This window comes from Chelon labrosus, assembly GCF_963514085.1.
Source record: "Chelon labrosus genome assembly, chromosome: 14".
Taxonomy (NCBI): domain Eukaryota; kingdom Metazoa; phylum Chordata; class Actinopteri; order Mugiliformes; family Mugilidae; genus Chelon; species Chelon labrosus.
This window is the reverse complement of record NC_140347.1, coordinates 28,413,659-28,554,503: the sequence shown is the minus strand read 5'-3', so window position 1 is coordinate 28,554,503 and position 140,845 is coordinate 28,413,659. Positions and strand designations below refer to the sequence as shown.

Genomic DNA, 140,845 nt, shown 5'->3' with positions numbered 1-140,845 from the left:
TGGTAACTGGGAATTTTTGGTGAGGTTCAATTCTACGACTTGTGATGTATTTGCTGACATTTTCAGAGATCATATTGTAATATGTAAATGCAGATAATGTTGAAATTCCCAACGGCCTCTTCCTTTTACTTTGCGTCTTTTCCCACATTAAGCTAGTGGTCATTAGCTTGCAAGGTTCAAGGTTACCATTTAAAAACCAAGCATTTTGTGTACACAACTTCCCTTGTCATAACCACAAGCCCACAAGTTCCATTTGAAGGCTGCAAAAGTTCTATTAACTCGTGATCAACAATGATGAGACATGCATCATTAGGCTATACAGTATACATTCATTCAGTCATTCATTCATCTGTGAACGGGTGGGGGGAATGGGGGGGGGGTCATATACAGTATATACGGCAGGAAGATATATTACAGTCAATGTCGGCTCCCTCACTTGCGTGACAGAACTTGAGATGTGACAAACCAAGTAATGGGTCATCACTTCTATGCAAAATTGCCATATTAAAATAGGCTACTTTGCCTGGCTATAACAAAGTCTTTAAAGGGGCATGCACTGGCCTGGTCCCATTCTTTTCTCTCCCTTGAAACACTGGTCATGGCTCGGTCTCAGTTAAAAGGGTCTTGACAACCTAACTGTGATGACTCTTCTAATTTGTATTTGTATGTTTACCAAGCAAGTGGCTGGGATATTTTGCACACATACTGTACTGGAACCTAATGGACACTTAGACTATTTGTCATGCACACCATGTCCTTTATGAAAGTTTCCATTCATCTTCAAAGGTAAGAAAGGGAGAGGTTGTGAAGAGGCCAGATCTGTTTTCCAGGAGAATGAAACAGAACCTCAAATGACCCCAGCAGAAACCTTAGAGCATGGCTAAAACTAACTCCATTCTTTGCAGAAAAGTGCTCCATCTCATTGTTGTTCATTTCACTGTTGCTTAATTGGATCAAGGGAGAGGCAAAACCTTTTCAGTGATCCCTGTAACAATACTGTTGCAACAACATCCATCAGCAGGGTGAGAGCACTTCTTGTTCTGAAACCATCACACACGCAACTATGTTGATGTATTGGTCCTTGAAAGTTTTATGCCGAGGCCTCATCTTTTTAAATGCAGCAAACACCTTTCAAAAGTTATGTGCCACTTGGGAACCTGTGCTCCTGTACTGAGGACTGTAAAGATGTGTATAGAGATGGACGTAGTCACGTATTTGTGCCTCCACTTTGTACATTGTATATGTGGTTACTCACTTCTTCTTTTGTGGACTATAATTCCAGTTCCTACAACTGCTAGGTGCCATTTATTGGGCCAGTTGTGCAGCATGCACCAAGTTACGAACATTTGATGCCACTTTGGATGCACAATGATGAGAATTACTTCAAGCTATAATGTGATTATTCCTGTATGTATCTGTGCTTTTTTATTTGACGTTAATTTACTGTATAGAATGTTTACTGCTGTGTGTCCCTCCCCTTTTTCCTTGCCACGTCGCCTTCAGGCTTGCTCTGGGGGTTTCAGGCCGGGTTTTTGTAAAGCGTCTTGAGACGATTTGTATTGTTATTGACGCTATATAAATAAAATTGAATTTAATTGAATTGAATTTGGTAATAACCCTGAATTACTATGTTTTGACGCAATAACAACTAGTGGATCTCTCTTACGTATAGCAACGAAGGTTAGACTGCATGATGGCGAGATGCAACAAATTGCTGTAAATTCAGTGAATCTGGATAACCCTATATTGTATGTGAGCTCTTCTAAGCCCATCTTGTTTACTCCATCACTCTGTACAGAATGTGTGACTTCTCTTTGTACTTTTGCATACAAAAAAAAAACATTTTTGATGTTGTAACGTTTGAAATGTCAAAGGTAACAGACTATATTTGCATGAAATCTTTGCTTAACCAACCAGTAGTACATCAAAAGATAAGAGGGCAGTGTAATGAAAAACATTTCTGAGAAATTTTCTGTGAATTCCAGCTGCAAATGCATTGAGTCACAGTCGTCACTGTATGCATGTAACCACAAACCTGCTATTCTGTGGCTGGGAGAGGTCGCCCCTCACAACTACACAGAGGATTGTGGTAATGGTGCTTCCCTTTTCTTTGAAATGTTGTCATAAACGAAGAGACTTCAGTTGTGAATCGCCTGATAAACTTCCGCAAATTCGTAAACCACATGTGCTGTGATGACGATAGTTCTACCACCAAGGCCTCTTGCCTCTTCCTGAGTCAGAGACACAGTGAAGCGTTGCAGTAATCTTCTTCTGAAACGCGAGGAAAGTAATACTCTTTAGAGTCACATTACAGTTAAGATAGGTCAGGATCTTGCCTTGAGGCTGGAAAGGGGTAAAAAGAAAAAAAAAAGCAGACAAAGGTAGGAGGTTACATAGGGAAGCTTTTACACACAGGAAAATAATTCATTGCACCTGCTCCAACAATGTCCAGAAACCTTAGACAGGCTTTCCTTAGCAAGATGACACATGTATGAATGAGGCTGCTGCAGCTGGGTGTCAGCACACAATGGCATCTTCTGCAAATCCATACGAATAAAGGGAGATTTGCTTGTATACACAGTCACACAGTGGAACAGTCACTTAGCTTTTGTGTACAAATGTCAAAAAAGCACTGGTGGAATTATCAGTTTGCAAAGAAAATAAAAACACCATGCGGTCACTTAAAAGTGAAGATTAACTATGAAGCCTTGAACTGTTTGGGTGTCAATAAATCCAGAGGAGGCTTTTAAGCATTAATCCACTTTTATTCATAAAAGTTGAGTAAGCTCATTACTCATTAGTCTGGTGAGGAAGTGAAGGCACAGCTGGTCCAATCACTCTTACCAAACCTGCTTTAGGTTCAGTTTTGGGACTTGGTGGGTCACTACATGCTCTTCAACATCATGTCTGGATGAGTCAGTGTTACACAGCTGGGAACATTTGAAAATGTCCCTCACTGTGTGCAGGTCAAGGCTTGACTTTGAATTTAATTACATATAAGGAAACTAATGTGATCTGGAACTTGGTCTATATATTAAACTCCAATATAAGGAACTTTGTTAACTCAGTACTGAACAGATTATTATCTGGCCTTTAGGAGACCAGCATCATTTGTAAGGACTGAATGTTTTCTTTCTGTCAATATGCAACTCCTTTCTGTTTTTTACGTGCCACCCACACTGAGTGACTATGTTTGGGTAGGTTCTTCAGGAGATACGAGCTGGTTGCATAAAACAAATGCACAGTCCTTCTATTGTGTCCGCACTAACAGAGAAGATGTGAATTTTCTGGATCATGTGAGGGCAGTCAAATGAAGTAATATTGGGTCATGTGACCAATTGAGGTTTCACCTATTTAAAAACAATCAAGATTTGGAGAAGTACATGTATGCGCTCTCTTGAAGATTGAACTATTTTCGTGCCTGTATGCAAAACATTAGCCAGGTTAGCTTAGCTTAGTATAAAGGCGGGAAACAGCTAGCCTAATCATGTCCAAAGGTAACAACATCCAGATGCAAACACCTATAAAGTTACCTTACAAGGCAGCAATATTTGTGAGATCACACAACAATCCAGCCTAGCCTTCAAGCTAATGCGGTTGTTGCAGATCAGTAAGCAACCAGGAAATCCTACTAGCTACAGTTGTGTTTTAGGCGTGATGACAGCCAATGGCGACGACAAGAAACGACGTTGAAAATAACAACGATGTGCGAATTCATGCGCAAATTTTGCTTTCAAGGATGGCAAAAATTGTTCACAACTACATAGCTACAGACAATAAACGCTTGCTAGCTTTCAAAGCTCCTCAGATGGTTTGTTGTATTTCCTGTTCATTATTATTTTTTTGTACTGTATTGATCCCACATGGGAAAATTATTTTTCTGCAGTTTGCTGCCACCTGTGCAGCACCAGGGGAGCAGTTTGAGGGTCAGGTGGTGGCTCAGAGCACCTGAGCTATGGATGTGGTGGGAAGCAAACATGTGATACTTCAGTCCCAAAGCTGCTTGTCTAATCACCATTCTGTGCTCTCCTACTATATGTTTCGGTGATGTAATTGGTCGAAGTTAACTCATGACAGATGCTTCTTCCACCTGCAAAGGGTTCTTTTTGAAAGTCCATTCAGTGTTGACAGTTCAGACAATTGTTCTGCTTTCTAAACAGGGGAGAACTGCTCCACTGGCCTCATCGGTGAACTACGAGATGTCATTAAATGTCTTTGTACAGTCTAGATGGGAGTAGTTGTGGTGGTTGGCTGCTGAAGTCGCACTGAGTGTCTTCCCTCTCCAGAACGCATCAGGTCATCTCTAAATTGCTGATATTAATTCTGTTCAATTAATCCTTGTTAAATCAGTATGTAAAACTGACATGTTATGGTTTTCCAAGGGGTTGTGTAGAGTTTGAGGTAGCTGCCAGCTCAATCTTGACAAGGAAAATAACTGGTTCTCCTATAACTATTTATTTGTCATTTACATTAAATGGTGGCTTTCAGGATACATTTGAAGTATTAAATCAGATAAATCAGACTCTTTAAAGAACATCCAGTGCGACGTCAGCACACAATTAAAAACACATAGATCAAAATAAAACATTTCTAAGCACAGCACTGAAGAATACTAATTTAGTGGTTGCAGGTAAAAACACTTCAAAGTCCCATAAAAAGAAAACATCAGGTGCATCTGGTGTGTTTACGTGGAAAAACACGATGCCACAATTCTGGTAATTTCAAGTACACATGTTAATGAGACCTGACAGGAAACTAGACACGGGCAAAACCACATTTTTTACATATCATCCAAATCTTCTACCCTGCCAGTTTGTTTTTCTTCTTTAGGCTGCTCCTGTTACTGAAGATGTTACAATGAGGCCATTACTCACCATAACTATGTGCATCATCTTGGTTCCAATAGCAGTGCACTCAGTTTAAAATGATCAAACAAGAGTCTGTCCCAGATGTGTGGAAGGGGTTAAAGTTGACCATGTGGTTTTCTCGCTTTTTATTACTTTTCTAAAAATAGTTTAACACTTTAGGCATGTGGATTTCTGTGCGTCCTTCTCTCCGATGATGCTTATATGTGAATATTTTAAGAGTTTTTTGTGCATTGCATGTCCGAGATCAGCTACATACTATTTAATGCAAAATGATTCAGATGATCCTTTGTGTTACAGCATTCAAAGTTCATAAACTTTCCAACTGTTCTTCTCTCTGGGACACGCTTTGATACTTTGAGACCACAAGCACGACTCGTGCGCAATTACATTGGTGATGGTAAGACTGTGTTGAATCAGTCGAATCAGTTTGCAGCTTCTCAGAACACTTACAGCTGAAGCCTGTTGTTAAAAACCTTTGCAGTTTGACACCGAGCCATGGAACAACTTCAGCTGATTGCATTTGCAGCTGGTTGGCTTCAACAAGTGTGTTTTCCCATTTGAACAGACAGCATATGTGGAGTGTCTTTGTTTGCGAAGAGGTTAAACCCCTGGCTTTTCCTCTCAGGGACTGGCTTCAGCTCCTGAGGTTCCGAATATTTTGTAGAATTACTCAAAATATGAGTCTGAAATAACACTCGAGGAAAATATATTCCAATAACATCATCAACTAGTGCAGCTATTAAGATTGCGTTTTCTTTGGCCTACTTGAACAAGGCTCTCCTCACCTCTCTTATATTATCAAGCATATTGGGCTCCAGCTATTTTAGCTAATAATCCTCCTGTAAAGAGAGAGTAATGGAGATACTACTTCATTTTGTGGGAATAATTCTTGGTGAAGGGGGTGACTGATTATGTGGTGCAGCAAGCTGTGCGCCTGTTTGGCTTTAATTAGAGTACTAGCAGGAAGCCGAGCTGTGCTTTTCATCAGTGGACCAAGGGAGAGAGAAGATTCACAATGAGACACCATGCTGAGCTATCTCTGATGTTGATAAGACTAATTCCATGAGTGCCCAGATACGAAAATGCTATAATAATTAACACTATACTTTTGATTATATTCAGAGATGTTATTAAGCTGCTGATAATTATTTTGCAGTTCATGGTGAGGGGTATGTGGTCTGCTCATTCTTACCTATCAATTTACTGGCTGTTATCAAAGTTCAGTTAGACCCTTGTGTCTGGTTTCAGATATATGATTATTTGATTAGCTGCATTCAGAAACTTATGAGAAGGTCATTATTTTCAGTACTTTTTCTATAAATTAGTGATTACTTGGGGAAGCACATACACCCACTCGGAGGACTTTCCTCCAACAGGATATATCCATTTAGACAAGCTGTGGGTGTGAAGTTTCTCACTATGACTGACTCACTGCGAAAACATTAAGACATTTTCTCAAAGTTCCCAAAACGGACACTACTCACGCTGTTACAATAAAAGCAGCTCATACTTGTTCTGTATGAAAACCAGTTAAAGCGCAATGCATGCTAAGAACTCCCTCTGTGTTTTATATCTCTGTGTTAATATTACTGCGTAATGTTTTGGCTACTGTATATTTTAACCACAGGTGATGCAGGTGATGCAGGTGATGCAGTAGCATGTTTCCACTTTAGTATTTCCAGCTGCTTCTCCATCTCCGCAATTTTGGAATTGATTGTTTTGAATCCACAACACATTGAGGAAAGGTTAACTGAGGAGGTTCAGCGATACAAACATTTGTATGACTCGTCTTTGGCAAAATTTCAGTTTCAATTGCAAGGTATCAGTCGCCATTGTTGAACATGAAGCAGGAAGTAGAAACAAAAATAAACTTCATTGGCAAAAAATATTCCAAGAAATTATTATTTTTAGTTAATAACTAGTTATTTATATATATTTATGAATTTAAGACAATACTGAACAATAAGAAACTGCTTACTGTGTACAAAGACGGATGGACCCTATGAAACCTACAGTATGTTTTCTGAAGAGCAGTTTTGAAGCTCAACGTTGGTGGCACTAAGTGTCGCCATCTTGGAATTCCCCTCACTCTCTGTAACTCCTTTCTAAATTAAAAACAGGCAGAGGTGGAGCGTTTATGGTGCTGAGGAACACAGCAAGCGACCTGTGAGGACACACACCTGTAGAATCCACCACCCATACAGATAACATGAGTAGAGAAATTAATCGAGAAAGATTTAAAAAATGCTTTTTGTACCGGTCTACAAACATGTTTATTTCTGCTGCAAAGTTGGACATTTTAACATGAAGGTCTGTTGGGATTTAAGGCTTTAAGGATTTAAGGTACTGCGGGACATAGACACCGTAACCTACACACGTAGCCTATGCTGCATATAATTGTGTGCTTGTCAGTATGGCTCGTTCTGTAAAATCGTCACCCAAACACTAGTCACCGCTGTTTCTTTTTTCCCAATGAAGTTTATTTTTGTTTCTACTTCCTGCTTCATGTTCAACAATGGCCAAAGACGAGTCATACAAATGTTTGTATCTCTGAACCTCCTCAGTTAACCTTTCCTCAATGTGTTGTGGATTCAAAACAATCAATTCCAAAATTGCGGAGATGGAGAAGCAGCCGGAAATACTAAAGTGGAAACATGCTACTACCAAGTGGAACAATCACAGCTCTTGCGGTCTGCTATGCTGTGATGCATTGCTACATTTCTGGGGAGGTACACGTCAACTATGGCGTTAGAATCTGTGTAGGGTTTGCGTATGGTCTGCGCTGCCGCTGTAGCTACGGTGCCTAAACCTCCTAATACTCGTTGTTGGAGCCAGTGGCCATTTGAGGAATTCTTCAGTTCTTGTAACTTCACCTATGGCATCGATTTTCAGCCAAGGAGAGAACTATATGCATTTAACATTTATAACTAATAGAGCCTTGCAGTAGTGGTTAAATAGCAACCCTCCAACTATTCAGTACAGATGGAAAGATGCTGTATAATTAGATGGTAGCTGATTATACAACGCTGGTTGTATATTCCTTTTGGAGAAGCCGTTGTGATTAAAACATTTCAGCAATTACCATTATACAAACAGCAATTAGAAGAGATTTTTTTAACTTCTGAATGCCTACCAGATGGATTTAATCTGGAATCCCACAGATGTCGAGGACTGTCCAAACAACAAATATGTCAAAATGGTCATTTTGTGGTCGCGGCCTCCAGGTTTGAACTCTGACCCTTTGCTCTCAATTCATCTATCAGCACCCTCATTAACACTGCTCCACACCTGCACCACCCCAGACCTCTGGCCCCGACCTTCTATGAGTAAAAGTGGGGGCAGGAATTGTTAAAATGTTCTTTTTTTATTTCAAATTTAAGATTTAAAAATTTTTTGTTACATACTATTCTAACTACAGAATAATTCCAACAAGGGCAGCTGCTGAAGGAGAAAACAAAACTCTGGAGGGTAAAGAATTTTTTCCCCCCAACTTTTCAGTCTCTCATTTAAGTCCATCTTTCAGCACTTTCATTGCCCTTGTCCCCACAAAAGCCTGTAGCTATAATTATCTATGTAGTCTGCTGTGAATGGGGAGCAGCCTTAGGTTTCCAGATTAATTACCTTTGTGTGAATTTCACTGCTGGTGTTACTGCATGAATGAAGCTGTCAGACGGCACCTGATGGAGGGGAGAGCACTGAGTAGCTGGACTTATCTCAGAGGGTTAGACAAGTCATGTGAGATTACGGGTGCTAAATAAACCACATGTCTGATGGCACAGACATTTTTCTGTTTCCACATCGCTATACAGAAGAAACAGGAGTAACTGATTTAATAACTTGGAGTTTAGTTGAATTTCTAATTACATTTGAAAATTTAATTTTCTCTATGCTTTAACATGGATTTAATAATAAATGAGTATTTTAATTGATTATTATGAACATTCAAGATGACAGTTTCACAAATGAAGAGACACTAATCACACAGTAACAGCTCTTTGCTCTGGATCCCTTCTTATTCCATATTTTAAAAAAGGGTTAACCAGCAAGGCAGCACGTCATTTTAAAGCTGATGTTATACAACCCTGTGTGCAAATGAAATTTCTGAGCTTTTGCTGACCTATTTTTGATTACGTCTGACATTTCTTCTCCTGATGTTACAAAGAGTTTCTTCGAAACTTACAGCATGACGTTGTCCTTAATCCTTTATCCTGGTCTCACCTTCTGAAAGAAAAGCCTGCAGGGACGGTCTCACCAAAGACTTTAACTTATTCAATTTTAAAGGACTTGAAAGTGAAATTCCTTCATTATCTAGTTTCGTAAGTCATCCAGACATAAATTACAGCTGAATGCCTGCTGCGACTGAAGCTGATAAAAAGGCAATTTAAAGGACATTATTATGTGAAAGTGATAGTTTGAAATTGACGACCTTTATAAATTATGGTGAAAATGAACTTACAGAAAAACAAAAAATGGTGAATACAGAAACTCTTTTCAAGTCGTACCTAAGTGTGAAAAAAGATGTCATTATGCATTTATGAGGCCTGAGTTTCAGAAAATCTGATGCAGACGCTGTAATTTTGTCCACCAAAGAAAGACTGATTTCCCTTGTTAATTTCTCCCTTAGAGGACTCACAATTGTCTCCCACTTTAAAATAGCAGCTTGCAAAGTGCCTGATTCTTCAATGAGAAGTCATTTCTTTAATTAAAAATGTATGATTTTCTATCATTAGAAGAGTCTTTGAAGACACTGGAAGTCCTTTCAAAAGAGCAGCAAAGGTTTTTTAAATGGCCCCTTGTCAGACATTGCTTATTAATTATCTTATATAAGCCAATGGTGAACTGTGTGCCTATTTATGAAACTTGGGCTAAAGTCAGATACATGGGCTACTTTTTGAATATTTCAGACAAATTAAGTATTTGGTTTCATTTAAACTTGATTTTTTGTTGTTGCTGTTTTCGTTTTTTTTTTTTTTTATCGAATGAGCACTGACCTGGCAGATAAAAACAGTAGCACCCTAATGTTTAAATTAGGGTTTTTAGACTATAAAAATAGCTTTCAGAAATTAAATAATTCAGTTTATGTTAGATCTGGGCTCTTCAGTATCTACTGACAAACAAGCATCAATGTTTGTGGCTGTAACATGAGGCCAAAGCTTAGTGCCAAAAGCTGCAGTTCCTCTATTGGCCCCTTGAGGCTGGCTCCAGAAGCAAGTAATTCCTTCATTTGTTCATTAATTTTCTGTAACTGGAGCCTATCTCTGCTGTCATTTATAGCGGGGCTAACACAAAGAGACAGACAACCACTCACACCTACGGCCAATTTAGCATCACCAATTAACCTAACAGGCATGTCTGTGGGTGACTGCCAGGATGGCGACGATTTGAAGGTTCATTCCCTTTTGTAATCCATGACGGAGAGCTGCTGGTTGATTTCATGAACAAGGATCTAGGATTATGGATGGATAGTACAGACAGAAAAATATATGGCTACCATTTTGTTAACCAACAAGTCATAATTCAAGCAAAAGCATTTCATCTGCTTTTATCCATTGTGCTAATCTGCTTTTGTTTTTTGTCTGCATGCGCTTGTGAGTATGTGCAAATGAGCCTATACATATGAAGGGTATGAATATGAAGCTTGTGCATTTGTGCATTGTGCTCCGTGTCACTGATGCGAGTTGAAAGTTCAGCGTAAATGCCGTGTGAGAACACCTCGGGCTGTCCTCTGGGGAATCTAACAACCATCAGGGGTCACTGCTTTGTCTGACTGTGATGAAGGTCCTTTTCATCACTTGGACTGATTATCAAAACATCACATGGACAATGGGTTTTAGCAATTCAACTATATAAGATGAAATAAATAACTCACAGATGCATAAAGATTAAATGTATTTTATTTGGGGTTTTGGAAGTGCTTCACTTGGTAGGGCCTCTCAGCTTATTTATACTGGTGAAATAAACACTTGGCTGGTCTGCACTTCATCTGAGCCTCAAGCTTCCTGTTTTAATCCAGCCGCTATCAGGTCATTCTAACACTGACGCTGTGACACATTAGCAGGTAATTATAGAGCACATACTCTGCAGCTGTATGGAGCATGTCCGTGCGTGCAGACACAAACATACAATTACAAGTGCATTCATCACTCTGGCCACAAACGGTGTTGCTGGATAACTGTAATAGCATTTAATTAGCCCTGCCTTTTCCAATGTGAAACCCACCACAAATGCGTTGTAGACAACGAGTGGACAAACAGTATCTGGAGACACTTCTTTGTTGCAATGAGATGAATTCATCTTTGTGTTATTGCGGTCTTGGATATGATAGGTTAGAGGGGAGGTGTTGGTGTTGCCTTCAAGTTGCACACTGAGTTCTTATTATGTTTGGCTTCATGTGCCAACACAGTGCGGCATTGCTCACTATGCCATATGACCATATTTTGTGTGTCATGTTGGTATTCTTTGTTTATGTCTTCAACTTAAAAAAGGAAAAAGCATTGTAGGAAGTATTAATAATGCAATGAGCATTTGCAGTTGAAGGAACAGTCGTACTCTCTGTCGTTCTCACACCTGCAAAGCTTGAACAAAACAAAATGTGCACAGGGTGCCTCAGGACTTTTCATCTCTTCATTCACCACAGACACACGGGGTCTGGATCAGCATACTGTGGATCTATGATGCAGACCAAAGTGAGTCATAGGAGTCATAGGAAGTCATCACCCCAATCTGGACCCTGTCTGGGAACAACAGAATCAGAGAAGCCATTGTATATCTCCTTCCTACAGAGGAAACAACTGTCAGTAGTTATTCACTGTATTTTAACCTCATCTTTCAACACTGTGTCCCAGGGCAATAACAAATGAGAGTAGGATGACTAACAATGGGACCAGCAGCATATTCACATCTGCACCATTTCCTACCTGAACTTTAGAATGAAGGTAAGACTGTGATGAGCTAATGACTCGACGGATCGCTATCAACACCTCCTCTGTGACCCTAAGCAAGAAAGGGGGATGGATGGGAACAGGAAGAACAAAAATTGCACTGGTTTTCACTGGAACTAATGACACCGCAAAAACAGACACATTGCCCGGTATTTTACACCGTCATCCACTATTAACTGAAAACTGTCAGAAGACTGGGAGAAGGCTAATGACCTTCCCTCAAGGTATTTTGTGGGGTGCTGTGGAAACATGGGTGTCAGACCTATTGCTACATGCCAGCCTTTCTCTGTATAACCAAAGCAAGAGCCGTGTCCTTGTACTGGGCAGTAAGTCAAGCATGCTTCCTGTAAATGCTGAAGTCCTCCAGGACTGTGCCTTTTCCCTGATTCTGTTCCTTGGAGACGATTTAAAGGCAGAACGAAAACATGCAGTCTATCCAGTTTTGTGACCTCACAATTGACTCCTTGCTTTTTGCAGATGATATTTTCCTATTGGCTTCATCATGAATTAACCTCCAAATCTGAGGTTGTAGTGACCTACTAGAAAATGGTACACTACTCCCTATAGGTACAGAGAAGGTTGATGCAAGCGAAGTTCAATCTCAGGGACTTGTTCAAGAGTGAAGGTAAACAGGAGCTGAAGATCGACAGGTGGACTGGTGGTCCACTGATCTGGATGCTGTAACCTTCTGTTCACGTTCTTAATCTCTATGAACATAAGAATGAGATTGCAGATCTGGGCACCTCCCTAGGGAGGTATTCTGGACACATTAAATGCAGACTAAATTACAAGGCAGAGCCAGAATATGCTAAAGGGATTATATACACCTTCTGGCCTGGGAATGCCTGGAATCCCCCAGAAATAGATGAAGCTAGGGATCAGGACACCTGGGATACACTGGTTATAGTCCTCTCCCTGTAACCCAGTTCCAGCTAATGACATGACTGGAAGATTCAGGAGCAGCTGTTAACTGCAGTTATAGCTGCACTCATCCAGATTTTAATATTAACAAAAATTTAAATAGCAACTTTTTAGCATTATTGTTTTGGTTTTATGGTTTTCTACTGTCATCAGCCCCACTTTCAGATGTAGCAACCAGTCCTTTGTTTTCATGACAAATCTACTCTACGCCATCTACACCAGTACCAACAAATAGACAGAAATGATAATGACAGGCCAGTGTTGGAAGATTTACCACATATCTTGCTAGATATTTCCTTCAGGGGTCAGTTAAAGGAATAGTGAATATGGGACTTGTTGCATGGCAGTGATACATAACAATAAACACATGGGAGTTTCTCTGGCTCTCTTGGTTATACCATGACCTAGATGACTGAGAACCTTCATAGACATGAGGTACAGACAAACATCTGATTAGATTAGTTGTTTTTGAACTTTCAGAATACTAGACTTCTATGAAATCGCTGAAAAAAAAGAATTAGGCCATTTCCTGAAATGAACTCCCACTTGTTGTTTGATATAATTATTTCTTGGAGGGACTTTGTATGATTTCTGTACAGTACAGTATAAATGTTTATATGTGTGTTTGTCATCGCTTTGTATGATTGGCTTGTTGATGTGTACATATGTCACAAATTCCCAGCACATGTAAATGTTGTTTTGTTTTTTTCTTTTTACTTGTGTGACATTGGTTATGACATTCTCTGTAGGGAACAAAACAAAGTGTGCATGATTTACCGTAATTCAGAAAAACAGTATCTTCAGTCAATAAACAATAAGGCAGCACACCTTTGTCCAGACTGTAACACAGAGGCTTCCTTTTATCCTGACACAAAATGTGTCGCAGGAGTGGAACTATCAGCCTTGAGCCTGCGGTGTAAATCCACCCTGACAGGACTGCTGAGATAGCTCTGCGTCCACAGCAACGCTCTGAGAACTGTCTGCCTCGCCGTCCACACGGCAACAAAGCTCACACTGAGGGCTCAGCCAATCAGGATGCTCTGAAGGTGACAGGCCCGGGCCAGGTCTTCCTTTGCTCTCTGTCGCTATGGCTGCTGTGTTTTTTTGTTTTCCTGAGAGAAAAACCTGGAGACAGGGGGAGAGAGATAGAGATAGAGAGACAGAGTGTCCAGTAAAGCTTGCATATGTTCTCTAGAAAACCCTTGATGCGTTCAGTGTACATGTGTGCAGTTAGCTTTGAACTGTAGTAGGTCCTGTGTCGGCTTGTGTGAATGTGAAAGTTACATTTGAGTATGACGTGTGGATTAATGTGTGATATTCTGTGGGTGGCATGATTCTTTTGAGTTTGCACCTTTCTCATTATGCGGTTTGCACAAACATGCAAGGTTTATATTTATATCTGTGTCTGTCTGCTTTTCTACGTTCGTCTAGACATTATTACCGCAGCTAGGTGATGTGGATGCGATCCTTCTGCTGAGTAATCTTTACAGCGTTCGTCTGCTAATGAGCAGACATCTGAATAGAACAACCTGCTCATGTTTGCACACTGTGCTTCTAGCATATGCATACACACATTAGGGGTGACAAACTCTCTACCCATCTTGATCTCCAATGCCTCAAGCAGTCAGCTAATACTACATACAGTTTGCCGTGTGAACGTTCAGATCAGCATGTTGGACAGGCTCATATTATCTAATGCTCTACAGAGAGTGAACTCAAATTCAGATCAATCAATCATGAGCTTCCGCATATTCATGTTCGGTTCACTCATTTCTAAAACCTTTAATAGTTCATATTGTGAGATCTGTTTAGTCAAAGCAAGAGGTGCTGACAGGGGCTGAATCTCAGTTTTGCTCATCAAAGTTTTCAGCTCACTGTGCACTTCACTCCACTTGGCTGTTCTGAAGGACCTCGTCTCTGTTTTTATGTATTCGAGACTAATTGTTCACCAAGTCGTTCTCCTCAGTGTGCTGAGGTAGATAAGGTCTGCGAGCAGTGAAATATCTTTGAAAAGAGACAGCCAGTCACAATGGATTTATTGTGCACGTATCCTGAGGTGACCTCTATTCTCCCTCGGTGTGTGTATTATTGCTGAAGCCTGTTGGAGTCCATCTGGGTGTTTGGATTTAGTCGCTTCTGTCCATGCCAAGAACAATACTCCTTCCTCTTGTGGCCTGGCTATTCTGCTGGCACCGCTTCACTACTTCACTCTCACATAGAGTCTTGGCACCGCAACCCCGACCAATTAAAAGATACTGTCAGAAAATCTACAGCCACTTCAGAGTGATAACCTTTGGTTTTTAGGATTCTACTTTTTTTCTTTGGTTGTTTGGTGCAGCCAGAACCTCGTAGGAACTGGTGTGAATGAAGCCAGTTAGACTGTTAGTTGTAAAACTTGCAAAATTTACTCTCACCCCTTTGCTGCCAAAGTCGACTCCTTGACTCATCGTGATTTGCAAAATAGAGAGAACTATTTTTTCCTGCCACAGAGGGATTATAAAAGGTGTTGGGATTGAGACACGGACCAGGTGGTGGATAAACACATACCTCATCTGCCTTAAAGCTCAGCAGAACAAAGACGGTGGAGTTAAACTTCCCTAATGTTTTGGTTGTATAAGTTAGTTGTTAGCTCATCCTTAAGTTTGATAAATGCACAGTGTGAGGTCCAATAAATTAATAGGTATGAGCTGTTTTATCATAAGCTGCAGATGTTGTCGAGCTTGTTTAACTAGCTGTAATAAAACCCTCTGTGTAGTTATTCTTCACTGTGTGGAAGCCGGTCAACTTTTTGTTAGAACCGACTGTTTGGATTAGAGTAACCCAGCTATGTTTACCAAGAGTTGACCAAGTTTTGTTCATCACCTGCATTTTTCAATGACAAAGCCGACCACTATTTCTCACAATCTGACACTTTGAGATAGTGATGAGATGTCATGCACTATTATCGTGCATCAAGCACTGCTTAACTCAGAAGTCTCTTAACATTTCTCCGGAGTTCCTCAAATTATTGTGAACACTTAACTTGAAGAGTACTGAATATCACGTGCAAACTCAGCTTGGAGATAGAAATCTCTCCTCCACCGTCCAAGTTCAGACAGTGTGGGTGACGTGTGAGACGTGGTATGCCAAACCACTTCAGCCGTCCTCTTGTCAACCACAGCAATAACAATACAAACCATCAAATACGAGCTGAACAACTGGCACCTCATTGAAAACCCACTACAGTTCTTTCTGCTGCACCAACTGCATCAATGCAAATTAATGCAATTCATTTTCCTATCTGGCCTATCTTAGCATTTGGTATTTTCTTCTTAAAGGATATAATAGGTCAATCTGAACTGATGTCTTTCTATGACTAAATGAGTTCTCCTTAAAATACTCTCATTCTTTAAGATTAATGACTCCAAGTTATGGCACATTTGGCTTGTCAAACGAGCTGGGCTGTAAATTTAGCTCGTATCCCTCATATCCCTCAGCTGGCAAGCCCTCTCTTCACTCAGCTGAGACAGCTAACAAAACATCACAGCACCGCGCGCCTCTGAGTTTTCCCACGACCGTCTGTCCTCGACAGTTGGTCCTGACAGTTAGCGAGACAGGTGCTTGTCCCTCGCTATATGGCGCATTGTGGGTCAGCGCCGCTCCACCATAATGACCTTGAGTCATTAAGTGAGCAGGGAGGACCTGCTGTGTGTCACATTAACATGAGCAAACATTAAACTCACTCATGTTTACACTGTTTAACTACAGAAGATCTTTCAATGTCAGTGTGTGTTTGTCTAGATCTTTAGCTCTGATCAAACAGATTAATGTAATGAACATTATTAAGTCCGTTAATTCACAACACCAGAGATGAAGGAGGTTATCTGTGAATTTCTGTGCCAGCGTGGTCTCATGGGAGAGAATGAAATCATTTTTGGTGACACAGAACCTGACCTTGAATGTAATGTATTTCAGCTAGGACGATTGAGCAATGCCCCACTAAAGTGAGAAAGAAAGGATTTTTTTCTACGAAATTCAGCCACAGTTTGGCTATAGCGTGCAAATATAGAGTGCAAATTGCAGAAAGCATTCTCGTAAACTCTCAGATTTAAAGACACTGCAATGCAGCCTGAAGGACTTCTGGGAGGGCTTGCCCTAATATGCTTTTATCTTATGTAACCTTTTAATTTGAGCACTGTGGCATCCAATTAGCTTGAAACCAAGACATTCCTGTCAAACGCAAAGGGTCAGGAACATTTGAATGCACTGGCCACGCTTTCCGTGAAGAGGGAACTAGTTAGGATCATGGCTGATTTCAGTGAGAGGGTGACTGATCATTGTGCTGCCTTGAAAGAGAGACGAACAGTTTCAATATAAGTGAGTACTGTTTTTTAAGTGGTTGTTGTGTCAAAATGTAAATGTTTTAATTCATAGCCTCCAATTCCACTTCTTTTTATTATGTACTTTTTGCACCTGAAATGATATGATGATTGCGAGGAGTCAATTTGTTTTTCGTTAATAATAACGTAGATGTGCTGAACTGATAAATGGAAGTCATCTAGTGGTTACTGGTGGTGTTGCTACAGCAAAAGCCAATTGTCCAGTGTCTGGTTAGCCTCGCTGTTAATTAACTCATTGATTGGGTCACCTTATCCATCATTGTAACAGCCGCCCTCCCTGACAGATGTGGCAGGAACCGCTACTGGCAGTAACTTTCACGTCTGCGCCACATTTTTCAAAAAGGCTGTATTTTAATCCGAGCAATGTTGTCCGTAACCTAACTGACTGTTTTTGGTGTCCAAACCGAACCAGGTGTTTCTGTTCCTTGAACCTAGCATAAGTGAGAGAGGGGAAAAAGGCCTCAAGTGAAAACAAGAATTAAGTTTAAAAATGAAACCAAAAAAAAGCAATGACCCCCTATGACCTTTGTGAAAGTTCTCTGGTGTGTGACAAGTGAGCGTACATGGACATGAATCAGTCAATTTACTGTCTGAACTGTTTGACAAACTGCTGTGAGTCTTTGGTGCACATGTTAAGAGACTCTCCTGCTTTAACTTGTTTCTCGTAGCTTATTTTTCTGCTCCGTGGTGCTGCAACAGAGCAACTAGCCCACCACAGCCCAAAATTCAAGTGACAGTTGGACTTTGAGTCATAGTTTCACCCACAAACATCTGCACATAACGTTAAAGGGCATTAGTGCAGCACTCACAGTCCTATTTAGCATCAGCTGGTTTAATAGACTGGAGGATAAACAAGGCAGCAACATACATGACAAATGCATCATGGGATATATGAGCCTCCAATCCCGCAACGCAGGAAAGTGAAGCTCCTCTGTGAGAAGAAATGAAGCTGCAGCACCATCCCACCCCAAACCCTCAGCCCAGCCTGCCCTCCAACTGAAAGTTTTGCCCTTGCTGTTCAAATTGCTGACTTTTTGACCTCTGCTGAAGCTTGCCTTGACTCCTGCACAAGTGCACAATGGCCCTGGCTTGGGCCTGGTAGTATGCCACAAATGCCTGGAGCGTGGGTTTACTTATGGAGCATGGCATGCCAGCGACACGTACATAAACAGAGCTGCAGCTGCCGTGTAAAGCTCCCCGTTATGAGCGTGTGATACTTTTACATTCCAAACTAACAGTGAGCGTGGGTATGAGAAGTGGCACGCTCAGGGGAGTGACACAGATATGGGTGTAGCTGATGTGTGAACGTGTCTCGTGTGTGCGCATAATTGTGCGTTCAGCAATGGGCAGTGTATATAAATGCATGGAATTGTTTTAAGCTATGAAATGCATGCGCACAAAGGGCATGTTTGATTATGTATTTTTATGCTATTAATAGCTTCTGAAACATTGCTGACACAAGTCAAATACTGAGTTTAGAGGTTGTGTAATTTCAGCAAATACTGCTGTGCGCATGCCACTGCACCAGTAAAGCATTGGGGAGATGATGAGATTGTGTTAAAGTGTGTGTCTGTACATGTTTGTACAATACACCCTCCTCCACATGCTCTGAAGATAAGGTTGCAGGGTGTAACGTGAGCTGAAAATGCTGATGGAGATACAGTGCCTTAATGAGGTGGGCTGTGCAGGAGGAGAACAACAGTGATAGCAGTAGTACAGCAGTACAGGGCCCTTAGTGTTCAACCCTCAGCCTGAAAAGAAGCCTGTGAGAAAACAATGCGCGATGTTTCCTCGCCACACAGACCGTTACAACACAGCCTGTGATACAAGCGATAACAACCTCTCTGCCATGCTGAGCTATTCTTGGAGGAGTGGGCTCTGGGAAAAACAGGATATCCCCCTTTGTTTTGGTTGGTGTTGGTGTTGTTTGGCGTGCGTGTGCGTATGCAGAACAAATTTTTAATCTTTTTCATCTGTCTCTTCTTATTGTATTGGTTTTCCAGTAATAGTGATGTCGTAAAGTCACAGCACATTTTTCACTCTGCCCTGTCTGCAGGTTGTGATGTGGGTCAGAGGGTTACGGAGGTCAAGCATGGGGTTACAGCTGGCGCTCTCAATGTCTTCAGAGACCATCTTCTCCTAGCAGTCTCATACATGTTATGAAACCACATTATGCACAAAACCACAATTTCAAGAGTTTGCCTTATCTAATTTATATGACTTTCAGGGTCATCAGATAGCTAAACTGATCATATTACACAAGTCTGCCTCATAACAGGGTTTACTGATGTTGTTGTGGTTTTCAAGTTTCATGAGTGACCTGATACAATGGGTCAGACATCACAAGACAACTTAATGGGAGAAATCTCTGAACTCTCTACCTGGTTTCCAAAGCACATTTAATAAGAAAACAAACAAGAAAAGCAATAGGGAAATGATTCAAGACCATGCGTGAGACGGGATTCAGGAGCTGGATATCTGCAAGTAGGAGGCAGACACTCTCTCTATTTTTAAGGTCAGACTTAAGGCTTTCCTTTTTGATCAAGCTTATAGTTAGGACTGGACTAAACCATCCCTTAGTTATGCTGTTACAGGCCTAGGCTGCTGGGGGACTATGCACCAAACACATGTCCTCCTTCTTTCTTCTCTCTCCTCTCTCACATCCTCCACTTTCTTTTCTCTGGCACAGAGCTCTTGCCCTCTAATTTCCAATCTACTACTAGTCATACAATTCTGTGCTATTACTATGTAGAATGTTTACTGCTGTGTGTCCCTCCGTCGCCTTCAGGCTTGCTCTGGGGGTTTCAGGCCGGGTTTTTGTAAACCGTCTTGAGACGATTTGTATTGTTATTGACGCTATATAAATAAAATTGAATTGAATTGAATTGAAGTAGCTAGCAGCCAGCAGCAAGGAAGAAACAGAAAAGAATGTGGCGAAGAGATGGGCAGCAAGGACAATCTATTCTCCAGTGAGATGCTGAGGCAACAAAAATTATTTTGGCAATGAATTCTATTCTGTCTTCTTGTGTCGTGGCTCAACCATGCACTGTGTATAAAGCTGCACAAAAAAGAGGTATCGAAGCGCATCGCGGTGGCTCTGGTCACTCCTGACTCCTGGCTAATATTAATAAAGGTCAAAAAGGTGGACGGCAACAACCTGTTACTAAAAGAGGCCACAATTACGCATATGTATTGCCAGCCTCAAGTGGCCAGTTGAGGAACTGCAGTTTTTGGCGCATTGTGTCGGATTCATTTTTACAGGTCCAGCGTTTGCCCCTTAAATCTCCTCCATTGCTTAAATCTCCTCCATTATATTTCCTTCACCCTGTTTCTTGTTCACGTGTTGCTTTTAGTTCGTCGCTGCAGGTTGGAACACCTTTTAAAATGCAGGATTCAAACTACCAGTCAGGTCTCTCAGGCATCTATCAGATTGTGTCTTTGAAGATTAGACAATAGTGAGTGTCAGTTTAACTCTGATCTTGGGTTTTTGTTCTCCAAATACTAAGTAAGTGGAAAATAGTATTTAAAGCTGTGTAGTTTAGACTTGGGATTCATTAGTAGTTACTTGCTGATGTTGCTTGTGTGTCTCTGTGAAGGGTAAAACAATAAAAAGGACTTTAGCTGAAGTGTTTCGAGTTCCAAACACCTTTTATATAATGTGGACAAACCAGAGTAGTTTTCCTGATTTACTTTGAAATCACACCAGGTATTTTTATTGCAGCCCTTTTTGAGGTTCTTGTCTCTGTAATGGTGTGATTACGTGTTTTAACTTCACGGCACATTTCTTCTTTTATTTATGTTCGTCTTTCTCCGTAACTCACCTCCTCCCTTCCAGTTCTCCATATGAATGTGGATTCAGGGAAGGGGGAGGGATGCTCGACCAGCCCTCCCTGCACTAATCCATCCCACTCTCTTTAATACACGCTGACAGCATTGAAAGGATTTGTTTTTCTGCATTCCCCCCATCCCTCTCCCCCTCCGCCTCTGATCTCGGGTTACAGTGACTGTTTTACTGCGAGCTTTGTACATAAAATAAAAAAATTCCCAGCTGAGACTTTGGCTTGGATGGGGGAGACACAGCTGGTGCCCCCCAAACCCAAAACAGTTCTCCTTTCCCTTTCCTCTCAGCTGACACTGAAATTATAACCTGCCACAGTCCCTTCATTTGCAAGCTCTTAAAATGAAAGTGGATCACAAACACAGTTGGATGACAGACTCATACGTAGGCTGTTTATACTTGTACAACTCTAACTTTTCAGAGCATCACAGATGCCCCCATCTAATTCCCATATTTCTTCACAGCATAGATAGAGGTAATCATGTAGTCTGAACAAAACTTTGACATGTACATGCTGCACTGTAAATACTTAAAGAAAGCAGACCCCAAGGACAGTCAAATAATGATTAATGATGGCTTCAGTTCGGTTGCTGGCGGTGAGAGCTGACATACACCCAAGAAGTCAATGTGCCCTGTGATGAACCGCCGGCCTCTCAAAGGGCTTTTCTTATCTCTTAACACTATAATCTGTCAGACAGTCCAGTCTGTCTGCAACAATTAAAGGCCATTCATTTAAATTCAGTTGTTATTCTCACAGTTTTGTAATTTCATGTACTGCCTTTGTGGTAAAGATTCAAGAAACATAGATGAGAGATTCTGATCCAGGAAAAGAGACAACGTTATGCTCCTTACGGTTCAAGACACATCTTGAGCATAACATTTGGATAGAAGTATATTTTAAAAAAGAAATGAAGAGGATATATTTTGGAGTTATTCTAATGTTTACTGGACCAAATTGATTTTTGGTTAGGATTCATAAACAAAGACTTTTGGAAACTTGACTGAACCTGTTTTAGTCTGAAAACTCTACATTGTGTTTTTATCTGGAAGGGCAGAAATGGAGAGTACGAGTCGAGTACTCGGTACGAGTCTTTCCCTCGTATTACGTGATGTGAGGGAGAAAACAAAGACATCAGTCTCGACTATCAGGAGTTAATTCAATATAAAACAAATTGCATAAGTTTCTGACCATGGTGGCTTTTTATTTTTGTGTGCAAGTGTTACGTCCCTCTGCACCTCCACTGGCTGTGCAAGTGTCTTTGACTTGTGGTTAATCACCTTAACCAGCCACACCTGAGTAGACTGAATAAAGGGCCCTGTTGAAGAGGCCTAGGAGGATCAGTTTTCAGCTGCAGAAGCTCGCCGTGTCTGACCTGTTGCCCTTTTGTTTTCTTTTGAATTAAATAAACCCTTATATTTGTAACTCCGTCATGTGTCTCCACTTTATTGTGAAAAAAACTACCCTGGTCGACCTCTGCAGGTTATGTAATACACATTTTCCAGAGTGTAGTATGGGCTGTAATATTAACATTTTCATTTTAAAAATGAACACATTAGTCTGGAGTTGTAGCTGTGGGCTTGGCTTGTTACTACTGCTAGCAAGGAGAGAAGCTAAATCAGCACCACACGAACACAAATAAAGCAGCGTGCATCAACACAGCAAGGAGGTCAGCTGGTTGAACAGAAAAGTGGATCCAGCAGGGATTCCCACTGGACTTCTCTCCCTCATTCAAAGACAGGTGTCAAGTTATTTTTGTTCATTAGCTTTATAACTGCAGGAGCATGAACCGTTTAACTGCTCTTGTCTCTACTATTTATGTCTCTAAAATGAAGGTAAAATGTTATCATGATCACCATGGCAAGTTCTTGACAAGGACTGTAACTCGTAACATGCCATGCCAACTTGTTTAATGTTGGATAAGAGCCACCTAGAAAGTCCCCTGCTTTAGACTGTCCAAACTCATTTATGGAACTGCTTAACTGAGGTACAAACTCATGTGTGGTCATCGTTTTAGAAGAAATTAACACACACTCACCCTGCTGCTTCCTTGCACGTTGCAAGTACAAAAATCTAATTGTACATTGATCAGTCATAACATTAAAACCACTGACAGGAGAAGTAAATAACACTGACCATCTTGTGACAATACAATGTTCTGCTGGGAAACTTTTGGACCTGGCATTCATGTGGATGTTACTTAGACATGTAGCACCCACCTAGACCAGACCAGGCACCCCCACCCCATAGCAATGACACTCCTTGATGATCCTGAACTGATCAAGTATCTGTGGGATGATCAACTGAGACCCCTCCCCTCAACCCATAGGACCTGAAAGCCCCCACTAACAACATTCTGTTGCCAGACACCATACAGGACACCCTCAGAAGGCCCATGTCCATTTTCTAATGAACTGTTTTGGAGGCACAAGACCTACACAATATTGGGACATAATGTCATAATGTTGTGGCTGATTGTGTATTTAACTTTAATGTGCTACTTTTTTGGCTTCTGTGGGTAAACAGAAAACTGAAGAGAAGAGTGTGATTGTTTGCAACCGCAGCACTGACCAAACGCAACATTTTACATAAAACCTCAGGTGGTTGCATTTGCAGATAATCTTTGCTGCACAAAGTTTCTGTGTGAGTATGGAAATAATGCGTATAAAAAGGTGTGTGACCGTTTCTTGTCACATTAACTCTAAAAGCTCAAACAACCTTTTGTTTGAGTTTTTAGAGTACTGTGCTGTGACAATGAAGGAACTGTCTGGTTTAAATCTCTAAAGCTCTAATAATATTGCTTGCTAAACCTAGAGGCTACTGAATTGTGTTGTTTCACAAACAGTCTGTGTGTGAGTGTGCGTCTGCAGCTGGATGTCATTACTCATGTTTGCGTGTGCTCTGCTCAGCTCCCCTTTTGGCCTTTTGTAAGTGTCTGTGGTGCCAAAGGCTGATTCCCTGTGCACTGCTGAGCAACCAGAATTTGAATGTTCTCCACACGAAATTAATCTTGTGCCAAAATGGACAAGCTCCCCATCAGTCAACGCTGTGACAGTCAGTGCAGGTTTTCTAATAAGGCCTACTCGCTCTGGGAACAGTTAGCTTTGGTGTAATTTAGAGTTGAAATGAGATCCTTTCAAATCAGTAGGTCATTGTTGGTTCGCTGTCAGAAGGGAATTATAAAACTGTACTTTATGAGGACGACGCTAACTTAAAAAGCCAGGAAACTCTCGATAACAGTCGAAACAGACGATAATTGGTGGTGTGGACATGCAGAGAAAAGGCAGGATAGAAGACTGACAGTGCAAATCAATTGTGGTTTCAATATATAAAAAATGAGAAATACATTTAATATAACATCCATTTGTCCATTTTCATCCACTTACCCCAAGTCAGGTAGAGGTGGCTAAGCATGGTACTCAGATGTCATTATTCTAGGCCAGACCACATAAATAATTACTCCAGTAAAGCCTAGGTCTAACCTATGGTCTCCTCCCAACCCTCCAAGGGGATGTGACCAGGAAGCATCCAAACCAGATGCCCAACCCACATCAACTGCCCCCTTTTAATACGAAGGAGCGGGGGCTCTATTCCAAGTTCCTGGTGCCCAAGCTCCTCACCTTATCTCTACGGTTAAACCCAACTACCCTACGGTGGAACCTCAGTTCAGCTTCATGATGCAATATTTTTTATTTCAAATGAGCTACCTGAAGGCAAGACCGTTTACAATAATTGGCTTGAGGGCCACAATATAAAGTGGAGACACATAACAGAGTTGCAAAAATAAGGGTTATTTAATTAAAAAGAAAACAAAACGGCAACAGGTGAGACATGGTGAGCTTCTGCACCTGAAAAGTGGTCATCTTAAGGCTCATTTAAAGTACTGCGGGACATAGATGCCGTAACCTATGCACGTAGCCAACGCCAGTGCAAGACATTTATACTTGTGCGCTCAACAGTCTGGCTCGCTCTGTAAAAACACCACTGAAACACGAGTCGGCACTGTGTCTTTTTTTGCCAGTCAGGTTCATTTTTGTTTTCCACTTCCTGCTTCACTTTTAACAATGGGGACTGAAACCTTCGCCGAAATTTCACCAAAGACGAGTCATACAAATGTTTGTATCTCTGAACCTCCTCAGTTAACCTATCGTTATTGATCCAAAAACAATCAATTGGAAAACTGCGGGGATGTAGACGCAGCCGGAAATACTAAACCCGAAACCCGCTACTACCAAGCGGACCAATCACAGCTCTTGCGGTCTGCTACCTCCGGTCTGCTCACCCAAAATATCCTCATTTCAACAAAGAACACTAAATATAAAGGCCAGCAAATGCCATCACATGCAATCACAAACTTAGATGTTCTTGTTCCCAGTTAAACTGTTCCAGAACTCCAGAACTTGCCTTGTTTCCTATCTGCCTAAGAGACTGAAATTCTAAATAACTAGACCTCAACTAGTCTTCATTGGCTTTCCTGGGCACGTCAGGGCCCACCCCAGGGTTACCGCACAAATAAATAAAGTGGTGATGGTCACACCAACACCCAGAGGCTTTCTACACCAGACAAGTTCTAAAACATGCAAATTTACCTCATATGGCAACATTAGCTTGAACTTTGAGTCTACTACACGCTAAGCTTTGGATAACCCCTGTTCCTTAAAAAAAGAAATCCGGCATTCAGTCTCCACAAAAAAACTCCAGGGGATATCGGACGAGCCCCCATTATGTTGCGATCTGGCTCATGGGCCGCTACAAAGTGGAAACACATGACAGCGTTAAAAAAATAAGGGTTTATTTAATTAAAAAGGAAACAAACAGGCAACAGGTGAGACATGGTGAGTTTCTGCAGCTGAAAAGTGGTTGTCCTAAGCCTCCTCAACAACCCCATTTATTCACATCTTCTCAGTTGTGGCTGGTTAAGATAATTAAGCACAAGCACTGCCACTGCAAGGCCCGTGGAAGTGCATATACAGTTAATTTAACAATCAAACCTAGGGACACAAGAGCAAAAGCAGATCTTCTAAGTACTATACGGCCTTCAGGAACCCGCAGTTAAAGCCAGTCATTAGACCGAGTTTGATATGACCCAGAGCAGTCTAGCGTAGAAGAGATTCAGGATGGCAGCTTCCCAAGAAGCGCCTTATGTATAAGCCTATATGGATGATATGTCAAACAAAGTGTTAAAAAGCTATTCCACTTTGTACTTTCAAGGAAACTCACTCATTAGTGGTTTTAGAAAGCAAAAAGAAGTTTTGATCAGTCAGTGCTTTGTCAGAAATTGAGGAACAGGAGTCAGCCTAGCATTTTTGTGAGGTTTTGGTGCTCATGAAAAAAATAAATAAATAAATAATCTATTGGGAATTTATTGTTCGACAAACTGATTGCACTACATGAAAAGGCAGATGACTGCCAAAGAGGATAATTGTCTGCACCAAATTGCATGGTAACCAAAGAGAAAGTCAATTTCATATTTCACTATGAATCATAAATATTGACCTGCGGGTGGTGCTCAAATAATAGTTGGTGGAAGACCAAAGTCCTCAGGATTTATTTACTCCCTGTGGATCATGAATGTCTGACTCAAATTAAAATGGCAATAGATGTTGAGCTATTTCAGTCAGGACCAAAGTGGAAACCAACAGAGACATGGAGACTGTGCCACCCTAACAGCCAATATGAGTTTGCATGTGTTAGCACAAATAACACATGCTCTGTTAGGACATTTAAACAACATACTCAATCAAATGAGTTATGCCAGTGGCAGTTACACTCTGGTGTTGTTTATTCATATTGACTGAGCTCTATTGCACACACACTGTTTAACATAATTTGCTTTGTAAGCAGTAGATGTGCTCATGCACTGGTGCAAAAGTGTGGGAACAGATGATATTCACTGACCTCATAGAAGAGAAAAGGTCTAGACGGGAAGGGAAATTAGCTTCTGCACAAGTAGGTTTGTTACCATTTGGTGTGTGAGAAAGATTACATCAACTTGTGCAGAGACATGTGCATTGCATGTGGTTTTATGTTACTCGTATTTATGCACATCCCTTTAAATGCTATGGTCTAAAACCACAACACTATCAACAGCAGTCAGTGTCTGACACGAGGTTTCCATGTCTATCAGGCTGTGGGAAAGTGTGTGATAGGGACAGCACTTTAAACTCTAATTATAACACATGTCAACACGTTTTCTGTGTGAAGATATATTTGGTTTCTCACAGAAAGCACTGAGAAGAACACATCTTGAGAACAAAACATCTGTTGAGGCTAATAAATATTTAATGTGAGCAAGCTCATCTGTATTTTACGGTTGTCTTCCACAACAACTGCATCATTTAATCCTTTCGGAGTGGTTGTGCAGCTATGTTAAAGTTTGTATAGTTTATAGCTTATATGATTTACAAAATAGGCACACATGTTTCAGAAGTATAACCTGTGGATCACCATCCCTATCACCATAATAATTTAACTTTGTTGATTTGTTAGATTCTAAAAGATTTATACTTTTCAACAAATTATAGCGGTGCTTAAAAGGAATGGTTTGACAGATTTAATGGCGTCTAGCAGTGAGGTTGCAGATTGCAGACTGAATAGCGCTACCTACTTATCCAAAGTTGCAGAAAAAGAGGTTCAGCTCTCTATTAAAGGGGAATTACCATTTTTTTACAACCTGGACCTTATTTCTGGCATAAAATGCAATCGTTTACTCACCCATATAACTTTAGTGTCGATATTTAGATCTGCGTACATCCATATAGTGGGAGTAAATAACACATTATCTGAAGCGAAACTCATTCATTTCACCAATATTTTGCTATTCCCGTTGAGTCTGGGGAATAGCAACCGGTTATCTATTCGTGGACGTGCAGCGGTTTGTTGTTCTTTGGCCAGCTGTTCCTCTCTCTGCCTCTGCATCCTCCTTTCAATGAGCTCCCCATCCATATACTCTGGCTCAAAACGGTAAACACGTCCATCATAAACAGTTGGAAAAATATTCAGCCATGTTGCAAAAAACTAGCAGTAGCAAATTACAGGTAAACAAGCCACGCGGGGTGCGCACGACACTCAGAGATGACATCATCCAGGTCAAAGGTTAGTACGTCAATCTACAGACCCCGGATGATGATAACATCATGCCCCAGTCACTCCCACTATATGGATGGCGCAATGCTCCCCATCTCTGACCATATGTTCATATCATTCAATCTGAATTTGTCCATTTCCAAAACTAAACCATCACATATAATCTCTTTTCCCTCTCCGTTTTCCCTGGCATTGTTTCAAGAATATCCGCGTCGACACGGATCCGTTTCAGCACGACTAAAAACGCTACTTCATATTCCAGGCCTATAGGTGGCGCTGTTTCAGTTTCAGAAATTCACCAAAAACGGAGAGGAAGAGGTGGAGCATGCGCATAAAGCTTGAGCGCTGTTTACAAATCGGCTTTAGAAGAACCCAAACTCAAGGAGAAGTTATATTTTGCCCTGGTAACCCTAATAGGCTCAATATCTTCTCCAGCAGGAACACGAGCATGTAGTCCGCCATTGTTGTTGATGTTGTTATGAGACGTCTCGCGGGATATAAGAGGTGGAAGGCTGCTCGAGGGGTGTGGCGATGACATCATAGTTTTCTCCATTTTCGCCGTCCACACTAAAACGCAAGAGGTGTGTTTGCGAATTTTTCCACCCTGGGACCCGGTTTAAGAAAAGTGCGTTTTAGGGCTATGCGTTTACAGGATTCGTGTGGACGATCGGCCAAAACGATGCACAACATCTGCGTTTAGACCAAAACGCGTTTCCGTGTGGACAGCCCCTTAGATCATCATCATCCATCAGCCTCACCATCCCTCCTGCCCACATGACCACCATGGGGTCCAGAGCCTTCAGCCGTTCCACCCCCCGCCTCTGGAATTCCCTTGCACCCAACATCCGCAACATTGACACATAGGCTATTTTCAAATCCCATCTCAAAACCCACCTTTTTCTGCAAGCATACCCTCCCTGACTGTCACTCTCTCCAGATTTTTTATTTTTTAAACCAAATCTTTTATCTTTTTATTGTATCTCTTAGTGTCTTATACTTGTAGTTTGTTAATTGCTTTTGATGTCTGTTATGTATTTAAAACCCTGTTTTACTTGTACTGTGACCTTGGGTGTTTTGAAAGGCGCCTATAAATAAAATGTATTATTATTATTATTATTATGGATATACGCGGATCTAAATATCGTCCGAACGACTCCAAATATCACCAAAGTTATACGGTTGAGTAAACGATCATATTTTATGCCAGAAAATAAGGTCCAGGCTGTAAAAAAATGGTAATTCCCCTTTAATATATGAAGTATTAAATATCCATTCCACCAAGAAAGAAATAAAAGACTGAGGCATTTTCATGGATACTAGGCCTCATATCTCTCTCACTGCACAGAGTTTGTTCATTTTAAACACTTCAGATCTCACTCTTCACCCATTACCAGAGGAGTCCCCCAGGATTTTGTCCTGGGTCCACTACTACTTATTGTTTATCTTCCCTGTCTTAGCACTATTTTCCATAAATACAAGGTACTCCTATGTGGATGACACCCAGCTCTACTTGTGTACAAAGTTGACCTCCACTATTCCACCCACTGCCCCTTCCTCCTGTCTAACCGAAATGAAATTCTGTTTCTCCTGCAACTTCTTAAAAATTAACAACAATAAAACAAGATCCTCCTTGTCAGCTCCAAGTCTACTCTAGCCAAAGTTGACAGTTTCTCATAAAGCATCAAGAGCGCTGTTGTATGTCCCTCCTCTAAGGTTGAGAGTCTGGGTGTCATCTTTGACAGCACTTTGCCCACATAGAAGCCCACATCAACATGTCACTTGGTCCACTTACTTCCACCTCTGCAACATCAAACAACTTCACCCATCCCCAGCACTAGTACACCACCGCCATTCTTGTCTACGCCCTTGTCACATCTAGCATCGACTACTGCAGCTCTGTTCTTTTTAGTCTAACCTCCAAATGTTCATAAACTTCAACTGGTCCAAAATGCTAATGCTCGTATCAATGCCCAAATTCTCTCCTTAGACCCTAGTCCTTCAACAGCTCTACTGGCTTCCAATAAAATCCCATATGATCCTGCTACTTACCTGCAAGGCCCTTGACAACAAAGCTCCATCATATCTGTCTGAACTTCTCAATTATACATACTCTCCTGTACTCTCAGATCATCCTCATCCACCCAACTTATTACACCACCTGGCCGAGTGTCCACCATGGGTTTCAGAGCATTCAGTTGCTCAGTTACCCGCCTTTGGAACACTCTCCCACCTGACATCCCAAACATAGACTCTCTGACATACTTCAAAACCAGACTTAAAACTAATTCTTTAAAATAATTTACTCCATTTAACATGTTTTCCCTTTTATTGTATTATTTTGTTCTTATGTTTTATGCGCTGCTGTTTTTTGTAAGTTGACCTTGAGCGCTGTGAAAGGCACCCACAAATAATATGTATTATTATTATTCTTATTATCATTATTATTAATAGGCAAATGTTTTTTGTGTGTTCTACACTTTTCACTTTTCATCAAGGTTGCTTTATAATTCCAGACTACAACAACAGCAGTGGTCTTACAATACTCTCAGATACACACTATGCGCTTTGAGAATTCATATGGTTCATTCATTCATTCATTCATTCATTCATTCATTTACTGTAACCACTTGTCCTCTGGAGGGCTGTGGGGGACTGGAACCTATCGCAGCTGTCATTGGGCAAGAGGCGGGGTACACCCTGGACAGGTCTCCAGTCTATCACAGGGCTAACACAGAGAGACAGACAACTTTTGTCCTTTTGTCTTTTCGCCCATTGATCAAACTTCCATCTTGTGAATATAACATGTTTCCGTGGTGTTAGCCAGTCAGTGTTTTCTTTGTTAGTTTGGAAAGTCTTTTTGTTTCTTTTTTTTTTTTTTTTGTATTTAGGGTTAGTTAGTGATTTTGATGATAAAATAGCTGGGTTTTTGTTTGTTATTTTGGCCGGAGTTCACCCTGAACCAGAGCTTCACCTTGTATATAGTCTTGTGAATACTTCACTTCTTCACTAGTTGTGTGTTTTTTTTGCATATCACATTCCGCGTCCTTCGTTTATGTTGCTTCCTCAAACCCCTAGACCGGCGTAACACTAATGATTACTGCCGTATACTGCTATCGCAGAATACCTCACAACAATATTTCTTCACAGCTGATGTCCACTTGACTGAGAGTTAGTTTTTCAGTGAGATACACTCCATCACAGTCAGTGCTTTTACCATTAAGTAAAACCCATTAAGAGCAAAAATCCAGATGTTGTTTCCTCTGGAGGCAGACCAAACTACTTTGTCTCCTCTGATACAAACCAGAGCCTGCCGTGTGCTGTGGGACTGTCAACATCAGGGCCAGTGGTTGGACCATTTTGAATTTGTCTGGTAGCTTACAGTAAATGGCTCTGTCATGTGGAGATCATAACGAGGCTATTTTCTCCTCAACCTTTTAGAGACAAGTTGTTCATGGAGCAATTTCTGATTTGCCAATTCTAAAGAGAACAAAGCTAATGGTAGTCATGTTTAAGCCATCAGCTTGACTATTTAAACAAATAGTCTTTGCTTTTACTTTATTAATGTAAACTTATTTGCAGTGCACAGTATTAATAAGCTTAGCTGACACTGTTGCTGTGAGCGTTTTGTTTTTTGTTTGTTTTTGCCGAGCGAGACCCGCTTATTAGAAGTATCAGACTGACGGTGTTTATGGTGTTGACATGGGCTACACCTGACAGTAGCCCGTGTTCAAGCTTCAATTACCTTGAAAAGTCAAAATCTTCATAGTTTCTTTTTACAATATGTATCCCCATCAAGAATATATATTTAATTGTTGCAAAGCATTACTTTCTACTGTGTTTTTATGTGTGATGTCATTGACTAGTCGACGCTGACTCGATTTTCACCACATATTAGTCAACTTTAAAAACTACGAAGTTGTTCTACCCCTGGATCAAACAGCAGAGTGGACACTGTTACTATATGCACTAATAAACCTTTAGATTTAAAGCAACACTAGTAGTGGCAACAGTGGCCACAGGTGGTAATTACAGGATTCTGGTGAATTAAATTCTGGCTGATTTTAATGCTGCGTCCACACTACGAGCGACAAAAGTTGCAAAACCCCCAAGTGTGACCAGCTACACTGTCTTTGAGTTAAAAGACTTGCTCAAGCGCATTTTGACGTTGTTACGCCGTCTTCCATTTCAAAGTTACCTGGTGAGACAACACATATAATTTGTTTAAGGCAGCAGCTTAAGTTTGGGCAGTAAAGGGTACTGGAACACAGCCTTCAAATGCTTCTGCATTAAACACAAAATCATCATCTCAAAACAAACCAGCCAGGCCTTTGAGCAGAATAAAATTTATCTTGTACTATTCACCCTCCAGCCACAAACAAGAATAAAATGGAAGTTAAGGAGGAACCTGTTACAAGTCAATTTACAATTGAATTCATGTTCAAGCTGTTTACTTAAATAGTTTCACAGCGATACTTAAAGAGTAAAAAATAAATAAATACTGCACATACATACAATGGTGATCAAGTTTGTGACAGTGGTTCCCAGCCTGGGAGTCAGTAACCTTATGAGGGCCACAAAAACATCTGAGCAAATATAATATTTAAGCTACAAAGAAGAACAAATACATTTTACTACTATATGACATTATTTTTTATCTTTAGGACAGTTATTGTTTACCTTATGATGCATCTGGAGTTTGCAAAAATTGTAATGATGTTGTGGATCCATGGCATTAGTACAGGATATCACAGTACTGAATAATTTTCTTCATTTTGCAGTTTCCACAGTTTAAACAACAGCTCACGTCCTTCATCTCTGTTTAAAGGTGATTTCATGTGAGGAAGTCCAACACATGACTATTCTGCCACCGCTTCCTTCCTCACCTTTACTCTCAGTCACGTGGCAGTTTCCTCATCAATAGTGCATTTCACACCAAACATAGTTCACCGGAAGGTAGAGTTAGAAGCTACATTATATTACTTTATCCTTCCATCAAGATGTCGCTCTAGCAGCTAAACCTCTGTTGTAGTGTGCCGACTTGGTTTATGATCAGAAACTACTGTAGTGAGTCAACAACTTTTGCAAAACAACCAAACATCAAGCAAGTGCAACGACACTAAAGACAGCTTTGCACCTTTCTTAATTTTGTAAATCTCTTACCATAGCTTGAAAGACAGTCTAATAGGCAGTTTTGTCAAGAAGGTTTGCGGGATAAAGGGGTAGGACCCAAATGCAGGACAGAGCGGCTGAGGCAGGAGTTGGCAAAAAGGTACAGTATTTAATTAACAAAATCAAGACTAAACAAAAAACACTGCAGAGACGGCAGGTAATCTAAACCTAATGAGACAAAACTACCACAAGACATGAACAAGGCAAGATGACATGAAAACGGACGAGAAATCAGACAAGTGACAAGTATACGGACAAGTAACAAGTATCCAGGCTGGTGACAAGTAACCAGACAAGTATACGGACAAGCACAACATGACAGAGAACAAAGGGGAAGGCAGGGCTATATACACACACGGGGGAACAGAGGGGTGACGAGACACAGTTGAAACAAATCAAGGATCAGCACACAAGGAGAAACCAATGAACTAATCAAATGGGAAAACACAGGGAGTAACACAAAATAGGAAACCAAGACCTGAGAATATTTCTTTTCACATACATAACTGAATGTGTGACTTAGTGGAGTAAAGCAGTGCACATTTTTTACAAGAGATCGTACCTGTTTAAGTTACAGAGCTAGAACAGGCTTTCGGGGCAAGGAGTGGGAATGAAAGAGGAGCAACTATTGTAGCATCAAAATTATTTTGAGGATGTTTTAAGGTAAAAATAGTCCAAAATCTTCCTTTAAAGATAAGAAATGAACACTGATGAGTGAGTACAGACCAAACACAAGTCTATGACAATGCCCAGGGGTCACTAACCCCATGCGGGTCAGTTATGGAGAAGAGTGAACACATTTTACTGCTCCATAAAAGTCTGTTTATTTTTTTGGTTTCAGTTTAACAGGCCTTGGTGATTACTCAGATTAAACAAAGTGAAAAGGCAATGATCAGTCTTGATGTGAAGTGCTCCAAACAAACACACTAATAAACAGTTGTAGGTTGACTTTGTTTTTGGTCAACAAAAGCGCGGTGATCTATGATATATATCTTAAATCTGATTACAGCAACTTAACATGGCCTTTTGGTAAATTTAAATGATATGGCGGACAGAGGGATGAGAACATATCTTAAGAAATGGATTACAAAATAAGTCTATTGTGGTATTAACACAAGATATAACAGTATTTTAAAATATTATCTTCCTCATTTTGCAATTTGAACAGTTTAAACAGCGACTTATAACCTCCATCTACATTGAATTGTCATTTCATCTGAGGAAGTCCAATACATGACTATCCTGCCACCGTTTCCTTCCTCACCTTCACTCTCAGCCACGTGGCTATTTCCTCAGATAGAGAAAGGCCCTCTCAGCTGTGTGTCACGCGCCACAACATGATAAAAAGCCCCAGGCGGGCAGAGTGTCACATGTGAAGAAGTGTTGAACAATAACCCAGCACGGCAACAATGAGAGCTCCTCCGTCTCCTCTTTTCCTTCCCTTCATTCTCTCATTTTCTCCTGATGGCCTCAGGACGCAGCACATTGTGTGTTATGGTGTATAATTAAACGTCGCTACTCTGACACAAACCCACATAGGCTGGTCCTGTGTCGCTGCATGTCTCACAGTCTTGCACGGCAAGATCACCGCACGCTGCTGTAAAATATTCGCAGAAATTTCAAACTTCAAATATAACCAGATGCATTTCAGGTTCAACTGGTTTGATCTGTGGACGACTGAAAAACAACTCCATTATCTTTGTTGATGTCGTGAAAACTTACTGTAGGACCTGAATGTTCACACTCAGGTGTTTTTATTGCACCTGTTGTATAATCAGACTTTATGACGACTCAGACTGCACCTGGAAAAGTCATGTGTTAGATGACAGACTGACCAAATAGTTTATTATTAACCTGCTCTAGAAGTATCCTGATGAAAGAAACCAGCACTGTTAATGTGTTTATCTTTGAATGCGCTGAACGCTCTTTATGGAAAAACATGACATTAGATACTGAGTGTCTTTAATGGCTCCAACAAAAGAAACCTGCCGTCTCTGCATTTTGGCAGTGGCGCAGAGGCATTGTGAGCTCACCAGGATAATGTTGCGCTCGTGTCTCTTCGCTTGTCGATTTGAATCGCTGCCATGTCAGAGTGCCAGGTCCAGGTCACAGTCGGTTAGCCTGGTTTTGGGGGGGGGGGGGGGGTTAAAAACTGATGTGAGGGCCATTGTCTGACGGCCTCTGGAGGTGGTGTAGGTTTCTCTCTCGCTGATACTGCTGAGATGGAAAATCAGCATTGCAGCTCTTAGGTGTTGAGGTGTCTCCTGAACTTGTGAAAAAAAAAAAAAGGATTTGACAAATGGTGGATACATTTAACGAGGCTCATGGATAGCACTTTCTCTGAATATAGAAACAAAAAAAATGTTTATATACTGGCTTTAAATAATAAATTACATGTGCACAGTTCATTGGCTTTGTGTGTTTCGTGAACGCTAGATGATGAGATAAAATACATTTGTTATGGAACTCATGTGATCATTTTCCATTTTAATGAATTCATCTCATATATAAAAGAAACAAAGAATTGGAAACAGCTCTTCCTGGATAAATGTGTCACTATCTGATCAGATATGATTGTCTTTCTGACCACACTGTAAACGCTCCAAGGTCTGCCCCCCACCCCCCAGTAGAAACGGAAAAAAAATAATCCTGTCAAGAGAAGCCAGCACAATATAATAGAAACTGCATTTACGCATTTTTAGACAAACACACTGCAACATTATGAGGACACATCTGACAGCTTTCTGTGTAAAACCATGTTTACTTGCAGCAACTGAAGCATTACTTAAATGTGTCTATGGTTATGGTTAGGCGCTCAGAGCACCTCTGTTAAGGTTATAAGGTTGCGGTCTTGGTCAGTTGCTGAAACAAAAAAACAAAAAGTCAAAGGAGAAATGCATGAGACAACATGTTTAGTTGATTAACATTTAACTGAAACCACGGCCTTTCACGACCAAACTGCTTTTGTTGCCTCAACTTAACCGCAAGAGAGACTCACTTTGCAAACCCCAGCCCAAGTCCTGCTATGACTTGTGCGCAGTGCAAAAATGTAGCGCTTCCTTCACGCAGTAAACCGTTACCACTGAACATGCTCCAAGTGGCGTTTCTATCATAATACATAAATATATCCCTACTCCTTACAAAAAATAAATCTGCATAAGAAAGTATATGAGCATAAGAAGAAAGAAGTTTTTCTGTACTACTTTCTGCCTTAAAAAGATAAATGGTTGCCTACTGAACAATCTACTAAACCCTCGCACTGCATCAGTGACTCTGATATTTGTAAGATGTAGAGTGTGTTTCTTACTCAGCATTAGCGCTGTGCACTTTCAGACTTGTGTCTCTTGGGAATTCAAGAGCTGCAACAGACCGGCAGTGACTGCATGAATTAACTGCAACAGGAAAGTCACAGAGACAGCTCACTGTTGCCTCTCAGACTGTGAAGGTGCAATTACGAAGACGTTCTTCAGTGTTTTCAGGAACAAGGATTCTCTTCTGTAATAGTGGTCATTATATGTGTGTAATTTGTGATTCTTTCCAGATGTACAAAAGTGGTTTACTTCAAGGTTGACAAAACTATCTTGGCTTTTCACCACGAAATCTGTGGAGAATATTATTTTGCATTTCAGGCTGCACCATTTGGTGATCTTCTGAGAATCATGACCGTGTATATGACAGATAAATGAGCAGCAAAGGAGGCAGAGCAGGACTCCACCGCCTGGGAAATCTGACAGTGATCAGCCTATCTGTGTCTGAGAGGCAAGCATTAGTGCTCATTTCCTGTAATTTGCTGTTTCAGTGTGCAGATATCACACCATATAAAACCAAAAGAAATTGCAAATGGAAAAGAAAGAGAGTGGCCTTATTCTTGGCTCCTGAATAATACAAAAAAAAAAGCTCCCTGACTGAGTGCAGATGCATACAGCCAGAAATTAGTTGGCGAACCCGATGAACTATCCCCCACTTCATTTATAGAGGCAGGTTCTTCATCATCTATAAATCTGAGCCTCCCGTCGAGTGTCTCTGGTTGAGATACAAGCAGGCACTTATGCTCTCCCTCAAGTGTCCTCATAAACCACATTGTTTCCAGATCATTCCCCCCATCTCTCCCCCACCTCCAAAGCCAGGCAATGTCAAAAGTTCCCCTCACAGGCCTGCTCTACTGGGCTTGTTTGGGGACATCTGCTGCCATGTCCAAATATTGTTTTTGGCTGAGCCATCGCTGGCTCTGCTGTGAAAGAATAGAGCTGGGAACTATTTTTACCTCAGCGGGATAGACTGTGTTAACATACAAAACAATGCCTCTCTCCCTTGGTCTTCCAGCTGCAGAGCAGGGCAGCAACTGCTGGGGAGTGTGAGCACACAAAACATCAGAGTATAACTGCCCTGCATTCAGGATCGGAGCTCGTGGTAGGAACAGTACGTGTGACCTCGTAACCTCTGGTTCTGACTTGCGGTTGGAAAGTCTCTGGCACTTTCTTTTCAGAAGAAAGCAAGACCGACATTTGAGTTTCAGAATACATGTCACGGTGCAGTTGAACAGCATGAAGCAGCTTACCAGATTGTGACTAATATGTGTCAACAGAGTAGTTTCAAGAACTACTTGAACAACAAGTATTAAATGTGCATAAGGTGAAAAAACAACAACATTCACACCACAATCTAACATTCTCTGGTGAAGCTCATGTTCATTGCATTATAATGCATTTTAGTATTTTCATATTTATCATAAGGTATTTATATTTCTCCCCCTAAAGAAAACCACCTAGAACATACTTAAAACATACTGCATGTAATAGAAGGAAATATTGCACTCATTCAGTCTCCCTGCTTTCAGAGCTCATGGAGAGTTCCCCTGTTACTCCTCTCAGACGCTTTGGCTCTCTTTTCTCCACCTTCCCTGGAGGCCTTGAGTCATATTTGATATCCATTACCAATTCAGCTTCTTTTACAATGGACTTCTTAAGGCCATAGTTAATGCAGGGACCTTAGATATTTCAGGGCACTCGGAGGAAATTATACTTGGGCTAAGTAATTGAAACGAAAACACTGGAAAGGAAAGGATCTGGATGTTTTGAGGGAAGACATAATGACAACTCAAGTTGTTTGCCCTTCACATCACATTACAGTATTAATAGGCCTCTTCAGTTCCAGATGGCAACGAAGGAAAGCTATAGAGAATAAAATAACACTCGTGTCATGAGTCAATCTAAAAAACAAAACAACCACTACGGCATTTGAGATGGACCTGGCAAGAAGATCAAAATGAATCTGAAAAGGCTCCTCGTATCTGTTTCTGAGGCTTACAGATATTAATTTCCAACTTTAATATCTTCCGTGTCTCCCTGCACTTTTTCCTGCACCCTGAGTACACCTTGTATTCCCAAGAAGTTTTAATATCTCCCTTATTCGTTAGTCTGATCAGATTTGAGCATGAGCTGTCCAAAGTTTGTTTGGATTTAATCATACCACAGGTTAAAGGTGATATATTACCTTGTTGGACATATTATAGCATATGATGAGATTTGTTAATGCCAATAAAATTGCCCGAACCGTAACCAGATTGCTGAATATCTACAGAGCACCATAAACATCTGTCACAATCAATCAATGAATTAATAAATTACAACTGGTTCAAATATGTTTTTTGCCTATGTAATGGAAGGCATAATCTCTCCATTTCATCTTTATCAATATACACAGATCAGGCATAGTATTATGTCCACCTTCCTAATATTGTGTAGGTCTCCCTCGTGCCTCCAAAACAGTTGTGACTCATCAGAGAATGGACATCTTACATGGGCCTTCTGGTGTCTGGCAACAGAATGTGGGGTCCTTTGGGTCCTATGGGTTGAGGGGAGGGGCCTCTGTGGATCATCCCACAGATACTTGATCAGTTTGGGATCTAGTGAATTTGGAGGCCAGGTCAACACCTTGTGCTGTTCTTCATGTTTTTTTTAGTTGTTCCTAAAGCATTATTGTGTGTGTGTTTGTGTCAGGCTGCATCCTGCTGGGGATGGCTGCTGCCATCAAGGAATGTCATTGCTGTGGGGTGGGGGTGCCTGGTCTGGTCTAGGTGGGTGCTACATGTCTAAGTAACATCCACTTTGAGCAGAAGCGTCTCTCCACGTTGTGCCGCTTTGCTGTTGCCACAGTAGCCCCATAAATGAGACATGCACAAGTTTCTTTTACTGTGGTAAAAAAAGAACGCTTCTTCTCACTCACTGTGAAAATAGTACATTTTCTTTCGTTTTTCTTCCATGTTTTTCTGTTGTTATTACCCACATCTGACTTCTCAATATTGAACTTTGACACCAGACAAGGCCAGAGTTCATATATACATAAAACATCTTTTCTGTATTGTAGCAATGGCTTATGCCTATATGTAGGCTACAATATGGTCTATGCAGATTCTGTGTCCTGGTTATAGTCTGCATAGATTCGCCTTCCAACTGGGTTACCTGCAGGACCAGGATGGGTCACAGAAGTTTCACCCACTTCTATCTACAGTCAATGAGCTCTTAGTAGATATAACGTCTTCTCTCTGTTCCGTATTGCAGTAGTTTCTGTGAAAGAAGCTGTAGTTCCATTATTTATTAGGTCCAACATAATTTACCCACTTGGAAGTTCACAAAGAAACAGTCTGTGCAGTATCACAGAAATCACACAACCAACTAACATAGCAATGGCTTAGCTACAACATGGTTTGTATAAACCAAGCATTAACCCTTTCAACAAGGACACCTGCAGGACCAAGAGCTGTCCTTTTTTTTTATCATATCCCACAAGTGCTATTCTATCATTCCTCAGACTTTGTCAGTAGTTGTTCTATTGAAGTCCTGGAAGACCCAGTCTATTTACTAGGTGCATGTATACCATGGGTCCGCATCTGAAGTATCACACGCTGCATCTGTGTTTGTGGAAGACAAACACAGATGCAGCGTGTGAAGCGTTGTTTTTACATAGTGCATATGGATGCAGCAAGCACATCCATATGCACTATGTACAAACAGAAAGTACCATATGTTTTTAATACACAAATTCTTCTTGTCTAAGAGTGGAACACGACAGAACACTCTCATGCATAGCACAGAGAAGATAATCAGTGGCTTTTCTTTACTCTGCCATAAGTCAGCTAGTCAGTACTCGGCCTCATTTCCACAAGGCTTTTCTTTCTATAAATATCTTGTCTGTCTGACATGCGCTGCTTGAACGCGCTGCAAAATGTACGCTGTGTTTTCGCTACCTGCTTATAATCCACACACAGTTTTTTTTCTCTTGTACAAATCCATTTCATCACACCCATGATTTAAAGGCTTACTGATTGCTGGGTATTGTTACTATTGTTATTAAACTGTTCTGACACTATAACTTACCCATCATGAAGGGTGTCGTGTTACCAAGTCATTATGTCACAGTAGTGTAAACTGATACTGCCTTTCTGGAAGTATTCATGGTTGTTTGCAGAGTCAATAAACATAATCATCAGAGTTTGACCCTTATCCAACAGCCAGACTGTCAACAAAACTTTCCGGGAACTGACAAGCCAGAGATTTGCTATAAACACGCGAAAATATGAGGCTCTTTCTGATACCATCAGAGAGTAATTCAACAACAGACACAACAAGAGACCTGTGTTTGGACAATGGAAAAAGCGCCATAGAAATGCAATGATCATAGGAAGCGAATAAGATTTAAATAAATGGGGGGAAAAAGCGTGATCCCAAATATTCAAAACTTAGAACACTCCTCATTTGTTCTTTCTTTCCACTAAAGGTTGTGTAAATGTCACAGCAAAGGGACAGTCTGCTGAAATTTAAATCATTTTTTGTATTTATGCTAGTGGTGTAACTGTAGTGCTCTTTAGAATAGACTGACAGATCTCAAAAAAACAGACTGTCCTGAGCACAGAATGACTTAACTTTGCTGTTTAATGCTAATAAGCAAGTAAGTTAGCATGCTAATGTTAGCGCAAAGTTGATCGTAACAGCCTCACAGAGCTGCTAGCATGACAGAAGTTGTTTGTTTTTAAATTACTACAGTATTTGAATATATTTGGCTATACGGTTGTAATATCAGATCAAAAATATGTTATTCAGAGCAGGTTCTCATCAACGCATCCCTGAAAGAGGGTCGCTGTGTTTTTTTAAATGGGCTGTCACCAGCCAATTAATTTGCTGAGCTCTTCCCTGACTCTGAACGTATTCACCTGTTATTCTGGGTCACCTGACCTCCTTTGCAGATTTTCCATGTGGGTCCAGTCCTCTGGAAATTCGTTGTTTATAGACTGCTATGACTGCCTGGAGTGTACTACGCCCTACAGACTTCCCCTCTCCTGAGTCCAGATACTGCCTATCTGAGTTGTTGGGGCCTATTATCCATGTTGGGAGCTACACTGTGTTGCTGTTGATATGCATCCACATGCTGCTCCTTGGGTCATAGTCCCAGGGTGACGTCGGATTGTTTTATTTCGACTGGCACAAAAACCCTAGCGCCATCGTCACGCCACAATAGCTAGCCCCTGAAATTGTTGGCTTGTTGAAGTTAACTGATGAATGAAATGCGTATGACTGGTTGGCACTTTGCTCATTGGAGCTTTAAAAAGAATAGTGTCAGGCGTCACTTTACCCTTCACATTGCTGGCTTCCATAAAAAAAAAAGTTGTATCCAGTTGCTCTTTGGCTGCTAGCACGAGCACGGCATTGCAATTATGTGTGAAGCTGATTATTTCAACAATAAAGCCAAAAAGATCACTGACAAGAAGGCAGAGACCAGCATGCTGACAGGCTCTCTCGCCACTACGGTGTGTTGGGAGTTTGTGTTACCTCATCACTTAAGCTTAACTTGCTTATTATATAAGTGCAAAGAGTGGTATGCTTACAGAATCAAGGTAGCTCATAGTTGCACAAAGATTCATAACTTCCTGCAACTTCTGTTATATAAAAAATAGCTGGTAGATGGGCATGGGTCCTTTGGGTCCTGTAGGTAACAGTTACTTATGTGTAAGATAAAACATTGTAAGGTTAGTTGTTAGATCACATTGCTATTGCATTCAAGTTGCAGAACAGGACTAAAAAGAAAAACCGTGTCATGGTAATTTGTGTATCTGGAGCTTCAGTAAGGTAAAGGTAGATGTGGAAACTGAAAGTAACACACTATGCATTGTAGATTCAATCGTGCATTCATTTTCTGGAAGCCAGTGATGTGAAGGGTAAAGTGACCGCTTGTCCTATCCCAGCTGTTATTGGACGAGAGGCAGGGTACACCCTGGACGGGTCGCCAGCAGGCTAACACGGACAACAACAGAGAGACAGACAACCATTCACACCCAGACCTACAGCCAATTTAGAATCACCAATAACCTAATCCTAATCTGATGGATTCAGACCCAGAACCTCACCACCACACCACTGTGCCATGTTAAACCTCATATTTTGATGTTGCTCAGTAGCAAGCATGTAAAATATATATATCATTTCATTACACATCACCAGATCATCCCTTTGTCCCCACAGAGAGAAAACGAGAGAAAGAGATTATTCTTTAGACTGTTTGGCTATGTGCTGAAGCCCTTTACCACTCATCTGTCTTGAATTAGACAGCAGTCACCACCATATAAATACCCAGTTATCATCTAAGTAGTTTATCCTCCCCCGATACAAGCCTGCAAGCCTGAGATGACAGAGACAATAGTGGACGCCCATTTCACCAAGTCCCCCTGGAGGCATGTCTCCACTCAGGGCCTGCATTTAACTTTTATTACCCAACGAGATGGATTGGTGGGTCCCCACCCTTATTTGGTTGTGCGGTGTGTATATGTGTGTGCGTGTGTGTGTGTGTTTACTGCGTGTGTGTGGGTTGTAAAGTGAAGGCAGCGTGGCTCAGTCAGAGCGGAGCCAGGTAACTGAAGGACTCACAGTTAATATTTGTCTTTTCTGGCGGGGTAATTGTTTAGTTTTGTCATAGTGGAGTAACTTGCGAGGCTGCAGGCTGCTGGTTTTCGGTTTGGACAAAGGCGCTGGGTGGTTGAGAGGAAAACCCAGTTTTGGGAAGCATCTGTGAAGTTTAGAAAATCATTACCAAAGAATCTTTAAAGAACCTGAAAAAACAAAACAAAAAAAAACAACACCCAGACTTTGGATGTCTTCAGAGTGAAAATACAATTCTTACAAAAACACCTCTTAACTTCAGTTGTTTGTCTTCCAGTTAGTTAATTAAACTTCATATGTGAAAAACTGATCAGCAACATTTAATCCACTTAAAATTATGTTGCAAATGCAACTTTAACACATCTCATTGGATGAATTGAACAAGCATAAAGATAGATATTAGCTAACTCCATTTAGAAACTGCCTCATTGCTTATTGTATACCAAAATAAAAGGTAGTGATGATTGATTGCTTTCAAATTGAGTTTAACATGTTCACAAGAAAAGTCCTTAAGAGCAGCCTCCTTTTTATATTAGTTTTATATTAGTTTCTGTGTGAGGGGAGGAGTACGTGAAATCGATTATCAAGCCAGATAACAGATTCTGCTCAATATGGACCAAATGTGCAGTCACCGCATTTTTTTGCGACGTGTTCACAACACACAATCTGTGATCGGCCGATATCTGTCATCTTTTCTGACTATGCTGGTCTTTAAATGTCTCTGTTTGATACCACTTTTCTTGCACCAACTTCACCGTCTCCTCCAGGGGTGTTCGGACACAAGTCAGTTTTCATAGCATGATCCACCGAGCGGAGACTCATCTCTGAAATAAGTCATGCTATTTCCCAAGACATGCTGCTCAAGCATTTTTTACACCAGCATGGAATGGTTCCACATACTTTTGCATATGCTGGAGTCATAAGTTATGTATCTTGAGACATGCTCTGATAAAATACTGTTTTTTGGTGGTGACAAACACTGATTTGTTGCCGTAAAAATGGATATTGCTGACACTCAGCGTGCAGATTCTCCACTGACCCATTTCCCTGACAAGCCACTGTAAGACACAGGATGTGTTCAGGAGGTGATAATTGAAATGTCATCACTCTGTGACACCTCTCATGAGATTGTTCTGTGGGTTCATGAAACAGACAGATATTGTGAGTGTAGTTTTGTCCTCACTTAAATCACAGCAGCAGCACAGAATACATCAAAACATTATACAAAACTGGTGAAAATGTGAAAATGACACCAGTGGACATCACACATGGGGCGGCTGTGGCTCAGTAGGTAGAGCGGGTTGTCCATGAACCAGAGGATTAGCAGTTTGATCCATGGAATGTGCCACATGCATCCTTGAGCAAGACACTGAACCCCCAGTTGCTCCCAGTGTGTGGCACTGGTGCGTGAATGTGTGTGTGCTATATAAAAGCAATTTTATATTTACCATTATCTATTAGATAGATAGATAGATCGATAGACAGATTGCAGAGATAAATCTCTGAGAAAACCAAATGATCAGTCTTTCTCTTCAGTCAGACACCAAAGGGTTAATTTCTCCCAGACAGAAAGGCAGAAGTAAACAAAAAGAGCCCGGCAATGGAGCTTCTCTTGCTGCTGAAGTTGAGGCGTGACCCTTGAGATAGGCACCGAGCTATCATGAGGGCGTCTCCCTGAGTGAGTGGCCAGAACAGAGAGGTCTTTGTCGGGCCTGTGTGCAGAAAAACTGCTGAGCCAAGCAGACCCCCTCCCTCTCCATCCTCCACACACATCCACCCCTCCCCCGATCTCTTTTTTTTTCTCTCTCTCTTTCTCCCAGAAGACACGCATATACACACTCGTCTGTATTTACCAGCGCTCCCAGGGGACGAGGCTCTCTCTCCAGCTGGTGAGAGGTTAAGGAGGGGAATAGAGGGCCTGCATTGCGGTTTCAGAACTTAAAGCAGAAGCAGAAGTGCATTCTGGGATGTATTTGTTAAGCTTGAACATAACCTGCTGCAGAGAGTTTCAAGCAGTCTGCACTTAAATCAACTTTGAAAGACTTGTCTTTTTCTTGGGGTAAAAAGAAGAAGCCTGCTCTTCATCTCTACATGAGGATTAAAATAACTCCTGTGTGGTGCACAACAAACTCTCTGTGTTTACTGGCCTGCTTGCAATTTTCACAGAGAAATACTGCCAACAGCACACAGAAAAGAAAAAAAAAAGGATTTTTTTGATTGAGGCTCGGTTTATTTACTGCTAAGGCAAATGAAAATGCTTCACATTAATCCTCATACCAGATTTGGAAATCAGAAAAAAGAATTAAAACACGTCCATATGCAGTGTGGTGTACACTGAACACTATTCTTTGTGCAACTTGACAAATGAAATGTTGTCGTTGGTCTTGTAATGTTCTCAGATGTCCTTAAAATAAAGGTCAAGCAGCCTGCCTGCAAGTGATTTGTGTTTAAACACACTCTCTTATTTAACACGCTGTTTGCAGAGGCATAAGAAAACATGTACGGAACAGAAAAATGCCCCAGAGCTGACAGCTGTAACTGTAACATTATAATATCATTCTCGTATCACCTTGCCTCACCCCACAGGGCAGCGCTGCACTGTTATCGCCTCTCCAAGGTCCGGTCCTTTCCTGAAAACTATCAGTTTTCCTGAGGGCATATGTTTCTGCTCCACTCAACCCCTCACACATACATGTTCCCGCCTTTAACCCTTTTTAGCTGCGTGTGTCTACACAAAGCTGCTGCCTGGGGGAGCTCGCTTTAGAAAACTCAGTGACAGAAACGTGAATCACAGTTTATGTTAGACTGCACCTTTTCTCCCCAGAGGCAAGAACACAGTGCTGCCTCTAAAAAACAGCACTGAGCTCCGTCACTGCCTCCAGGTCTTATGAAAAGCTTCTATTTTTCATGCTAAATTAATATTTTAGGCACTTTCACTGGGGATAAACAACTGTAGTGACAGAGGAGGTTTTTATTAATGATCTTTTGGGATTGTGGCTAATTGCGGCCGTGGAGCCTTGTGAAGTTATTCACACATGACCGATTACATAAAGAAAAATGTGTTATTGAATAGATGCTATCAGTGTAGATCCGGGGATGCCAGGGTAGGTCTGTTGGTCGAGTTATCTGAAGAACTACTGGACAGAAACCCTTGGTTCATAGTCCCCAGAAGAACACTGATAACTTTGGTGACCCCCTGACCGTTGACAATGCTGCTTGAAAGGATTTGCAGCAACCATTTTTTTAAGTCCTGCTTCATACTCTACCATGTGTTGTTAAGATCAGACTGTGATAACAAAAAAAAAAAAAAAAAAACAGGGCGCTGAACAACACCTTAGTCTCATCACGTTGGTTGGAAACACTTCTGGACAGGCGGACTATTATTTGGCCTTCAAATGAAATTGTAATCCTAGAGGTGCACTTACATTTTCACCTTAGATATGTACAACTGATCCATTTTCTTGGATAAACAAAATGAAAAGCATAATAAGAAGTTTAATTAGTTTGATTAGGTTCTCTTGGTCTACTGTCAGGAGTTGTGTGAACAACATGCAGTGAAGATCTGTGTAATGTTTATGCAAAATCGTCGGAAATTCTGAGGTTTACATATACATTTAAGCAGCACTACATATATGTATATGAAGTTATAATCTCTTTTTACGATCATCAAAAGATGTAAGTAAAGAGAAACATCTCTCGAAGCGTGGGAAAGTGAAAGTGGCGAGGAGGAACGGAGCAGACCTTCTTTGGTTTATGGCCAAATAGTAATGTTGTTTGTTTTTCTTAGCACGGCAGCACGCTACGCTAAGATGTTCTCGATCCTGTTTTTTGATAACATATTGGATTTGACATTTACTGCTCAACCATCTGTATACATGATCACCACAGTGAACCAATCTGTTTACTATAACACCAACATGTGTAAATCATTTCGTTTCCCGGCTGCGTGGACTGGATCTACAACATTTCTGGATTGTTTTTGGATTGTTCTGACGCCGTATTGTGACATTTACCTTGTCTCACCACATTCAGTATGCAAATGCAAGGTTTCACATAGCCGCCCACATCATTACCGCACGTTCAGGTACTTTCATCCGCAGACACTGAAGTTACATAAAAGGCAATCTCAAGTGGTTTGGTTTTTGAATTCACACTCCTCAAAGCAAAGTGCAAACATTAAATTTACGTTGATTCGACATAATGCCAGTTTGTGTGATTTGATAGGTTGTATTAATTCAACTCCCTTTGTCTTTGTTTCCTTTTGTGTCATCCTTCCTGGTCTTGATTTTGAGTATTTCATTATTTGTTGACTTCTCTCAAGGGCTGTAGTAATTTCAGTTGTTTGCATTTCAACTTTTGGTGAAAATAAAAAGTGTGTTCTCTGGTTCCTTGACTGGTTGGTCCCTAACATCTGGTTTCTATTGGCGGACCTCACAATTTCCTGAAGCTAGGGCAGACTGTTTACATCATCAAATACAAAAGCAGATCACTTTCTGAGACACATGTGTGTTTAAATCTAATTTGGAGCTAGTTAAAGACCAGTCCACACTGCTTCTATGAACTACTATGAAAAAAGGCTGTCACTTGTCTGCAAATAATGACCAGTCTGATAAAAATAATAATATATCACAGTTAACTGTCAGTGTAGTTGACAGTAAATCTGTGATTTGAGTATGACCATGTTGTTTAGTAAAAGAAATGAAGCACAAGCCATGTCAAATGTCCATAAAGATTTAATGAAAAAAACAGCAAGTACCCATTTAACAACAAAAGAAATTAAGAGAAGTTGTAAAATTTTGTGAGCCAAGCTCGTATGTACAGCATATTGCACTAGAAAAAGAACAAACATCCCCCCCGTCCTCCTCCGATCCCAACATCGCTCCAGTGTCCTGCAGAGCAGTCCCAAAGATAGCACAGCCAATGCTTTATCAAAAAAACTGCTACATCTGGACTGGGTCTCACTTCATTGGACACATGAATGTGAAATCCTTGAGACCACTCTGAAACCAAAGAAAGCAATGTGAAGACAATGTAAACTCTTGTGTGAAGCACAGGAGTCTGAAATAAGTTCTACTGTTCCTTTCACGTCTTAAAAGAGATAATGTGGTTTTTCACTCCATTAAATTACATTCAAACCCTTAGGTTACAGAATTTTTTTTTTTTTTTTAGGAATGTTGGACATGCATTTTTACTCCATTTACATTTATCGAAAAAAGCCCTTGAACTGAGAGTGACAAAGCAGACTTGGCAATATCCAAATTTAAAAATGCCACAACATTGAAAAAAAAAAGCGATCATAGAAAAGTAAAAGTCATGTTGTTGTAGTTCGTTCTTTGCCAAAATCTTCTTCTTTTTATAAAGATAGCAACAATAGCTGTGTCAAATTCATGTCTAATGTATAAAAAACACCAAATCACAGCACTTGACAGCAAAGATGAACTCTTTCTTGGATATTCAAAAACCGATTGAAAAAATTGGATATTAAAGACACTGAAGGTTGAACGTATAAGAAGAGTTTCACTTGAGTCAATGGTTGGTAACGTCAGGCTCAGATCAACCCCACGCACTGAGTGGCTGCTCAACCCATCTCATGTACAGCTAATACTGGGCACCATGGTGACTCATTCTTCCTTCAAATGTAAACCCACAGCCCTGCTAGATTGTAGAAAATAAAGCACAAAGAACCCAGACGAGCTAGGCAGATCCAGCATATTACAGATCTTAAAAAGTTTCAAGAATCTAGAGGGGAAGTTCAGCACAGGAATAGAAAAAGAGAGGCGCAAAAAACTGTATACAGATTAAAAAAACGGGGTTTTTTTTTTTTTTTACAGTGCACATTGATTGCAAACAGTCGTTTCTGATATTGAGAAGGTTTTGCATGGTGAAACTCGCCGTTCGTGCTGAGAGATGTCAAAGGTTGAGCCTGTGCCTCGTGAGCTGATCTGAGAAATCAAACTCCTTTTTTTTTTCTCCAATTACTCATATGTTGATCTCACAGAGCCCAAGTGAAACAAGAGCTGTGACCAGTGACTTTGGGTGATTATGCCAAGTGTTGGACGATGATGATGTGGCAGGTCGGTTACTCACTCACAAGGCACGTTTTGTACATATTTGATTGTCTGTTCTTCGTGTGATTTGTAAAAAGATTCACACCATTCGTGTGAGAATGCACGAGGCACATGGCTTTAGTCCAACCTCCCCACACGCAGGCTTTCAAACACACAACTGAGTGCACCTCAACAATGAGAAGAAAAGGACTGTACACACTGAGATAGCATCTATACAGTAGCACTGACCAGATATACATAAAATAAATTAGAATAAATTATCTCAAAGAAACCAAACAAAATGAAACTTGTTCTCGTAAAGCACAGGGAGTAGTTAAACATGAGAGTGTGAGGCTTTGGACAGAGGATGAGAGAATGTGTCACGACTATCTGAATTGGCTCAGCGTTCAGTGTTTGCAGGAAACAAACATTTGGTTTGGCTACTCCTGTAGTAAAAGAAGAAAGAAAACCTGACAATCTGTAACACACTTCCATGCTGACGTTGAGTGAAAATGCTTTAAAAAGCCTAATGAGACATCTTTGCTTGTCCAGCGGCGTCTACTGCATCAATGAAAGGGTAACAGTTCTGTTTGGTGTCCTCACTCAGAGGCTGATCTTAAGCGAATACAGCTCGTCTGATAGTTAACATGGTTATTAACTACTCCCTGAAGAAAACATAAAGGAGAAAAAAAACCATCAGTGTCTTCAAAAGCTCATATCATGAATCTACAACAGACTGAAATAATACATCGAATGAAGAATTTTTAACATCATATTTAAAGTCCTTGGAGACTTAACATTGAGGAACAGTGGCTGTGTTGTTTCAAAATGTTGCGCTAATGTAGCAGTCGTCACTTAAGGATGTAAAAATGTTCTCCCATACCCAGACGTGTCTGTGTGTTCATGAAAAGTTTCTGAAACTGTACACAATTTAAATGTACCACCGGCAGCTTGACTTATCTCATACGTGTATAAGCACGTCAGGTTTGAATCAGTGCTTGAGGCATTTGCACCTGGAGTAAGATAAAAATGCATATCTATAACGTAACCCCAAATATTTCTGTAACAAAGAATTTTGTGAAAAGAGGTGTGTTTCATTGCAGATACAGGCATATTATGAGAAACGTCCTTCTGTCAGTTTGATTGCAAATACAGCTGATCGTTTGTTACTGCTTCCACTGGCTTGAATATTGCTCACCCCTTCGAAATGCTGATAAATGTCGTCTCTTTCACAGACGACCCACAATGCAGCGAGGGGCAAAATAACGATTGTCAATCCAGCTAGCAAAATAAACCCTGGAAACCTCTGGAAAATGGTGATGTTTATCTAAAGGTTTTCAGCTGTCTGATTGTTCCCAGTTCCCTGATCACAACCTCACAAGTGAGATTTGTTAGACTTTGTGCTTATTTGGTTTTAAAAATGATTGCAGATTTTGCAAACAGTAAGCACACACACCAACAAACACATGATCGCAAATCATAATCAGGATTACGATGTAGGAGCTTGGAATTACTCGACTAAAATAACTTCGGTACACCTAAGTTCAAGTATACATGCTTTAAATCGACAGTGTCCGAATCTACACAGTGGGTCGTTAGGTCACCTCTAACAACACGAGTGGTACTGCAAATGGAGATGCTGATGAATGACACCGGTAAAAGACATGAGTTGATACAACGTCCATATGTCTACAGTGGAAGCTGGTAAAACAGGCATCTAAACTGACCAACAGCGCAACACCAGTGTGTTACACCACCACAATGCCACAACAACCATTTTCAAATTAGCCAGTGTGGAACAGTAAGTACAGGGCTTATTGTTTTTCAGAGAATAAATTAGAAAGGTGCCTTGAGTCCTCAAGGTTTTGAATCAGTAACTTCAGCACAGAAATGTATAAGTCCACAGTCTATCACCAAGAAAAGTGGCCTAATCTCAAAATTCATCTCAGTTTGTACTGTGGCAGGAGAGAATAAGGCATTCCCTGGACTGATGGAGGTCCTTCAAGACTTGAAATACCAAATAAAAAGAGTAGTTTACTGTACAAAATAGGTAATCTGATCAATATTTCGAAAATATCTCTTCAAACACAATGGCTTCTTCTTGGAGATGCGAAAAAAACAAAAACAAAAAAATCTCAACAAAAGAAAATTGCAATCAGTCTCCGTCCAGCGGTGACCAGTGTCTTCTTCATCTCATCTTCATACTCAGTTAGAAAGCAAAATCCAAACCCGTGTTCCATCTTACAGTGCCATCTCTTAAAAGTCCAATCCCTTGTTTCTGTTTAGAAAACAAGGGCCAGCAGGAAGTCCCTTCATCTCTGCTCTCCTCTCAGGCGGGGGACGAGAGCCTCTCTTGGAAACAGGAAGCCGAACAGGGCCATCGTTAGGCGCATCCAGACGGGCAGGTTTTGTCTCTGATGCCTCATATACTGCAAGGGGAATAAAAGAGAAGACAGATCAGTGAGAGCTGGCTGTTTAAAAGCTGAAGTCATAAACACTATGTTCATCAGTTATGAAAGTTTCTACACATGTTCTGATTTCGTCATAACAGGTTTCTGAGGGGAAGCGTTGTGAACTGTGGTAAACCCTGCGAGCTGAAACCATACGACCGAGTAGACTGGTTGTTTCCACAACATTAGTTTGTGTCTAGAAAACATGTCTGTGACACGCACACCTAAACTGCAGTGGCACTCTTTTTTCGTAAGGGGCTCTCATTGCCCAACACGAGCTGATTATAACAGCTGCTTTATTGGGCGAACATGTTGATTAAACGTCTTTCAAGAACGCATTTTAATCCCAGGATCTGACACTCTCTGTTGACTTCTGCAAACTGCATTCAAAGAATGTGCTGAACAAAAGCAGCACATGCGCATGTAAAAGTATAGTCAGCCAAATAATTATCAAAATAAAGCAAAGCAAAACTTAAGCTGCTCTGTCACTTCTATCAGGGTTGCTGACAGATGAAGGGGTTCGTGCCGCCTCCTGAAATCTCCCGTCTCCGCCGCCTCATCTCTGAACCTGCACAGCTCCCACTGGCTTTCTGAACAGCCGTACTCAGATATTGCAGCCTGTTGCATAAGCATTCCTCTTAACAATCTTTTCCTCTGCTCTCTTTATCAAGGTCTCTACCAGCCTAGCTATCAGAGTCCGCCACAGGCTATTTGATGCAGAACAAGCAGACTGAACTGAACTGAACCAGCACCACTAAATGTAACCCTAATTGTCCTTAATTGCCTTAATTCTACACTGCTGAGCATAGTTAAACAGTACCCTGGTGTTCCACATGAAGACTGTCTTTCTCAACTGTGTGTAGCGGAGAATAGTGTGCGTTTTGTTTGCCCTTTTTGGATTATTATTTCATTTATTGCACACTAAATGATAAAGAAAGTTCCCTCTGTGTCCTCTTTTGTCCCAGAAATAATGTATTAACATATTATAAGCCACAGAAACAGCCAAAAGTGATGGACAAGTCTCAAACCCCAAATTCAGTTTTCCTCATATAAACAAAAACCCACACATTAGCCGACATTGGCAACTTCTGCTTGGAGAAATAGTCTAACAATAGCAGCAGAGACAACACAGAGAAGTGATTGGATATCATAAAGGATCACTTGAGACATTATTCCTAAAACAGCAGTATCAGATCCTGCAGGATGAAACCAACCAGAGCGCAGACAGCAGACAAAAAAAAGTCTCTTATCTCTCTGTTGCAGAGTTACACACACAAACCAAAACACACACAAAGACACACACGCTGAGGCAGGCAGCGGGACAACTGAGGTATTGTGGGTAGCCGTCATGTTACTGGCTGTGTCTATAAGTGTGTGAGTCAGACTCTATTTTTAGCCGAGCATATAAACAGCCGGCCAAGTCTACCCAGACACAGACATGCTGTTCACTCCTGTTTGTGATAATTAACATCGATCTCACCTGCTCTTCCTCTTTTTTTATTTCATCGGTATAACTCTAACTTTGTTTTCATTTTTTCTTTCACTCTCTCTTCTTCTTTAACTCTCCTTCTCTATTAATCAAGAGCTTTTCAAAACATACCAACACAGATCCCCATGGCAAAACAGCCGCAGCAGCAGATAAGAAACTTTCCTGTCCCGGTATATTTGTACTTATTAACTAACTTCATGTGACTAATGAAAACACTGAGTCAGAACAGTGACTGCTTTACAAACATTGATGCACAATTAAGTGCTTATCATGAGCTACACACGCCATGTGTGCTTAGCTTTTTCGCTGAGGAGCTCTGCAAACAGTAGGCCTCTACCTTAAGTACCCTTTATTGTTAAAACCTTCACAACTCCCAAACTGCTCAAGCTTCACAAGATGTATTCAATAAAAATAATTCATTTCATTTAGAGGAAAAAAGTGCCCTTTCAAAAGACAAAGTTGAGATGTGGCTGTGTGGAAACTAAGAATTAACTGAGAACAGAGACTTAAGTTGTATACATATTGTGTTTGTTAGCGTTCTTTGATGAGGACACAGACTCCCGACTTATTAATGATTTACAGTTTTTTTGTTCTGCCTTCGATGTAGCCAAGAAAGTAGTTAAATCAAAGTACAGGCTATTTTTAGCCCACATGGGTTGCAGTTTTTTCACTTGCCAAACGGATCAGTCCCTTTCTTCCCAAGGGTGAGCCACAAATTGGCACAAGGAATTTATGATTTTTGTATCTAATGGAGAGGTGACATGTACTTAAAACTCACAAACTCAAGTACACAAAGTTCTAGCAGCTCCTTAAACTCAGTGCCCCTTGCTGCTGACATGTCCCAGTGACAGCAGCCAAATAGAGCATTTAGGCATTATCCACTTCTTCACTTTGACACTTGAAAGCGTGTATAAACTCTAGAGCTAGGCTAGGTGTTTGAAGTGGGAGGTTATCACGGATTTGCTTCACTGGCTGGGAGCGAAGCTTACCAGTTCAACGTGATCCTGGTGGAACTTGTCTCCAATCTCCCGGAGTTTGCGCCCGATTTGCACCTCAACGCTCTCACCAGCCTGCTCCCCGGGCCTCTCTGCCATCCTGTCATTTCCTTCTCCTCTGCCCTCTTCCTCTTCCTCTTCACTTTGCCTTTCTCCCCGGTCCTCCATGGGCTCAAACTGAGCGGGAAAATGCGAGCGCAATCCAGCGTTGCCTAAAAGGAAAACATCAAGCCTCTTAAAACTTGAGCCGTTGTTGTTGCTGTGTTTCTAAAATGCTAAGACGTTACTGTCAGTGCAAGTGCCAATGTGAATACACGGCTAAAAGATATCAGTAATATCAGCAGTGTTTTTCAGTAGTTTGCAGTTTCAGTTCAGTAAAGCCGCTAATGTTTTGCTTTTTGAAGTTAGACTAGACAGTGAAAACCCTCAGGAAGTGCAGACAGCCTTATGATAAGCTCACATATCTTGTTTACTATTAAGGACCTCGAGCACAACTGTGTCTGACTAGCGTAATCAAATATACAGTATAAATATGCTGTCATAATGGTCTGAAACCAAACAGGTTTTATCAGATCTCCGCGTGAATGGACAAATTACAAGGTAAGCATTACAACTGAAGAATCAGCAAACAAAAAGGAGGGAGAGTGTCGATGAGTGGAAAACTCAAACAACTTATTAGGTTAACAAGATCCTCAGTGAACTGCCGCTCTTTAGTAGTCCGTGTCACTGAGTTTACTCACTGCCTCTAGCATGCGCTTCTGCAGTCATGCCACTTGGAGGAAAACAATTATTTTTATGTTATCATGTGTGCAGAATGCCCTAGTATTGTGCCTCACAGAGGACCATAATATCTCTAAGAAACTCAGTGCCCTGGACTGTGCTCGGTGAGGGCAGATGGCACCAAGCCAACAGCATGACATCCATTACTGGTTAGATTACAATGAGTGACAAGGTAATAACAGTCAGCGGTGTTTATGTATTGATGGCTTTAAACCAAGAACAATAGGTGGCTCTCACACACTGATACTGAGTCAACAAACAACATTCTACTTCAACAGCCGTTCAATTCAATTAGCGTGATGTCACACTGATTTGATTAGACATGGGAAAAGACTATTGGATTAAAAGTGATGGACATATTAGTGTTGGTATGCACCTTTATGCGTGTATGAAATTATTGTTGTCCGTTTTAATTTTTTTTAAAAGTTCCCATGTAAAATTCCCAAAAATCTAGATGGAATGCGTTTAAGATTAATCAGATTTAGGTTAATAACATATTCATAGAGTGTTATGTAGAAAAGATAATTGTAATACTACTTGGAAAACTGACAGATTCATAGAATTGCATGTTTGTTTTGTTCTTAGCATGCGTATTTTACTACGTAGTGATCTCACGGCTATGTCATTTAAAACAGAATTCAATTTGTCTAATAGTTAACAAAAAAAGAAACATTAGCCTCTTGCTCTAAATAGTTTTAATCTTTTGGATCTCTACTAGATGAAGGCAATGACTAACAGTGATAATTTGCAGTGCATATACATCATTCAATGCTGTCCACTCAGTTTCGAAAAGCTTAAGCCCACATGACCTCAGCTGGCTCATCCCTCCTTACCGTGAAAAGGTATGCGAGGTTGCCGGTGTAAGCTGCAGGGCAGCGTGTTGACGCTGTTGTTGTTGTGCCTCTGCGACGTGGACACGGCAGCAGTGACGGCAGCAAGGGCCTGTCCGGCTGCAATCTGTGTGGCTCGCTCTTCGTATTTGACGTCCCTAAAGGGCGTTCCCCAGGGCTGCGAGATGGGCCGTGACATGTCCTCCTCCTCATCATCCATCCGACGCCTCAGCGGTAAACTCCCTGGAGAAGTGAAGAGGACACGAGATGGAAACTTTAGAATGACATGACAAGTATTTCAAGCTTTTTGTTAGTGTGATTATAAAATATATTTGTGGGCCTGTGCTAACTGATTGCCATGATTTTATGAGCCCTAACTTGCAGGTAATTTGGGTGTGATTGGCCTTAAAACAAAAAACAAAGTGCGAAATATCATCCCGTTATCAGTGGAAACTTTGCCCAGTGGCATATGAAAAATTACCTCACCCTACCTGCAATAAATCATTAGTCATTATAATGCTCAGTAAGAGGCTTATGTTCCATGCCGTTATACTGAAATAAAACAAGGAGGGGTGGATTGTCTCGCAGATGATGGATAAGAGGGATTGTTATATTTAAATGTGAAGAAAGAGATCAGATGTAACTAAAGAATAATGTCAATTTTTTTCTATATAGTGGTGAGCAGCGACAGGAGTCAAATGTGTGTAAACACTCTGTGTATTGGGCCCAGTCGGCATCTAAAAATGCCATGCCAGATCTGCTACCTCCCCACAGCAGATTTGGCCAGGCCTTTCTGATAATGTGCCAAACTGTAATGGAGTGCCAAGAGATCCACCAGATTAGTCCTTTTCCCTCAGAATTACCTTAATCTGACACACAGAGCACAGTCAGGAGATTAGGTTCTGCTGCTAAACTCTAAGACCTACGCTCGTAGTTCCCTCTCTCTCAACCACACAATGATTGGACAGCTGTCGGTCAAGGCTATAAACCTGCAAACACACAACAGTGTGTATGAGTGAAACCTCAGTGAAACCAAAGTTGTGGCGAGACTGTCATGCGGCACCCGTTTCATGAGGGAGATAACGAGTTTCACTCCATCCTCAACTGAGCCTCCTGAGAGCAAACACTCACTCTCTCTTCCTTGTTGGCTACGTGCCTGTCTGAACTACTGTTACATCATTTTGACGAAGGTGCCTGTCTATTCCCTTTGTTGTGTAATTGGAGACAAACTGGCTGGGTTGTCAAATGTAAAAGTTGAAACTGGACACACTGGTATTGTGTTTACTGAGTGAGGCAGCCCAAGTCATGTATCTGTTTGTGAAAGTGCATGATGTCATGTCATACGAAATCAAACGAGGAAGGTAGCTCGTGAGCAGCTGTGGAAAAACACTGCAACTACCACGTTAGCTTAGCATGGCTCACTTTATTACTGTAAAATATATATCTACGTATCAGATTTATTTGCAAAAAATATATAATTAATGATCTACACATCTTTTATTCTCCATTCTTCCCAGGGCGTCTAAGAGATAAATTAGTCAACTGAATGCTAATTAATGGCGCATTACTGAAATCCCAAACACATGTGTATCAGCCTCTCCAGTTAATGTTATACAAGCAGTAAGGGCATCTCTGCAACTATGCAGCAAGTTTCAGTGATATCAGATGTGCGCCAATGGCATTGCAAGCCTTGTCTTGAATTTCTACTGGCAGTCCACAGAGGACTGGCAACATTACCATAGTGTCAGACACATAAAAAACAAACATAGACAGGGACATACACACACACACACACACACACACACACACACACACACACACACACTGCCTGGGGCTGCAGGGAGGCCTGGCAGCCACCACAATGTTGGTCAGAGGCTCAAAGCTCCAACAGAAAGTGGCTCCCTCTGCTGTACCATCTGTGCATGGGCTCTCCTCCATGCAAAGCTTGGGTAGGCAGGAGTAGGCTGGGGCAGCACACAAACTCACACACATACATACATACATACATACACGGTGACCTCAGCTGCTTTTTCACCTACTGCTTTCATGTAAATAGGAACACATATCCTACGGACATCAGTGAAAAAGAGACATGCTCCAAAAAAAAAAAAAAAAAACACAAAAAAACACAAAAAAAAACACAAAACAAAACATGAACGCTGCTTTCATGAGCTATTATCGCAAAATGTTTTCCATTTAAATACTGAGTTGTGTTATTACTGTTTTTGTGCCCAAACAATATAAACCTGTACAACTATGAATCATAAAACATACAAAAATGAATAACAGACATCCAGATGAAGAGCATCAGATGGTTCATATGGGGTCTCCGGAGCGCCACCACACCACCGACGGGCTGCGCTTTTATCCGCACCAGGAGCACAACATCCCGGGCGTAAACACGCCGAGCAGCCCGCCCGGTCATCACAGTCGACACAATATCGCTGAACACAGCAAACCCTGCAGGACACACATCTTCCAATAAAGAAACAGGATGCTGACACATGGCGCTAAACCATAATAATAACCACCAGAGCTAAAGTTACGAGTTTAAACTATATCAAAATTCTCCCTGACTAATGTTTGTTTGATATATAAAATACCAAGCAAGGCTATTTTTTAACCGACGAAAAACTATTAGCATTAGTAGCATAGTGTTTAGTTATCGCTTGGTTCCCATTATTTTACACTTTCTCCTCACTTAGCCCGACAACAACTCCTTCCTCACAACAAACATACGAGCATATGCCCTGTCCATTCAACGTTGATATCGGTTAATATGGAAAATTTACATAGACATACATATATATTTTAGTTTTTGTCGTAGTTCTTCCGTTTTGAACTAATTTACATGTGAATTCATTGCAATGAAAAATAGCTGCACACCAATGGTCGTGTGTCAAACACCGGGCAACAACATCAGCCGGGAAACGAGAGAGGAGATGAATCTCACCAGTCAGTGTCCACCTCGTCCATCGAAACAAGAGAAGGAAGTCGAGCCAATACGTAAAAACCAAAAAACCAAAAAACACAACAGGACAGCGACACATCTACAAATGCTCTCCGCCATATGCCAGTCTCCTGGTAAGTCCGCTCACCCCCCGTCTGTGCCCGGGCATGCCCGAGCTTCCTGCACCATTTGTTGATAAACTTCCCACAAACCGAAAAGGCACGCGACGTCGTACCGCGAGCCCTTTAAATGTGAATGGCCGACTGTTGGTACACTCACCGCCAGCGAACGCGTTTTCCGTTGTGATCGGTGGTATCTTGACAACTTGCTGTTACCTTGTTTCCAGCGGATCGTGGCGACGAGACTCGTATCCCTCTTTGCATTACAACTACTCATGGATGTTTGCTGAGTAGAGCAGGGTTTATTTTTTTTTTTCCCTCTGTGTCAAAATGGTCCGCCCTTACGGTTCGGACCGCCCCTTCCTGATACTGTGAAAGTAACAGAGTCAGCCTCTCAGTTGTTATGAAGCCTAAATACAACACATTAAAGGGATATCAAATTATTGCTATGGAAGTCGCTTTATGTGTGTATTTTGGCAAGTCAAGACAGCACACTATAAAAAAATACAATTCATGCGTTGAAAATGTTAATGTCTTTAAAAGAACATAATAAGACAAACGCACTAGAAGTACCAGAAATAAAAACATTTAATGCAAAATGACGCCACATGTGAGTCACATTATACTATAATTGTCTTTTTTTATACAGATAATCAATATAAATGTTTATTTATCTGATTGGTGGTTGAATTTATAACATAAGCTCATTTTATGTTTTGCATAATGCAAAATCTTAGCAGCCTAACTGTCAGCTGGTAGAGTAAGGGAAAAGGCAAAATCTTCTCTCATTTTCCTTTTGGTTGCCTGTGCCTAGATTTTTTAGCATTTAAAGTAATCATTTTAACAGCGATTATTGATTTGATTCGTCTGTGCATAGCATGTCGAGCTCATGCTGTATTGTTGTTAAGGAAGGAGAAAAAAAAAATAAGGCGTGTGGCCCTTTAAGGGAACAGTCCTCCTCACCAACCATAAGCTGGTGATGTGCGTCGGACCAATCCGATGGTTTGTTTTGGTCCCGCCTTCTGTTTCGTGTATCTTGACACGTGGAGGGGGAAAAACACAAACCCAGATAAGTCATGACTGCTTTCAGCACGCAGCTCAGCTGATTGGGAGCTGCCGCTAGATAGAGTGGATGCACCCACCCAATTGCTGGGGTCGATATGATGATGGGTTGTGTACTGCCAAGGCAACAAATAGATTGACAAATGTTCTTGTCACACATAGCTGACAATGAAATAGATTATCAAAGGTAAATGTTAATTGTATATTATTGTTATTTTCCCATTATCTATTATGTTTATTTTAGTGCATGGATGATGTCCAACATGTGTCATGCATAAAGAAGTATTTTAAAGAAGCATAACCATTTTAAAATAATCTACAACTTTATACATATTATATGTATCATCTCTGCACTGCAGTTAAAATGGACTTCAGTTTTACAAAACAAACATATCATAACATGAGTTAACATAAGCTACCAAAACATTACATATCATGCCATAACATATCTTAATATAAGTAAACATAAGTTAACATAGGCTGCCATAGCATAAAGCGACATAAGCAAGCATAGGCTAACGTAACATAAGCTAATATAGGGCAATAAGATAAAGATGAGATAAAATTAGATAAGATAAGATACTTTTGACTGACATAGGGATACCATAACTTTATAACATTACAAAAATAATATAAAATGACTTATAATAAGCTAACTTAGTATAAGCTATCACAGGCTGCCATAACACAACACAACAGCATTCAAATGTCCTTGTTGACTTGACAACAATGTATCAATATAAGCATAGAGCCATTCTCAGTTCAATCCCCTAGGGCACCAATGGTGTCCTCCTCTGATAGATGCACAGTGACACTGGCATAAACACCAGCCATGTCTGTGTTGACCCTCATAGCAGTGAGGGGGCGTGCCCACGCACTGCATCAGAATAGAAGAGAATGTCTTTATTTGTCATTGTGGTACAACGAAATTAAGGTGGCCTGAGGTCCCCTTTTAGGTGCAGTAAAAAAATAAAATAAAAATAAAAATAATAAATAAGGTGAGGAATGTAAGGGAAACTAGAATAAAAAAGAATATGTACAAAACTATAAGGCTATGGACACTGGCGTGACATAACAACTGTTATTGCACTTGTTGATAGAACAATCACTCAAAAGAGGAAGAAAAAAAAGTGAAATCAAGCTTGATCTGTAAAAAAAAAAAAACACGGGGGTTACCGAGTGCAAACCAGCCAAGAAAAGAGAGTGAGACTATTTGATCCCTCTTGTGAGTCAGATTTTCCCCAAGGGACAATTTCCGGATGAGAGCAGATGCTGTTGCTTTTGCATGGAGCGCTGGTCAACCCGTGAACAATGTTGTGTTTTCACACTGCCCCGCTCCTTTGTTGTACTGCTGGTAAAGTGTGATTTTCTCAACTTCTCACAAAAATTCCCATGCACAGTTTATTGGCAGCCTAGCAAACAACCCCTGCTCAGCCCCGTTTAAGCTGCTGTGCTGCTACCAACCCCCCATCCACAGCAACCCCCTTTCCTCCAATCCTGCAGTGAAGGGGACCCCACCCAAAATTGGGAAGAAGAGATCAGATGGGTGGAGGTTTTCTTTCTTTCTTTCTTTCGCTCTCTCTCTCTCTCTCTCTCTCTCTCTCTCTCTCTCTCTCTCTCTCTCTCTCTCTCCATCTATCTCGCTGTCTCTCTTTCTCTCTTTGTGTTTGTGTGTATGTTTTTATTTCCCAATAAAGCCCATCAGTTGTCAGTCAAAAGCAGATTGCATGCATCCAGAAGCCCACCTCCCTAGTGTCACCAGCTTGACTGCGTGCCAAATGTCAAATCTCTAAAAACTTAACAAGTGGCTTTCAAGTTGCAATGTCAAGAAGGTGTTTAGCAAATAAATCATTTTGCAAGAATAAAAACAGAAAGCTAAAAAAAAAAATTCAAAAAATCAGAAACTGAAAAGTGTAAAAATATCAGTTTTGTTAAAATTAATTAGTCCACCGTGTGCTGGATTTGAAAACCAAAGAAATGAAGAAAAAAAAATTGTATTGCCCCTAAGCATTTCATCACTTTTTTCCTCTCCCTGAGCTCACTTTATCAATAACTAATTAGTGTTCCCAAACAATAGCTCCAAGAACTTGCATTTCATTCTGTTATCTCATTGCCAATGCACTCTTGGGTATACAGTAGTTTATCATCAGTAAAACTGTGGTTTTGGTAGGGTATTGTTGTTTTTGTAACACAGAGCTGTTAACCACATTTGTGTTGCAAATCAGACATTTTTTTCCCCTCTGTTTATTTTTTGTTAGAGAACATAACATGATGCGCTGTCAGCACAAGAGATCCAGAAACACGAACACCATGTATTGTGCAATCTCATCCACAGTTTTAAGTCATTTTACTTTTAAGTGTGTCGCCTCGGCCCCTTTGAAGAGGGAAACAGCCTCTTTGATGGCACTGAACTCAGAACTTGTCATCTAAACTGAAACTTCCAGTGCCTCTAATGTGTCAGGTGCAGTGGCAGACAACGCGTCCCGGCCCATTTTTGTCTGAGCAATTTTTGCCGACGAGGGAGTCAAAAATTCTCCACTGTGAGTTATTTCTGACTACGTGCTGCCTGCAGAGGTGATAAGCCCCTGGATGCTGAAAAATTTTCAGAGTTCACTGCATAATGATGCAATTTACTTTGTGGCTTTTTCCCTAATAGTACCTGACACCCAGACGCTTTGTCTTCTAGCTTCAATCCGTTCCGCACCCAAACAACTCCGTCATTGCTTATACAGGATTCACTTTCAAATCACAATTTTACGGTTTCGATCCCCTTGCCATTTAATTATCTACCTAAATCCCTGGTTTGAGAGGATGTTTTTTTACATAAATTGCTTGCGAAATTACGTGTCAGAAATGCCAAGTTTTTATCTGTTATTGGAAAGCTCTGTCCACCTCTGCCACCTCCTCCCTCTGCCTATTCTGTCAACACCTCTTGATTTTAACCACAGGTACAGCAGGGGCTCAGCGAATGTACACAGCTCTCGCAGGGTTCATCCAAAGGTAACACATTTGAAGCCCAGACTCACCCGAGGGAAACGCTTCCCTTACAATTATGTGCATTTTGACACCACTTTCATGTGACGAATTAAATGTAATCCTACACACGAGGAATACCGGGCATGTTTTGGAAAGGGTTGTATGGAAATGAATTGCCGCATTGTGTCTTTCAATTTGTCTTCACGTTTCCAGCTGCGATGGCAAGTTGCAGTAAATGAACACCTAATGATTACTGAGCAGCGGCGGCAGCTCAGGTGGTAAACAAGCCATTTGTCAGGCTGAGTGGCAGCGTGATGACACCTGTGCAACATCCAGAACAATTCCTAGATCCAATTTGCAGGTGTCGTTGCACTGGTGTATAGCTGTAGATTATTGCTGTCACGTTGTTATCGTTTGATGCAGCCAGGCCATACCACTCTGTGTCTTGAAATCCATCATTATTTTACATGCAATTTGTTCTGAATCGATTGTATGAGAAACAACACACACTTATCACAAAGGTCCAAATAATTTATCCGAGAGTAGGGGGTCAGAGGCAGCTAGACTTGTTTCTGGTTTCCAGCACTCAGTCAAGTGGTTCCAACAGTTCATTAGTTAGAACTGATTAACATTATTTAATCACCACCCAAGAAACTGCCGGCTACTGATAGAGTGATAATAGAAAGTTTTTTGAATTGCACATGACTAAGTGGCCTTGAGCAAATGGCCAGAGTTTCATGCGCAGCATTGTAAAGAAATACATGTAATTAATTTTTTGGAGTACTCAGGATTTTAATAATTCTGTCCGTCAAATCAAGTTGTTAGGAAGACAAAAAGCTCACCAGAGTAATTACTGAGAACAGAAATAAAGCAACAGCAGCAAAGACGTGACAGAGCGTTTAGTCAGATAAGCTGTAACAGCCTCTCATTGTACAGAAAACCTGAGCAACCACATTAAGTGCAGTAAATCCAGGTTGAACCAGGAAGCCAGCCAAACTGTGATAACCGTTATAAACCATTTGGATATTAACGTTATCATTTAATTGAGGTGTTTTGGGGTTAGGGTTAGGGTTAGAGATAATGTTGAGGGTTAGGGTTAGTCCAAAAAAGTTAGGCTAACCTGCAGGTTTCTTCAAAACATACTATATACACAGATCAGGCATAACATTATGACTACCTTCCTAATACTGTGCAGGTCTCCCTTGTGCCTCCAAAACAGTTGTGACTCATCAGAGAATGGACATGGGCCTTCTGAGGGTGTCCTGTGGTGTCTGGCAACAGAATGTTGTTAGTGGGGGCCTTTGGGTCCTATGGGTTGAGGGGAGGGGCCTCTGTGGATCATCCCGCAGATACTTGATCAGTTTGGGATCTAGTGAATTTGGAGGCCAGGTCAACACCTTGTGCTGTTCTTCATGTTTTTTTGAGTTGTTCCTAAAGCGTTTTGTGTGAATGTGTCTGTGTCAGGCTGCATCCTGCTGGGGATGGCTGCTGCCATCAAGGAGTGTCATTGCTATGGGGTGGGGGTGCCTGATCTGGTCTAGATGGGTGCTACATGTCTAAGTAACATCCACATGAATGCCAAAAGTTTCCCAGCAGAACATTGCATTGTCACAAGATGTTATTTACTTCACCTGTCAGTGTTCATAATGTTATGCCTGTACTGTACACATATATGTATGTGCAGAGGGTAGAATGTCCTTTCTATCTATTTTCTATATCATTGAATTCTGTATAAATAGCATGCCACCTCAGATTTATTTTGCAAATCATGACAATGCGTGTTAACTTGCACGGAGAATCATTAGGGTTAGATCTCAGGGCTAGGGTCCACGGTCCTTCATCAACAGTACACAACATAAAATACAATGCTAAAACAACAAAATGTGTTGGCATGTTACTCATGCTCAACCATTTCCTCATGTGGCAAAACTGAAAGCTGGGGTCAAGGAGGTGGTCAGGCTGTAAGGAAAAGTAGGGCAACAGTGCATCAAACTATTAGTATGGGAGACTGAGTCCAATTTTTGACGAAAACCTGCACTGCACATTCATTCAGTAGTTGCCATTTCTTTCATATGTAACCTTTTTTTTTTTGCTGTCTAACCCTAACCATGCTTGCTTGCCATGACCACAACACTGTTATTTAAAGAAGGTACAGTAGGAAGGGAGAAACATAGTCAGTATTTTCAAACATGAACATGTCCTTCTGAAGTTGCTACACCCTTTTTGGTTGTTGATTGGACGGAGAATGAAGTGGATGCACAGAGGTCGACTGTCTATTCACTTGCTGCCCTCCACTTCATTTCTTGTGACTTTGTGTGCACTCAAGCAGCAATAAAAGGATTTCGGGAAGGCCATGTCACATGTGACATACTGCTTCCCTAAGTTGACGGAGGAGTTCAGGGGGGTGGGGGAGATAACGTGCTGGTGAAAGATACGTCTGAGTTGGTTTTTTCTTTTAGGGTGGGGCAGTTCATGCAATTCTGCAAATCCCTTGGCCTTGTTACCCTGCAATGCTGGCATGTTTGACAAAAGTTCAGGTGCTGCAGTATGAGCTGTACAGCAGCATGTGCTTCTGCAGTTCTTCATCTCTGCTTTTATACACATCCTCTTCAGAGATGTCACACAGTTTTCTAAATACTCCATTGGCTGCTCAAGTGTTGGTAGGTAGCGGATTAAAAAAAAAGAAAGCAACGCTAAATCATTGAAGGAAGGAGACATGGATGGAAATAGAGTTGGAGTTGCTCTTGTTTCTACGGTAACTGTCGACGGGGAGGTACCAGGGATGAAAGTGGAGAGAAAACAAACCTCCCCGCTCCGATGGCAACAGCACAGCAATTGGTTCTCGTTTCCTGCGAGGACAGGAAGAAAAAAAAAACATAACAAGGTCCCCTAGTAGCCCAGGAGACACAGTTCGATGTTGCATCAGAAAGCAAGAGGCAGGGCAAAATGAACACGCGCTCGCAAACATGCACACTCAACTTGTACGTGCGCACACACACATCCAACCCGCTCTCACACACGCACGCACAATCACATGCTCCACTTCACCCTGCAGCCGCCCCTCCCGCCTCTGCTCTCCCGCTCTCCCGCCAAAACATCTACAGCACGTGAAACCTGCCTAGAAACCGAGGAGAAACTTCCGCCTTGCTGTGATTGGCGGAGCTCCCTAGCAACCGCGTATGCCTAACCAGCCAGTCAGGCGCGTTGTGAGAGGCACACTGACCCAATGAAACAGATTATTCAGAGGTGCGGGCAGGCACAGTGACCTGGTAACAGTCAGAAGAAGAAGTCAGGGAGACGCTGGGGGGAGAGAAGAACAGCTCTTCGTGATTGGCTCGCAGATTTCCTCTTTGGTCTGATTGGTTTGATGCTCTCCTCTTTGCAGTCATTCATACATTTCCTCTGCCTGCCTCAGCATTAGCTTTTCTGTTTCCTCCACCCTTAGCCAGTTCGTTCAACTTCCAGAGTGGCCACCCTGCCCTCAAGGAAACCCACTGCCGAAGGTCAATGCAAAGACTGTGCTGCTGAAATGGGATTGGTTTAGACAAGCAGGAGCAGAACAAGATCCTAGTAACAAGTCTACCTCATCATGTCTTTGCAGGATTAACGCTTGCGATCAACAACTTGTTAAACAGCGCCAGTGCCGCTCCTGTTGTCGCTGCTGATGAGCTTGTTATTGTCTTGTCTGTAATGGACACAGGCCAGTGAAAGGCATAATTAGCTTTTCCCTTAATAATGCAGAGCTTGACAGGGCTGGTCTCCAGGCAACTTGCACAAGACACAAATTAGCAAATGGTTAGTTTGTTTTGAAAAACTTCGGCAGCCTGGACGAGGTTCGCAAAATCTTTTTAAATATTCCAAACTGCTTGTTCCAGTAGTGTGGGGAATTAATGTCAATACCCTGCAGGATCACGAGTTCACATTGAATAGTTAATGAGATGAGGGAGAGGAGGGCTCAAATAGTTCTGCGAATCGAGCATGCCATGCATACAGCCTAATTTAACATCACTGCAGGCTAAAACTCACTCGGGCAGGAACATTATACTGTACTATGATTGTGATTATACTGCGCTATGATTAGCAAAAACAACATTACCATCCAACACAGAAATTGCTCATAGCTTCCTAACAAATTAGTTTACTGGGCTTGGAAGATAAACCAAATCTATAATGGAGAATTTACTTTTGCTTTCAACAATAAATACCACATTGTGTTATTTATTCCACGCTGAGTGTTTCATTTAAATTGTTATTTGGAACTAATAAGGGGTTTCAAGCTCTTTACCAATGGTACAATAGACTGAGTCTAACACAAAATGCGTTGTTTTTGTAAGAACAAAATAAAGTATCACTCTCTACATGTGTAGAGTAAAAGAAAACTACTGTCAAAGAGTACTTCTCCAGTTAGAGGTGATGTCAAGGTTCTCCTTGCACTTCCCTGCTCTCACATGACAGTTTTTCTTTGAGTTTTTTTTTTTTTTTTGGCGCATCTAGCTGAAACTATGATGCCTAATGCAAAAGCCATGCGATGAAACCTTCCTTGGCACAGGAAGGGAAATAACAGAAGAGACAGGAGTCACTGCACACAGTCAAACACACAAGCAAACTCGGGCAGACCCTGCTGTAGCTTACATCTAAGTTGCGTACAGTTGGTATATTGGCAGTTTGGAGCAAATCAAATTCATGCAAATGGCACTAGGCAAAAATCTTGCTTCACTCTCTGCCTAAACACACCTTTAAACTGCATTTGTCTCAGCCTTAGGTGCAGCTAAATAACCTGCAACTAAGATAATATAATTTAAGGCTTTTTAAATTAACAGCTACAAGCTACTTATTTAATATCTTCAGGAGGGTAAAATGGGGAATGTGTGGATGAAAATAGCCCTGTCCAAGTGACATAAAGCACTGGGACAGAGTTGATTGTTTTATCTGGGACCCAACATAGCATGTCAGAATTTGTGACCTTCTGTAGTGTTGCGTGACATCTTCCACTATGTGTCTGTGACATTGACCAACAAGAGCCCTTTGTCCTCTTCTGCTCACAACTTGTTAAAGATTAAAAATAAGAATCTCCATACTATCCTCTTGGTGTGGTTTGTGATTGTTTTTTGTTTTTTTTCTTCCTTTTTTAGTTTTCTGTTTGTGAGTTCATTAAGCCAGTATCATTCACATAATTGTTTGTTTAACTTCTTGTTTCCGCTAGTTGGTTCCTGGCACCTCCTTCTCCATGAAATCACAGAGATGGCAAGCAGTGATAAGTTTGTGGCCAATCTGTAGTCTATCATATGTCTGGGACAAGTCACTGCAGGAATTTATAACCCAATGATCACCTTTTAATTAAAAATCAAGCACAGTGACACTCAACAATAAATGCTACGTAAATAAGGAGTGCTTTTGGACATAGATAGGGAAGTTGCTGGTTTTTGGTACAGATTAAATAAAAGTCATAATTATTGAGTTTTAGAAGTGTTGTTAAGTAGATTATGTTGCTTGTTGTCATGCTAAGCTAAGCTAAGCTAAGCTAACTGTCTGCTGGATATAGTTTCACTGTGAACAGATGGGCTTGAGAGAAGTATTGATCTTCTCATAGAAAAAGAATATTGTCCAAAATGTTAAACACTTCTTTATATAACCTGGTGACTGTCTCGAGGTAAAGTGGGACAACATCCTCGGTTTGTTGCCCCTGCTCTCCCGCTCTTTGTACAGTGTATGTTTGTGCATATGCATGTTGGTTAGTCAGCATGCATGCGCTGCTTGTGTATGACAGAAGCTGACTTTGTTCCCCAAATGAATTGCTAATAGGAGTCCCCTGGGTTCTAGCCAGCCTGAGGAATTATAAGACTGAGATCACATTGCATTTAGCAATCATCACAGGAGGGTTTTTCCTGGGGGAATGTTCCTTTGCTATATCTTAGATGTGAGTTTCTACCATATGCCTGTTCTCAGAAAGAGTATTAGGTCATGAAAGCTTAGTGGAATCTACATAATGCATAAAGAAAATTGAGATGGAAGCTTAGGAAGTCATGCATCATAGAACTAATCCGACAATAGAAGGTTTGATCTTTATAGTTAAAATTTTAAAAGAAACCCTGCTGACATTGCTTTAACAAGGGCAGCATCAGACTCCTTTTTCCTGCAGAGACCTTTATCTAACATGCCAAAGGTTGACAATCTTATTTTCTCTCTTTGCCAAGGCCTCATTAATGTCAGAGGGGATGACTTTAAGATAAACAACCCTTGAGGGCTTTTCCAAATGGCCTAGGGCACTGATGACTCACCTAATTTAAAGTTGAATTTTAAGGGATCGTAAATCCTCGCTTTCAGTTTGAAGCTCCACCTCTCACTTGTCTAGGCTCTTCTCAAGAGCCAATATGCGTCATGATTTGGAGATTTTATGTTCTGCATTACGTCACCCCCCCAAGCTATAAGGATTTACATATCCTTTGGTTTCTGCTGGGGATCAGCGGTACCTCATGCTCATCCGTGAAATGACCTATTCAACTTTTTTTTGTTTGGCCTGCAGAGGATCGTCTCTGGTGTCTGTGTGAAGTTAATTGGATACAGCAGAGCACCAAGCCGCGCTTCACAGCCAGGAGGAATAATTCCAGGAAATAAAACATAAAGGCATTGTCCCAGTGAAAACACTGTGCATTCAGCATTTTAAGCACATCACTGTCTCCGGAAAAGGCCTGGCAGAGAAAGCAGAATAAATGAAAGATGTTGGACAGGCCTATGAATAGATGGTAAAATCCTCTTTCTTGCTCTCGCACACACTGATTCCACAGGATGTAATATTTTCATGCAAATAACTACTTTAGCAGGAAATGCCAAGGAAGGGATAAACACATTCATTCATATTAAACGAATTCCATGATGTCTTAGCCTTGCGCTCATCATCCTGACACACTAACTGCACAGTTGTTGTTACGGTATAATTAAAAATCTGAACATACTCCTCACAGAAACAGAATTTTAAATTATACAAATAATGGGAACTTTGTTGCTTTAATTTATTCAGCTCTGACCCACATAGCAACTTTTTAAAAAATCATTTATCTACCAAATCAATTATCTCATCCTGGATTAGCAGACATAAAAGACCTGCTGGATATTCTCAAAAATACCTCTCTGACATGGTTTGAAAACACAGAAACTGAAATCAATGGAGCAGCTGCTTCTTTCTTTGAAATCTAGCACACTTGCAACTTCCTGGGCAGCCCCAGTGTATCTCAGGGGGGTCAGCCGCCCTGAAGGATCTCCACCATGCTGCTGAAGATTGCCTGGAGGTGTAACAGCCGCCCTCTGATCTAGCAGTGCCTCTGAAGATCTAAGGACAGACTTTCGTCAGTGGCAAGTGCTCCTCACATTAGACTGTGGCACTTGAGCGAACCACCCAGACACACAGCACGAGCCCTGACTTCCACTGTCTCTCTGCAACTTAAGAGCTAGAGGAAACCTACGAAGGAAAGGTGACAGATAGGCTTTAACTACGTCAGTCCCTGGCATGTTTGGAAAAAGGTTTAAGGTTGTCTTAATTAAACAGTCATTATCCAGCATGTCAGTCAGCGAATATAGAATAGCAGTGCAGATCTTACACCCACCACACTTCACACCTCAAATGTTAAAATATACTGAATGCAATTTTGTACCCTTCAGCAGCAGCTTTACTGAAATTTGCCAGTGTTAAGAAATGATCCAGTTACCACAGAGGAATGTTATGCTTGCGAAATTCTATTTTCTGGTCAATTTAAGAGAAGAGGAGGAGGTGGCTGCATGACTGAGCTGCAAATTAATTTTACTGTCTTTACACTGGCTTCCTTCCTCGTGTCCCAGGGGCTGTGGGTGAGTGTGTCTTCCACAGCTCTCTATCGCCGCCACACACAGCACATGGGCGGCAGATGTTAGCGGTCTCTGTGCCAGAATGGTGCCATTGTACCACTTGGGTCGTTGCAACAGATGTGGCTCCGTTTCAGGCGGATACTTTGACAAACACACCTGCAGCCCGGACCACCTGCTTTTGACCACCAGCACATTCCTGCGACTGGCAGTCAGTGGAAATAATGGGTTTCTCTGTATTTGCAGTGTGTGGGAGAGGAAAGGGTGCACCACACTCCAAAAATGGCTTTGACATAATTCCCTAATACATTGGCTAAGAATAGCCATGTTTGCATCTGACGCTCGGTTATGAGTTAAGTGCCATCATGCTCATAATGCTAGCATGATAATGGTTATGTGTAATGTTTACCATGTAACATGCTTATCACATGTGATAAGTCTAAAATTACCAATTAGCACAAAACGTACAAAGTGCAGCCAATGGCAGTGATATTCATTTTGCAGGTATTGGGTCATAAAGTAAAGTAATTTAAAAAAATATATAGGATTTTGGCTTGATGACTGTATAATAAGAACAAACAAATCTTGTTTTCAAGTCCATGATTACAACAATGGAAGCTGTGTACAAAAAAACCATTGAAGTCATGTCATGGAAACACCTATGCCAGGCAAATGGTGGTTTCCAAAAGCCACAGGGGTTAACAGTTCAGCAGGTTAATGTCCAGGTTACTTCATGTAGGAAATGCAAACTCATAATGAATGGACAAAACCGTTGGGTTTTAAGAAAAGTCTATATGCCACACCCACATAATAGTCACTGCTTAAAATTAGTCTGGAGTCGCCCCTTTGGGAACTGAAGATACTCAGGCAAATGTCTCCTTGTTTAGGTGGGCTCTGTATGATAATGGACAAGAGGAGTAACTCCAGTGTCACCATACTTGCAGTAGGACTATCCAATTGTGTGGAGAGGTATTTTATTTCTCTCTAAAGACTAAAACATGCCCCGTAATGAAATCTAATGACTTGTTTCTAGACTCATATTGGGATTAGAACTGAGTGTGTCTAGCCAGGCTGTATGACTACATTATTATATATTAAATTACCATACAGCAAAAAATAAACTTCCACAGCCCCCGCCGTTTCTAAAACCAAATACTCATAAGAGGATGGAATCTCCTTATGAACACACTCTACATGGCTCCATTTGAAGGCACCAAAAACATGTGAGAGGTGGCATGATGAGTAGTGGTTTGAGGCGCAGCTTGCGACCGAGATGTCCCAGGTTCCCCTCCCGCCGTGTCCATGGCTGAGGTGCCCTGAGCAAGCATCTAACCCCCAAATTGCTCCCCGGGCGCAGTCCTTAGAGGCTGCAGCCCACTGCTCCAACTGTACACACTACTGTGTGAACAGTTGGACAGCAGGAACTGAAATTTCCCCATTGCGGGACAATTAAGGATTGCAATTATTATTATTATTATTATTATTATGATTGTAACTTGCGAGATTCTTGTGAGTTTGCAACACTTGTGACTCATGACAACCTATCTTGCCAGGCTTCATGATATGTGCTTGTATTTTCCCATGCAACGATGGCAAGAGTCGGCCATTAACATGCTAACTGCCCAGCTAGCTACTCTGACTGCTAGCTAGCTTTCTTAATCTCCTTAGGATGCTGCTTGTTGTGCTTAGCTGCGTGATAGATCCAATTGGGTGCCGGTATTTCATTTTTTTCCAAACGGTTTCCAAGGGCAACTTCTCAGATTGTTCTGTGTTACAAACCATCTGGTGTGTCAGGTTAGCATGATTGTGTGTCATACATTTAATGACAGTGCATTCAGTGGATGTCACAAAATTTTTCCCAAAACATGGTGGCACTAGAGGAAAAGTTGGTAGCATTTCTCCTCTGGCTTACCTGAATATCTGTACAGAATTTCACCGCAATCCACCCATCATGCACACAGATAAAAGCTGATGATCAGTGTCTTCAATCAACAGTACATGCAACTTGCGTTCAAAGCTATGGCATAATATATGACAACTTAATGAGCAGTATTTGGGATTTTTCAAGAAATCGCAATGAATATTTAAAAAGATGTCTCCACGGCAGAGATTTTTAATTGTGAGAGATCCCCCCTCTGCCTAGTTAATAATAGAATATACTAGGTAGGCAGGGAGCCAGCAGGAATAATGGCTGGAGACAATGTCTTCTGCTTAAAGCGTTTTTGCACGGATCAAACGATCATCATCCGGAAGTGCGCACACACACCCACACACACACCCAGACATCATCGTGACAGCCGTGCTTTAAACTGAGGAGTTCACAAAGGCGAATATGTCTCTGTCTACTTGAGAGAGGATGAGCAGACTTTGGCATAGTGGTTATGAGCCGCAGCTTGCTGGTCCACGCATAGCCAGCAGTCACAGTCAGCCTCCTCATTTCCTCCCAGTAACTGTCCCAGGGGAAGCAGGGAATTGACGTGCCGTTAAAGAGGCTTTGAAGAGAGGCAACTGTCAGCGTGATTGCTTCTGCTTTCTAGCATCGAAGGGAAACTGCAGTACAGATCTGGGTGCAATAAGTACTGAGTGAACAGCTTTGGAAAGACATCTCACTGTGCCTGGTGTAAGGAGAGAGAGGAGCTGTCGCTGAAGCAAAAGCTGTTAGAGAATTTGAATTTTTTTCCACAGACAAAAGATAACGAGTACAAAACAAGAACAAAAAATAGATAAACAGAGATTTACCTGTGATTGCTGGGTCACATTCGGCAATGAAAACACACCGTCGACTGATATAATAATATACAGCATGAGAGCCTGACCAAAGAATAATTTGATTTCATCATGATAAATTAGAATACATGAAAGTAATAACAGGAAATGGTTGTCCCACATTTTTTTCTATGACCTTAGTGACATCACCAGTTATATTGTAATATGCACACGTTGCAGGAGGGCTAACCAAACCCGCAATGACATCATGTGTTCAATGACTTGAAAGAGGGGATGACCGCATTTCCTGTGTGTCTCCATTTAAGGAAGGGGTTTTGGGGACTTTCTACTTTTGGCCTCTGGTCTTTGCTAAATCTAAGATGGCCGAGATTGCTGAAGGCTGTACGTTGTGTGTCTGAAAAGCGGCTTGTGGTATGGATGTGAAGCCGTTACATGTGAGCACATTTTATGCATGTCATAAAAATAATAGCCAAGAGCATTTCTTTTTTAACGCAGACACAGACAGTTTGTGGCACACATCACAGTCACTGAAATGAACGCTTTCAGAGGCATTCACGCTGTAAGCTTCATTCTCCATTTTGTGTACTCTTCCTTGAATGATTTCATTGTTTGTCTCTTCTTTTTGAATAAGCATGTGCCCCACCCCTCCCTGCAAACACCGCCACTACGCCTGGTAGCACAAATGGTGTGGGATCAAAAGAGTCGTGTAAACAACCCATGAAAAGGGTTATGTTACGGATGACACCATCGCTTAATTACAGTGTCTTTTAAGCAAGGCAGAGTCTTGCTCGTTGCAGTGATATACAGCCGTGGATCCAGATGATCCCGGCTGTTACTGGGCTTTCCTTTTCTTTTCTTTTCATTTTTTTTTTTTTTTTTTACAGCGAGACCAATAACAATGTTTAAAAGGGAACTAAATACTTATGAGTCCCTGATCGTGAATCCTTTCATTGCAATGCTGTGCCATCCATTTAGCCCTCTTTGATTCCCCTGAGTGTATACTTTAAAACACAAGTGTGGTTTAAATGCTAAAGAAGGATTGAAAGACCAGGGGGTCCCACGTATTAGCTGACCTTTGACCTTGTTTGTGCGGTTCTCCTTCCAGGCATGAGATGAGATCAGAGACCCCGGGCCTCGACTAGTTTATCAAATCACAAAACTAAAAACATAAAAAACAGACAACCCGAACGGTTTTGCAAAAGCTGGATGCATTGCTTACTCGCCATGGTATCTATAGCATAGTCTTTGTGTTTCATGTTTTCATGAGGAAGTGAGACAAATTGAGCTACATAAACACCTTCATAAAAAAAAGAAAAAAAAGGTACAGTAATAAAACAAGATATGGTTCAACTTTCATGCTCGGCTCAGACAACAGGAGTTATAAAATCAGCTGTATTGCATACATAAGGAGGAACTACATGACCTGATATACCATGACCTAGATGACTGAGAACCTTTACAGACATCCTAAAGGGCTTCACTTCCAGGAGTGTACCTCATCTGTCTAGACAAAAAGACTACCTAAGCATTTACATGCAGACTTAATTTTCCTGAAAAGCCCCACAGGTTGTAAGAGTGGAAATTTTCTGGGTCATGACTTTGAAATCCTCACCTTTATTTAGCCTAGGATCTGAATGTTTGCTCAGTAGGAAGTGAAGGGAGAGGTTTGTTGGTGGACAGAAATAGCTTCAAAGAACGTTGCCCCTCTTAGGTGTGCGGACGGGAATTTGGGGTAATAACGAGGGAAAACACTGACATCAGGTTCAACTCCCACACATATGTGCACACACACACACACACACACACACACACACACACAGGCACATTTCAATGCTCAGCCCCTGCTACTGTGGTGACTGAGGCCTGGACACGTTGGGATTAAGTGATGTCATCCCATAAGCAGCTCTTCTGTGGGCTCCCTGTGGGACCCCCGTGACCCCTCAGGAGCCACCTGCAGCGCATAAACATATCTCATAAGCACGTATCACAGGGGGTTTCACAGGAAAGGCCACAGCCCAGATGACCAACACTTCTGAGACGCAAAGGGCCGAAACCACAGCATCAAAACATTCCAGTCAGCCTGGTCAGGGGAAATCCACCTCAGGAATCTCAGTTACACTGTCGACTGAAACCAGCTGGGTCGCCGAGTGTGACAAGCTGAATAGGATGATAGTTTAATACTATGTTGTCTGGGCAGCATTGGTTTTACATTTTATTTTGTTCAAATATACTTTCTATAAAAAAATACTTTCTATACTTTCTATAAAAAGTTGGAAAGTAGAGTTGGTTGAAACCAGTGGTCAGGTGTATGGTCTCTTCTTTTATCTTTTTACTTTACTGACAGATCAGTTTATTAGGTTATAGTTTATTTATAGACATACCAAACCGATATAAAAGAACTATCTGAAACAAAGACTGATGGGAACTTGGTGTGTCAGGACCCTAATATTTTCTGGAACCGCTTGTCCTCTGGAGGGTCACAGGGAGGACTTGAGCCTGGGCTTGTGCAAGAGGCAGGGTACATCCTGGACAGGTCGCCAGTCTATCGCTGGGGTAATAGGCGGTTTAGGTTTCTGCGTTACGTTGACGCAGAGGCTACGACGACAACACAGCGTCTCTGTCCTGCAGAGGTATAAACTCCGCTTAACACAGAGAGACAGACAACCATTCACACTCACACCTACATCAGTATAGAATCACAGATTAACCCAATGAGCATGTCTTTGGACGGTGGGAGGAAACCAGAGTACCCGGAGAGAACCCACGCAGACACAGGGAGAACATGCAAACTCCTTCTTGCTGTGAGGCAAGGCCCCCACCCTAATAAGCAATTCAAATACATTTTAAAAGGAAGAGGAGGGTAGGATACATTATTTCAAGGTATTATACCAAATCATATCTGTTATCATGGTATAAATCATTAATAACTGATTTAATTACTATGAGCAAAGCCAGCAGTCTTTTTACGAAGTGGAACAATTTTTCCCAGTTCACTGACTTGAACTGATTACTTAGAAAGTTCTCCAAGTAGCTCTGTTCCTGTGCGGCGACTTATTAATGTGAAACCAAGTGCGGGAACCCTGGGATAATTTAGCATCAGGTACTTCGGTGACACCTCAAGTGCCGGAGCATATCTCTACATCTTAATTAGCACTTGTACTATCCATCCAGTGCAGGGAAAGTGTGTCGCAAACAGCCCAGGGGTGTTAAAGAAAGAGGCCCACTCCTGTACACACACTGATGCGCGTCTAATGAGTCCATCAGCTTGTCAGTGCTGCATCCCGGGGGAGCCTCCGTTCATGATTACCAGCGTGTCACATGCGAATGCTCGGAGATTGAAAGTGCCATCTGTCATTGCGTCTGACTGTGTGTTTTACCAAACAGGGGTTCAAGGTAATTCATGTGCAGTCGCACCTGTTTGTTGTTTTGTCAAATTGCAACAAGCTCCCGTCACATGTCACACCACTCTCATTTCCTCTATATCATCCACAAGACAAATGTGTACAACAGGCCCATAGGATGACTCTATGAAAGTCACATGCCACCAGAATACGAATTATTTACCAGATGTACCCCAAGAGGACATGCTGTATATTAAGGTTTCAATAATTGATCTATGTGTTAGTTAGTCACCACCACAACTTTCACACGTCAAGCAGAAAATGACGTCTGTCAATTTAACTTTGCATCTCAGAGCTGAAACAGGATCCCCCAGGGAGACACAGTAAGGTGGAATTACTCACTTAATATAAAAAGCTGTTGGACGGTGCACATCATCAACCTCTTCACCACGCCTGATGGTTTTAACTCTTGGATTCAGTCAAGCCTTTGAAAAAAAAAAGGAAATACTGTCACCGCGTCTTTTTTGCCTCAGCGTGAAGACGGAAAGCTTTTCATCAGCTGACGCAACAGCAAGCTTGTGTACAGATCGCATTACACGTCTCAGTCAGCAGTTTGTTTTTATCTGGCAGGATGTACAGGTGCACTTCTCGGTGGGGCGGCGAAAAATCGTAAAACCAGGTCAAATGAAATGGAAATAAAAATGAAAAGCAGTTGGTGTGTTTGATTTTCCCTAACATGATTTGAACAAAGTCAAATCATTCTTTCATATTTAATTAAAAACTCACTGATCTTGAATCTAAACGTATGGTTGAATGCCTGTACATTGCTGCTGCAACAGAGAAATTTCCCAGTTTGGGATTAATAAAGAAACTATCTATCTATCTATCTATCTAAAAATAATGACAGAATTGGGAGAAAAAAAAAGGAAAAACACCACAGTAGCAGTTTCTGTGTGCATCAAAAGGAGTGAATGATAAAGAGTCATGTGTTGCTGCCTCGCTATTGCACATGCTCGTGTTCTACACTCATTCGTGGACAGTTGTTCTCTCTGCACTTGTAACGTGCTTTGGTTTCTGGTCGACTTCCCCTAGGTGTGAAGGGTGAAGGGAAGTCTTCTGTGCCCATGTGATTCAAGTGTGCGACATACAAAAAGCAATCATATGATAAGACAGGCGCTTATGGTTTCAGAACGCTCCTTTTGCCCAGATACAGCCTGTGTGCGTGCGTGTGTGTGGCGGTGCGGGTGGGTGGGGGGTGGGAACTTGTTTACAGCTCACACACGCTGCTTTGAGTCCTCTCGACAAGGGAAGAAAGACAGCGTACCAGAACTTGGCAGAGTGAAAGTGCAGTGCACTAGCGGTGAGTTTTCAGGGATAAAAATACTGCCGGTGAGCAGCCTGGAGCTCAGCGGTGAGACTACAGGTACAACAGTCTTTAGGCTTTGAAGCTTCGCTTATCTGTGGCAATCAGCCCAGTGCACTGAAGTAGGTTAACCAAATCTCCATAAAATGCAAATGCCCTGCAATTCTTTGGATTAAACTTACTGGAAAGTCGCCTTTTTACATTGCTGAATATACAGAAGTTATATATATATGTATATGCTGATGATGTCTGTGTATTTTTAGAGTCTTGTTTCAGAATCCGTTTTCAGTATTATTCTCTCACATTTTGGAGCAGATAAAACCACTTAAGCCTTAACCACTGACTGTAAGACACAGCATTATGCATTTCTAGAGAGAAATAGGGGTTGTGTGAAGGCAGGGAAACCTTAAATGAGCAGATCCTGAGGGCGAGGAGCTCGGCGAGGGACCTGAGTGCCAACCAGCCCTGCAGCCTGGCAGCTCTGCGCTTGATTGGTCTCTGTGGGAAACGGGGATGGAGGGCAGAAATCCCATCTACATACACATGCATGCGCACAGCCGGCAGGCCATACGTACGCTGGCACGCATCTGAAGGCGTCGTACACAAAATATGCTTTGATAACATAAACCTCCACAAGCTGACATCGCTCTCTAAAGAAAAAAAGAAAAAAAAAAAAAAGAGGATATAGCCAGTTAAACAGCAGAAAACATACACACTCCCACATTAAAACACGTAACACCCACATTCAAACACATGACACCCACATACCACCCACACACATTAAGAGTCTCACAACACGGCTATGAGCACATGGGGGGATGGGGGGGCTGGGCTGACAGTGCCTGCATGTTCTCCTCCTATTCAGAAGCTAATTCTCCTGCGCTGGGATTCAAAGAGGCTGTCCAGCCACCTGCACCGAGGATGAGGGAGGATAGGAAGGGGGAGGAGAGGAAAGAAAAGAGGAGGAGGAGGAGGAGGTAGCAGTGGAAGAATGACATCACCTTCCCTGAAATGTCACCATTATCTCAAGGCCTCGGCTTAGCCGTCTACAGAGGTGACATCATCCTCTCTCCGCCCCTCCCCCCTCTGTTCTCTCCACGGCTGTGTGTGTGTCTGTGTGTGAGATGAGCGGGTGTGTTTGTTTATGCGCATGATGTGCAGGCGTATGCAGGAAAGCATTTTAGAGAGCGTTAGGAGCGCGAGTGGATGTTTGCCTGCACTCCGTCTTTTGTGGCTTCATACTGACACAGAGTAAAGCCTGCCTCACTGACACTTTAACGGGCTGAAAGTGGCTTAGTGTAGAAGTGGTAAAAACGTGGTCCAGTTGCTTTGAGCATATTAACACTAGATATAATCAAATTAGATCTCATTTTGTTTCTTGCTTTATTGTCTAGTATTTTATTTTTTGTTCATTTACACAGGATGATTTTCAATGTGCAGTACGTGTGGGTAAATACAACTGTATATTTGCCTGCAGTCATGACCCCTTCAGGATGCTGGAACGTAATGACATTTGCAGAGCTCAAAGGCCAAAGAAAAGTGCAGTTAAAATTTTTCTACGGAAACATCTCAGAGCAGCTTTCTCTGATTTGCTGGAAAATCCGCTATAAAAACATTTCCTGTGGACTATTCCTTTGGTGTACTTTTTGTTTTTCTCAGTTTGACATGAAGGGCTGCTCTAGCCGCTCTGCCTGGAGCCACGACAGAGTCAGCATAAAGGAAACCTCTGAGGGTGCTCCCACTGACTTCGTCACAAGTATGCATGGATAGCATAACCTTTGTTATTGTTTGCCACGCTGGCCCTGTTTACATCTGCCTGCCATTAAAATGCATCTCCACATGTCTCCAGTGGGCACTTGTGACGGGATCTCAGTCCCATGCGCTGGATGCAAATAAACATGTACATCCTTTGGGGTGCAGTAGAAAATTGTGGAGTCAGCTGCTGTTTCAAAACAATGGACCAGAACCATGAACAACTGTGTTGTCGTGGGGCTGGCCGCATGGTCAAATAATACAAAAAGTGGGCTTAAAGTGTTGGAACTCATAATGAGAAAATGCACCTGTCAGGCTGTTATTTACTACCCCATCCATAATGTTTGACCTATGCCCCAACACTTACAGTGCCTTGGTCTTTTCTGTCAGTGCATCATTCGCTTCAGGTGCTGGCTCAGTATCCAAGAGACCTTTTGTTTTGTCATAATTTTAAGTACTCCCATACTTTCAAAGCAAGATGTGATGTTTTAGTACTTACTAAGTTAGGCAAAACTGGACTGAGTATGATCACTTGAGTAGACAGTCTAAATGTGACACAGTGTATTCCCACAGCTACAAGAAATTTATCATATCATTAGCCTCATAGCATAATTGCCTAAGTCATTTTTTTGGCCACTGTTACAATATCAATAAAAAACACCAATGCGCCTGCTAAAAATTGTGTTTTTTCTTGTTTTCCGAAAGTGTTAAAATATGACTTAGGCAATTATGCTATGAGGCTAATGATATGTGGCCTAGACCCCTTCCAAATGTGGTCTGATCGACAGGGTCTCAATGTGTCCTCAGTGCGTCTTCAAGCTGGAAACGTCTTCACACATGCACTTACAGCTGTCCACTTTTGATTGGATCCTGATCTGGACCGTTTCCACCAACTGCTTTTCATCACCCATAACGTTAAATCCACTGACAGGAGAAGCGAATAGCATTGATCATCTTGTGACATTTCATTGTTTTGCTGGGAAACTTTTGGACCTGACATGGTGATGTTACTTTGACGTGTAGCACCCACCTAGACCAGACCAGGCACCTCCACCCCATAGCAATGACACAATGAACAGTATAAGGTGTTGACCTGGCCTCCAAATTCACTAGATCCCAAACTGATCAAGTATCTGTGGGATGATCCACAGAGGCCCCTCCCCTCAACTCATAGGACCCAAAGGTCCCCACTAACAACATTCTGTTGTCAGACACCACAGGACACCCTCAGAAGGCCCATGTCCATTCTCTGATGAATCACAACTGCACAAGGGAGACCTACACAATATTAGGAAAGTAGTCATAATGTTATGCCTGATCGGTGTACATTCATGCTGGAAAGTTTGCTGATATGCTGATGAATATTAGTTAATTATTTGAATGAGTTAAGTTCAGGTTTCAGTCAGAAACCGTTGCGTGTGAGGCTCTGAGGTGGCCTGAAAATTAAATTAGTTGATCATCAATATAAACACACAAGTGTAATTTTTATAGGCTGCGCTGATGGTCTGGGTGAGGGGATGACCTTTGTCGCATCTCACTCTCCATGTCTCACTCCCCTGATTTCCTATTATCTTTCTCTCTTTTGTGAACCATCATAAAGCCTTAATAATATAATGAGTGTCTCATAAACCTGACTCACATTTTATGGCGGTGCACAGATGCACTCAAACCTCCCAACAAATTGACCCCCCCCCCCCACCCGTCGGGCCACTCCGAAGATTGACCTCTGTCATGTTATTACACCATCTGATACCCTCAGCAGCTGACGCTCGTAAAAACCCACTGAAGCATGCCAGCCATGCCATCACCGCCCTTTGTACGTGTCCCAACACTCCCCGAGTATGCTCCCTCCGGGTCACATCCCACAAATGCCTCGGTGTCGGACTGCGTCAGAGGTGCAGAGAGGTGACAGGTAAATGTGTCATCTCATCTGTGCAGTTATTATTTCTGTGCCGAGGTTGAGTTCGTTCACTTGCTCAACTCTTCTCGGCATCTGGGAGAAACTGAACTGAACTTCTGGTGCCATTGGAAAGTAAAATAAAGATCTAAGCAGGGCGGCAACTTTGTATAACCAGAAGGTTTTCAGTCACCACACCAAAAATAACTTCATATTCAGATATATAACAGATGTTACACGTCCTGGAATTCAAACCTCACTTAAGTCATCCTTCAAAAATCTTCAACTAAATCAATGGCCCATTCATTCTTTGTGGAGGAGTCCAGAATTTTACATCTTAATAAAAGCTGTAAGGGATCTGAAATCATTTTAAATGAGGGACTTGCAGAGATTGATCATCTGACTCCGCAGGTGATTTGGGCTTTGAGGAATCATTTAGTGTAAAATCAGGGAGTCAGTAACAAGCTGGTGAACAGACTGCTAAAGAGCATGGTATTTGTTGGGAGTTAAAAGGAGAGGGAACGTTTGCATTTATCAGCTGGACAAGAAACATGACCTCCAGATGAATGTTGCTCCATATCTGGCAAGCGCTCGCTGGCATGTCAGCCATACCAACTTTAGTAGGTGACAATCTGTCAGTTTTAAAGAAAAAAGCATCACACTGTTGTGTGTAAGGACCGAACTACTGTGGGATGATAAAATAAAATAAAATAATGTCTCAAACTCACTGAAGACGCTCCACATACAGTCAGTACTCACAAAACAGGTTTTCTAACGATAGGATTGTAGCATTTAGATATGTATTGTGCTTTATATGTATATTGCAGATGCACCTGTCTGGAGTATTCATTTTTTTAATTTACTTACCAACTAAATGAATGACTAGTAACTTTTATAGCAAGTACAATAACTCTAATATATTGCTACATTTCAGCAGTATTCAGAGCAGTATGTATAGATGGGATTTACATCTTGGAGTTGCAACTCACCCATGGCATTGTGTTTTCTCTGGGGGGAGAAATTAGCCAATATGCAGCCAGAACATCTTCAGCGCCATCTCAGGACAAAACATACACGTCCTGTCAGTAAGCCACCTGAGTTTTTTAAGAGGGAACTTTCAGAATTCAAGTCATCTCAAGACACAATGCGGAAAGCCTCCACAACATCAGCCAAAGCCCTGGAGGCCCCTCGTGTGGTGTCTTTGCTCGAAGCTGAAGCCAAGAAACCTTTCACCATATGTGAAGATCTGCTCCTTCCCGCCGCTGTTGTGCTAGCTGAGACCATGCTGGACAGAAATGCAGAGGAGAAATTAAAGACCATGCCTTTGCCAAATGACACCGTTTGCCGCAGAGTTGATGAAATGGGAACAAATATTATCGAGCAAGTTGTGGAAAAACATGGCACCTCTTTTTCCCTCCAGCTGGATGAAGCCACAGATGTCAGTGGAAGTGCACAACTTGTGTCATGATTTTGTGCTTAGTTTTCCTGGGTTTCTGTTTCCTGTTTTATTTTGTTAAGTTCTTGACTTCCTGTTTTGTGTTACTCCCTGTGTTTCCCTGTTTTGATTAGATCATTGATTTCTCCTTGTGCTCTGTCTGTGTCACCTGTGTCTCATCACCCCTCTGTTCCCCGTGTGTATATAGCCCTGCCTTCCGCTTTGTTCTCTGTGATGTCGTACTTGTCACTTGTCTTGTTGTACTCTCCGTAGTTGTTTTCATGTCATGATGGTAGTTACTCAAAGTTTTGTCATGTCACGTTCGTGGATAATGTTTCATTGAAGTTTTTTGTTTCCTTAAGTTTGGATTTTCTGCCAGGACAGCAGCGCCTTTAGATTTGTCTGTTTTTGTTAATTAAGTACCTTTTTGCCTCCATTTGGGTCCTACCTCCTTTGTGCTCCTATCCTGCAACCCCCTTTTTTTGACACCTTGTTGCATTTGTGAGATAAGTCGATACTGACGACATTTATTATCACATACTTTTTAATGATGTCATCACTTTCTTTTGTGATAACGGCATGAGTTGGAAATCCTGCAGCAGCGTCTGCATGGACATAGAAGTGTCAATGATGGGCGGCGCGAAAGGGCTCACAGCGTGCATTAAAACGTGGTGGACTCACTGTGTCATACACAGGGAGGCATTGGCGGCCAAGAAAATGAGCCCTGTGTTACATGACGCTTTGAACGACAGCATTAAAGTGATCAACTTTATAAAGTCAAGGCCACTTAATGCGCGCCTATTTCGCCACCTCTGTGAATTGGATTGTCAGTGAAGCACAAGCTCAAGTGTGTCACTAAAATGGAAGAAAAGGACTCTGTAAAATGCAACAATGTCTTTTGGTGTCTCAACAATGCTGACAGATTGCAACTTTAAGATGTCAGTCTAATTTTTGATCCTTAAAGAAGTTATTTTAAGATAAAACATTAGTTAACATTTGCTATGCTCTTTTTTTGATACTTTGTGAATATATGTTTATAATTAAATTCACAAATTCAGTTTGAGAACAGATCTTTATTGTAATCCCAAAAGAGGGAACTTTAAGTTGATACTTGTTTTATGTGCACAAATCTTTAATCATAAATAAGTTAATTATTTCTTTGTTAATAAGTTTTAAATTATTGTTTGTGTATTTTTAATTCCAAATATTTCAACATAGACCACTACATATGAGCAATGTCTTGCAGTTACAAAGTTTAAGAAACACAACACTGACGCTACAGTGTTGTGTTTTGTGTCTTTTTTTCAACCAAAAATGCTTTTCTCCAGTTAAGGGGTACTTTGTTGAAAAAATGTTTCACAGAGGATACATCACTGAAAAAAGTTTGTAAACCTTTGCTCTAATAAACCCAATAATGCCACAATCAGAACAAAAGCTCCTCCTGTAACCACCTCATCGAAGCAGACTGGCCTGATCAGAAGGACTTTTCAATCAGATTTTACAAGGGTGTAAACCTTTGATAACATCTTCAATAGGAAAATATTAGCGCTTAATAACCCTGCAAACGTTTGATCTGATTGTTTCTCTCTGGGTGAAGTGAGCACATTCTGTCATGTTTGCTCGATCCGAGGAACTCATCAGATGACGAGTTTCTGAGTATTGGACAGAAAAATGCCTGTGGCAAAAGAATGTGTTATTCAGACGTACGAAGCTGGAATCAACGTGGGCTGCACTGTTGAAGATGTGGGACTGTCTCTGTTAACTTCTTTTATTGAATGAATTCAGTGTTGGCAATAAAGAAAAAAAACAATAACCTTCTTTTTCTGTTATATATGTAGAGATTTGACTCTCCACACTGGGCAGAATGACTTTGCCCACGTAAAAAAGTCCTAATTGGTGTTTTTAGGCAAACTCACATACATGTATCTTATTGCATCATTTTATGCTATTGTTTTATTTTATTTTATGTCCATGTAATCTGTAAAATTAGCATCTGTTAGATAGATAGATAGATAGATAGTTTCTTTATTAATCCCAAACTGGGAAATTTCTCTGTTGCAGCAGCAATGTACAGGCATTCAACCATACATAAATATAACAAAAGCTAAAATCAACAATAAAAATAAAATAAGTATACACAATATTAACAAGATTATAAGATAAGTGAATAAGTGAATATTAAAGGTGAATATTAAAAAGAAATGTTAAATTAGATTGCAATGAGGTGTACTGAATATAGGTAAGATTAAAAATGTACAGCCATTTACCCAAAACAAACATGTGCAAATGTGCAAGAAAAAAAAAAAAAAAAAAAAGTCCAGAGTGTCATCTGTCACACACAGTTGAGGAGTTGTACAGACTGATGGCTTGGGGCAGGAAAGATTTCCTGTAGCGTTCTTTGAGACAACGAAGTTGTCTGAGCCTTCTGGAGAAGGTGCTCCGTTGTCTGTCTATATCAGTCTGTCTATATATTCTCCGTTGTCTGTATATGTCAGGATGATTTTAGTCGGGTTGAAAATAAGGTAAATGAAGTACTTAAATGAGATCAATACACATACTTTTACTGTCTGGCTTTCAATTTCATATTTAACCTTTTTTTTTTTTAAATATGATTCTTATACATTTATTTTAGAATAAAACTAATCTTGTCTTAACATAAATTGCTGAATCTACATTAAACAAAATTGAATACTGTGATTTATGTTCTATTTCTTTGTGTAATGTTTTGAACTTAAAAGAAAAATCTGCATAGAATGAGCCGAGTAAAGCTAATGACTAATTTATTTATCAGTTAAAGTCCATTTCCCCAACATTACAGATTTTTTAGTGATGGTCTAACCTGTGTTGCTGACCAGTCTAACCTGCTTTTAATGACCTGCTGTTTTTTGCTGTTTCTACTGTGGGACCCATTTAACCACCACTGTGACCTTTACTCTTCCCTCCAGGAGGCTTAATTGTATATCATTTTAAACAACAGGCCTCTGTTCAGCGTACTTCTTAAAGGATTCGCATGAGATATTCTTGTGCATTTTAATTTGTTTGCTAAAGCCGTAGTGCGGGGTCCCTGCTGCTTCTCACCCTTATTGTAATGCAGGGCAGGTTTGTAATCCAGTCCTGGCCCGGGCCACTTCACACCTCAGTGAAAACTGCGGCCTCCCGCTGAGTGTGGATGAGATTCAATGACCACATTTTACAGGGGAGGCACATACATAAACACTAGAGACCTACTACACACCTGCAACCCAAACCAAATAACTCCCCCACGCAATCTCTTTGTCCTGCAGGTGTCCTTTCTACGAGTCAAAAGGTGAACAAATAGAGAAACAGGGAGCAGTCAGAGCTAACCATTACTCAGAGAAGTGATGTCAACAGCTCTCTGACCTCAGAGGTCACCGGTGGAAGAATACGGTCTTAAGAGTCATCGAGGGAAAGATAAATATTCCAGACATTATTAAAGAGACAGAAGGTGGTGGTGGTGGTGGTGGTGGTGGTGGGGGGGGGGTTAGCAGACCTGTAAGATCAAAGCATTCCTCATCAACCATTCGCACAGCAAGCACTCAGGGCGTGGACGTCAGTCATTAGAGTGGGATTCTTGGACAGGAGCGGCAGTCATTAGAGCATTTATAACAGTTCATCCCTCATAAAAGAGCAGCCTCTAAAAATAGGGGCATGTCAGACCGATTCAACCACAAAAGAAATATTTGCTCTCTGGGTAGTGAGCGCCTTCAGAAGTTCTGGGCAAAAGTGTCACACTGCTAGAATAAACATGAATTAAATTAAACATAACACGCATCAGCAGATATTATGTGTTGAGTGCTGAGGTAATTACTTGGCGCTTCATTGCATTTTAGAGTGAAATGTTATTTTTACATGTAATGTTGTGTTTTGCCGTTTAATGTATATATTTTATGATATTACTATTATTAAGATACATTCATAGATTAATGAATCAGGAAAGAAATCAATATTCATTCTATATTTTCTTTTTGTCTATAAATCTCATGAAAACACAAACTACAACAAGTCATTAAACAGACTAATACGTATTATTCTCTGAAGGCATAGACCAAATTAGCTCATTCATTTGTGCCACAGATGAAAATAAACTATTAAAATCATAGCAGTGAGCAGTGAACTGTTTTTCTATCTATTTATTGTTAGACCCACAAAGGCCTGTCAGATGAGCTCCAATATCCCTCCATCAGCACCACACAGCATGGTCCAGATGTGTACATCTGATTTGATTTTAGACTGCTTTAAATACTGTTACAGATCTTTTATATATATATATATATATACACTTGTATAGCCATTGTTTAGTTTAGTGGGGTTGCATCTGTATGACCATATGCAGGCAGGACCTGGGTATTTTAGCCATGTGTTTAATTCAATTCAGTTTTATGTATATAGCGTCAATAACAATACAAATTGTCTCAGACGCTTTACAACATCTGGTTTGAAACCCCCAGAGCAAGCCTGAAGGCAACGGTGGCAAGGAAAAACTCCCTTTTAACAGGAAGAAACCTTGAGCAGAACCCAGCTCATATGGAGGGACCCATCTGCCTAAGGCCAGCCGGGTACAGACAGAAAAGAGAGAGGATAGGAGGAATGAGATAAACATACACCTGTCATGGGGGGAGAGAGGGACACACAGCAGTTAATATGCTATACAGTAAGAGCACAGAATTACACGACTAGTAGTAGATAAGAAGTTAGAGGACAAGAGCTCGGTGCCAGAGAAAAGAAAGTGGAGGATCCGCGAGAGAAGAGAGAAGAGAGAAGAGAGAAGAGGACATGTGCTCAGTGGATCGTCTCCCAGCGGCCTAGGACTATTGCAGCATAACTCAGGAATTTATTACAGCTAAATGTTTAAATTAATTGAGCATTTTAGCATACTATTTAAATTTATTGTAATCGATTACCTTTCGCTATTAAATGTATACTAAATTTATATTTATATTCAGTCAATCTAACATTTATACTGACCATTCATTCATTATGTCACCACATGTTTTAACAATTTATTCATTACTTTCGGCAAGATAGCTCTTTTTTTTTTTTTTTTTTTACTTTTTCTCTCTCTTGTTCTCTTCTAACTGTATATTCATTACTTAGACTTGCTTTTTGCTACTTAGATTTTGTAATTCACTACATATGCTTTTGTTTCCCAGAAAACATAAAATTTATCTTTCTATGTACCCAATAAAAACTGCAGAAACACCACATGGGATACAAGTAAGAGTATTTCGAAAAACTTGGTGTTTGTTGCTCTTTAGCATGAGTCACCAGTTGAGCATGTAAAACTGGCCTCTGGCATTCATTTTTAATGCACATTAAGCCTATATGTTGTCACCAGTGTCAATGGAGAGACTCCACATATGTTTAATAGCAATACATAGATTTGTAAGACTTGTCAGTGGCATCCTCTCTTCACACAGCCCTCCCCTTCCTTCACTGTACTGTAGCATCCAGTGCTGGCGTTCTGTGCCAGAGGGTTTGGAATAACTGTGTGAAACAGTGACAGCTGTGAGGGAGTTCAAGTCTGGGGCAGAACGACACCAAACCACACCCACCATCCAGCAGAGTGGAGCGGTGTCAAGGGCAAGAATCTGCAACAGGTGCCCATCAAGCTCGGATTTGTACGCGTTCAGACAGTAGCAGGCACGGCCACTGCATTGTTGAGCTTGAGCATTTACAATGATTTCACTGTTGGCCAGGCTCAATGTGATCATTAACGCTGACTTTTTAAGGCCCCTCCTGGCCCAAAACGCCGAAATCATCACCATCTCATCCCCCTCCTCCTCCACTCACCCCCTTGCTGGGTGCCACCTCCCCACATGGGGCTGTGCCAGTATTTCAACTCAGGGTACACAGGTGGCTTTTTGGCATGATCATGCAGAATGTGTTTTGCACCCCTCCCTGGGGAGCTGGAGGTGTGTAGGGATAAGGGATCATACATGTCATGGCGATGTCCAGCCAAGGACCTAGCCATACACTGCCTGGCCAAAAAAAAAGTCGCCACCTGGATTTAAATAAGCAAATAGGTAGGAGCCTCCTGTTGGATAATTACTGCATGGGTGATTATCTTTCAGCTGGCAACAAGTTATTTAACCCCAACTGATGAAATGAGTAGCTTCTCTTATCTTAAACAACCATGTCGAAAGACACATCCCTTGGTCGTGGAAAAGGGCAGTGCTATGATGTGAGGTTGCTGCAGTTGGTCAGGTCTAGGTTCATCAACATTATGTGTCCAAAGAATGAGGTCAGCTACTTTAATATACTGAATGACCAGGTTATTCTTTCCTGATGGAAAGGGCATATTCCAAGATGCCATTTATGGCAATGCCAGGGTTCACGGGGCTCAGATTGTGAAAGAGTGGTTCAGGGAGCATGAGACATAATTTTCACACATGGATTAGCCACCACAGAGTCCAGACCTTAACCCCGTTGAGAATCTTTAGGATGTGCTGGAGAAGGCTTTGTGCAGTGGTCAGACTCTCCCATCATCAATACAAGATCTTGGTGACAAATGAATGCAACACTGGATGGAAATAAATCCTGTGACATTACAGAAGCTTATCGAAACTATGCCACAGCGAATGTGTACTGAAGCTAAAGGCGGTCCAATGAAATATTAGAGTGTGACCTTTTGTTTTGGTCAGGCAGTGTAAGATTCACTGTTATTCAGGTCGTTCAGTTATTGCAAGCATATACTGCAACAGAGGAATGAAAAACATTCAAGCAACTTGAGGTTGCCCAGTCACGTTACCGAGATTTTGTCTAAGTATAAACTTGACAAAGTGGATTTGTTATTAATATTCCCTTCGATATACATTTGAATGGATACGATACAATATAATACGTCACCATATGATACAATAAGATACGATACAATGCGACACAAAGTGATACGAAACAATACGATACAAGGTGATACAATACGATATAATGTCACAAAACGATACAATAAAAAAACGATACAATACGATACGATAAGTGATACGATACACCTTGTTACCCCCATGGGGAAATTTATCTTGGACTTTACAATAGAACTGATACCGTTATAACATAAAACAAAGAATAAACAGCTAAAAGGTAAACAACATAGATGGTTAACCAAAAGGAACAGAATCCTACAGGAATGTGAAGTGCCTGGGAAGAAGAGCAGAGAGAGACTCATGAGACAGGCAGGAGTTTTTGTAACCTGGGCACACTGGGAGCCACAGGTGCTCCAGATCACACAATCAGCTACCTGTAGAAGAGACAAACCAGAGATGACACCAGGGCTCATCACACATATAGCACATATAATACATCCAGTGGTTGTGAACCATTTACTGAACACCACAAAGCAATTTCACAATCCCTGCAGGGTTAGACAACATTGACAAGTGTTGCATGAGTGCAACACAGAATTTATAACCGCAGCTCAGTTGCAATACCTGCTCTATGTGGGAATTTATCGTTAGTTTTTACAAATTACAGCACAAATTACAAAACTTCAGCAAAATGTTTTTTTTTTTTTATACATATATATGAATGCTTTTCAGTGTGTATGGGTTAATGTACAAATGCATCAGTGCAAATCTGTGGTATCTTTCACATCATCTTTTAGTGGTCAACAAATTCAGAACTAATGAACTTTGCTCATTGGGTTCGTTGGTGATTCAAAATTGGCCGTTGGTGTGAGTGTGAATGGTTGTCTGTCTCTCTGTGTTAGCCCTGTGATAGACTGGAGACCTGCCCAGGGTGTACCCCGCCTCTCGCCCGTGACCCTTCACAGGACAAGAGGTTACAGAAGATGAATGAATGAATGAACATATTCAATGCCACTTCCAAACTTAATGAGATGTCATTCAGTCATTTTTAATTCTTTACTACTTCTTACTGATGTGCGTCTGCATTGGATATTCCATTCCCACATTAAGCAATTGTGCATAGTTTTTCTTCCATTCATGACTTGAATTATATATGAATGCATCTCTAAAGTAATCAATTAAAAACAAGGCTGAATCTTTTTTTAGCGCACGTCGCCCTCTGCTGTTAAAATTGTGACATTACAACAACGGCACAAAAAGAGTTTCAATGAAGACCAGCGAACACAGCAACTTTTTTTTCTTTTTTTAACACGCGATATAAATAAAGGACTAGGATTAGATTCATTTGTAATGTCAATCTTCCTTACATTTATGGGATTTTCATTTACATAACTTGAAAAATGAATAAAAATACATTACAGTCACCAAAAAGCAGCAATCTGCCATGTTCAGCCTAAAACAGGAGATTCCTGGAATAAGGAAGTGGGCCCACCTTAGTTCAGGACTGCAGAGGTGAGGGAGTGGCCACCTGCCACCTTCGGCTCGACTAACAGTGTGAGAGACAAACTGTCAGGCCTGGGCTCTCCGAGAGGAATTACACTTTCTGCTAAGCTTTTATTCTTCAGGGAGTTGAATCAGAAACAGGTAAGAGCCGAGTTTATCTGATGTCTATGTTCATGTCAGTACTGGGATTTCCAACTTCTCTTGAGGTGACTTGAACTAAGACAAGTGTCTGGAACAGGACCCACAGTTGTAGAGGTTAATGAAATAAACAGACAGGCCTGCATGTAAACGAGTGCATGAGCGCGGGAGTCAGGATTGTTTAGTTTCCCATTTCATAAACAACTTATAGTTTTACTTTTTAAAAGATTAGTTTTATTACTGTTGGTAGGTTGGTGCAAAATGTGAAACCTGCCTTCGAAGTTTGTTCACTTTGTATTATCAAGATAATCCATTGATTCTAACGGCACAAGCTGAAGAACTAACTGCCGTTTTCTCCCCAGAGAGAGGAGTTTGTTCATTATCTAAGCATGTCTGTGCAGGTGAAGAGGCAGCCTGCCGCATTCCACTGCCTGGGGTCATGACGTTGCAATATGCAGACCCTCAGCACAAACCCTGTTTAGATAGCAGGGCTGTCTGAATGCCTGAGTGGAGGAACACTGACCGAGAAAACAGGCCAACTCACAATAAGTGCTGCAGTTTTCTAACATATAGTGGAACTTCACAAGAGAAGAAGCAACTCCCTTTTTAATTTATTTACCTGTCAACAATGCCCTAGATTTGAAGCTGATTTATTAAAAACTAATTTAGCTCCAATAACCTTTTAAAGAAAACATCAAAAAAAAAGTAAAAAGACACAATAGTTGGTTAGATAACGTGACTGCTGAAGGTTTTCCTATAATGCCAGTACCCAGAAACACCATCTGATGACACTTTAGGATGGAATGGATATTAACACTGTCAGGAGTGCGTGTCATGACACATTTTGGCAGTGTCTGGTGCAACATCTTTCATTGCGCCACTGTGCAGTTTACTAAGAAATACAGCAGAGAGAGCGTGGAAGGCCGAACCTGAGAAGAAGCTGTAGCATGACAAAAAAAAAAGAAAAAGGATTTTAGACACTAGTTAAAAAAGATCTAGCCTCACAATCACAGTTTTTAACATAAACAAAGAATCTTGATATACCGTACATGGCTCAGATGGGATGGTCTAGCTATATAAATGACATCAACACAACACATTTCCGCTCAGCAATTTGTTGCTATTTATCTACTGTAATGTACTGTAATGATTCATTATAAATCATTTAATCGATTTGTCATTTTGTCCCTAAGATGTAAAAAATTAAAAAAGCAAATAATAATAAATTAAAACCTTAAAGTGACATCTTTAGATATCCTGTGAAATAAATAAACCCCTGTTGAAATCAAAATAGTAATAACATGTATCATGGGTCATCGGATCATGCCACCTACCTCATATTCAGTCAATATCATAATTCATTCACTCATTCATTCATCTTGTGCAACTGCTTGTCCTGTAAAGGGTCGCGGGGGGGGGGGGGGGGGGGGGGGGGGCTATCCCAGCTGTCATCGGGCAAGAGGCGGGGTACACCCTGGACAGGTCTCCAGTCTATCGTAGGGCTCAGTATCATAATATTTTAACTTTATCTATTTAGATTTATTAAGTTTAGGGGTTTTTTTTTCTGAATGAATGAATGAAGTATATTCCTCCTATGCAAAGGGCATCGGTCCATCAATGTGGCCAGGACACATTGTGCGTTCACACTTTCTACAACAGTGTGCTCTGAATAATCGGATCTCAAATGCATCTTTAATGTGTCTTGGGTGTGTCGCCACCTGTGCTTTAGGCTGGTCACAAGAGCATCAGGGTGCATGTTAATACCAGGTCTGAGTATGGCCTAAGACGACATTCACAGATGACAGTGGTTGATGTTCATCTATTGTGTCGTATCTGTTTTGCCCTGGATGCATGTTGTGTTGGATTATTAGTGGTAGGTAATTAAATAGCAGCTTGAAAATGCATTTTATTTTAACCAGTCTTTAAATGTAAAAGAAGATTGTGTTAAAAATGGTTTCATCAATTCGTATGATTGAATTAATGCTACTTCAAAAATAGTTTTAGGAAGAACTGAGAGACTGAGCAGTTAGAATTGTTTCCATGGCATGAAAGAGGGAATAAATACAAAAACACATTTTCCTAGATATATCATCTTGAATAGTTTATCAAGGAACTTTACAAACCAACTGAAAATAATCAGCAGCATAGTGTTAGCTTCAATACCTATCTAAATTGCGCTTAATTTAAAATGTTCTTAAACTTTGCGTGGAGCTAAGGGTAGTTTCAGACACGACCCTGCTGTGTAGTGGAAATTATTTCCCCAAGACTGTATTGCAAACTGTATTGCAAAATGACCTTTCCTTGTAACGTCCTCTTTTCTATAATACAGCCTTGTTTAAAGCTTCCCCACTAGTGGAATTTAATTCTTATTTATCGCCTCCAAATCAGTCCCTGTCTCTCACCCAGAACACACACATCCGTTCAAACAATGACAGCAGCAATATACGGGAGTATTTCCTGAACTAGACAAAGATTTGGTAATGAATATTCTTGTTTATTGTCCCGCTGAGGCCTGTGTTGTGGCTGAGTGCTGAAAGAGTTAGTTTTCCCTCCACCTCAGTCTGAGTTTGCGATAAAAAATCTCCCTGGGGAACAGTTGTTACCATAACAACTCAAGTGCCAGCATGACAGTGTGAGAGAAGCAACAACACGGTGTGCCTGGCAAGTGTCGTTTTTTTGTTGGAGTGCTCTTACCAACAAGCAGAAGAAAGGACTTCGTGGCTGGCTGTGGTTTTAATTGGGGTTTTTTGCACAAAATTGTTCAGAGCTTTATGTTTGCGTCCTTTTTGAGCACTTTGTCTGCTTGATATGGCTGTTCTAGTCCTGTAAAACTGCTTAGTGATGTGATCATTTATATATGATTTACACCGATTAAGCATAACATTATGACCACCTTCCTAATATTGTTCAGGTCTCCCTTGTGCCTCCAAAACAGTTGTGACTCATCAGAGAATGGACATGGTCCTTCTGAGGGTGTCCTGTGGTGTCTGGCAACAGAATATTGTCAGTAGGGGCCATTGGGTCCTATGGGTTGAGGGGAGGGGCCTCTGTGGATCATCCCACAGATACTTGATCAGTTTGGGATCTCGTGAATTTGGAGGCCAGGTCAACACCTTGTGCTGTTCTTCATGTTTTTTGAGTTGTTCCTAAAGTGTTTTTGTGTGTGTGTGTCTGTGTCAGGCTGCATCCTGCTGGGGATGGCTGCTGCCATCAAGGAGTGTCATTGCTATGGGGTGGGGGTGCCTGGTCTGGTTCTAGGTGGGTGCTACATGTCTAAGTGACATCCACATGAATGCCAGGTCTAAAAGTTTCCCAGCAGAACATTGTATTGTCACAAGATGGTCAATGTTATTTACTTCTCCTGTCAGTGGTCTTAATGTTATGGCTGATCAGTGTATATATAAATATTAAATCTTGTCTAAAACAAAAATAAAGTCAGAAAAATCTAGATTTAATGTCAAAGATGATTAGATGATATAAACAAGACAGCAATCTAATTGGGCTTTGTAAAGCAGCAACTATCATCATTGATTCTTCTGATTAGTTTGTTTTGAGCTACAAAATGTGTGTAAATTGCCTGTTACAATAACCTAAAGACACATTTTTGGATAAAGACAGAGAGATTTTAATTTCTAATCATGTAAGAGAAAGAAAAGCAGCAAACTGTGCAGAATTAACTAAGAAGTGTTTTTAATTTTGTCTAATAAATTACTGAAATGAGTTTATATCCAAATGTACCTCTGATTGTAGCTTTCTGTACAATGGACATAGTTTGCATGGCTTTTAAAAACAGTATTTGTGTTTGCTGCGAGAGAACCTCTTCGTCTCTTTGCCTCTTTGTTCTGGGTTTTAGTGTTTGAGTGTAAGAAACCCAAATACTACACAAAGATCTCAATCACTTGTTAACTGAACCGCGCCAGAGGTCATAGGACATTCAGCAGGGGCACAGAAAACATGAGCAGTAATTCTTATGGTTTAGACTCGTATACACTTGTTTCTGTCTGTTTCTTCCCCCAGCTTCTTCTCTGCTGTTTTACATAGTTTACCATTTGATCTTCAATATGTACTATGGAATTAGCCTGTCAGCTCCCCATTCATCTTTCCCTCAGAGACAAGATACATGTGAAATATTTTGGCACAGGGGATTTTGCAATCTTGTCTAAGCGTTTGCAGCAGCTGTAGTCAATGTATATAAGTCACTATGTTTACTCGTTGTGTCTACCACGTGAGCCAAGGAATGTATTTGTGTATCCAGGCCCCTGCACACTTTTCATCTGTGGATGTCTTTTTTCTTCGAAGCGATTTTCACCCTGTCACACCTAAGTGGCGCAACATGCTTCTCACTCTGTCTTTTCCTTTCTCTCTTTTTCACTACACGCACACACTTACACACAAACGCACTCACAGAGCCCTGCTGGGGAATTCATGGCCTCAGGCTAACAAAACACAACCCAGCAGCGGCGGAGAGTCCGAGAGAAACTACCAGAGCACAGCTCCCTCACGGCGAACTAACAGCATGGAGCCACAGTTATGAGGAAACACTTTTGTGACAGTGGAAAGGCATGTTTCTGGTGGACAGTGCTGCGAGGCGGGCAGCTGGCAGAAATCTCATAGTTGCAGCAGGGGTGTTAACAAGACTGTTGTTAAGTATTTAGCTCGCTCATACTCTGTTTGCTGAGTCAACATGTCCTCAAGTGTTTTTGATTGACCTGGCAGAATCTTAAGGTAAGAGCAGCTCTCAGTGTATTTTTTATTTATTTTTTTTATTTATTTTTTTCATCAGGTTGGTTGCTGCCAATGTCAGTATTGTGTAAAAGTTTATAGTACGTGTATGTTTTTTTAACTAGAGAACAAATCTGAGGTGTATCTTTGTATAGCTGTGTGCTTTTTTTTAGCTGCTATCTTTTATGATCACCAACCATGTTTATTCAAACCAAGTGGTCTGAGCAGAATTTACTTTTGTTGGGACAGCTATCTCACGAGGGAATTGGTATACATTTTTCGCAATACACTTATAACTTTCTGAGCATTAGATGTGAAGATTAATACCACTGCCATGTCTGTCTGCTAAATTTAATGCTGGAGCCAGGAGGTAGTTAGCGTAGCTTAGCACAAAGACTGAAAACAGGGGGAAACAACGAGCAGAGACTCCAGGAAGTGACTGCTCGCAACCAAGAAAGACTTTGATACTTCTAGTGCGTTCATGTGCTCCTGGATGTTCCCATTTCCCAAACGTTGTTTTTCTGATTTCCATGTGTTCACGTGCTTTTAATGTGGATTCATGAAGCTGGAATGGATAGTTTGGCATTCCTTCCAACAGTCTGCAATTAAAATAAATAAATAAATAAAACGTGAAATGAAGAACAAGTTAAAACCAATCAAACAGGAAAGCATGGTGGTGGCAGCATCTTGCTATTGGGATGATTCTTAGTGACAGGGACCCTGGTAAGCACTGAGGGAACATTTCCATTCATTCAAAAGTTGAGCTGGCTTCAGCGTTTTTCCGTGCCCCAATGAACCCAATCATTTGTTTCACCAGGTCATTGATAAACAGTGGATGACATAACACGCTTAATGACAAGAGTATTCCTCATTCTGTCAAATTATTAATTTCTGGATTCTTTTCATCTCATCCCTAAATGTAAAACAAACCAAAACATGTGGCTAGCGCTAAGAAGCTACAACGTGGGTTGGTCGGTATCTCTCGTCATGGTTTCAGGTGGTCTGCAGGGTTGTTGCCTATGGATAATGGTTTGTTGTCCCTGGTTGTCCATATTGTATTTTCACCAGTTGTTTAATGATTTGTAAGTTACACTATATTCAGATTCAGGGAAAAGCCATTTTTTTTCCCTCGTAGATGATACAAGTCTCTACACCTTCACAGTTTTGCTTAATGAATCACACAGACCCTCATTTGAAAAGACAGTTGGGAAAGAATGTAATCAGCGGATCTCAGGATATAACGATGTGATTCATAACAGCCACGTGGCACGAGATCACAGCGTTAATGAACCATAGCATGAGTGTAGTACTATGATGAAGCAAAGTCACAGAACAGAGTGTACTCTTGTGGTAAGGATGCAGTATCAACATTGCTCAGTACGGACAGGTTTTAGTCTTGAAAAGCAGTGTTATTCATATTTCTTTTTTTAAAATTGTTGTATTTTTTCTTTTTCTGTTGATAGGATGATGTGGATGTGATGATGCCGAACCAACCTTGACAATGTACGAGGTGATGTCCGGTGAGACTCTGTCTTGGAAGGTGCCCAGTCCAAGGCAGAGTGCCACAGAGTCCAGCCCTGAGGAGCACTTTACTGGGGAAGGAGGGCCTGTCAAAATCCTTAAAGTTTGCTTCTCTACCAACAATAACCTGGGCAAGAACTTCAAGCTGGTCAAATGTGACAGTTCCTGGCAGATTAGGGTGAGTAAAGCAATTGAAAAAACATGGTGCGAGGAGTTGGGAAGGAGGAAATCTTAGCTCATCTGAGATAGTGTTGTTACAAAATTAAGGAGCTTTAGCCAGAAAAAATGTTTTGTTTGGCTTCCTCTGCAAAAATATTCCAGTTCTCTCTCAGCTTGCAGAAACAACAGAAGTAAAAGTTTAAAATGTTATTCCCAGGTTTTGATAAAGAAGAGATGACTAAAAATCCCTGATACAAACTTGAATCTCTCCTTTAGGCCATCATTCGTTCAATTCTGATCAGCGGTCGACTAGGGCCAAACATCGAACATACAGGATGCTACGGTCTCCTGCTGAAACACCTGAAGTCCGAGGAGCTTCACTGGTTGCACCCAGATCTGACTATAGGAGAGGTGGAACAACGCTACGAGAGCCATCACGTGGAAGCCGAGTGGAGGTACTGTTACTGATGGATTATTAGGAAGTTAATCTCTGATTTTACACAGTAGAGTCAAATGTCTGTTAAATCTGATGAATGTTTTCCTCTTGAGTACAGGTATGACCTTCGCATCAGATACATTCCCGTCAATTTCCTGGATAAATTCAAAGATGACAGATCTACCTTTCTGTATTTTTACCAGCAGGTAACTGCAATCTGTATCTGCACTGTTTTTGTTATTATTGCACCAAAGTGTTTTTGCTGCTACAAGATTCACTTCTTGTCATAACTTTCTGTTAAAATCATGAAGTGTTCTGTAGGCACTACTGTTATTTTGTCAATAAGGCCATTGGTACTCTTATTATTTCAGTTTTTTCCAAGCAAACCCCCATCTATTTATTTGTAAACATATAGTGGATTTTTGTACTTGTGTGGCATAACCAGGGGTGTGGTGCTATTTGTAATGGAGCGCTGCTATGACGCATGCAAGTTGTGGCTTGTTATGTAACTGCTGTTCTTATGTCAAAGGGTGACATACATTAGTCAACTATAACTGACAACATTATCACAGCTTAGACTGACTTTATGAATGGTTTATCATAAACAGGTTAACTAGATGCCTGACTAGGGACAAAATGCTTGGCGTTCAAGTGTTGACTTTGGCCATGAGATGTGAGAATGCCATTGAAAGGCACGTTTAGCAAGCTAATGACTAGGTAACTTACTGTAATAAAATGTAAAGGGATAATGAAAGAATGAGACCATCAGGGATATCAGAATATTACCATTTGCCTCAGCCATATTATAAAAGAGCGACCTTGGACCTTTTTGATCTTCCCAAGAATTTCTGCTTACAAGGTTGTGAATACTACAAGATGAAACCCTTCATATGCACTTTTCTCATAAACATGGTAACACAACCTCATTTGAAGGCAGAATAAATCTATATTTTCTCAGTATCTTGTTATCTGTCAAATGGCTATTACATGGCAGACAGTGAGACAATAATTGAGCCATTTTTCTAAATAAATGAGCTGTAACCTGACTTGAGGCCTCACCACTGATAACCTCCAGCATTAGAAGTAATGAATGAAGTACAGGCACAAATAAAGTTGTTGTATTATTTTGTATTTTATTGTGAGAGAGTTCTAGTAGTAGTAGCAATAGTAGATTAAAGCTGCAAGCAGCGTTGAACGGGCCCTCGCCCCCCACGCCAGTCGGCGTCCGGCAAGGACGGGGTCACCGCAGATCTCAGGGGATACAGTGGAGTAACAATGCACCGTGGCACGATAGCTAACAGTTCTCCAATGACAGGCAAAGTCTTCTTGCTTCAAGGATTTATTTTGTCACTCCCAATTGAAGTTTACCGTAAAACTGAAATACATACAGCAAAAGATGATTAAATATAAAATTAAGAATATATCTTAAGTATCTCTAAGTATCTCTTACTTCTCTTTACATCTAGTAAAGACTGACAAATACTGTTAATTTATGTACATATACAACTACCTCCCCTTAGTTTACTATTCTATATTTTTATTCAGTCTATATTTTTTATTTTTATTTTATTGTATTTCTCTATCGGTGTACATTACACTTATAGGCTATTGCTTACCTTGTGTGCAAACTACTGTTTACTGTAGTACTATATATTTTTTACTACTGGCTGCAGGTACAACAATACATTACACTGTGCATTGTACTATGTATAACTGTGCATGGGACAAATAAAACCTGCCTATCTACCTATCTATCTACCTATCTATCTATCTACCTACATATCTATCTATCTATCTATCTATCTATCTATCTACCTACATATCTATCTATCTATCTATCTATCTACCTACATATCTATCTATCTATCTATCTATCTACCTACATATCCATCTATCCATCCATCGATCTATCTATCTCTATCTGTAACAACGATGAATAAACTCCGCTAGCTTAATGCTAACGTACAATGCGAAACACCATAGACAGGCTAACGGAACTAGCATCGCCATAGCGGCGGCAACACCAAACTCTTTTGAATGTATTCTCTCCGTGGCATCAACAAACAGTTGTATAATTATTCTCTCTGTGTCATCAAAGTATGTTAAAACAGCTAAAATCATCATTACACGTTTAAACAACACACACACACACACTAAAAGCCAGCCAGCAGAGAGAAATGCTTTGGCTCCATCTGCTGGACAAAGTAGCGAACTACGTGTGCACTGATGATGAAATGAGGGAGCAAGAGCAACTTTTCACTTTCACTACCATAAAAGGCCCTAAAGTTTAACGAAAACTCACAATCTTCGCAGGGAGTGACCATGAAGATCATAAGTATGTCGTGATAACATCTGAAAACAATAAAAATCCGCCCGACAGGAATGGCAGCTCATACAACAGACTCTATTTAAAATCAGACATTTCCTGCCCACAATAGGTGGCGCTACAATAATTGCATGAATACTGACATATGGATGTGTTCAGTTAGGGACCAGTAACAATACTGTAAAGTTTCATGCACTTTGGACTGAATTAAAGCACGTTTAAAGCACGTTTAATGCAACTTCCTGTTTCATGGCGCGTCAAAAAAACTGTCAGGGGCCAGCAGACCCACGCCACATCGACGAAAAGTCAACAAAAAATATGCTTATGTTCATCAAGTGTTCAACTACCTAATTCCATAGTTTTTAAAGTCAATCTGATAGGTTTAATGCCTTAAAAAAAATTGATGATTAATTCCAATTTTCTCCAATTTTCTCCAATTTTCACACTTTTAATCAAAATAGCAGACTTCCTGTTGGGTTTAGAATATGGCTCCAAGAGACTTTTTTGTGCGTCCTGGGATGTTACATATACGTGACATGTTTCCAGATTTTTAGACGCAACGGGCTTCAGGGGCTGGTCCGTAGAAAATCCGTAGGTGGCGCTATAGAGCCATTTTGCCACGCCCGTGCTCGAGGCCCTGATACATTACAATTTTCGGGCAAACGAATCTTTGCGCCAATTTTCAGAACTTTTCCGGCATGTTTAGGCATGCGTAGGATTTTCTAAAGATCCTGGAAAATAATAATAATAATAATTAAAGCTGCAAGCAGCGTTGAACGGGCCCTCGCAATCCATGCCAGTCGGCGTCCGGCAAGGACGGGGTCACCGCAGATCTCAGGGGAAACAGAGGAGTAACAATGCACCGTGGCACGATAGCTAACAGTTCTACAATGAGAGGCAAAGTCTTCTTGCGTCAAGGATTTATTTTGTCACTCCCAATTGAAGTTTACCGTGAAACTAAAATACATACAACAAAAGATGATTAAATATAAAATTAAGAATATATCTTAAGTATCTCTAAGTATCTCTTACTTCTCTTTACATCTAGTAAAGACTGACAAATAGGCCTACTGTAAATGTATACATATACAACTACTCCCCCTTTAAGTTTACTACTCTATATTTTTATTTTTATTTTATTTTATTTCTCTACCAGTTACACTTATAGGCTATTGCTTACCTTTTGTGCAAACTACTGTTTACTGTAGTACTATATATTTTTTACTACTGGCTGCAGGTACAACAATACATTACACTGTGCATTGTACTATGTATAACTGTGCATGGGACAAATAAAACCTATCTATCTATCTATCTCTATCTATAACAACGAAGAATAAACTCCGCTAGCTTAATGCTAATGTACAATGCGAAACACCATAGACAGGCTAACGGAACTAGCATCGCCATAGCGGCGGCAACATCGAACAACGGCGACCTTCTTATAAGTATGCTTATAATTATTGCTTACATTGTGTGCAAACTACTGTTTACTGTAGTACTTATACATTTTATATATTTTTTTTACTACTGGCTGCAGGTACAACAATACATTTCACTGTGCATTGTACTATGTATAACTGTGCATGTGATAAATAAAACCTATCCATCTATCTATCTATCTATCTATCTATCTATCTCTCTCTATCTATCTCTCTATCGATCTATAACAACGACGGATAATCTCCGCTAGCTTAATGCTAATGTACAATGCGAAACACCATAGACAGGCTAACGGAACTAGCATCGCCGTAGCGGCGGCAACATCAAACGACCGCGACCTTATATAAGCAGGTTACAGCAACACACATGACTACGCATTTATAATACTCACAGATATATGTTCTCTTAACTCCTGAACGATCATTAAGGCTGAAGTTTAGCTGCAAAACGACTTCTTCTCTTGAAACTACTACAATTGCAATCGCCACACTGCCACCCTCAGGTGGAGACGTGCATGCCAGAAGCGGCAGCACAGATAGTCTCGGCTCTGATTTAGTCTATATTTTTATTTTTATTTTATTGTATTTCTCTATCGGTGTACATTACACTTATAGGCTATTGCTTACCTTGTGTGCAAACTACTGTTTACTGTAGTACTATATATTTTTTACTACTGGCTGCAGGTACAACAATACATTACACTGTGCATTGTACTATGTATAACTGTGCATGGGACAAATAAAACCTACCTATCTACCTATCTATCTACCTATCTATCTATCTACCTACATATCTATCTATCTATCTATCTATCTATGTATCTATCTATCTACCTACATATCCATCTATCCATCCATCTATCTATCTATCTCTATCTATAACAACGATGAATAAACTCCGCTAGCTTAATGCTAACGTACAATGCGAAACACCATAGACAGGCTAACGGAACTAGCATCGCCATAGCGGCGGCAACACCAAACTCTTTTGAATGTATTCTCTCCGTGGCATCAACAAACAGTTGTATACTTATTCTCTCTGTGTCATCAAAGTATGTTAAAACAGCCTCACCAATCATTAGAAGTTTAACCAACACACACACACACACTGACATTCAGCCAGCAGAGAGAAATACTTTGGCTCCATCTGCTGGACAAAGCAGCGAACTACGTGTGCACTGATGATGAAATGAGGAAGAAAGAGCAACTTTTCACTTTCACTACCATAAAAGGCCCTAAAGTTTAACGAAAACTCACAATCTTCGCAGGGAGTGATCATGAAAATCATAAGTATGTCGTGATAACATCTGAAGACAATAAAAATCATCCCGACAGGAATGGCAGCTCATACAACAGACTCTATTTAAATCAGACATTTCCTGCCCACAATAGGTGGCGCTACAATAATTGCATGAATATTGACATATGGATGTGTTCAGTTAGGGACCAGTAACAATGCTGTAAAGTTTCATGCACTTTGGACTGAATTAAAGCACGTTTAAAGCACGTTTAATGCAACTTCCTGTTTCATGGCGGGTCAAAAAAACTGTCAGGGGCCATTAGACCCACGCCACATCGACGAAAAGTATATGCGCCTATTTTAGTTTTTGTTCATCGAGATTCCAACTACCTAATTCCATAGTTTTGAAGTCAATCTGATAAAATTTAATACCTCATTTACAATCTCTAAGAAACGCTGTTTTTGTCCAATTTTCACAAATTTTCACACTTTTAATCAAAATAGCAGACTTCCTGTTGGGTTTAGAATATGGCTCCAAGAGACTTTTTTGTGCGTCCCGGGATGTTACATATATGTGACACATTTCCAGATTTTTAGACGCAACGGGCTTCAGGGGCTGGTCCGTAGAAATTTTGTAGGTGGCGCTACTGAGCCATTTTGCCACGCCCGTGCTCGAGGCCCTGATACATTACAATTTTCGGGCAAACGAATCTTTCTGCCAATTTTCAGGACTTTTCGTGCATGTTTAGGCATGCGTAGGATTTTCTAAAGTTCCTGAAAAATAATAATAATAATAAGAAACAGTACGAAAACAATAGGGTCCTTGCACTTCGTGCTCGGGCCCTAATAATAATAATAATTAAAGCTGCAAGCAGCGTTGAACGGGCCCTCGCAATCCACGCTTGTCGGCGTCCGGCAAGGACGGGGTCACCGCAGCTCTCAGGGGATACAGTGGAGTAACAATGCACCGTGGCACGATAGCTAACAGTTCTCCAATGAGAGGCAAAGTCTTCTTGCTTCAAGGATTTATTTTGTCACTAAATTTATGTACATATACAACTAGCCCCCCTCTGAGTTTACCAGTCTATATTTTTATTTTTATTTCATTTTATTTCTCTGTGTACATTACACTTATATTGCTTACCTTGTGTGCAATCTACTGTTTACTGTAGTAGTACTTATATATATTTTTATTTACTTCTGGCTGCAGGTACAACAATACATTTCACTGTGCATTGTACTATGTATAACTGTGCATGTGATGAATAAAACCTATCCATCTATCTAGCTATCTAGCTATCTATCTATCTATCTATCTATCTATCTATCTACCTACCTATCTACCTACCTACCTATATATCTATCTATCTATCTATCTATCTATCTATCTATCTACCTATACATCTATCTATCTATACATCTATACATCTATCTATCTACCTACATATCTATCTATCTATACCTATCTACCTATCTACCTGTACATCTATCTATCTATCTATCTATCTATAACAACGGATAATCTCCGCTAGCTTAATGCTAATGTACAATGGGAAACACCATAGACAGGCTAACGGAACTAGCATCGCCATAGCGGCGGCAACACCAAACTCTTTTGAATGTATTCTCTCTGTGGCATCAACAAACAGTTGTATAATTATTCTCTCTGTGTCATCAAAGTATGTTAAAACAGCCTCACCAATCATTAGAAGTTTAACCAACACACACACACACTGACATTCAGCCAGCAGAGAGAAATACTTTGGCTCCATCTGCTGGACAAAGTAGCGAACTACGTGTGCACTGATGATGAAATGAGGGAGAAAGAGCAACTTTTCACTTTCACTACCATAAAAGGCCCTAAAGTTTAACGAAAACTCACAATCTTCGCAGGGAGTGTTCATGAAAATCATAAGTATGTCGTGATAACATCTGAAGACAATAAAAATCATCCCGACAGGAATGGCAGCTCATACAACAGACTCTATTTAAAATCAGACATTTCCTGCCCACAATAGGTGGCGCTACAATAATTGCATGAATATTGACATATGGATGTGTTCAGTTAGGGACCAGTAACAATACTGTAAAGTTTCATGCACTTTGGACTGAATTAAAGCACGTTTAATGCAACTTCCTGTTTCATGGCGCGTCAAAAAAACATTCAGGGGCCAGCAGACCCACGCCACTTCGACGAAAAGTATATGCGCCTATTTTAGTTTTTGTTCATCGAGATTCCAACTACCTAATTCCATAGTTTTGAAGTCAATCTGATAAGATTTAATACCTCATTGACAGACTCCAAGAAACGCTATTTTTGTCCAATTTTCACACTTTAATCAAAATAGCAGACTTCCTGTTGGGTTTAGAATATGGCTCCAAGAGACTTTTTTGTGCGTCCTGGGATGTTACATATATGTGACATATTTCCAGATTTTTAGACGCAACAGGCTTCAGGGGCTGGTCCGTAGGTGGCGCTATAGAGCCATTTTGCCACGCCCATGCTCGAGGCCCTGATACATTTAAGTTTTGGGGCGAACTAATCTTTCTGCAAATTTTCAGGACTTTTTGTGCATGTTTAGACACCTTTAGGATTTTTTAAAAATCCAAATAATAATAATAATAATAATAATAAACAGTACGAAAACAATAGGGTCCTTGCACTTCGTGCTCGGGCCCTAATAATAATAATAAACAGTACGAAAACAATAGGGTCCTTGCACTTCGTGCTCGGGCCCTAATTAACAATATCAATGCCTTGGTGATAATTTACATAATGAATCAAGAAGAATCAAATACTCGCTATAAACTCAGTACATTACAACTATGAACATAGGGTGAAGGGCTGATCTGTTCAAAATAGTGCTTGTGACTTCATGAAAATCAATTAAGAATTCATAATTGAATTTCAGCATGCAAATTTATGTTTCCTAACTTTATATGCAAAATGGTGAAGCTTTTTTTTCTGTTTTTTTTGTTTTTATACATGTAACAACAGGTGCGTAGTGATTATATGCAGTATCATGCCAGTAAGGTCAGTGATGGGATGGCGCTGCAGCTTGGCTGTTTGGAGATCAGGTGAGTGACTGTGTGAGGCATTTGGCTTGGTTTGAATCAGTGCATTATCCTCATGTTATGTTTTAGGTTATATATGTTAACCTTTATCTTGTTGGAAAATGACAGGTCTCAAAACTGCATATCAATATGTACAATGTTCACAATATTTCTTCTTACCATTCATTTTTTTTTCACAGGAGGTTCTATAAAGACATGAATGCCAAAGGTCTAGAAAAGAAATCTAACTTTGAGCTGCTAGAGTAAGTTTGTCTTCTCTCTATCAACAATGCTGTGACTTGAAAACCTTTTTACTTGATTTTATTGGTGTGGGTTGATGACATGCCACTGCATCGCTTTAGAGCGAGTCTTCGTCTTATTAAAAGGACAGTGAATGTTAGTAGTATAATTCAGCTAAAAGCAATGTTGTTTTTCTTAAATCACTCACTTGACAAGCTGGAGATGACTCCTTTTCTTCCAGTGAGCCAATGAGTATTCTATTTTTTTACCACTTTAGAAAAGAAGTGGGCCTGGACCTTTTCTTTCCTCAGCAGCTGATAAACAGCATGAAGGTAAACCACCCTACCCGTGATATGTCAGCCGTCAGTATTGAATGAATCAGTGTCGTAACAGTTTTGTGCGGCTGTGATCCAGGCTAGGCATCTACGAAAGCTGATCCAGCAAACATTTCAGCAGTTCGCAACGCTCAAGGAGGACGACTGCATGGTCAAGTTTTTTGAGACCCTCAGGAATTTCATCAACTTCGATGAAGAGGTCTTCCCATGTGAACTAGTGGTGAGTGGCAACAGTTCGGCATGTTCACCCTGGCACACACTGGACACTATGATCAACAGTTTCAGTTTCTCCAAATGCTGATTCACTATTAATATTAGAAATATTTTTCTTTAAACAGCAAGGTTGGAGTCTGTCAGTGGAGCTGGTCATCGGGGGGAGAGGCATTCGACAGCGCACACAGAAAGATTCAGCAGTAAGTGCTGAAGATTTTGGTATTCTTACGCCATTTACACACTACAAGCGACAAAGTTACAACCATTAAAGTCTTGTTATGTCATTATCCATTAGTAATCCAACAATAGCTTCCCGAGTTGCATGTCAATGTCATGCAAATGTGTTAAATTGTACTGGGAACTAGCTAACGGCAACAAGGGGGAATCAAAAGAACTGGAGAAACGAACATGTGTTTGGTTCATGCATCGCTACATCATTGCACTGCTAAAAAAAGTTGAGACCAGCTCAAGAGTGGAGAATCAGTTTGGAGCTAAATATCCCTGGCTTCCATTATTATTAGCATTGTCTTCTTGAAGTCGTACTGGAGTCTGAAAGCTGGTCTCAGCCAAGAAATAGCTTTCTAAATCCTGCTGTAAAACCATAGCATGTTGGTTTTGACTCCTTGGTTTTTATATGCATTGATGGTCGCTGTCAATAAAGGCATAACTTCCACAAAAGGGTAATTCTGCAGTGACAACTATAAACATCCCAAAACTTGTAGTAAAGGCTACCATCAATGCCTCCAAAACCTCTGATGATATACTAGCTCTTGTAGCTAGCATGTTTCCCTTGTGTGTGCCAAGCTAAGCTAACTGGCTACTCGTCCCAACTACATTCTGACTAAGCTTGGGCATCATATTTAATCCATTCCAATATATGGTATATGACTGTATTTGTATGTGATTAAAACATTAGAATTGGGATTAAATGTTGTTAATAATATAGTAAACTTGTCCCTAAAACCTTAACTTTAAAAATTAGACAATAACATTAAAGTTGTCGCTGAATTTCTATAACTACCATTAACCAAATATATTAATTCCTGCTGTATTTGTCCACCACTTTACATTTTTAAGCCAGGCTATGCAAAAAAAATAAATAAATGAATGTACCATGATAACTTTTCACCTTCTTATTCTTGTTGTACAGGCTGTCTTTATGGCTGACTTCAAACAAATCAAAAGAATACAATGCTTGTCGCAGGGCGACGGCAAAGCTCTCTTAAACCTTGACGTGGAGGGCGCCAAACAAGTAAGTGCCATGACAACCCATGATGCAATGTTCCTCTGTAAATCATTCAAAAATCTGACTATGATGCAGAGGAACGTCGGTTGTAAGTCATTTGTCCTTTGTGTCTCCTTTGATAGCGTCTGTCCATCAATGTGGCCTCGGTTCCTATGGCCGAGAACATGATGGATCTTATTGACGGGTACTGTCGCTTGGAAAATGACACCGATGGTTCCGTTATCTACCGACCAAATAAAGGTGTGTGACTCCCTTATTGTGTTCTCCAGATCACAGTAGTTGTACAATGAATGGCATGAACATGTTGTTTTAAGGACAGATCTGTATAAATGACTTTTAAATAGATTTTTTTTTAAAACTTAATTTGAGTTCATAACTAATTTCTACCTTAGATGCCAACACACGGAGCTCCCTACCGGAGATTCCCACAGGGTGAGTGTCTGTTTTGTTGAATTGTGCCGTCAGCGCTCTGAGGAGCCACAAGTTCCAAATTTATGACCAGAACTTTATCATTCTTTTTCTCTGGAGCAGCAGAGACACCAGCTCAATCAGACACAGCATGGGTGAGACAAAGGTTTTCATATCATCTATGTCATCACCTAACAAGAAAAATAAATATATCCACATTAAATAGGACGAGGTGAGATTATTATTATTATCAAAAAAGTACGTTCTGTCTTTTGGATTTTCAGGTTCAGATATCTACTGTGAGATTCTCGACGAAAGGCCGAGATCAGGTTAGTCAAAACTTTGGAATCATGTCAGCAGGATAATAATTGTTGAATAGAATTTTTGAGTAGAATTTATTGCTGTCTTCCAGTTGTGAAGTATGGGATCGACAGAAGTGACATAGTTCTCGGGCGGATTCTCGGTGCGGGCTTTTTTGGGGAAGTCTACGACGGAGTGTACAAAAAGGCTGTAAGTCTGTCTCTTACAGGAATTGTAATGTTGTATAACCGATGTAACATGATTTTTTTTGTGTGTGTGGGTGTTTAATGGAACAGAATGGTGACAGGGTTAATGTGGCCGTGAAGACCTGCAAAGACTGTACACCTGATGTGATGGAGAAATTCATGAGTGAAGCAGGTAAACAGAGAAAAATAGGTTTAAAATAACCACTGTGACTACTTCTAAAAGCACAGTCATTACAGTAACTATGATAATAACATTCATAAATTATGAACTTTGTGTATTTGCCAGTAATTATGAAGAACCTGGACCATCCTCACATCGTCAAACTGATTGGAATCATCGAGGAGGATCCAGTGTGGATCGTAATGGAGCTCTATCAGTATGGAGAGGTTCGTTTTTGAAAACGCATTCGATTGTGTTGCAGTTTTATTCAGATTCTTCCTGTGCCGCCAGTGCAGAATAAGCAAATTCCCTCTTTTTCTTATTACATTTTTGTTCCTGCAGCTCGGGAACTACCTGACGGAGAACCAGAACAAGCTGACTAACATAACTCTGGTGCTGTTCAGCGTGCAGATCTGCAAAGCCCTCGTCTACCTCGAAGGGGTCAACATGGTGCACAGGTCAGAAGTGGATTTTATTTTATTTTCGGTGTTGTCAATCGTAGATAAATATAAAGACTGGAAAAAAATCCCAGAAACAAATCGGCATGGTGAACAAATTAGCACCTCTGACAAAGATAAGGGATTTTTGTTTAAATTAATGAGTGTATTTTAAATTTAAAATTGACAGTTTTTAGTTAACATTCATGTGAACATGTTTGATACTTCAGAAATTAATTTTGTTAAATTTGGTGCAAACCTCCACTTTGACTCAAGGATGCTGGAATTAGAAATTGGTGGTCAAAGGTCAAAGGACACTGTGACCTCACAAATGATGTTTTTGACCATATCTCAAGGATTCGTATGCTAATTATGACAAAATATCAATAGTGTGGACCAATTTTCACTGCATACGATGTAGTAGTGAGTCTGCACAAAGACATAAACTGCAACTTGACTGGTTTGGAGAGGAATATGAATTCTAGCTGCTTTTCATTTCACAGAAAACAAGTGATAAATCATAAATTTTTTTAAAGATCCTGAGGAGAATTTATAATAGAATTGACAAAAACATGATAAGCAGAAGACTAAGAAATGCAATAAGAGATATAAAAACTGAATAATATCAAATTAAATGGACAATAAAAATAGGTAAGAGGGTGTAAAGCAGATTGTACAGATAATAAATACAATATATTATCTTATTATCTCATTATATATTATCTTATGTAGGGAACCAAGGCCTTATTTGCCAGCAGTGTAACTTGATACCGCTACACATCTTTCATTTCTTCAGCTAACTGTTTTTCACATACTATTTACTATACCAAATGAGGCCCTTTGTTGGTGCCATAAAAGATCAGGCTGTAATATTATGGGACAATAACACTGAGTTACATTATGTCCTTGGAACAGTCTGACCATTCTGAGATCAGGTCAGGTGTGCTGTGATTTTCATGAGCTTCTGGTTAGTAATCATTCACGGTGATGGTGAGAAAAAGAGTAAGCTGATAGTCACATAGACGAAATATGAATTAATCCAGTTTTGGGGACATAGACAGTAAATTAATGTAAAGAAGAGTTATATAAGATACTGACGCGTGATTAGATGCAGTCACTTGTTTTTGCCCAACATTACCAACAGGAACCCTCACAGCCTCTTGTGAATTTAGTCTCGCTGACAAAGGAAATTAATATTTGTCTGTTAGAAAATGTAAATATTTAGTATGGTTTTAGTACGGCATTCACGAGGCAGGTTCAGGTGAGCTGTGAGGAATAAAAGGCCATTTAAGACACAAATACCCATATGTCTGAGTGTATATTATCACTCAGTCTCATTATGATTCATTTGTATTGTATCCCACCTACATAATCTCCTTCTATACCTTCAACTTCTGTCTTTTCATCTTGTTGGCGTTTCTCCTCACAGAGACATCGCAGTTCGGAATGTGTTGGTCGCCAGTCCAGACTGTGTGAAGCTAGGAGACTTTGGTCTGTCCAGATACATAGAGGATGAAGAATACTACAAAGGTAACACAGTGAGAATAAAAGCACACACACTGCACTTTTTTTTTTCACTTCGATTGTAGTTTTAATATTTTGTCAGATCACCCTGACTTTCATATAAAATATAAAACCTGCCCACTAGATTTCAAATTAAGTGCAAATGCTTCTTTCTGATCTTGTTTTATGATAGTGCTCTTATTTTTGCCTGTAAACTCTTGGAATGTTAACATCCTTGTCAATTTAGGCAGAAAGGAAAGACTTTACTTTTATATTTTAAAAATCTCCTTAACTATTTTTTTTTAACTGTAAAAAAAACTTCCTCTGCAATTTCTCTGCAGCGTCTATTTCTCGACTGCCAATCAAGTGGATGGCCCCAGAGTCCATCAACTTCAGACGCTTCACCACGGCCAGCGATGTCTGGATGTTTGGTGAGTTTGTGTTGCACTGGCCTGCAACAACTCAGAGACACATTATTGCACAAGATAGGAAGAAAGGGTATGCTCACACATGGAAAAAGACAAGTGGCTGGTTAATCATCAACTCCAGCAGGTGTTGTGTATGATTTTATGACATGCTAGGAATGTTTTGAACAGCTATGTATCAAGATTACACTGAGGTACTACGCTCTTTTTGTTGTCCATTTTAGTAACTGGGAAAGTCTCTTTAGGTGCACTTTATATGAATAGACTCAGATTTAGACTATTTACACCTTAATCGGACCCAGAAACATTGCCATATTTCCATATTCTGACCTTTGATGCCTGAGGGTGAGAGGCAAACAAGGCATAACCACCTCAATGTGCTTTACCATTCATAAACTCTTTGAAATAATACTGAAGAAAATATAAAGTGGCAGCTGACTATTTGGATCTTCTTCCCTGAAATCTTCTGGAACAAAACCAAACTTGACCTTTTCTGTTTATACTGTATGTTTGTCAAGGGGTTGACAAAAGCGAACCACCATAAACAAGTTGGCAATCCATATTTATTGCACTGGAAACAATAAGTTAGTTACTTGAAATAAACTCACCATTGCTACACTGACTCAGATAGATAACACTTAATTTGGGTGTAATAAATTTGAGTTTGTCTGGACGTGAAGTGCCAGATGTTGGTATGAAGTAGTAGCATGGCCTGATACAGTCATTCTATAAGATACACATGTAGAAACACACGTAAAGTGGCTTCTGATCACCTGCTTGCACCTGGTGATGTGTTTTATAAGTTCACAAGGCAGATATTTCAGCACAGTGTTATTTGAATGAAGGATAACATAGTGTGGAAGCGCAAAGGAAGCTATGGATGATTTTCTGCTGGATTACCAAAACCTGAACACAGCCTACTGTCAGCCATAGCCTATGCCAGCACAATCGCCAGTCTTGGTCTCTCCCGTATTAATTCACTCTCAGAAACTTACCGCTCAACATTCCCTAATAGGGGTTTTGGACTTAAGCGTCAAATTGACGCCATAGCTACGGCGACAACACAGAGCATATGGAGAACCTGTACAGACCCAAGCGCCGTAGCCATAGCTGACATGCACCTCCCCAGAAATGTAACCATGTGCTGCAGCGACGCAGACCACAAGAGCTGTGATTGGTCCACTTGGTAGTAGCGTGTTTCCACTATAGTATTTCCAGCTGCTTCTCCATCTCCACAATTTTTGAATTGATTGTTTTGCATCAATAAAAATGGAACACATTGAGGAAAGGTTAATTTTCCATTGTTGAAGCAGGAAGTGGAAACAAAAATAAACCCGATTGGCAAAAAAAGACACAGCACCGTCTAGTGTTTGGGCGGTGTTGTTACAGAGTCTAGTGTTTGGGCGGTGTTGTTACAGAGCGAGCCAGACTGACGAGGCACAAGAATAAATGGCTCGCACCGGCGTAGGATACGTGCGTAGGTTACGGTGTCTGTGTCCTGCAGTACCCTGAATGAGCCTTAACATGTTCCCATCTGTGGCATGGTGCGTTCACTGTCATCAGGAACATGGAACACACTCAACAATATCAACCAATGGAACAACAACAGAGCTGAACATAAAAACAAAACGAGCTTATCAAATCCGTCCGTTACAATATATTTACTATGAATCTCATGGTATTGTCAAGTGTATTAAATAGTTATAGTTAAATATCTTTGGAGTCTATTGAGTTAGGGGATAGGGGACAAATAATCTCTATAAACCAATATCTGTATTTTAATAGACATAATCAGTGTCTATTCTGATACTGGAAACCTTCTAGTTTTATGTTACTGTCTGGTTAGTATTTAGTAATTATGCTGAGCTTGAGCAGGCTTCGGTTACATGCAAGTAAACTGTCTGTTTTAAGAGGTAAGCAAGCTTACAGGTCGTGAATTATGTCGAGCAAAACTGCTGTAGTGGTTTTAACCTATTAACCGAGTGTAAATGCTCAGCTCTTTCAACTCCATTATCTCGTTTCAATTTGCTAGTCGGACTGTGTAAACACAGAACAGGCATTTTCTCCCTCTGTTCATGGCTAGAAAATTCATGGCTCCATTATTGAAGAAATCGTAGAAAGGTCAAGACTCCAGCAGCACTTGTAGTATATGGAACAACTTTATTAGACCATCGTTTTTATGAAGTTGTTGTAAGTGCTGTTGGATTCTTGACCTTTCTAAGAAGTGTTGCATCGCTGCCTTGTGATGTGTAAGTTTGTCTTTCTTAGCACTTATGTACCTACCTCCCTATGATTGCTCAACTTTTCTGTGTAGTCTTATCCCAGAGTCTCATAATGAATAATGAATTACAGGGGGAACATGTTTCTCACTTGCTTGTCTTTCTTCATTGCTGTGTAGCTGTGTGCGTGTGGGAGATAATGAGTCAAGGGCAGCAGCCGTTTTTCTGGCTGGAGAACAGAGACGTGATCAACCAGCTGGAGCAGGGCATCAGGCTGCCCAAACCTGACAACTGCCCTCCCGCCCTCTACTCGCTCATGACCCGCTGCTGGTCCTACGACCCCAGAGAGAGACCCAGCTTCACAGAGCTGGTGGTCAAGATCAGGTATTTTTTTTACTGACTAAAACATGAACAATTATACAGAATAAAAATGGACTGTGGAGCTGATCAGTTACGATGATGAAGACAGGACTATTTTAACAGATACATCTTGTGATTTTTATTTTTTTTTTTTATTGATTTTCTCCTCAGCAGTGACACATGATAAAATAACTAGTAGTTATTTAAATTTAACATTTATTGTCCTGATTTAATGTTTTAATTTGATAAAATCACAACTGGAGGGACAAATCATGAGCATCAGTGCACTAAATCTAATCTATCCATTTGATATGAAAATAATGAAAGATCATTCATTAGTGATGAAGTAACAAACTTTGATGAAGCAATAGGAGCTTGAGAGATCAAATATTCTGTCGGTTAGACTCAGAAGTGATATCAGAGTCCCAGATGAAGGATAACAGATAGGAGCAGACAGGCTGATGGAGACTTTGGTTGAGATTCACTGTGCAACCAGGATGAGGGGAAGATGGGAAGCTGCATGACAGACACACTGAAAAGCATAGTTGCAGTGAATTTAAAGAACGGGAGATTGGCAGCGATTTACTCAGAGGATATGAACAAACGGATCGTTGGACAAGAGTAGATTGATGTGGGAATGAAGTGATTCTGGCAGTGTGGGAGAGAAGACGTGACAAATAGACAGGAGCGGCAGAAATAGCCCAAAACGCTGTAGTGTGAACAGAGCCTCACCCTAAGCTTTGTCAATTGAATGTTTTTTTTCTTTTTTAATCCCTCTTTTCTTTACACTTGTTTGCAAATCTATCAGTGACGTCCACAAGATGGAGAAGGAGCAGGAACTGGAGAGAGAGAGAGACAGAGCGCGGTCCACCAAATTCTTTGACCCTAAGTTCACCTTAAGCGAGCCTCCTCCCAAGGTATGTACCAGTCAAACTCAGTCGCTGCCTTATGTCACAAAAGTTCAGCTTTAACATCTTTGAATTCTTTTTCGTCCTCGTTGAAGCCTTCGAGAATGAAACCAGGCCGGTTTGGCAACACGCTCAGTATTGGTCTACACATTCAGGTACTGTAGAGCAACCTCCAAAGATATCCTCCAAGATGACAGCCTTTATTTTCTACTTGTTAATGTAATGTTGCTGTGTGTGCAGCTGAACGAGGCTCTGTGTGCCAGCTCGCCTGACCTGGCCAGCCCAAGTGATTATCAGTCCCCCATTGACTCCACGAACACTCTTGCTCTGCCGGTCAGGTCCCCCAGACGTCGCAGCATGGGGGTAAGAAAGTCTCCTGTCTGTGCCTGTGTCAGCTGAGATACTAAAGCTACATCTGAGTAAGTAAAACGTTTTCACAATCACTTTCCAGGAGAGTGAGTTTACCAGAGTGGAGCCAAAAACCAGGGAGGACGCCCAGCACCTCTGGCAGACAGAGAGACAGAACATGCATGACACTCTCCGCCAGCAGAAAGAGCAAATGATGGAGGATAAAAAGTGGCTGGAGAAGGAGGAGAGACTCCTGGTGGGAAACAGAGCATCATTAACTTTTGTGAAGCCCCTCTCTGTGTCTCTGTGTTGCCCTGCTCCCAAATTCAGTGTGGCCCTGGAGGCCAATATCAACCCACTTGTTCACCCTCGACGCCCCACTAGTCTTAAGTTGAATGTTCCTCTGATAACAATTCCAAAAAGAGGGTCCATGTCTATTTTCTATAAAATGAACCTACCTGTTCTTTTGCAGGACCCCATGGGACCGGAGGATTCTGTCAGTTCAGTGGTAGGTGTCCATTAAAACAAATTTTATTTTCTAGTTAATAAATCGCTTTTAACTCAAATTTAGCCTGCAACATGTTTTGAGGGAAGCTACAACCGACACCCACATTTGTTTTACACACCAAAATATTTGCAGCAAGAATAAAGCAAGTAATGTTTTTTAAAACTGTATTTTATCCTATATTTAAAGACCAAGATGTGGAAGGAAATATATAAATTGGCATTTTTTTCCTCATTTACTGATAAATGAGTTAACTTAAGTTCATTTTAAATACATTTAATGCATCCTTTGCTTTGGTCTCACATAATTAACCATCAGCTGCATCATTTACAACAATTACCTTTGTGCATTACAGTCTACAGATAATATGAGCTGTTGAATAGACTGTGACAGTGCTGACAGCATTCATTTCCTTGTCCTCATGACATCTTTTTTTTCCTGTTCTTGTAGCCAACTGAAGCTGACAGTGACAAAGGTAAGTGCTCAAAGAAATTCACATTAAATTAATTTTGAAGACTGTCCCTGTCAAAGCTTTTGTATCTCTTCCATGTCTTTATCTCTCTCCGTCATCTTGTTCGTGTTTCTGTCCCGCAGCAGTGCCAGAGAAGCCCCCGCGGCTCACAGCACAGGTAATTATATCAGTCTGTCGCTGTGCTGTGAAAGACCATTTAATTTATCAGCTTTGATTTTCAGATAAAAGGACATTTATAATGTAGCCTTCAGTTGAAAGGGCACAAATGTCACTGTGCATTTAAATTATAGTCCAATGATCCTTTGTGTAAAGTAATGAGGATGAGTATTTCTATTATTAAAAACACATTTTGCTTTACCTAGCCCGCGCCCACAGCCGAGCTGGACCGCTCCGATGACAAAGTATATCACTCTGTCATGGACGTGGTCAAAGTTGTCGTCCAGCTCAAGAACGACATCACCGAGCTGCAGCCAGAACAATATATCACCATGGTGAAGGTACGCTAAGACAAATGATGTGTTTCCCAGATTTTCATGGTTGTTTTAGTGGAAAATTCAGCATACAGTCATACAGCTGATCCATTTTCTGTATTGATCTCTGCCCACAGTCTGTTGGGATGGCCTTAAAAGATCTGATTGTCAGTGTGAATGACATACTGCCCACCTTACACGAGTCTGTCAGGACTGAGGTACCGTATATCATCTGCTGTTTTTCTTCTGTCCTCACTCTGTCTTTATTGACTTCTTCCCCATGTTTGTCCTGCCCTTTATCCCTTAACACAATGTCGGAACTCCTCTTCAAACTAAATGTGTGTGAACATTTTACTCCTGTTCTGGAGGACTCCCAAAATCCATATCTTGCATGTTCAGGCCTTGACACGCCAAGTTAATAGTCGGCCATTTGGTACCACACCACTGGTACCAATCAAACCATTGAGAAAAACAGAAGCAAAAAATAGAAACAAGAGCGCTCTTCTAATTTGACTAATTTGAACATCTAAATAATGATTTAGAATTAATAAAGTGGACCTGTCCAGGGTGTACCCCTGCCTCTCGCCCGATGACAGCTGGGATAGGCTCCAGCAGACCCCCGTGACCCTTAACAGGACTAAACGGGTATAGAAGATGAATGAATGAATTAATTAATTAATAAAGTGATTTATCCGTTTATTAATTCGGAAGATCTGGAGATGCCATCTTTGTCGCTGGCCATTGGCGTTAGTCTTTGCACTGTGTTCAAGTGCAGCCTTTTGGTCCATATACAGGCAACGTGAGGCAAAATCACAGTTGGATTTTGTTTCCGGTAGTTCTTGGATGTCAGCTTGGTGTGTCTGCACCTTTGGAGTCGTTTTTACAACAGTGAGCCCCATGCACAAAGTTAGAACTCTGAAACCGAAGCAACAAAAAGGAATTCAGCCATCTTTAATTTTATCTTTGCCTCCATTGTTTTTCCGACCACAGATTGAAGGCACCCAGAAGCTGCTGAACAACGACTTGGCGGAGCTGATCAGCAAAATGCGGCTGGCCCAGCAGAACGCCATCACCTCTTTGAAGGAGGAGTGCAAGAAACAGATGCTGGCTGCTGCACACACTTTGGCCGTGGACAGTAAGAACATGCTGGACGCTGTGGACCAAGCACGGGTCAGGGCTAATTTAGCTAAGCCTGTAGCCCCCTAGTGGACATTTATGTTGTGATCAAATTGGTCAAAATTGAGTCTACAGCAGCCACTGGTCTTTGGACACCGTCATCATTTAAATGAATGTTTAGTTCAAAATGTGATGCCATAACTCAGTAAATATGGACAAACTTATTTAGAACAGTGTGTATTCAGCATTGTATTATTGGATTACATGTTACATGTTTCGGATAAACATGTAAACTGTTCTCATTTGTGATTGGTGACTTATTTACTTAATTGACTGCCAAGACCATGGATTTTCACTGTAAATGGAAAATGTTTCATTACAAGTACAATATGTTTTACAGCTGAGAAATAGCGATGTTATTTACACAAAAACACATGCAAGTGGTTTACTCATGTAATCCTGTCAGTAGTGAAATAAAAGCCACTAACAGTTTTACACATTCAGAATTGAAACGTACGACGAATAATGACATGAAAACCATAGAGACTGGGTTAATAAAGTATTTTGTAGGTACTCTGCTCAACAGCTCAACGAGCCAGACATTTTTATATTAAGCCTTTTATCTTTACATTAAAATTTGAAATTCTAACACATAATTCAAAAGATTAAAAAAACAAAACATGTATAAGTCTTTATTAAAGTTTTTCTCTTGTGTAATTTGATGCATTCTTTCCTCACTTTAATTTGTGACCATCAATCAAAGTGATTAATATTAACTATCTATAACAGTCTCTGCATTTATTTGGAACCATAATCAGTTTTGTAGACTGAGAACAGGGACAACAGATCCCCTAAGGCCATATTTCATTTTGCCCGACTTGAAGATAATTTGGCTATTAATCTACCATACATACATTTTTATTCATATGCTATGAACCCAGAGTAACTTTTATAGATTCTGACAAACCATAAAGGCTTGACAACACTGTGTAGTTACATCTGGGTATAATAATATCCATGCAACCCCATGCAATAATGCAAATTTCCTTAGAACTTAACCAGATAGTTCAGCCAATGCCTATGTGACGCATTCTCATTGAAAAGTCAAAACGTTATGTTTGTTCCAGTTTTGGTATTTCAGCGTACAGTTGTTGTCATGATAGGCACTGTACTTTTTTGTATCTAACTGTGTATCCAACAGTGAGTCTGTCATGTGTCAACATACCAAGTGTCACTCCTTGCAGACCTGTTTCATTTTTGTCAGAAAACAACTGCCTAATGCTTCATGCCATTTTCACATTTTAATAAATCAAAACTTTTCAGAGGTTTTCCATGGGGGTATTCATTACATTTTATTATCACTCAAAAATAAGTATAATTGCAGCTGCATAGCTCAAAAAGTCTACTGTAACTGCTGAGAAACTTGTAGAAGTCACTTCATCATGACAGGCCAGACTCATCCAAGCTTTTTCGGTCTGGCACAAACACAAAACATGACTACAGTTTTTCCATGTTGACCAGTGTTGGAAAGTTTCATGGGAAATGTCTTTTGGCTTTTGTATAACCTTCAAAGCCACCTATGGAGCCCAAAGAGACCATGGATGTACACAGAAAACCTAAAATGAATCCAGGCCTACATGTCATGGTTTGAGGTTTTTATTTCCTGTTTTATTTTGATAGAGCAACTTTTTGTTGTGTCATGTTTAACTTTACTTCCTGTTTACTTGCTTCCTGACTGTGTGCTTGTTCGCTCCTCCTACTTCATTAGACCAAACTGTCTTGTCCCATCAGCCATGGGTATGTACATAGCATAAGGGCTTGTCTCTCCCTCTTTCCTTTGTCAGTAGATGCTCGTGTCCAAGTTGTTGCCTGAGCATTTGAGTTTTCCCTCATTCTTCTAAAACCCAGCAGTGCCGTTTGATGTTTACCCCCAGTAAGTTTTTTTTTTTAATCAAAGTTAACTGTTTGTTGCTCACCTTTGCCCTGTCCTCTGTGTCATTTGTGACCTCTTTTGAACAAAGCCATAACTCTCAAACCACTTCTCAAACACTTAAACACTACCCCCACCACTTCCCCTCCAATAAATATCATTACACTATCAAATGTACAGCAGGCGATGGTAGCTATATTATAGGTGTCTGTTACCACTCCTAACATTAGCAGTCCCCACCCTTTTGCTAATCTTCTAGCCAGCCAGCTAAAAAGTAAACAACTTGTAAATTAGGCAAAAAGTTACAGAAAGCCTTGTTTGGTCTCTGTTGTCAGAGTAGACTTTCACAACAAGCTAATGTCTGGATGATACACTGATCTGCTTAATCCCTGTAAGACAGCAAACACTGTTCCTGCTGTTGCTAAATTAGTTTAATTACGTCATTGTATTTTAATTTGTGTTCCTTGAAACTACAGGAGGAAAAAAATGTCTGTCACCACCTTGACCATATTTAGCTAGCATGTTGTGCTAACATGCTACATTAACATTGTTAACATACCAACATTAGCATGCTAACAGACTAAATGCTTTGACAATGTGTAATTATAACACATAAATGTATAAATTATATACAGTCTTCCCATATCTTCCAGCCAATTATACCAATCTGTGTTACTTGCTAAATCTGTGAATGTTAGCATGCTAATGTCAGCATTCAGGTCAAACATAACCTGAGCTACATTCCAGGTGAAGGAATACACCTGAGGCTGATAAGCTGAGTCTAACATTTGTAGCTTCACAGAAGAAAGCCTTTGGATATATACCCCACTCGCGTTAATCTGAAAATGGCAAGACGTGTCTCATTAGTCATAATCTTAGTTTGGTGATGTGTAAAGGGCATTGTGGCCTTTTGAGGCCAAATTGATTGCTACACAAACTTGAGTCACATTCAGACTTTTTGAAATAGAGTTCAGCTACACTTTTACCACTTTCCAACAAGCATTAAATCATGCCAGCTAGCCATGGGGGCAAGAAGAGGCCTATTGTCCCAAGCAGGCACACAATAATGAACATCCACAGGAAGATGCGGTCAATCACCATGGCGACATACTTCCAATCCTCTTTCACCTGCATAGAATAAAAAGAAGTAAAAAAATGTATTATGAGATGTATATGCATGCACATTTATTTGGCCATAACTTGTCATTGACTGACCAATTCCCACGATTCCTTTGAGCCAGTACGATTTGCTACAGTTGGTGTGTAACTGTTCATTTTACTACAGGCAGTACAGTAGGTTATATGCATCACCTTACTCAGCCACAAAATTGAACTCAGCTCCATGCATTAATATTCAAGGCATTTGTCCTGAAGTTTAAGGTCTGTCTCTAGAAAAAAAGATTTACTTTACAAAAGTTTTATATTCATTTAGTGACTTCTCGTGTATTGTGATATGTTTTGTGCAAGGAATAGGAAAGGATAAGGAAACATGTTCAAGTTGCCTGCTTTTTTTGTTGTTGTTGTTGTTTTTATACACAATAGTCTCGGTCTGATGACTCCATCTCCCAAAAATTGAGTTGTGTAACTGCAGTATGAGGCGGTCACAGTTTTCCTTCTTGTTGTCTGGCTACAGTACAATCATTTGTCATGATGAGCACTGTAGCTCAAGAAAATCTTTGACTTAATGAACACTAGTATGTATTCTACATTGCAAATACATATTATGTGATGTGTGTGCATGTTTTGTGGCAGTTCGTTTTCAGTTCGTTAGTACAGTAACTTCATACACCGATCAGGCATAACATTATAATATTGTGCAGGTCTCCCTTGTGCCTCCAAAACAGTTGTGACTCATCAGAGAATGAACATGGGCCTTCTGAGGGTGTCCTGTGATGTCTGGCAACATAATGTTGTTAGTGGGGGCCTTTGGGTCCTATGGGTTTAGGGGAGAGCCTCTGTGGATCAGGTTTGTTCCGGTGTTTGGGCTCTAGGGAATTTGGAGGCCAGGTCAACACCTTGTGCTGTTTTTCATGTTTTTTTTGTTGTTCCTAAACTGTTTTTTATGTCTTTGCTGTTGGGTGGGATTGCCTGGTCCAGTCTAGGTGGATGGTACATGTCTAAATAACATCCACACGAATTCCAGGTTGTGGCTGATATATCAATATAATGGCAAGAAGGCATGTCACTGTCATGTATCATAGTTGAGATAGATGAGGAAAAGGGCCAGGTGCCAGGCAACAGTGATGCAAATTAAGTGCTATTATAGTAGATGTTGTTTAATTAATACTTACACTGAAGTCAGCATCCTCAGCCCTCAGGTGGTCTGCAATGTAGTGCACCCCTTCTAATGCACGTATAACACTTGGTGAAAGCAGGAATGTTGACTCTGACACTGTATTGTCAGCTTTAGCTGGCCGCTGAGTGGAATTAACTCTGGCTCCAGTCAGCTGTCTGTTCGTGCCTGCAGCCCCCTCCTGTCGATTCTGGCTGTTCTGTGGGGTTTTTTGTTGAGGCGGCGGAGTTGACCCTGGAGGCCTTGGTGAAGGAGGACGGAAGGAGAAATAGGATGTCAGTGTCCCCAGCTCCAGATCCTCATAACAGTTTCTCTCTGAGTCTTCCAGTGTGATCCCGTCTTTTAACCAGGTTGCCGAGGTGCTTAGGCAGTTGCCTGATTTGAACCCAGCTATTTGGAGGTGCCTCCGCTCTGCCGCTGCTTCCTGCTGGAGAAGCAACAACCTGCGACGCCGGCCATCTGGGGCAGGCCGTCGCATGAACAGCCAGCGTGGGATCAAGTCCAGGAACACGGAGTGGACCCAGCGGGGCATCTTGTGGGTGCTGGGAGAGCGATGGTGCACATTGAGCACAAAGACGGTGATGACGATGGACAGGGTGACAAAAATCATGGTGAAGAGTAGGTACTCGCCGATGAGAGGGATGACAAGAGATGTGGACGGTATGATCTCTGTGATGAGCAGAAGGAAGACAGTGAGGGACAAAAGCACTGAGATGCACAGAGTGATCTTCTCACCACAGTCTGAGGGCAGATAGAAAACCAAAACAGTGAGGCAAGAGATTAACAAACAAGGGATGATGAGGTTGATGGTGTAGAACAAGGGAAGCCTTCGGATGATGAAGAAGTAGGTGATGTCCGGGTAGATCTCGTGGCAGCAGTCGTACTTCTTGGTGTTGTACGTTCCCACAGCGTTGATGATGGCCCATTCACCGCTCTCCCAGTAGTTGTTGAGGTCCACAGTATTTTCGATCCGCTCCAGGTCAATCTTGGCCTTGTCATAGGTCCAGGAGCCAAACTTCATTTTACAGTTCTGCTGATCGAAGGGGAAGAAGGTGACGTCGATGCTGCAGGAGCTCTTGTAAATGGCAGGAGGGACCCAGCGAATTTTGCCCGTATGGAAGAGATGAGCTTTTGTCATATGGGTCACAGCAAATTCGCCGTCAGCACTTGAAAAAGAGAAGTCCTCGTATGAGCGATGGTGATATACAGGTATCTCAGAACATTTAGTGGAAAACTGTACAGCAGATAAGCAATCAAGTACTAAACTATGAAAAGTCCTCTTCCCTGTTTTGCTGTAGAAAGAAAATCTAGAAGCCATGCAGTGAAAAGGTGTTATGATTTTCTAATAATAATCTTTGCCAGCGATCTCTTCTCTATGCATTGCCTTAATGGTGATAATAGCTTCTGCAGAAAGCGCAGTGATAAGTCCTTATCATTTCATCAGTCACCTCTTTTAATTTAACTTACAAATTATTATTACACTAGCTCAATGGAGCAGAACTCTATCATCAACCTACTCGGTTTAATCTCCATGAGGTGATGGGAGAGGGATCTGGAGGATTTTTAATTCACACTGAAGCAGTTCACATGTGATGGATGTCATTATTTTAAAATATACCAACAAAATGAATAATTTGCCTTTGGAACACCGACTGGATGTTGATTGTTAATGTGTAAAAAGCAGGAGAGGAGCAGAATGTGTGCATTAGATGTCCACTAGATGGCGTCATATTCATACCATATCTAGTCAACAGGCATAAACCCAGGTATCATAGTATAGTGAGTGGAGCTCATTATAAAACCCTCTTATATCTGTGCTCTACTTCATCATAGCAATCCATTGTGGCATGTATGGAAAAGCATCTCAACACAATGGAAATAGTTCAATTCATTGTAAAACTTGCATGCTGAGGAGAAGCATATAGATGAATTAGCTACTAGTTCAACAGGAAATTAATTAGAAATTATTTTAAGAATTTATCATTTAAGTTAATTTTTAAAGCAAGTTCAGGCTATCTAGTTATGAAAATCGTTTTAGTTTTATCTCTGTTCTGTGAGAGTTAAATATCCGTGACTCCAGCCAGATTAAATGTTGCACGGTCTTTTTTTTTTTTTTTACTTTTATTTTAGACTTACTTGTTATAGAGGACGATGTCTGGAACCCATATGAGCTCTGATGGCACTCTTATGGACGTCACGTTGTCATAGTCAGATGGCCTCCAGCGAAGTTTGTAGTCATTCCACTCCTGGGACATATAAGTTTGTGAGAGTTGTGATCCCTTATTTATTCATACAAGTCTTCAAATTTTTGGGTTACGGTGTATTATGTCACTATATCCCTTCTTGCAGGAACATCTCAATAATGAATAAACACGGACCTGTTTGAGCCACACATTGGTTGTCATCATCTGGTTCTTCTCATCCTATCAGGGAGGAAGAGAGAGAGATGGAAAAAACGTTAAAGCTGTCAACTGTAGGTTCAGGCCAGAGGAATATATGTGAGTTTCCTGGAGGTTTGTCAAATATCGCTTTCAGTTACTTCCGTTCCAGTTGATGGATGCAAAGTATTCTGTAAAAGTTCTTGCAGTGACAGGGCAGAGAGGGGGTAATCTAGGTTTCCAAAGTTTGTCTTTGCCACAGTAGGTAAGAATACCTCATAAACTTGCAGTTGCATTCTAAGTACAGCCAGAAAAATTTACCTTGAAACTTTTAGTAATTTGTTCACTCCTGAAACAAAGTTATTGTACAAATCTACATATTTATGAATGAGGTTTTCAAGACATTTTCCAAAGTAAATTGGACATAATTATTATGAGTTCTTATGAGTGACTCACCACATCGATGAGCTGCGCTATGGAGAGCCCGAACTTGACGATGACCACATCGGAGATGTTCGGCACAGGTCTAGACCACTTGTTGTAACCAGCAAACAGAGTCTTGAAGAGCTCATCCTCAGCGTGTGAGTGGGTCTTTTCATGACAAAGAACTGTGGATAAATTATTTATTATTTGATTTCAATGGTAAATGGTAAATGGCCTTGTTTTCATAGATAGCTTTTCTAAATATTGGTACTCAAAGTGCTTTACAGTCACAGACACATCTACCCATTTGCTCACACACACATTCACACGCCAGTGCCACGCACATTCAGGGATCGAACCGCTAACCCGCCAGTTCGTGGACAACCCACTAATCCAGCTGCCCCAACAGGTTCTTATTTCAACGTTAAACTTTCACAGAAGACAGAACGGATTCATGAGTTGCTCACATTTATATCCTCACGTCTTCTTTAACGTTTAAATATGCCGTTCATATTCTATTACCCTCTCTGTTGGATTTTCAGTATGGAGGTCTTCAAATTTTAAACCAAGTCAGATTTTATATTTTGACACTGAAATTCATTTGGACTATTTTAACTCATGGATTTTGTATGAACTCAGCTTTTAATTACATTTAATGAATGCAATTAAATGAAAGAGAAGGAGGCTGATAGCGTACGTAGGGAATCACACCCGTGTTCCCTCATCCGTGTCTCCCCTAATCCTCACTTAACAAAGAGTAGTAAATCTGGCCGGCATGATATTGTGGCTTTTGGGAGTGAAGGTGGGAGCTGTGCAGATGCCGCGTTTCTTCACAGAATCCAGCTCAGTAAAGTCTTATCGACTTCTCCACATCTCGGCAAATCTCTGATCTGAGCTCCCCTCCGGGGTCGCCAGCTAAACTCTCTCCAGTTGAGCAGGTGGAGACTGAGAAGCATCTCTTCCTCCCTTGACAGCAATATCAGCTATACAATCTCTAAAGTGTTGTTATTATGTACGGCAGGGCTGTATGGCGATTGCTGGCTTGATTAAATTGATTCTGAATATGCGGTCTAGACAGATTTGTGCATAAGCTCAGTCAGTCTGAGTCACTGTGTTGTTTCTCAGAATGAGAAGCATGGAAATAGACAGGAATCCCGTCCTTTGGGGATTACTGCATCCACCTTCATCAGCATAGTTGGAGTCAATTACACACATCATTAATTGCTAGTGTTAAGTGGAGGTGAGCTGATTTCTCACTCGTGGAGGGTGTTTATTGTCGAGCTGTCTGTCACTCTGTTACAGCTGATGCAGAAAACAATTAACTGACGGTTATCACTTGAGGGAGAGGGTAACAGCAGAGTGTGTTTTAATTTATTTAAAAGCCAATCAAGTTTGTTCCTGCATTACCTAAACATTTTCCTCTTTGAACATTAGATGAATGACTCCACATACAGATTATTGATACCTATTGGTAAAGTCTGATTGTATTTACTCTCATATCTACAAGATCTCTTTGCAAAAACACTGGAAACAGCTACTATTACTTCACCCAGACGTAACAAAATCCACCTACAGCACACGCAAATTCTTTTTTAATTTTACTAAAATAAAAAAAATAAAATCTCCCATTTTGCACGGGATGCTGCAGAACAGGAGAACATATTTACTCCCCACAAAGGGTGAATTCTCATTTTTACACTATTTTTTTGGATGTATTTTCTCATAACTCCCAGCAACAAAACAAAGACATATATTTTCCAACATGTCCAACTATTCCTTTCAATTCCATAACATTGCTGCATTCAGATGTCTTGGTAAATATCTTGTTAGCACCCCTCTAGAAATTTATATCAGGAAATGTGGCAGTACGTTTGAAGCAAAACACAAAAAATAACTGAATTCCTCTTGGTTTTTATGCCACTAATGTCTCACTTTATCCTTCTGTTGGATAGTTTAGGGTATAATGCAACCCCGTGAAGTGTGCTGCCATCAAGGGCATTCAAATGAGACCTAGGACGGCCTGGATCTGGCATCACTTATGTTTACTAAACCAGAGCTACATCATTACCCATCCATGGGTGAGTGGTAGTTTTGTAAATAGCATGACGAGCATTTACAATGTAAAACAGCAGCATGGGCCGGTGGATAACCAGGTGAAAGGCTTTAGTGTTGTACAGAGCTAATCTGTATAATGGATTTATTATCCATAGTGATTGCTTGGCTTGGCTTTACCAGCAAAAGCTTGGCACAGTATGCAGTTTAAACAAGGTTCTTTTACTCAGTGTCTTAAAATGCAACCTGTCTAATGACTTTTTATCGGCAAACATGTTTTAGCAGTATTTTGTGCAAAGCAGGCCTTAGAGGAGGTAATTAGTATGTGGATGTGCTGTTAATTTGCCCAAGGTACACTTGAGCTCATCTCATGCCATCATGAAGCAATTCCAATCTGGCAAACAAGCATGCAACAGAGACGTCTTATCTGCTCACTTGACAGTCAGGACGACGCGCGTTCATCTGTCTGTGCATCTGGGAACGACCAGATGCAGGGCTTGAAAGAAGGCTCTTAGGTGCCATAGATCAAAGCCTCCTGCCAGGGGAGTCTTGAAATGAGAAGACACCCCCAACACCCCGCGCACGAGTCTGAGGGTGTTGGACGGTGGCCAAGCCTCTTGGCGGGGTGTATAAAACACTGACCAGTTTGGATGATCGAGTCAGCAGCTTCTCCGGCCAGAGGCACTCTTGGTGAAATTGGACTGTCAAATACTTTCAGTAAAAAGTTCCTTAAAAAGCAGCCAACTTTTTTCTTTTTTTTTTCCTTTGTGGAAATTGCTGGGCTTAAGTTAGAAAGCTGAAGTGTCACCATGAGAGGGAACTGGCACGAGATCAAGTACCATCACACCTGACTGCTGTGGCATGAAGAGAGGGTACACACACGTGTCACATGAACACATGTTATCATAGTCCTTTGTGTGTGCGTTACAGTAGCTTGTGCACACAATATGTGCTTCCATTTTACTGAAAGGATAACTTGTTCATGCAAGTCTCCAGAATTGACAGATTAAAAGATGAATGGAAGTCAACTCTCACACACTGTTTCTACAAATACGTTAAATAAACATTATTTTGCACATGGTAAATGACTACATAGGGCTACAATTCATTATATTACTAACTGATAAAACCTGGTCCAAGTGACCTCTATCTGCATGCATTGTCTTGTTTTACGGTGCTTTAACCAATGGCATCCTCTGGGAATGTAAAACCGTATCTAGCTGTGGCTGCAAATGCTGTACTTCATTTTCTCTTGCTGGACCCCCCTTTTTTTTAAATGTGAAATTCTCTGCTTTTCTGTGCTTGTTTTCAGTTTTCGAAGGACTTAGCCTACCTCATCCGTCATTAATTCATGTTGTGTGTTTTTGTGAGACACTAACTTTACATGTTTCACTTTGTGAGGCCGCTGCTGCTATGGGAGTGAAAAATCTCTAAATGTGAATTCAAAGAAAGGAACCCGTTTTTCTTCTACAGGTTTTTCAGACATGGGCTGTCTTATTTCCGATGTACGACACAAACAAAACTACCACGCAAAACTGACTCATTTTTATAGTGTTTAGAAAACTGGCGCGAGGCATTTTGCAGATATCAGAATTGCATTGTGGGAGTTTAGAGTCAAACGCACAAAGGAAACGTTAGCCGACATTTTGGTAAACATGTAAGTCTTAAAAGTAACAAGCTATATAAACTATATAAAGAATATATGCATTAAGAAAATACACACATTTCTACTATGTAAATATCAGAAATGCATTGTGGGAGTTTTGAGTGAAAACGAACAGGTAAGAAAATTGAGAGGTACTTTAGGCTATATTTAGGTACTAATGAACTTAGAAGTAGCCTACCAAATTATACAAATGTATACATTAAGAAATTAAAATTTCTACTATGAAATTAAATAATCAGTAGCACATTCACATGACAGAATTCGCTTCGTTCTCTCAAGTTTTGGTTTGCGACGTGTTGGTGACACCTTAATTTACCCGCACTTTTGCGAGTAGCTCGACAAAGTACATGCAAAAACTACTCACCTGTGTGAGTGAAGAGAAAAATAGCCGTCCCAACCGAGAGCAGGTGGCTGTTTACCATTTTGTACCCTGGTAGTAAAGAAGAGTCCAACTTCACCGGAGAGGACGGAGGAGGTTCCGGCCGCTGTCAAAACGTTATCTCGAAACGGAAGCGTAAACGGCGACGCGTGGGCAACATCTGTCATCTTCGCAGCCGGGAGGCATGTCAGGTCCACTTCACATCTACGGTCACAATGACCACTTTAATATATGTGCTTGAGCACGACCGACAAACTTTACTCTTTCTTCCTTGGAGCTCAGCATCTGGCTCTGCTCATTCTCCGCGTTGTTTAGACCGGATGAGAGCGGGGACCGTACCTTCAGTTTCCGCGCACTGAGAGCTATCCATCACTCGGTGCTGAATCAGGGAGCGGCGCTGCAATTGCTCTATCAATTATCGGTTCATAAAACTGCCCACGCAAGACTGAACTCAAATAATTCAAAATAGTCCGATTTGCTTCTGAGAAATGTCCAAACAATTGCGCATTTTTACGCAGGGTGCCAGGAATCCAGCGTCCTTGGTGACCTAACCTGTGGTTTTCTTCTCCATCTTAAACTTGAAACCAGTAGATTTCCATCACTAGGAGTGGAGCTGAACACTTAGGTCTGTTAGACAACACAACACCATCCTCCAAAACAGACGGGACATATCTGAGCACTTGCGCCTGGATCTGGCACTATAACAGTCTCTCTTTCTCTCTCTCTCTCTCTCTCTCTCTCTCTCTCTCTTGCTCTCTCTCGCTCTCTTTCTCCCCTCTCTGCCTGTCTCTCTGTCTATTTCACACACACATACACACACACACATGAATTTATGATAACTAACATCTAGAAAGGATTGGCCTGTTACTTCAAAAATATCTATTATAAAGTCTGGCTATTTAACTGTTGTACTCTTTAAAATATTTTGAATAATGACTTATGACTGCAGCTTAATTAACAATAATTCAGTAGAAAACAGCTAGAGGGCAGACTAGATGAAATAATGTGCTTTGTGGAGTTAAAAAAAAAGTATTGATGACACTGTAGAAACTGTGAAAACATGACATTGAATCCAGAAAACATGTCAAATGAAAGCTTGCAAAACAATAAACAAAATGATGCTTTATTGTTTATTGTACACGTTATCATATAATATCTGATATCAAAGTGCTCCCTGTCGATTACTCCAGGCATGGTTAAAGTGAGAAATGCACAATGGATCCAAAATGCAAGTGAAATGTAGCTCTCATGCCTGGATTTTGTAAAATCCTGCAAGTATTTCATGTGCAGATTCAGAGCCGCTTCCTCCTAATCACAGCAATTGTCTAAATATTTATGAAGAATGTTATCTCCATGTAGTTTCCTCCAAACAGCAGATTTCCTTTTGTCTAGCTCTCCCAGTGGCACTCTTCTCTTTTTTGGTTGATGTTGTAGAAACAAAATCTCCATTGCCACACTACTCATTGTAAGTGTATCCTGGCCTCCATCCTTACCCTGGAACCAGATGGCCAATGCACAGCTTCCTCTGGAGAAGACTAACAGAGTCATTATGTTTGCTCTCGGAAGGCCCATCTAGTTTGATCCATAAACACTCAACTTGGCTCAGACCTGCACCACATACTGCTGCCACATTTGACCTCACCAAATTCCACAAATAATGCCTTGATGGAAAATAACATTTAATCGGTTGTAACGAAAGGACAATGTTTTTCTTCCAGCACTTTTCTGCTGTGTTCTTCAGTCTCAGCCTTCCTGTCAATGACACGTCTTTGTTGATTAAAACTATTCATTTAAAGGCTGACCTTGACACATTGTTACTTCTTAATGATGCATCGCTTATATACTTAAAAATTTGATAAAATAAAACTGGTGGAAGGTTTATTTCCCTCATTTTGATGCCAAACTTTTTTCAAAGATCATGGTTTATTTGAACGTGTTTCAACTCTTTCTTAGCGATGGATTTTGACGATGTCTTTCAGCTGCTTGGTGAACAAAGCATGCAGGCCCTGCGAGGATCGCTCCAGCCTGCTGGCGATGTCTGCTGCAGCTTGAAGCATGTCTTCAAAGGCCAAGGACTCTTCTCTGATTCTGCTCCGGAAGACGAACAATCCAGGTCACCCGTGGTGAGATGAGAAGGAGAAAGCACCACACACAGGAAGAAACATTAATGGTGAGACTGAGTAAATGAAAGAAGAGCCGAGCACATGATGTACATTATAGGGTTGCTGTTCAAACTGGTTACATAATGAAACAGGACTGTAAAGGTTAAAACAGAATGCACCTTCTCATTCAGTGTTTCTGTATTATTTTGTACATTGTTGATTAATATTGAAGACATCAAAACTATGAAGGAACATTTTAGAATTATATAGTAAACAATAATGTGTTCAACAGACCAGAATATGTTTTAGATTTCCTTCACCTGGAAAGGTTTTCTATTAACATATGCGCACTGTGATGAGTACATATGTGGAATTTCTTCCCTTAATGTGTTTGGCCATCATCAGTTGTGTTGTGTAGAGAAAGGGTTGGTACACACTCATTTTCTAATCATGAACCACTCAACTAAGTAAAGAGAAATGACAGTCAGTCATTACTTCAAGACATGCAGGTCATTTAAAACTGGAGAATTTCAAGAATGTTGAATGTATCCTCGAGTGTCGCCAAGAAAGTTATCTTTGCTTTGTTACAAGCCTCAGAAACTGCAAATTAACAGCACCTTAGATAAGAGCCCACACAAATGCTTCACTGAGTTCAAGTGGCATACACATCTCAGCGTCAACTGTTTAGAGGAGACTGCATGAGTTCAGGCCTTAATTGCTGCAGAGCAGCCACTACTGAGGAAGAACAACAAGACGGACATTTCTTGGCCAATACACGCAGGGGATGGACATTAGACCAGTGGAAATTTGTTCTTTGGTCTGATTAGTCCAAATTTGAGATTCTGTGCGCCACGTGTTTGTGTGACACAGAAAAGTTAAGCAAATGTGTGGTTTCCACCGTGCAGCATGGAGGAGTAAGTGCGATGGTGTGGGGGTGCTTTGCTGGTGACAACAGTGGACCGCAGAGTGAAGGCAAAGCAGTCAACAAGTGTTCAACACCTCTGGTAACACCTTTAAGACTGTTGGAAAACCATTTCAGGTGACTACCTCATGAAACTGATTGAGAGGATGCCAAGAGTGTGCAAAGCTGCCTTTTAGAATCTGAAACTCCAATATGTTAGTTTATAGTTTTGATGTCTTCAAAATTAATCTACAATGTAGAAAATGAAATAAAAGAAAGAAAAAGCTTTGACTGAAAAGGTGTGTCCAAATGTTTGACTGGTACTTTATGTACATTATATAATACTTAGATACTCCTGTCTTTAAAGGTTATGCTGTGACGTAACCGGTAAATCAGTGAATTCAGATTTATTAAGCATCCATTCCTAATCAGTATTTTCAAAAAAAATTAATCTTGTTACAGGTGAGGTAGCAGTTACAGAAGATGAATGAATGAATGAATGAATGAATGAATGAATGAATTGATTAAACTGGTTTTCATGGAGACATTTTGTTTATGGTCTTAGAAAATACTGAATTTTTATCCATCGCTATTCCTCAAGGCCTAAAGTCATTCCATCTCATGACTTAAATGATTGTGGAATGGGGCCTCTTGGTGATGCGGTTGAGAGGTTCATAGACTAATCAGCTAATTGATTTTGAACTATCCATCTCCCTGAATGCTGAATTCATCTGAATTGTTTGAGGTGCTTAGGTGGGAATGACTAAAAAAGTCTCAAAGTCCACAGATAAGATGTTTAATACACACCCTTCTCAATCTAATGTGGCTGCGATGGATGTATGCTTTCAGGCATTGATGAGGTCAACGGCCCGGATGAAAGGTGTTAGCTCTCTGTATTCACATAGTAAATCCTTTACACATGAATTGGCTGACTGAAATGAGGACCAAGAGCAGCCTATGAATGGATATTACTGTCTGATAAAAGGCAGTATATCCTTTCTCTGCCATCATTCTTGCACACACCCTCTTTCACTATATTATTTTTAATATTTTTTACATTTTCAGTGCATTAAGAAATACAAACATTTGTTAATGTTTTCTTTACATTTAAGGCCTTAACTTTATGAAGCTCACCAGCAACACATGTCACCTTTACTCACTTCTGCATCCCAGAGGGGGAGTCCAGTACATTTCCCTCCAGCTGCTTTTCTAGATCTTCTTCAGCTTTCTCCACCACCTCATGGCAGCTCTTGTGGTCCTCCTGGATTCCAATAATATTGTCCTTGATCACATCTTCGTAGCTCTGAACTCCCAGCTCTGCCCCTACAAACTGCTCTAAATTTTCCATCACTGCCTTATTTCCGTGCTGTATGGCCTGCAGGTAGGCAAGTTCCTCTCTTTGGGCCTTCAGTCTTCGAGCTGAAGCTGTGTTAGTGCTGAAGTGAACTGAGCACTTGTCTGGTTGGGGCTCATAGTGGAGAATTGGCGACGCTGATGGTGAGAATGCTGCTGATGTGGTCCAGTCATGGTTGTTTTTCACCTGCACAGGCTCATCACCAGCTGCCTGCAACGAGTCATTGGCAGCCATTGTGGCAGAGTCGATGTCAAGGCCTGAACCCCAGTCACCATCCCCACTTTGGCAGAGTGCTGGGGTCGCCATGAATACCCAGGCCAGGATGAAGTTTATCCAACAGCGCCACATGGTAACCTGAAAAGAGGCAGAGGTGAGTCACTATGAACATGATAACCTTAGAGGCCTGCTTTAGAGTCTTGTGTACTGTATGCTAGACTTCAGAAAAACTATGGATGTGATCAATAAATAGTCTCATTTAAAACATCTTAAAAGCTAAGGAAAAAAATTCCACAGAGAGCTGAAGAAATATTATGGACATGGACACTTATTTGTCCTCTGTCACTTTTCAAACTCAAAGCTAATCCACCTCTGCTTCCTCACTCATCAGGGACAAACACTAATTTTCACATGCCTCAGCTGTGAACCACATCAGCAGAGCCAAAAGTCTAATTTGATGATTTCCCATGATACATTCTGCATTGCTGTGTTTTGAACCGCTTTTTAAACCACTGTGGTTAGTCTTTATGTTAAAAGAATTTTTTTCAAAGGCTTAACAGATTAAATGGGACTTCTGTCTCATTCTGTCTCTGTCACATTTTGGCATTTATTGTATCCGTATCATAGTTGTCATTCCTTCTGTCACACCTTTTGAAATGGCTTCTCTTTAATCTTTAATACTGTAGTGGCTTGAAAATGTCTGAATGTCACATTGCATATTTCATCAGTGATCATGTCATAGCATCTGTAGTTAACCTTTCTCTGTGCTTAAACGTTTGTAAAATGTCATTTAAACTTAATATAATGTCTGATTATAGTGGTGTTAGTAGCCTTAAAAGCCTTATCACCATAAATGAAGAAAGCTTTACAAACAACCGAATAAACATGAACCAAATTTCACTTAATATATATATTACACTGACGTACTTTTCGTCAAAATCTTGGATTTCCAGATGGTCATTTTTTCAAGTTAAAAAAAAAAAAAGACTTCAAGTACTAAGAATTATATTCCCTTTCCAGACCTTCAGTCCTATCACATTATTATCCCCTCTAGCTCAGATTTCTTGCTCGGATTTCACTGCCTGAAATTCACCGAGCCAATTTGAGCAGCTTGGGTTTTGACATGACTTGAATTTCAAAGTCAGAAATTGGAATAAATCAGAATACTTTCATATTGTTTTTTTGAATAACAGGCACATGTAAACAGAGTAAGCCATGTGTTAACCTTGTAAACCCTGACAACATGTGTTAACCTTGTAAACCCTGACAACATGTGTTGACCTTGTAAACCCTGACAACACATGAGAGTAAATTGAATCAGTCAATCAGTAAGGCCAAAATGAAAAAGCAGTTTTCAGTTGTTGTTTTTAAATTTCTCATTGTTAAAGAAATTCGTTGTTTCTATAGGAATGCATATTACATCATACTCAAACTTTTCTTGGTGATTGTTTATGTCTTTCAACAGTTTTCTGTCAGCAGTGCTGTAAATATGTTGCACAACTTTGTGTGCTGCATTGGTTGTGGTTATTTAGTAGGGAGAGTCCCACATTCTGTGGTTGGACCATGGCTTAGCGGATGTTTTGAGTTCTACATGCTAGGACTATAAAACTGCCGTCGCCCCTTGCAGCAGTGTTTGTGTGCCCTATCCACTACATGTGTTAAAGCTTTCAGTCACTTTACCATGTTTCATATTCTGTCCTTTTTCCATCTGGAAAAATATTTAAAACCCCAAATCAAGGTCAAAGCATTGCACATCTCTTTCTGACGTCGGAGCACATTTGGATTTCTATCGGAGTTTACTTTTACAGTAGCCTTGAAACTGTTTCTCATAGTTGAACAGGAAATTTGAGTTGGCTGACATGCACCATTTCTATGCCTCATTGAGAAACATGACTGCCCAGTCGTGCCTACTACGATAACGGACACCGTAAAATTGTCTATTTATTTTAAGATGAGTTGCGGTGTGGTCCAGCCCATAAAACAACCAACTGTTGGCCGCCCCTCTTTGAGAATAAATGGTGACCTCACATATGTTGCAGCAGCTGTAAGATGAGTAGCAGACAGAAACCAGAGACAGTGCAGAAGCCTGGCATCATGACGTTAGTGTAATGAGATTGCTTTCTTTTGACTGTCATGTACATTGTACCAGACAGCCTGATATCACCACCGGAATAAAACCGACTTGATGAGTTTTTCCTGAGGTTACACATTTTATGAGGAGAATATGCATTAGAGCCATATCAGAGTCTCACACTGTATGAATGGGGTTAATCATTTTGATCATTTCAATATTGCAGATGAAAATTTGAGTCACTGAAATAATTAAAAGTCAAAATTATGTGTTAATTCCAGTTTTTCTGTCAAGTAACACTGAAATTGCTTATTCAGAAATCATTTAATCGTCATTAATTGATCATGTGAACGTTTCCTGCACTAACGTATCAACGTCTTATGGCACAGAGTGACAGCATTCAGCCGGATGACATAATATAGGCAAATGGAAATGTAGTTCATCTTAAAATATAACATTATTGTCTCTGTGTTCAATTACCATCGCAGCAGTAAAAGGCACAAGTCAGAGGACATTTAGTGACATTAATTCAGGCTCTATAAAAGCCCGCTAACCAGAAGCACACATTCTCCTCACTACATCACAGGCTGGCAGGAGCAGTCGCCTTTTGTCTTCGGAAAATATCTGCAGAGTTTCCACGCAGGCGTCTCATGGTTGAGTTGAAACTGTTTGCGTAGTGACCTTTTTTGGCTTTACTGTGAAAGATCTGTCACCGTGAAGTTGCTTTTATGGGCTGACTTTTCTTTTGGCTTAAAATAGCAGAAGTGTGCCGGCAGAGGGAAAACAGCCATTAACTCACACCACTGTTGGGACATTTTGGTTCTTGTTTGTAATATTTTAAATGTGCCCTTCTGAAACAGAATCAGTATGGGATGCCTGATTAACGTACAGCTGCAACCCAGATCGTTCTTGAAACACTTAAGAACGACTTAAAACTCATCTTAATTTACTTTTTAATTACTGAAGAGATAAACTTGTTACTTCAGATAAACTGAATAACTTTTCGGTCAGAAGAATTAAAGAAAAATATGACTGAAACGACTAATTCATTATCACAATTTTTCATTTTCTGCTGTTCTTTTGATTACTAGTTGTTACAATAGCATTCATTAATACACAGGATTAGATGTTACAATCCCTTGTGCCAAAATCCCAGGCAAAACACATTTAGAGGCCCTGTCCAACTGAGAAACTCTAATAAACCTATAGTCATGTGACATGACGCTTAACCTACAATCTAAATAAACTAAGTAAATGCTGCTGGCTTGTATGGCCCGCTCAGCAGCAGACGCTAACTCAAACCTTGTGAAATATAAGCTAACTAACTACTGCTGGCTAGCTTAACCTATAATCTAAATGAACTAAGTTTATCCTGCTGGCTTGTAGGCCCACAGAGCAGCAGAGGATAATTCGAACCTTGTGAAATATATAGAGCATCAATGAGACGTCTTCTGCATGAGAACCTTGTTGAATTTGATACTCCTCTCTAACTGCTAATCTGAGAGTTCGTAGCGCGGCTGCAGTTCAACCTTGTGGCCCCTCTTGTAAGGGCCTGAACAGGTGTGTTTCACATGTGTCACAACACATTGTTACTTCAATGTTGCTATGACAACAGAATTTTTGGCAGCACTGTAGAAACAGACCTTTAAGATTTCAGGTTTTTATAAAAAGCCCATAAATTGGAAATCTACTTGGCGGCATAATAATAAGAAATAAAAGTAGAGAGGAGATATGTTTGCATGCACACACATATACATATACACTATACTGTATATATTTACTTCTTCAGACAAAGTAAAAATGTCACTTTACATTTTTGTTCAGTTCAAAAGTAATTTAGTTAACCTTATAAGTTCAAATGCCAGACAAAAAATTACAATAGGCTGTATAATTCAAATTACATTTACCTAGTTTTACAAAGGAATACAAAATGTGAAAGCAGCGGTGTCGTATTCTGTACTAAAACTTAAATCAAAACCTCAGACTTACCTAACTCCAGTAATTTTTCACAACTAGAATCTGGCACTTCCACTTTTTCAGTCAGTCTCATCGACTCAAAAGGTACAGGACTACCATTTGCAGGCAGAGGGAACAAATACTCACTCGGGTTCTTTCTTCATGTCGGGGGGAAAAAATGCAGACACGCGCGCACACACAATTAGGGTTTGGCTGGAGAGTGTGGTCGTCGGTGTGCCCCTGTCTGCTGTTGGGAGGGGTTGGTAGGAGAGGGGGATGTTTTCAGAAAAGGCAGAAAGTGAATGATTTCTTTCTTTGCAGTGGAAAGAGGGGCTGGAAAAAGGAGGGGAAAAGAAGGGGTGTAATCTAATTCACATCTGGGGGCTCTGCTCGGTGAAAAGGAAGCATGAGAGTTCTTTAGCATGGGGGAGAAATGCTTTTTTATAACCACACTGGATACACATTTGCTAGTTATTCTAGGAAAGGGCCCAGTAAAGTGTGCCTGAAATGTGCAAGTTAACATAACATTTAGTAATAACATCCAGTACTTGAAAGTCTGGATTGTGCTTTCTAACTCATCTTCCTATGAGGAAGAACTTTTCTTTTTTTAAGCCACCTCACCAGCCCAGCCAAGGCTGGAGGCATTATGCTTTTACGTTGTTCATTCATAAGAGTGCCTGCCCCATTCTTGATAACACAATCAATATCTCAGGACCTTCCTCAGGGAATTTCTTCAGATTTGGAACTAACACCAACTTGGACGCAGCCATTACTGATTAGAATTTAGTAGTCACATTTTTGGCTGTAAGATTTTTGGCTCTATGAATTCACCAGAATTCATATAGTAATTATGACTAATAGGAGTGCACCCTCTTCACTGTCTCTTCTACAACCATGTTTCCGCCGTAATGCATAGTGCATTTAAACAGTGGGGGTTTGCAACTGAGTTGGAGCAAAGACAAAAGGTGATATGTTCTCTTGTGGACTTTTTGCATAACTATGAGTTTCCCTGACATAAATCTCTCTGTAGTGGCCCACACTAATATTACAGAAAGAAAGAACTGGAAAAAGTTGTCTTTTGTGTTCATAACATTGATGTTTGCCTTTACTGAGCTTCAACTGTGGGCATTGCAATCTCTGATACATCCTTTCATCCAAAGAGATGGAGTTTCATAACCGCAGCTGCAGACAACATTATTTTTGTTGCCTCTTACAAAAAGATTCATAAAAGAGAATTGTCACACAAAACAATATATATACATAGAAAATGATGCCGTTAATGACCGAGCCGGGTTTGTTTTGTTATCATTGCGACTCCCACAGAGTGCATTTTAATATCAGGTATAAGTGAAATATTTTTCATGTGCTTTCCTTTCACAAATGTTATTCTCTCAGACTAATAGACCAACAACAAAAATGTTAACAAAGTGAATGAACATTTCTGGAATAATGCCATGGCAGATGGATTCACTGACAGAGGTTCAGCTCTTAATCTTGGAGGTACAAATCCAGTGCTGATAGCAACCAACCAACAATCCAGATCAGTTATGGTTTGAATGACTCATGATACCTGCTGCAGTACAATGTTTCACTGGAGGGTGAATTTTAAAAGGGCATGGAAAAGATCTATGATTATTTATCGACATCAAATCTGCAACCAACCCTCTGCAACATTGGCAGGTCCCTTGCACAGCTTAACTTACCTAAGAAGAAGATAAACACATTTTCATAGATGATAAAATATTCGATATAGGAGTGCATCATCACAGTTTCTGCACTGTTAATAAGCACGTAAATCAACCTTTAATGTGGCTTTGACTGACTTGTTAATATCAAACAGGAATTTGTAAATACATTTTTTTCCTAATGCCAAAGTTTTATTTATTCCATCTTTTTAAATTAACTGAATTAACTGAAATAGAGAGATAAGTACAGTAGTTAAGTTCAATCAAACCAAACAGATCAGGTTTGAAAGCACACTTTCAACATCCTGTTTTATTTTTTAACACATTTATGTTTAGTAGTTTCAGTTCCTGTCCTCCTATGCTCCTGATTATCCGTACCTGGATACTCACCTGCCCCTTGTTTTGCTATCAGCCAGCCCTTTGTATTTACTTCCCGACTCCTCGCTCTTTGTTTAACTGCCAGCTTGTCTTTCTTCAGCCACTTGTCCATTGCTTTCCAACACATTTTTTCTAGTTATTCTCTCTGGTGTTAAGCTTACCTTTGATCTGTTGTTTCTTGGTTTTGTTTTCTTCCTGCCTGGATTCGTTAACCTGGTTCAGAGTCATGTATGAATTTCTGTCCTTCTAGCCTTTATTTAACCCAGAATAAAAGTCTTGTAACTATCATTTGAAAGGAGGTCCTGACAGACAGCAGGGCAAATACCATGGTTGCATGCAAGATTACCTATTGTACATACGTAAAACAATCCACATGAATAAAGCAAAATCACAAAAACATCACCTTAACTCTCAAAAAGTAATGAAACATCTACAGCAAGCTGTGCGTATGTATTTTAAATCACTGTGAAAACATTTAGTAATACTAATTCCAGAGAGCAGGTTGCTTCAATCAACTAGGAATATATAGGAACAGGTCGTGGGAACAGGGCTGTCTGGGTTTTTAGTGAAGGCTTTCCCTTGTTGATATTTTTTCTTCATGTCCTTTCTCTGAATTTCGGTCTCTGATCTGCCCAGAAACAAGATTCTAT

General features: G+C 40.7%; 4 protein-coding genes across 5 annotated transcripts; 1 reads left to right on the top strand and 3 right to left on the bottom strand.

Annotated features, from left to right (window-relative positions):
• Nucleotides 1-46,971: 46,971 nt before the first annotated feature.
• On the bottom strand, nt 46,972-59,346 carry LOC311499222 (uncharacterized protein). The gene is made up of 4 exons (XM_084560119.1): nt 58,950-59,346; nt 55,724-55,963; nt 54,105-54,322; nt 46,972-51,605 (listed from the first exon to the last, which is right to left on the bottom strand). The coding sequence occupies exons 2-4, from the start codon at nt 55,938-55,940 to the stop codon at nt 51,489-51,491; spliced, it is 552 nt and encodes a 183-aa protein (XP_084416245.1). The 5' UTR covers nt 55,941-55,963; nt 58,950-59,346; the 3' UTR covers nt 46,972-51,488.
• A 32,151-nt stretch (nt 59,347-91,497) lies between these two features.
• ptk2bb (protein tyrosine kinase 2 beta, b) lies at nt 91,498-119,739 on the top strand. 2 transcript variants are annotated; one of them, XM_084559851.1, is made up of 31 exons: nt 91,498-91,643; nt 97,826-98,061; nt 98,319-98,497; nt 98,597-98,684; nt 106,485-106,564; nt 106,741-106,803; nt 107,058-107,112; nt 107,195-107,335; nt 107,454-107,528; nt 108,479-108,580; nt 108,697-108,814; nt 108,967-109,006; nt 109,106-109,137; nt 109,267-109,311; nt 109,395-109,492; nt 109,579-109,660; nt 109,775-109,875; nt 109,991-110,106; nt 111,515-111,615; nt 111,930-112,019; nt 114,412-114,616; nt 115,401-115,509; nt 115,596-115,655; nt 115,741-115,863; nt 115,952-116,104; nt 116,321-116,356; nt 116,804-116,828; nt 116,948-116,982; nt 117,188-117,322; nt 117,433-117,513; nt 118,286-119,739. In XM_084559851.1, exons 2-31 carry the CDS (start codon nt 97,864-97,866, stop codon nt 118,499-118,501), a joined length of 2,982 nt encoding a protein of 993 aa, XP_084415977.1. In that variant the 5' UTR covers nt 91,498-91,643; nt 97,826-97,863; the 3' UTR covers nt 118,502-119,739. The 2 variants fall into 2 exon arrangements, with proteins under 2 accessions (XP_084415977.1, XP_084415976.1); XM_084559850.1 differs by having other exon boundaries at nt 115,952-116,356.
• A 794-nt stretch (nt 119,740-120,533) lies between these two features.
• Nucleotides 120,534-129,575, bottom strand: chrna2b (cholinergic receptor, nicotinic, alpha 2b (neuronal); the record flags this gene model as incomplete). The annotated part of the gene is made up of 6 exons (XM_084560848.1): nt 120,534-121,469; nt 122,633-123,800; nt 124,771-124,880; nt 125,013-125,057; nt 125,469-125,620; nt 129,518-129,575. 6 exons carry the CDS (start codon nt 129,573-129,575, stop codon nt 121,344-121,346), a joined length of 1,659 nt encoding a protein of 552 aa, XP_084416974.1. The 3' UTR covers nt 120,534-121,343.
• An 876-nt stretch (nt 129,576-130,451) lies between these two features.
• Nucleotides 130,452-138,366, bottom strand: LOC311499598 (uncharacterized protein). Its single transcript, XM_084560641.1, has 3 exons — nt 138,166-138,366; nt 133,696-134,243; nt 130,452-131,620 (listed from the first exon to the last, which is right to left on the bottom strand). The coding sequence occupies exons 2-3, from the start codon at nt 134,235-134,237 to the stop codon at nt 131,482-131,484; spliced, it is 681 nt and encodes a 226-aa protein (XP_084416767.1). The 5' UTR covers nt 134,238-134,243; nt 138,166-138,366; the 3' UTR covers nt 130,452-131,481.
• Between the last annotated feature and the right edge of the window lie 2,479 nt (nt 138,367-140,845).

Bases quoted from the DNA above. Each gene is read 5' to 3' on its own strand.
- LOC311499598 (XM_084560641.1), bottom strand. From the start codon at position 134,237: ATGTGGCGCTGTTGGATAAACTTCATCCTGGCCTGGGTATTCATGGCG. The intron at 131,621-133,695 runs GTGAGTAAAGGT...CTTCCGGAGCAG, and splicing joins TCCCCCTCTGGGATGCAGAA to AATCAGAGAAGAGTCCTTGG.
- LOC311499222 (XM_084560119.1), bottom strand. From the start codon at position 55,940: ATGGATGATGAGGAGGAGGACATGTCACGGCCCATCTCGCAGCCCTGG. The intron at 54,323-55,723 runs GTAAGGAGGGAT...TTTTCCTTTTAG, and splicing joins ACCTCGCATACCTTTTCACG to GCAACGCTGGATTGCGCTCG. The intron at 51,606-54,104 runs GTAAGCTTCGCT...TTCCCCTTGCAG, and splicing joins ACCAGGATCACGTTGAACTG to TATATGAGGCATCAGAGACA.
- ptk2bb (XM_084559850.1), top strand. From the start codon at position 97,864: ATGTACGAGGTGATGTCCGGTGAGACTCTGTCTTGGAAGGTGCCCAGT. The intron at 115,864-115,951 runs GTAAGAAAGTCT...ATCACTTTCCAG, and splicing joins CCAGACGTCGCAGCATGGGG to GAGAGTGAGTTTACCAGAGT. The intron at 116,357-116,803 runs GTAGGTGTCCAT...CTGTTCTTGTAG, and splicing joins AGGATTCTGTCAGTTCAGTG to CCAACTGAAGCTGACAGTGA.